This window comes from Abramis brama, assembly GCF_963993115.1.
Source record: "Abramis brama genome assembly, chromosome: 19".
In the NCBI taxonomy this organism is placed as follows: domain Eukaryota; kingdom Metazoa; phylum Chordata; class Actinopteri; order Cypriniformes; family Leuciscidae; genus Abramis; species Abramis brama.
Genome location: NC_139981.1, coordinates 12,732,883 through 12,861,384, shown reverse-complemented (window position 1 = coordinate 12,861,384; position 128,502 = coordinate 12,732,883). Strand labels below are relative to the sequence as shown.

Genomic DNA, 128,502 nt, shown 5'->3' with positions numbered 1-128,502 from the left:
TGTTTTTGAACTTTGAGCTCTTGCATCGTGACTTGTCTTTCACGGGGTTCGTACCAGACCTTTCCGGGACATTCTAAAACGCTTAACGTGAAAAACGCTTAACGTGGCTTACTGTACTAAGACAGTGATATTAAAAGACCAAACTCAGTACACATCATATTAATAAACCATACTATGTATTAAAAAAAAAATCAGATAAGCCCAGAAATTGAACGCAACGCGTTTAATTACACGTTAAGCATTTTCCTCCCATAGAAAACTGTTATAAGAAAACGCTAGCTTACTAAGACAGTGATATTAAAAGACCAAACTCAGTACACATCATATGTATATACCATACTATGTATATAAAAATCAGATGAGCCCAGAATATGAACGCAACGCGTTTAATTACACGTTAAGCGTTTTAGAATGTCCCAGCTTTCCACATCACATTTTCAATTCTGTAGGCCTAAGTTACCCACTGAGCTAGGCTACTGAGCAAACTACAACTGAACATATGGAGCTGGTTTGTGATGTAATCTCCAAAATATATTTGTTTACAAATCATGCACTATATGGTAAAAAGTGTTTTGAGGTCATAACATAATTGTGCTAAGAGCCGCGTGTAAAATCTGCCCCTGTAGACTAATAATTGTGTGTGAAAACGATTAAAAGTGCTTGCTGTTTTACTGACTTTAGTGTTCATTTCTTTTAGAAACTGCAGTGATGTACTGGTACGTTGGCCTATTTTGCGTTTTGCAAAAATGTTGCCACAGGAACGTTTTTCCAATGAGCCTCTATTGCAAAATTAACACAGTGTAACACTGTAATGATTAAACCCGTCTGTGCAGTTTACTTTGACCTCATGACCACAAAGCCTTTAACTGTGGCTCCATTATTTAAAATATTATTTAGCATTCTGTTGTGTTCATGGACAAAGCCCTCAATGGTTTCCTGTGCTCTGCCAGCAGCAACCTCCCTTATCTTGATGTGTAGGACTCTTTGTGGTAGCTTTTATCGACTCGAAGTGCAATTTCTCCACCTCTAATCTTGCAGAAAGTAAGCTTGAAATGTCATAGATAAGCACTTTTTGGAAGTTGTTTGTGGCCTAGAGGGAATAATTTGGTATTCTCAGGCATTCCACCTTGGTGTTAGCGATGAAGTATAGAGACCGGCATTTGTACTGAAGTGTTTTGATTTTCTGTGCTTTAGACGTGCTCAGCTATAGGATATTCGGAAAAGGGTACAGCAGTTTATCATGTAGGTTTTTGTGTTTTTGTCTTTCGAAACAACCCGTCCTATCTATGAATAATAAATATGGGTGTGTAAACATTTCCAAATTGGAATGGACTGGGATGTATTTGGCCATGTTTTTCTTATCTACAGTTTCTGGGTATGGAAGGAGCAAGAAAAAAAAAAGAAAAAAAAACTGAACAAACAAAGAAATTTTCAGATGACAGATTCAGGCCCATTTTGTGTCCTCATTACATTGGTGTATTTTCACAGCTAAATTGCTTTTACTGGTGCATGAAATTTATAGACGAATCCTGCCTTGTCGGATCTGAGGCCAAATTTATCCATATATGCTGTATAGTGTTAGATTGTGGGTGGGGGGTGGGATCTATTAAACTGATGTGAAATATCCTGCAGCCACTTCTACACTCCACCTTGTACCTAATCTGTCTGGACATTGACTAATTAGCACGGGCCTCCGGTGCATTTTCCAGTCTTGAATGAATTGTACGCATCACGCTGATGTTCTTTCTCTTCCTGTGGTTCCTCATAAATGTATTCACCTTTTCTCTGCTCAGAATCCATGCATAACAATAAGTGTGCTGAGAGTTGCATCTACTAATCTTTGGTTCTTTGACAGTTTCAATGTATGTGGGTGCTGGGAAGAGAAGTGTGTGTGTGTGTGTGTGTGTGTGTGTGTGTGTGTGTGTGTGTGTGTGTGTGTGTGTGTGTGTTCAGGCAGCAGTGTGGAAGAGTATTTGATCATGTCTTTGACAATGCCTGTGACAGTGACAGCCTGCACTGCTGGTAGAAAAGCCAGTCAGACTAGAGCCTCTGCCAGCAGTTGTCGTTGCCTGGCGTTGGGGGTGGTTGGTTAGGCGTGATGCTCTGATCTGCACAGCACATGGAAGATGAGTCTAAATCTTTGGAACGAGCTTAAATGTATTGTTGCCCATTTCTTCAGCCACACTGAAGTCCTAACCATCCATAGAGTCTAGGTATTTAAAGTCCCCTGTAGTCAATAATTGTATCCCTTAAAACTCATCTTTGATCACCAAAATTAAATATTTAAATGTATTTCCTTGAAAAAAAACATCTTTATGCCTTAAAATTTAACTCTACACCCTTGCCTCATTTAGTATACACGGTTCTATGAATATGCACATTAGCCCCGCCTCCACTCACTCATACCAGCTCAGAGATCCACTCGTTGACGATCAAACGTTGACGTGATTGGTTACAAGGTAGTTTGTGATGTCAGAAACACCAGCAGTTTCAAACCACGATTTTGAGACTCTCTTTGGTTCACTGCAGTTTTAAGGAGAAAATACTCAGCAATAGTGCTGACTTATGAATTTGCACATGGTTTGTCTTAAAGCATATTTAAAAAAAACACCACATAGACATATAGACAACATTAAAAGCTTGATTTTCACCACAGGGCACTTTAAAGTGCTGAAGGTTACATCTGAACCACTATAGAGGCATTGAGCAAGTTACAGCTACTGCAAGTAATACAATCCAATATGTATAAGAAATTGTTGTGCTGCAGTCCAATTGTTCATCTTTTCTTACTTTAGAACATCTTATTTACAGTACCACCACTAAAGTATGACCAAATCTTGTATTTTTGCATGCTATATAGCAATGAAATGTAAGTAGGTAATTATTGCAAAAGAAATACAAACCCTAAAATACAGACAAAAGAAATACAGACCCTGAAGTGAATCTCACTTAATATGTCTACTTATCAAAAAAAATTAATTAATGGACATGAAATATTAATGTAATTGTTTTTTAATTTGACCTGTTTGATATCTTAAAGTTTCCACAAAAAATATAATCCGTTATGTACAAAATTGACTTTGCAACAATATTACAGTAATATTAACACTGAAGTCATTTTCACTACAATCGATAACTGAGGCACAAGATGGTGCCAGCTTCGTTTCTATGCAAAAAGGGAGAGCGAGCCTATGATGTGATACAAGACACATGAAAGTAGCACCGGTTTGTTGCGTGAGCAGAGTACATGAGCAGAGTGTTACACATTATTCCCCATTGACAACGGCATATATTATATATTTATATTGATATCTGACCAACTCCATCTCGTGAGCTATTTTAAATGTTGGCAATTTTGTATGAATTTGTTCAACTGGATTTATATGAAGACAAGATTTTAAGAAAGAAAAAATAAGCGTGAAGGTCCACCCCTAAACCTAACCCTCAGTGGGGTGTAAGCAGAACTTTTGAAAACGTACTAATGAGATTGTACAAATTCACCAAAATGTCTAAGTTATGAACTGCCATGAGTGTCAGCACCTGATTGCGAATGTCACACTTGGTCAATCAGTATTCCAGAGAGCTGTGGAAAAAAACAAGTGATATCAAGCAATAGAGGAATCCATTCAAAGTCTGAATCCAAACTTTCCAGCTACGTGCAATGTGACTACAATGGAGCAGTTTAAATGACATGCTCATACTAAGCTGCATATTACACACTTCTCTCTCTGTTTCCTCCTGAAGAGTGATCAGTCCTCTTCAGATCCTCCTCATTCTTTCAATAGCAGCAGCATCATCATCTCTCTGCCTCAAAACAAATACATGCCCAAAGAATATCCATTTACTTCAATCTACTGTATGAAGCGCATAATGAATTTTATTGTTTGGTGTGATTATCCATGGATGCACACGTATTTTTATTACCATAGTTATTGGGAAGAGATGCAGGGATTGTAATAAAGCAGCTGTGTACAGTAGCTGAAAAACAGAATGTGTACGTGTAGGGCTGGGTACCGAGTTTCGATACTTTTTAGGTAGGCCTACCGAACGAATTGCCTCGATACTATCGAGTATCGAAAAATGACATGTTGTTCGGTACCAGATTTCGATACCTAAGGGGTTAACTCGTCAACGTCAGTGCTCAAACAAATACATATGAAATGCACAACGACACACATAAAGTCGCTCACGCACATACATGTGTAGAGTTTGCGTAACTCTACACACACGAGAAGCGCGGAACTCTCCACGCACATACTCATATGAGACGCGCGCACGCACAAACTCTCCACGCGCATACGAGACGCGAGCACACACACAAAACTCGCGCACATACTCAATGAGACGCGAGCACACACACACAAACTCGATCAAAAGTGTGGGTACATTTCTCCAGGCTCGATGCCAACAGTGCGCGATGCAGTATTTGCGGTAAAATAATTGCTGCAAAGACCGGTACCACGACAAATATGATGAAGACCTTGACAGTGCACGGCCACGGAGTAAACATAATAGCAGAAAGTTGCTTCGCCTTCTACTGGTAAATGAAGAGGTACCTTGTTGATCACTCTGACAGTGTTTATATTGCAATAATAACCTACTGAGTGTACACAGCCGTTCAAAAATGTGTTGGTCAGTCAGAATTTTTTTTTTCAGTAAGGATGCATTAAAGTTATCAAAAGTGACATTAAAACGTGTAATGTTACAAAATATTTAGTTTTTAAATAAATGCTGTTCTTTTGACATTTTTATTCATCAAAGAATCATGAAAAAAAATGTATCATAGTTTCCAAAATATTAAGCAGTAAACTGTTTTCATATATCTGAAGGATCATGTGACACTGAAGTAATGATTTTGAAAATTCAGCTTTGACATCACAGGAATAAATTACATTTTGAAATATATTCAAATAAGATTTTAAATTGTAATACTATTTCACAATATTACAAGTTTTACTGTATTTTTTATATTAAAAAAAAAATCAGCTTTGGTGAGCATGAGCTCTTTATAAAACATTTTTTGTTCCTTTGTGCTTTTTTTTGTTCCTTTGTGCACTGGCTAAGGAGCATAAGCCAAAATTTTCTGAGGTAATGTGTTATGTAATCTTGTTAAAATGGATAAAATTGGTATCGAAAAAAGTATCGTTAGGAACCGGTATCGAAACTGAGGTATCGAAAATGGCACCGGATCGAAAGATTTTGAACGATACCCAGCCCTATGTACGTGTGAAATAATAATGCCCATTGAGAGACTGAATAGAATTGAATGAAATGCAAGCATGGCCACCATGTCATTTTAGGATCTTTTCCGTCATTACTCATTCGTTCCTGATTCCTGAGTTCTGTCCTACTATATAAAGCAGATTGTACATTAAATTAATTTAAATAAACATTGTAAATTAATGTCAAAGAGGATCAACTGGTTCTCTACCTAATCATATCAGCTTATTCCATCGGTGGTCCTAAAGAAACAAAGTTAGATTGCAAAATCCATGCAAGGAGATTAATGGGTTCCTTCAAGCACACAATGTGTGATCTTCCCATTAGAAAACTGGGGAAGTGATAACATTCTATTTACAAGCATGTGGATTTCAGAAGGTAGTGTTCTGCTTAACAAAAATCCAAGCAGAAGGTGAATCAAAACCCATTTATTCATTTCTAAGTCTCAGTGTTCCATGAAGACAAGCAGTTGTAGTGATTTCCTTTGGATTTCTTATGCTGAATAGCAGCCCGGGGGGGGGGTCATTTTTCATCAAGTCTATAATATGGACATGGCTTTACTTCGGCTTCTGAAAATTTCTGCTTTCGACCGTACGTATTGGTTTCATTTTGTTGTGCGTCGTTTTAAAATTGCATTGACTGACTGACTAGTCTTACATAAATTGAATGGTCCCTGAAGTTTGCTTGATGTCTCTAACCCAAAGACATTCATTAGACCCACATATGGCATGGGAAATGGTCAACTAAATATAGTGCATTCACTCTTCATGAATTGAATTTGTCAGGGCTAGAGCTTTGGGACTTGATTCTCTTGCATGCCAACTAGCTCTCAAACATGCTTTGCAATTATTGTCCAAGTCCCTGTCCAAGCATGTCAACAAATGCGTGATTGCGTTTACCCCGTATTTAAACATTCCATTTAAAATGAGCTCCAAGATGTCGGTGAAAGGTTTTATTTCCCTCTCAAAAACCGTGTCTCTCAAAACCACAGTGCCGTAGCCATCCATACTCATTAATCACACTAGCTTGTGCTAATGTGGCGCCATCCCACCGGATGGGCAGTTCAAACTCTCATGAGGGAGAAAAGTGCAAATTTACAGTCGCCCCAATTTATTAATTGTACAATGTCATGACCTTTTCCCTTTAAAGCACACTTCAGCTCAACGGACAAATGGCAGCCAAACTTTAGCGCTGCACGGACAGATTACGCGTCTCTATTTGGAGCCCAACTGTTTCTGAAAATTAGTTTTTGACCTTGTCATGTGTTTCTTTTTTTAATCTAGGCCTGGACTGATAGATTATTGCACTGCCTGCCAAGAAAGGGGGTAGTGTGTTTGTTTAGAAGGGTGGAGATACGTGCCAATAGCAAAGTTCACCATCTCCCATGGCACTCCTTGTCTTTGAAAAATATGGCTGAAATTATAATGAATTATGGAATAAAGGAGGAGTAGATTTCACAAGGCCAGACTTCAAGATATGTGACCTCCATCAAACGAAGCGCAACTGAAGGTTTTATACAAAACCAACCATCCTTAGATGCATCTCCTTTTCCTCATGTGATTTGAAGTGCATTTTTTACTTGTACTGTAAAAGAATTTCTGGGTGTTTTTTTCCAACTTTGTGCACTTTTATGTATCAGGTGTTGATTTTTATTGTTGTATGATCACATAAAATCTGTCTTTATGTATAGACTTTGTTTTACCCTAGAAAGCCAGACACAGACTATTAACTTAGGCCTACTTGATTATATTATATTATATTATATTATATTATATTATATTATATTATATTATATTATATTATATTATATTATATTATATTATATTATATTATATTCAGATACTTAAAATGGGTATGAAAGTAGTCTTAGCAAGAGAAAACTCTATCCTTTTATTCCAAAAATGTAACACAGTGCTTAGATGTTGTAGAAAGACTTTCAGAAAAATGTACAATCGCAGCTACAGTACATTATGGTCATCCAAATTTCAGCAAAATCCTTCTCCAACTACAAACAATTGTACTAAACAAAACTAAATGACTTTACAAGAGACCAGCCATTCTGGTCATTGTGAACCTGAGCATTTCTTAACTCTCAGCTGCACTTGTTTCTACTTTGTGAAGTGAATGAACGGCATGCACTCATGTAGGAAGTAGGCCATTATGGTGGATAGCTTTTTTTTCCCTGACAAAAAAAGCCAGTGGGAGTTTGAAGCCTTGGTAATACTTCAGTCCTTTTTGTGTATTTTTCATTCCAAAAATGCAAATGAACTTGGGAGACAGGGGCATTGGGAACTTATTAACGCCCTGGATCCCCCCCCCCCCCCCCCTCCCCCCCTCCCCCCCCCCCCCCCACTCTTATGTCTCAAAGGATACAAATGAGTGGTCCAGACAGGAGAGTAGAGTGTCAGTAACCTGTACTGGTGTAAATGAGTCACTTATACGTCTAATGGGAGAGCTCTGAGCTACTGCCTCGTTACTTCCAACTCCCTCCCGGCACCTCCAAGTAACACACTCAATTTTTCATGACATACGGGATGATGAGTTCATCAGTTTTAAATGGGACATTTCCTCAATATTACCTAGTATATTAATATATAATATAACCGGGCTGTTTTTGGCACTTTCGCCTTTTGTGAAGAGAATGTTTGAAGAAAAAAAAGTTTTGGGTATCAATGAATATTCATTTTTGTAATAACTTGTGCTAAGAATGCTAATGGTAAGATTCACTGTGTTTCAGAAATAAGAACCACTGCTTAACAATTTCCAAACAAGAAAATACCAATTTGAAGGCAATCTCTTACCTGTCCTGTTCAGACCTGGAAATGGTGCCACTGGACAGAAAGTGATTGTTCTGTTCAGCAGGGGGTCATGGGCTTCTGGGCTAGAGTGATCTTTTTTTTAGACTAGTTTGATGACTGTGTTCACAGTGTCTTTTCTGTATGTCTATATCATTATTCCTGATTCAATTTATTTTTACTATGGAGAACTTTGCAATTACCTTTATTGCATGCAGCCTCTGCTGTCAATATGAAAATGTATTTATCTGAATAAACTCACTAAGTGTGTCATTACATGCATACACTATATTAGCTTGAATACTAAACAGAATGTCTTGTTGCTGTATGTCATATTGCTTTAATTTTGGGCAGAATATAAGGTTAATTAGAAATCCAACAGGTTATCTGATAGGCTAGTTTTAAAATAACATAAGATCATGTCACAAATACATATGTAAAATGTACTTTTATATAATATGGCATTTAGGTCTGAAAATTTCTGCAGTGTTATGATGTACGGTGACAAATTTACTTTCTCTATCTTGTGTTTAGAATTGTTAATTGCATTAATTAGCATTATAAATTATTTATTTGTTGTTCTGAACAGGCATTCATAATGACAAACAGCATAACAATTTTATATTTTGTGTGATGAGTGACAAAAGATATATAGCAGTTATTTTTCATCACAGGTAATGTTCATGTGCAACATTTATTAGGCAGCTAACACCCAATTATGGGCTCAGATATGCTAATGGTGAAATAATTAGTTCCAAAATGACAGGGAGGAAGTCGTAAATTCACAGGACCAGTTGCATGGAACGATTCAGATTCTGACGGTAGTTTGTTACTTTATGATAGTGCAGATTTCAGAAACATAAAAGACTCTCATTTCATCCTCAGAGGTATATTTCAAAGTTTTCCAATAAGATTTATGTCTGAAATTACTGCTGCAATAAAATAATCAAGGGATGTAATTAGATTTCCTCATCCATAAGCCTTTATTTTCTGCATATTTTGTGCAGAGTGGCATGAGCAGAGGTCAATAGGGCACAGCGTGTATTCCTAGGAAAGAAAACAAACAGCCACAGATCCACCTACCCCCTGGCACCCACGATTGCATCAGGCTGGCAGTGGTCTCCTCTCTCTATCCTCCCACTCGTTTCTTTCTAAAACTGTCTTGCAGGCTCCGAGATACACACTGGCAATTCATTGCAGACTGGCATCATTATGCCCGTTGCATATGCCTCAAATACCTCTAATAAGTTTTGTACCATATCACTGTGATGTTACGTTGAGAGTAGGGGGTTTCTGTGACGGGCCTGAATCCCCAAAGATGCCCTGCTGTTGCTGCAGAAACAAGAAAACAAATGAGCTACTCAGTGTTTCCCCATTCATCAGGAGCGTGTGCTTTTCCTTTCTCTCTCTGTGTTTGTCTTTCTTTCCCTCATCTTTCTTTCCCATGAGGCTCGGTTTATGTCATCTCAAAACCAGGCCTGCATAGACACACTTCTCCCATGGGAGTCTTGGTTTTAACTATTTTTCATTCAATGTGGCACAAACAAACAAGTTTTTGCATGTTTCCTGCGGTTCTAGTCTAATAAACTAAACAAACATTAGCTTGCTTTAAAACTGAAGTTACAATCACACAACCTATACAGTGCTATGCATAAGTTTAGACACCCATGCTAAAGTTGACTAAAAAGAGAGATTGAGATTGGCATGGTTTTATTTCAGTTATTTCAGCATATTGATAAGACCAATCAGTGAGAAGTGAGGGGGCTCCGTCTCATTTGGCTGAGGAAGTGCTTCTAAACTGTCTGTGTGCAGATGCTGTATGCCGGGTAAGCTCTTACAAGTGTACAGAAAGCTTAGTGAAAAATAAGTAGACTGCCTTTACTTATATAGATAATAGCAGTAGTAATAGCCTAGTGTATATCAGATTATACAACAGTTTATACAGTGCTATGCATAAGTTTAGACACCCATGTTAAAGTTGACTAAAAAGAGGAATAAAAAATCCCATAAAGTATAAACAAAAATAAAGTATAAAATTGAACTTAATGCCTTAATTAAAAAAATTAGGAAAAATCTAGGTCTAAGTCAGGACAATTTTCTTTGTGAATGAATAATGTATCGCCCCACATCATAATGCCCCACATCATCACATAGCCTTCACCATACCTAGAGATTGGCATGGTTTTATTTCAGTTAGCCTAATAGCTGGTTTGATTTGCATTGAGAGATGATCTTATGGAAAGTACTCCATGCCAATCTCTAGATATGGTGAAGGCTATGTGATGATGTGGGGCTATCTTAATTCCAAAGGCCAAGGGAACTTTATCAGGATGCATAGTATCCTGGATCCATGAAGTAACTGGCCTTTACAAATAAAAATCTGCGGTGTCCAAACTTATGCACCCTGTATTTTAAGGAAGAACATTTATTTATTTACGATACATTATTCATTCACAAAGAAAATTGGTGTCCTTAAAGGTTGGATTTTTCCTAATTTTTTTAATTAAGGCATTAAGTTCAATTTCCAAAAGATGATTTTTTATTCCTCTTTTTAGTCAACTTTAGCATGGGTGTCTAAACTTATGCATAGCACTGTATATGCTTTAAAGTGCCCCTATAATGCTATTTTATTGCCTCCTAATTTTGTTTTAGATGCCTCCTACAATTGGTTTACATGAATCCAAGGTCAAAAAACAATTGATTTTATCATAATATACATTGCAGCATCACCTCTTTTCTCACAGTGTCTGAAACGGTTTGATAAAAGATTCGGTCTCTCTAACCCCCTCCTTTCCGAGAGCCTACTCTGCTCTGATTGGTCAGACGGCCCAGTCTGTTGTGATTGGTTTCCGTGTCGGAAACAAAACTCCTATTACCATATTTGAATTTCATCTACTCACCACTTGTATGTAACCAGGGTAAAAGTAGACTGTAGTCGTGCCTACTCGCCTCTGGATGGCGCCCTTGCGCATATGTGTTTGCAGTTGTAAAAGGAAGAATAACTGAATATTGTTACGATAGAAATCCCTGAGCGCCCGTGAGCTGCAGTGTGTGAGTTCAGAAATAATGCAGTTTTCCGAAAGAAAAGAGGAAAGCCTCATTCAGGTGTTTGAGTCTGTTTGTGGAGCAGTTTGATCGCACGATTCTCTATTTCTCTCGAATGCAAGAGATTTCGATGTGTCAACTTGTGCTCTCGCGAGAACTCTGGATTTCCAGGGTAACAGGCAGCAGTGACAGATTGTACAGTAATTGTTCCGTGTGATCATTGAATGTTGTTTGAATCTTTGTATCGCAGTTCATGTGGTGTTGTTAAGGAGAAAGTAAACAATACTTCTTTCTCTTGATAAAATAATATCAGAGGGGAGAATGAGGACACGTGAGTGCACACGTGAGTTGACAGCGTGAGAGCGCTTCATAGAGTGAGTGTCATTTATTTTATTCTTGATTGTAAATGTTTATATTCACTCAAAGAAAATAGATTAAGAGCTATGTACCGTTTTTGATGTCTGTGTTCATTCAAGTTTATTAATACTCTGTCTTAAGAGATGGAATTTAATTTAGTAAAATCACTGGTAATGTGAAGTGTAAAATGTGTTTACTTCTGATCTTATAAGTGTGTGTGGCCTATGAGAATGGATCTTTAATAATGAGAATGTATCTTTAATAATGTTTCTGTGTTTTGTCCTTTATCCAGAAAGCATAAAAAGCCACTGCCGTTGTTTATTCAGGATTTAAGTATTCTTACAGATAGCCTAGTTTTGTATACTTTGGTTTATTTTTGGGAACATTTCTGTACATTTATTGGAACGTGTTTTCTTTTTGTGTTTTTTCGCTGTCTAAATTTTGTTCATACACCTTCCCACAAACGGAAACCTCAGGTGTTAACGCCGCGTCTTTCTTATACGCGGTCGGAACTAAAAAACTCCCTATTTTAGATGTCTGGCTGTGTTTGAGTTTTTTATAGTGAACACGTTTACACGGCCACATATACACAGTGATATGAACAGTAACAATTATGTTTTACTGTATCAGTTTCAGCATGAGTCCTCATCCTTTGGAAGTGCATACAAAGCGGATTTGCTTTCAGAGCACAGAAAACAGCGTCTTCTTGACATGTTGACAACACAAACCAAACTCCTCCATGCCTCTGCTACAACAACAGTGTTTGAGGGTGAGTCAAAGCAGACATTGTTCATGAGCAGCCAATGAAGACGATAGGATGCCATTATGCAAATGTGTAACAAACCTATGTAGGTTTGTAACAGGAAGTGAGTGTCACAGTGTCTGGTGGTTCCCTGGGTTAAACACTAGAGGTCCTCAGTTTTCACGGTGTCTATGCATTCTCACTACAATTCCCATGATCATGTCTGTCACTGATTGTTCATTGCCTTACAGCTGTTTCTCGTCACCTTGTTAGCACTTGTGTATATATACCCTGTCTGTTTCAGTGTTTGTCACAGAGTCCTTGTATATTGTCCCCACACTTCCGTTGTTATTTCAAACCTGTTTCTAGTGTTTATCTTTTACGTTTTTGGATTGCCTATTGGACAATAACTTTATATATCTTTAAAATTGTGCATACCTTTTAAATGCACAAACAGCTATATTATACACTGAATGAAAGGTAATACCTGAAAAAGCATTTTAGGGACTCTTTAAATTTTTATCCAACTTCAGGTTTTGCATGCATTAAATATGTGACAATGCCTTGTCTGTATTGTTCTCTGCATCAAATCAAAGTTTGCCCTCAGGTGAAGGTGTAATGTCTGGGAGAAAAAAAGTACTTTTAATAGAGTTCTCTGTAATACCAGAGACAGTAATCCACCAAGGTTGTGCTTATCACTTACAAATTACAACAAGGACATTCCAGGTGAAATCAGACCCAGCTACCGACAATGTCATTTTGTAAACAACAATAAAAGTTTTCACTTTAAGGCCAATTTAATACAGAACTCAAAGAAGCATATTTTTTAAGCTTTAGTTTTAATTGAAACAATATGTTAAAACTCAGTAATTGTGGTAGCCTGGAAATCCCGACCTAAATCTAAAAGATTAAAGGTGCTCTAAGTAACTTTTTTATCTTAACCGAACAGCTTCGGAGTCATTGGAATGGTTATATGACTGTTTTCGGGTTGAATGGTGGTCTTCTCGTACCCCCCGAGCGCCTGTGAGCGGAAAAACCACACTTGCAACTTTGGGCCGGTGGGCCGCCGGCCGCAGCGTCAGAAAGTATCGCGTGATATCAGGTCTCGCGATGTAACGAATTGCTTTACGGCACTGCACACATATACTATCTAAACATTTATATGCTGGCCTTCTGTGTATCATACATACCTCAGTGGACATGGCTCCGTGCGTTCGCCGTCTTCTTTGAAAACAAATGCTCAGGACCAGCGGGAGAAGATGGTAGGGGGGTGAGTCGCCAACGAGTTTTGACGACAGTGTTGTCAAATATTTATTCCGAAGCTGTAGGGGGAGCTCTAAAGAGAAACCCGCGAGCAAAAAGCGAGAAAACAGCGAAGAAATCGGCAAAGCTGCATAATGCTGCTTTAATGGTCTGGCGTCGACTAATGAAAATCGCCCAGCTCGAGGGGCGGCACCAAGCGTGCATTTGAAAATCTCGCTGCACGCAATTGGATAACACTACCACCAATCACAACAATAAACCCCAGCTACCAGCGGAGCTAACCTTATTAGACATTCTTTGATTATACTCTTACCGTATCCGGTCGGCGAAACGGCAAAAACGTCCTTCTTGCAAAGGAACGATTCGAGCGGCGTCTTCTGTTCCTCTTGTAGATAAAAAGCCTAGTCTAACTCGTTCATTGTAGCGGCCAAAGCCGTTTCAAACAACTGGTATTCTGAATACCGTATTCATCCATAGCCATCTTGCAATGTTTACTAATGACTTTGACGTCACAGCGCTGTCGTCATCTGTTTAGCTCGCCTCTGTCCCGCCTATATCAGATAACCCAATGTGATTGGTGCAGCTCAGATCGAGGGGCATATTTCATGAGCATCATTATTCGACACCAAAGTAACTCGCTGAGCAAATTCAACTTTGCTCGCTCTCGCGAGAACTCTGGATTACCAGGGTATAATTGTGGTGCAACTGCTAAAAAAATGGCTAGCTGAATCGCATGTTGCGTGGCCTAAAATGTGATTGAAGTATGCAATAACGGTATGCAGAATTGCATTTCAAATTTGAATGTAGCCAAATTAAAATTAGTTGAAATTCATGACTGTAATCTTTAATGTAAAAAGCAAATTCGAATGTTTATAGATGTCATTTAAATTCCAATTTTAATTCAATTTGTGGTTTGGGGCCAGTTCAGTTGAAATGGGGCTGCCGATTTTAATTTAATTTTAATAATATATATAAAAAATATTTCCCAACTCTACTCACGATGCTCAAAAGCATGCATCTACAATCAAGTACAGTTGACTAAAAGACAATAGCTTTTTCAATGCCAAAATGAGGAAATCGTTTTTACAGTTGTCCCATGGCCTGAAAAAGCCCATAGTAGTGGCATATTTCAACTTGAGGCTGTTCCTCTTGTATTATGAATAAAGTGCATTGAATGGTTATTTCAGTACCATACAGGAGCAGAGGTCTGTTATTAATCTAATCCACCTAAAAACACAGTTTTTTGCTGAGCTTTACTGTATTCCATATCTAAAGGTTAATTATCTCTGCCCTTGATTTGATGTGCTAAAGTATGCTCGCTCATGCTGATTTATGTATGATTGTCTGCTAATCGACATCTCTGTATCGTTCATTATAGGAGCTGGTGGTGCTGTTTTAAACAGCTCTCATTTGACAGCACAATTTCCAGTCTGTGGCCTGTGGTTTAAGAAAATTTGACGCATGTTGCAAAAATAGATCAAGCTGTCAGTATACGGCAAAGAATATACTGCATGTCAGTCGTTGTGAAACACAATAAGAGGTCATGAAGGGAGATCGAAAAGCATTTTTGGAAAACTGATTAAAAGCAAAAATTATTAAATTAGGTTTTGATGATACATTTTAAAGCAATTTTTTGGCTAATACTTAAAAGCAATTAGCAAAGAGTTTTAAAACCCAAGTAATGAACACAGCAATATAGTGTTTTACTAGCATCAGCAACTGTGCATGCATATAACTAAGGGAGTGAAACCCTTCAGTGACCCTGAGTAAACAGTGCCTGTGAGCCGCTCTGAAGATGATCACTTCAAGCCCAACGGACCAATAACATTGCTCATCCATTCTGCTCACCTTTAGACACTGCTCTGTGCTGTAGAGACAGACTGCTGTGATTTAACACAAAGGATAAAGAAATGAATAACTGCTCCAGCCAAAGAGCACAGCCGTAATCCTCACTAGCAAAACAGATGTTTGTGCTGCATTCAGATTAATGACTGTTACTGTGTGTCCTCCTGCAAGATCACCTGCTTTTACAGTTCACCTGAGAAATCAGCCTTGTTTCTTTCTTTCTTTCGTTGTTTTCGTTTATTTATTCCATACTTTAATTCTATCATTTCTTTTTTGTTCTCTATAAATTTGCTCAGGTTTCTCTCATTTTCATTTCTATTCATTCATTCATTCATTCATTCCATACTTAAATTAATTATATAATTTCTTTCTTTTGTTCTATAAATCCTGTCTGTTTTCTATCATTGTCTTTCTTTCAATCATTTTACACTTTCTAAAATCTCTCTCTCTCTCTCTCTCTCTCTCTCGCTCTTGCTCTCTCTCTCTCTCTCTTTCAATTATTTTACACACGTCTTTTCTTTCTTTCTTTCTTTCTTTCTTTCTTTCTTTCTTTCTTTCTTTCTTTCTTTCTTTCTTTTAATATTCATTCATTTGTTCCATACTTAAATTATATAATTTCTTTCTTTTGTTCTATAAAGTCTTTCTGTTTTCTATAATTGTCTTTCTCTCAATTATTTTACACTTTCTAAAATGTCTCTTTCTTACTTTCATTTTACACTTTCTAAAATGTATTCCTTCCTTCCTTCCTTCTACATTACCGTTCAACTGGAATCTGAAAGATTTATAAAGACGTAAAAGTCTTTACTGTCACTTCTGATCAACTGAATGTGTCCTTGCTGAATAAAAGTGTTAATTTCTTTCACATATCGCCTCTGTCCAGGACTGCAGGAGCATCTTCATGTAGCACAGGTTTGCCCACATGTCTTCTTCCTCTTCTGTGGAATGGAAGTGCTAATTGATTGATAACAGTCCAAGGACCGAAAATCCCATTGTCACTCTCAAATTGCATGAAACGCTCATAGCACTGAAGTCCACTTGACATAATTAGAGAGGGCAGACCGGCACTTACATTTTTTTATAAAAAACCCTGCTGGTAGTAAAAGTGGGAGTGGACTTCTTGAGGCTGTATGTAAACTGTTCATTATTCCGCAAGGGTTCGCTTCATTAACCTCTCAACCATATGACCTACCCGGCACATTTGATTAACTTCACTCCCTCACTCTCTCATTTCAGTGAGCCTCACCTGCAGCGCTGCTGTCAGAACCCATTAAACCTGCAGAAGGAGAAGACATCTGGAACAGAGATTTGAGAGGAATCAAACTTAAAGGAAAGGTTCGGTTTGTTTTCATAATTTGGGAAATCACAACAGTTTATACACCTTATTTTTTATGTAAGAGTGGACACGGCTAATTGTATCTTGAAAGTGCAAGGCTTCCGATGTCATTGCTTCCAGTTATTTTACCTGTACAAAACAGCTTAATGCTGTTATTTCTTGTCATATTTTAATGTATATTATGTAATGTAATCATAACACTATAGAAAACATGGTTATCAGTTTACATTTTCATACTCAAATGTACTTATTCAACATGTTTTTTATACCAACCCCCATCAAACCCTTTACCCGTCTTCAACCCTATATTTAATTTTAAGAATTTTAATTCAGAAAGCCAAAATTGGAAAACAAAATTTCACTAAAACAACAAAAAAGTTTTAAAATGAATTTAACAAATACATAAACATGGGCTAAGAATTAAAAGCATTAGAGAAGGTGTGTGTGTGTGTGTGTGTGTGTGGTCACAATTATGCAAAATGTTGGCTTACACGCTTTTGTTCAGTCTTTGTGGGTCCACAAATGAAAGCAAATGGGCTTCCAAAGTAGTGTTATGTAAGGCTATATATCAAATTAAACAAGAGAATCTGCTGATTCAGTTGGTACCAGATCGGTCCTTTAACATCCATTAACCTGATCCCAAATCAGATTATAACCCAAAAGTGAAATTAATTTTCTACCTCAGAAAGTTTTTTGTCGACTAAATCCTTTCTATTTTTGCTCCCCTGTGCCATATTGCAATCCAGTGACATTAGATTAAAATGCGCTGCTTTTTTCTTCTTTTGCCGTTGCCTTTGCCATATTTTGACATGAATCCGAATGAAAATGCACTAATTTGTTACAGTCAGTCAGCAATACAACGCCACACCAAGGGAAGTTCCTTTCATTTTATAACCTGTTCCACAGCTCAAGAAAGGACACGTGAAATTGATTACATTTTCCCGTAAGTGGCTCTTTTCCCTTAAGATTCACTTTTGGGTATGTAATTAATTTTAATTGGAATGTGATGTGATGCACACAGAAATAGCAGTGGAAGAGCGGGCGGTGTAGCAGCGGCCTGCCTGTCCCCGATTCTTAGCCGTGTGTGATGCACCTTCGTTTGAATAATTCCCACCCTGATGATGATCGGCTTTTAAAGCCATTCAGCTTTACACAACAACTGTACACAGAGTAGATGCTTTCTCTCCGTGCACACAACGTTGCCTTCCAAAACACCAGTATAGAAAATTTTCTTTCCCTTTTTGTAGTGAAGTGAATACCGTCACATGTATTAAAACAGGTCTACATCAGAGCGTGACATATCAAAAGGAAGAAAATGGAGGGCGGAAAGGCTCTTTTTAATAGAGTGAATTTCAAGAGTGGAGTCCTCAGAGGATGCTGGGAAGACATAATGGCTCTGACAATCAACTGGCTGAGTGCCTTCCTCGTTCTCTTTTCATCGGCTGGGATTTGGGGATGCCTGTGTCTGTGTCTGTTTGAACCCGACACAGAGCCGGGGAGTCAGCTCGACTTAAGTGGAGCAGAGATAAGCACCAGGAGGCCGTGTGGAGACCCAGTTACCCATAATCCCACCGACCGCCCTGTGACATTGATAGATTAAAAGAAGAAAAAAAGGAAATCAGTGCTGATATGTTCAGAGCTCAGCGTTGAGCTTGTTGTGTCCGTAAATTAATACATCACAATATAAGTCTTTAAAAAAAAAAACATGGCAAGACGGCGTCAAAGCTCTGTCGGGTGGAGGTGTGATTGCTTTTTTTCTCTCTCAGACCTTGCACCTTTAACAAAGTAAATAACAGATTTTTTTTCTTTCTGGTTACTTGTTTATCTCTTTGAGGAATCTGATTGCAGTGCACACTGCAAACATTCAGCTTTTTCAATAGACGTCACAGCCACTGCATATCTGAATAGAAGCCTCATTAAAAAAGAAAACGAACATCTCCAGCTAATTTTGTTATGACATGTAAAACATGATGGAACGCGCATAAACATGTCCACATCCCCAGTTAAATGAAGGTCACCAGACATCCTACTGACAGCTTTGATGATATAATCACAGGATACAATATTGCAAATATGTGTAATGTTTATACTTAGATGGTGTTGGAAGAATGTTGAAACCAACAGTTTTAACGGAGGTGGTATCTGAGAGCATATGTTGTGATATATTATGGTATGTTCCTCTTTATTTTTATTTTTTTATTTAATTTAATTCTTTATTTGACAGGGATAATGGACAGTAAAAAACTGCCCCAGAATTAGCTACAAAGCTAAATTTCATCTGCTGTCCCTGGGCAGGAGAGTACCAAATCACATTACATAGCAAAATATCATTACATACGATAAAATCCCCCCACACCTGTAAAATATTTACGACATATAATCCATCACATAACAATAAAAACTGCAATCCAAAATACTACAGAATATCTCCCAATATACTACAAGACATCACACAATGATACAAATGATGCAAATTAAATTCCCCAAAATTATAAAACCATAACAAAACACAAAAATATTCAATGATCACAAACCTGACGACGACTCTTGATGTTTTCATATTTAAATAAAACTGTAATAAGCCCATCTGACCAACAGGTATAGGTATAGATACACTGATGAAAAGATTTCTGCTACTATATCAACCTAATTCTACCTTCCCCTCAAGGACTTATTTATAGCCAAATACCTTAGAAGTTATCTTAGTTCAATACAAGTTAAGATCAGTCCACCGTGGAAGCTTGTTTCTGCCACAGAATAAAAAATAAATAAGGTAATTGTGACTTTTTCTCTCACAATTCTGACTTTTTTTTCTCTCACAATTGTGAGTTTACATCTCACAATTCTGACCTTATATCTCAGAAATGCGTGATATAAAGTCACAGATGCATGTTATAAAGTCAGAATTGTGCAACGACTTTATAACCCGCAAATGTGTGATTGAAAAGTCGCAATTATCTTTTAAAATGTTTTATTCTGTGTCAGAAACAAGCTTCCATAATCCACGGTATAATGTCGACTACAAATATTAATTTTGATTGATGTGTTTTTCCCTTTCTTTTCTTTTTTTCTTAAAAAAAAGTCTGGGTTAAATTGAGGAAGTGAGTGTGGGTAATCCGTAAACATTAAAGTACTATTTAATCACAAGAATAACCACAAGACAGTACAACCACAAGATGTAAACAATATTCATGTTAACATTATTTTAGTTATATCCAAACTTTGTTTCCATGATAACATAATGCCTAAAACTACAGTAAAAAGAACTTTACGACTTTACAAAGTTTTAACAGGCGAATTAGCGCTGAGAATAATGTGAAAAGTAAAAAAGTTTTTTCCATAAAACTACAAACTTATAAAGCCTCCAAAAATTGGCCCCATTTAGTTCCATTGTGTGCCTCACAACAACCTTAATTTTAGCTTTTTTTACTTAAAGAAAATGAGGGATGAGTCCAATTTATTTTATAAAGTAATCAACATTATGTATCAAACCGGACTGTTTCTTTAATTCTGCTGTTTAATTCTACAGATTCAAATAAGTACAAGACATTTTTAGAAAAGTTTTGGAAACAGACATTGTGAGAGTGAGGAAAACAGACTTAAGAAAGCATATTGTAATGCAGCAAATCTTCACTAACTGCTGTTGATTTGAAAGCTGCATATAACATTACAGATGGAGAACATCACCTTCATGACCTTTACAACAACCAATTAAAGCAGCATTACAGGCACTGCAGAAGAGAGCCAGTGCTCCAATTAACAAGATAAATAACCACATTTGGATTTTGTCCCCTCGTCTAGGAGAAATGTGCACCATCTAGTTGCCAAAGTAAATGACCAAATAAAAAAGCAAACAGAAAAAAAAATCCAAACAATTAGGATCAAATCACTTTTATCTATGTAAAAAACAGCATCATGAAACTAGCACAAAAAAGTAAATTGACTGATTCCATATTTTTTTAGGTTCATTGACAGGCTCACTAATTCAATTGTGGACTGTATTAATGCACATCATGCTGTCAGTCTGCAGACTAATGCTAATACACCTACTAACGCCATTTCTAAACAACCTTACTGCTTAGGCTATATGAAATCAGCTCATATTTATAACCGCCATGCAGAATGACAATCGTTGTATGAAGGAACCCTATTTTCTTGCCTATAATTTAAAATATCAGAAGCTGTATCTGAATTGTTTTCCTTCATTATCCCTTTCTCGTTACTATGGGAACATGTGCAGAGGGACTTGTGTATAGTTTGAAATATGAATACATATTTCAAGAAATCTTTTTCGTATTAAATCTTGTTGAGAGGAAAATGACATTTTAAAGATCTCCTTAAATATGCTCTGAATGAAGCACAGGAGTTGAGTCTAGCGGATCAAAAATCAGCGAGTCATTATATGCTTTTGTTGAACAGCAATTGTTCCTGTGCGCCGTCTGTGGTGTATATGCCGCAGTGAACATTTTCTCTCCCTGGATCTCATGCTCACGTTCTCTGGGAGGTGGACTTTATCACTTCTGTCCTGACATGTGTTCTGTGTCAACACAAGGACTTCAGCGGCGCTGGTATGGAGAATTATAATGAGGAACTTGGCTAGCTAAAGAAAAGCTCGTCCTCCTGTGTAACACAAGCTGATGAAAAAGTATAACAGCTAAGAAGCTAAGACCCTCTATATCATTATCTTTTTGGACAGACAAAAGCCTGACATCTGTATGTTTTTCTGCACTTATCCACATCCCTCTTTCTGTCAGAATCTCTGATTGTGATTTTGCAATTTGCATATACATGTTCAGTTTCTTCTCGCTTTTCTCAAGTCCTCATCGGCGGTTTGGATAACAGAGCAATGAGCGGTAATTGTCCTCTTGACATTGCTAGATGAATAACATTGGTAATGTCAAGAAATAGTTCAAGCAGAAATGATTATCGGTCAGTTGAGTTCCATTCGCTCTGTTCAAATTGAGTCGATTATTCCCATTGCCGGGTCTCGCACAACTCTCAAGTTCTTTCACAAAACGAGACCCCCAAAGGAGCTATTGTTCACCCTTGCAGGTGTTCTTTCAGCTTTTAAGGAGACATTTCTCCATGTCATTTATTCCAACTTTAAAATAAGAGGTATGCTGAGAAATGAAGCCACAGAATAAGGGATATACCAAGAGCACAATTTCTCACTCCAGGAGCACAAATAATTAATAAAACGTTGTTGTTGTTGTTTTTTTTGTAAAGACTATTTCAGGCGTTTTTAGGTTGACAAATCTGAAGTGTTAACTTGCCTAAGCACCTGCTCAAGGAGCTTCAATAAAGTTATCTCCAGGGCAATCACTGGAATTTCTGCCTCAGAAAATGGTTCCACTTAATTTTAAGGTGAACATCAGTTTTGTGACAAATATTTGTCCTTTGATTTGACTCTTCAGATTAGATTTTTAAGTTTAAAATTTAGAGATTCATGAAGGACAACTGCTTCACCAAATGGCCAACCACATAGTTTCATCACACAAAGAAAACCCCCTGACCTCCTGTTCATTTATATATTGCTAAAAATATCAAAGTAAATGTGTTTTTGAGATCTGAAGTCCATGAGCAAATGGAATGGAGAGAAGAGACGTTATAAATTGTCAAAGTGTCTCTGTCTGGAAGTCCCTGAGGTTTCACTTCTGTTCCTTGCAGAAATTGAGGTGCAGTGTTTTCAGAAGAGACAAAAGCCAAGCAAACACGGCTGCAGGGCTTGCCACGTTGATAAGGCGAGGTCAATGCAAGCTCATAATCGACTTCAACAGCTTATGGCGCTCGCCCTCTGGGAATTTCCACATATCAACAAAAGCAGCTCGGCGGAGCAAGTAATAATCTGCTGATATCTGGACTGTGGCATGGGACTACCATTGCCAGAGGCTTTCCGAAATGGTTTCCAAACAAATTCCCCCTAAAAAAGAAAAGAGAGTGCTTTAAGTAATTTATCTATACTATATGAGGCCTTTGTCTACATCTTTTTGAAATCCTCTGGAAATGCATTTCTGCTTAACTACAGTTGCATTTGGAATGTCTGTAGTTGCGGTTATCCTGACTGGCATGGGTGCTCTTTTTGGTTTCTATGTATGTGCACACTTCTTCATGTCACATTCAAAGCTCCATGGTCTCTTATCAAATTAAATTAATGCATTCGCAAACAACTCAAAGTAAACCTAAATGACATGTCAACATTTGTAATGACCACTGACGTGTGTCAAATCAGCTTTGTTGTCCATGACCCATTTACTTGCTTCTATTCAGCAGTGTTGATGTCATTAAAAAGAATTATACTGAAATACACATAACAGTCTTGTGTAAACTTTTGTAATTGTAACTAAATCATAATGACTGTGCAGGAATCGCTCCAACTGAGCATTGATTGTTCAGTAAATATGTTGCCTCCTAAGCTGATTCAGTGCAGGAATTCAACAATCCCACCTGCCAAACAGTAAGCAAAGGCATGTGTATCAGAGGACACATCACTGTGATGGACCATGAACTCTGCGGTGTGACATGAGGAGTATACATCATGCTGTCATGTGTTTTGATCCCTCACGCCAGAACTCAAGTGTGACAAGGGAAAAAGTACACAACCTTCATTATAAAGACCTCATAAAATCATTATTTTTGCTCTTCTATATATCTCATGAATTCATTTGACCTCTATGTTTTGACACTGCAGTCCGTAGGCATTAGGATCAAACCCAGTTATGCTGCAACACACTTTTAGCTGAGACAATGTTGAAATGTTGAGAGCAGCTCCTCTGAAACAGAAGTTTTGGTGAGGGCATGGCTCTTGAAGGGTGCATGCACCCAAATCTCACAGTTTTTTTATGCTTCTGTCAACTATCTTAATCTGAAATGTGTTTTTACAAACTTTAAGCTACTTGAGTCTTCTCATTGAAGGGATAGTATGTCATTTTTTACTAAGAGGGGTATGTTTCAAACCCTTTTGCTTTTATATTTTCTGTTGAACACAAAAGATTTTTTGAGCAATCTTCATGTACCTTTAAAATACAGTATAGTTCATAGTGACCATGTCTATTAAAGGGATAGTTCACCCAAAAATGAAAATTCTGTCATCATATACTCACCCTCATTTTGTTCCAAACCCGTATTAATTTCTTTCTTCCTTCTTCTCTTCTCCACAAAATAAGATGTTTTGAAGAATATGGGTAACCAAACAGTTGATGAGACCCTTTGACTTCCAGTATTTTTTTTTTTTTTTCTACTATGGAAGTCAATGGGACCTTGGGCTTGTTTGGTTACCCATATTCTTCAAAATATCTTATTTTGTGTCCAGCAGAAGAAAGAAATCCATACAGGTTTGGAACAACATTAGGGAGAGTAAATGATGACAGAATGTTCTTTTTGGGTGAACTATCCCTTTAAGCTCCATAAAATGTGTCTCATTCTCTAAATTACAAGTCAAAAACTGTGATGCATTACAGAGATTTTTCACTGTTTAAATTATTCACTGTTTAAAGTCATTTTCATTCAAGTGTTTAATAGTATAAAGTCTACATTTAGCTTTTTACTTCTGGCGATTAAATTTATGTTTGAAATAATCCAAAAATCACGCTTTAGACATTCTCAAAGACTACTTTTTGTCACGGTTTAGATATTTTTTGTTTGAAATGTTGATTTGAAGTGTCGGTTTTTCCATTAACTTTACTACAGAGAAAGACATTTAGTAGTGTGTCTATTTTGCACTCTTGATATTTTAGAGTGACACTTTTTTTTTCTTCTTCATCATGGCTCTTTTTTAAAATATTTTTTTTGTATTTCCCATTCATTTCCAATGGTGGTCATTTCTGACCGCGAACAACATAATTTAGCTTTTTCAAATCAAGTCCACAATTTTGCCTGTGGTCACATGGCGACTGTCACAAAAGTCCAAGAGTTTTGTACCATTCCGGTGAAGTCATGATTTTTAAGAATTCAAACATTTGTTTTTCGGTCTAAAATGACAGAACAACACGAGAGGGTTAAAATTAATGAAAGAACAATACTTTTCATTTAAAAATTCTTTTTATAATAACTGGATTGGAACTATTCATCATAGCGGATGCCCCTGAACTATACAGAACCATTAATGGTTCATTAAAATATACTGAAATAATAGAAAACAATCCAGACGGCGGACAAGTAAACTGGCTTTATTTAGTGATGGATAAAGGCATGTTAATGCGTGATGTTTACGTGTGTGAGTGTTGGTTCATGTGGTGTTGCTGCATGAGAATGAATGCTTAATGATGAACAGCTGGTGAAAATGTCACTGAATCTTATTGCAAGGTTCTTCTCACTTCAGACGTGCAACAGAGCAATAAACCTAAGGAAAAAGCAAAGATTTTCACATGCAGCTCTCCTAAATGTGTTATAAAATATTCCATTCAGGAAACTTTGCAATGGCTTAAGAAGATAACAGCGTGCCTTCAAATTTAGCCAGTGTGTTGGAACACACACCGAGCTCTTTTTCAATTTTTATCTTCTTCTCACAGAAAAGTACATTGCTGGTGAGCCAAAAATTCTTGAAATTTTTTGAAATGACCCCTGTCAGTGACATGTTTGAAGTTCTGATTTTATGTAAATCACTGGAATGTCCTTGAGTACAGTGAGATTTGAACAGCCTATTTTTAGCAGCTGTCACCACAAACCAGAGAAGGTTTTCCTTCATGTGCTACCTGCTCAGAAGTGCTCTCCATATGAACAATTTGCAAGCAACGTAGTGTTGGAAGGAAGTCCATGTTGGGGTGGCCCTAAAATGTCTCCCATTTGTGGGTTTTATTATCATGTGGAAAGAAAATAACAAGACTCATATATTAATAATGGATGATGTGAAACATGTTTTGTATGCTCTGGGATATTTAAAGGAAGAGGGGAAGTGTTGTTGTATTAAACCCCTACGTGTTCAAAAGCGATTTAATACAACTCTGATAATAAAGTGCTATATGCATTTTTAAAACAAATCTCTGTCCTGGGTTTGAAACCTACTAAATAATTCATTTATTTGATTAACTCAAAAGGAAAAAGGCTGAGTAGATCATTATTAGAGAAGATAAATGCATGAGAGTGTGAAAGAGCTTTATGAGATTTGGAGGAGGAAATGCTAAAGCTCTGATGTCTGTATTTGAGATTTAGACACAAGCTTGTGGCATTAGCATTCATGTCACAAATTATAATACAATACATATTTTGAAATAAGCATTTATCTGTAGGATGTCTGAAAGGTGTAGTGTGGTTATTTACACAGTGACAATAAAATGAACAAGACGCTTAAGGTGATGGAAAAAGATCTAAAGTTGCTCAGTGAGGCACTGACTGAAAATTAGTCTTCTTGAAGATTTATATCTTTTTTCTTTTTATAGTTTTGATATTACAACCATTTCAGCATTTTTATCAAATGGGATGGAAAGTTTTAAAGTGAGAGAAACAAACTTTCACTACAAAACATCACAGAATTCACAAAATCCACTGATATACTTAATGGCATCATCCCTCAAGAAGAAGGAAGTGGATGTTGTTAATTAAAGGAATATTACACAAGATAGAAAGTGAAATTGATTATCAATTAAAACAATATTTCCCTCCAAAACTTGAAACATTTAGAGAAAGTATAAAATGAGGGAACACATGGAATAAATTGCCATTTCATTTTCTTTCATTTATATTGTGAACTGTAATGAAAGAAAACTCTCCCAATATGATTTCCATCTTTAAAGATTGTATAAAGAGTTATATTTTTCTAAATAGTCCTGCAGTGTGATGGAATGTGAAACTGCTTATAGGACGCTGCAGTCTGGAACATGACAGTGTACGATTTACACTAAACTCAACAGTTATAAATCGCTGACATTTGTGCTGGTAGCAAATAGTACAAATTCTGGAAAGACAGATTTAAATTTGATACTGTCAGACCGTGTGAAGGAATGAACCTGTTTGAGCTGTCAGCTCATCCTTACATCCTCACAACAAGCCTGGTCCTTGCCAGAACCCCCAAAAGAAAATAAGATGAATTCTGATGAACTGTTTTATCATTGAAATTCTAATTTTAGACTGTTTTGAGATAAGATTACAGCTCATCAAATGACATTGACTGTTTAGCTGTCTCCATGCAGGAGGAAATACGCTGTTTGATCTAGTGCACTGTTGTTTAATCTCAGAGCTTCCACTCTCTTTCACTGCACACCCTAAAAGTTCAGTTTTTTTATCAATATTTTGAGAGCTGGATAAATTTATCCTATTGCTTCTGTTCTCACTTTAATCAATAAAAAATGTATTTACTAAAATGTATTATCTCCCATCATGCCGTACCGTAACATTATCATTGGAGCATTTTGCTCAAAAGCACAATGACAGCAACAAAAAAAAAGGTTAGAAAAGGGGTACCCCAGGGATCATATCCGGGTTTTTAAAAACCGGGTTATGAGCATATCCGGGTTTTTGCTGGTGTTTACATGGCCGTGCGCGACCGGGTTATTGCTAATATTCCGGTTTTGAACGGGTTATTGGCTGCATGTAAACGTAGTCATTCATTAGACACAATGGAGAACAAAGAAAAAATGGAGGACACAGCATCCAATGCATGCATTTACAGACAAAAACTGTATTTTGTAACACAGTATAAACAAATTTTGCAATAACGGAAAAAAGTATAGTAATCACAACTTGCAGTAGTAAGGTGAATAAATTGTGTATAGTATAGTACCCCATCCCTACCAGAAGCCTACGATTGGTAAATGGGTAACGGCTCATGGTACCATCACATCCGGAATGTAGAATCCTTGACAATATTCAATAGGCAGCTGAAAACTCATCTCTTCCTCATCATTAAAAAAAAATAATTCTATGCTAAATGAATAAATGTATCGATACTGAATATTACTGAATGTCTGTATATTCAGCACTTGTATACTGTAAAAATACAGTAGTCCAAATGCAAAAGCCAAAAATCAATGAAAAGCATGTTAGTTACACATTTAAATGAGTTGTGCAACTGCAAAATCAAACTCAGCAGGAGATTTATTCTGCCTCAGCATCACGTCTTTGTGCTGGGTCCATCACAGTGCCAAATGTGTTTGTGAGTAAGAATGATGAGTGGGATAATGATTTCTTAAAACACAATTTTTTGTGTTTTTATGTGTCTAGGTAAAGAGCTCTGCGCTGTGATAGGTTCCCTTTTAAATATATACATTTCTTTAATGGGACATTATTCACTTAAATGATAAGTGAAATGGTTCCTATAGTGATGGGGTTGATATTATACACTGGAAAACTCATGAATGGTGGCTGCAGTGCATATAAAGCTGAGCCATTTAAACAGTGAATATGCACTGCAATATAACTAGACATTCAGACACAGATTTCCCCCCTTGCAGTAATAATCCAGACATGATGAAAATCCCTGAACATTGCAGTTGACAGAGCACCTCTCAAAGCATCACTGCAGCCTTTTCCATGTGTTAGCTCCAACTTGCCAGATGCCAGACATCAGACACGCTTCTTCACTGTCACAGCAACGGCCCTCATATGCGGCGTGAGACAGGGGCTTCGCGTTTTATCCGCATCTCTGCTGCTGGGGACAGATTTGTGCAGGAAAGAACCCCTATGACATCTGGCCCTTATGTCGACGGTGGGCCTGGCTGCCTAATGAAGGGACATGCTTGTGCTTGGCACTGCACTACACACCATTTATTACTGTCAGAGAAAGTCACACCAGGGTCTGCTGCACACTTTAATGATGGCACACTCAAGCTCACAGTGTTCGCAAGCATTTGTGTGAGAAAGCTAGTCCTGTCAGACCAGCTTACACTTCATACATGCTCCCCTGTCCTTGAGTGCTAGTATAAATTTGTTCCTAGATCTCAAAATCGTTTCAAAATATAGATCCACCGTAAGATTTCAAATTTTAATAGCAAAATGATTCAGTATTTTCAATGAATAAACAATTCCAGAAGTGCTTTCATTTTCTTTCTTTTTTTTTTTCAGCAGTTCTTTGCCTTGTTCTCTGTATTCCTATATGCGAGTAAACAATTATTGTCAACTATAGTATTCTTCCATATTTTTGCATGTTAACCATTTCACTATTCAGAATTTCACTCCCACTTTTAATAATTTTGAAAGTGGAGGGCTTTCCGAATGTAACGGTTTCACACAAATTGGCACACAAAACCCAGCATATATTTTCTAAACTATTAATATTAAACTTTGGATTATTTTAAACATCTGTTAATTTGTCTACACCCTTGGATACAATTTTGATCCAAAATTGAAAGTACTGAAAACAGGCATTTGCAAATATTAAATAAGGCCTTGGGATCTGCTTTCATGCAATTTACATCTTGCTCCATGCAGCACACCTGTGATTTCCATGCGAACCTGTAAAGCCTGATGGGGTTCAGGTGTGTTTTATTAGTGTTGAAGCAGAACAATGCATGATGGGAACAGTTGCGTAAAGATCCCAGCCCAGAGCCCACGTCTAGGGGGCCATTAACACGACACCGTTTTCAACTAAAAACGGAAAATGTATTGCCGTTAATTTGCACGACGCCAGTGTCTTGGGAGCCTGAAAACGGAAACTTTTGAAAATGGGTTTCAAAGTGCGAGTTTTTTAAAACTATACTGTTATCGTCTCTGTGTAAACAACAAAACCGCACATTTGTGAAAACTGTGACATGCTTATTACATGTTCAGTCTATAGGTACTTAGTGTTTCTTTACAAAGTGACATCGCCAACGACTGGCATGGCATGCATTACACAGTCGTTTTCGCGGATCCGTGTGAACGGGTGATCATTTTGACAACGTTGTCGTCTGTATGTGAAAAAAACGCAAAAAAACGTTTCCGTTTTTAGTACATCGTTGTCGTGTAAACGTACCATAGAACTGAAATAAAGACGTCATTAGTCATCACACATGGGTGTGTTGTAAAGTTTTATTATGTACTGTGAAGTATAAAACCGTATCATGAAGAGTTTTAATTTGATTGTGGTTCATATGAGTTCATATGCCCCATTATTGGTGGAAGAGTGACAGAGTCTGATTACCCGGTCTGCTAAGTGATCAAAATAAATTAAATAAAATCATTTTTTATCTCTTTATTGTCTCTATCAGCACATAACAGAGATGATGAGAGAGAACTGCTAGATTTGCTGACAACAGCTGAGTGAAATTGGCAGTAAAAGGATGAAAAAGATTTGTTTATATATGACTATAAAAACAATTATAGTTTTATTGCATCAGTGGAAATGCATGTAAAATCTTAAGCCTATAGACGATTCTGCTTTCCCCATTCTTCAAAATGATAGTTTCATTCGTAGTCATAAGAAAATTGAATTTTAAAATTCTGTCTGAGCTGTGCTGATAACCTCAAGGGCACTTAAGACGGTGTTAAAATGCCACTCAGAAAAACATGATTGGATGTTTTGACATTTTCATTGCAAGGAGAAACACATCCAGCTGAGGAACTCAAAGCATTACTGAGAATATGTGTTCGTCATTAAAGAGTTTTGGGCTGGATATTGTGTGAAATTATGTTTTGTTTAACTGTTAAATAATTTCTGAAGCCTCAGGCTTTGAAAGCACAGGTTCTGATGAGTAGTATTTCAACATTGCTAGAAGTGACATACGCAGAGCAAACTGAGTCATCTGCTCACAGATGTCACAATGGCAGAAAGCACAGAAACAAGCTGCTTCTATAACCCCAAAACAAGCAGAACTATTTGCATGGCATAAAGATATTTATAGGTATTCAGTTTCAAGTTGTTGTATATCTATCAAGATTTAATGCACCATGTTAAACCCTCCCATTTAGCTGTCGTTGAGGTGACATATCGTAGACAAAATATACTCCATCTTCAACAGCCATTTAATCCAATTATGTCCTTTTTTTGTCCTGTGGGATAAAAAGATTAAGCGAAAAGAGGATATATGATAAAAAAATGCAAGACCTTCCAGCACAACATTATGCGTGAGAAAGGATTTAGCTGTTATTTAAACCTGAAAACAATGTTAGGATCAACATAGCCTTATATTACACCACAATATGTGGCATGCCTTATGTTTCTATGTTAATCTTAACACTGTATTACCATATCTCTGTAGAATTCAAACTGGATTTTTAGATGTGATACAGCTTAAGAAATGTATCTTCTTGGACCTTCTACGGTGGTCTGAATGAACCAATCCAGGAGTGAGGTCAGCCTCATAAGATACTGTTCAGCTTTCATTTAGCTGAAAAAGACAATAAAAACATGCGTCTTAACTTAGTGTCACTCAAAAGACATACATGTATTGATTTCTAATAGGGAAAAATTATACGAAACACAAATAGATAAGCGCTGTATTCTACCATTCTCTATCAATACACACCAGACAGTACCTGTTCTTTTTATTTTATTTTACTGTAATTTCTTAAAGCTCTCTCATGCCGTCCTTTCCCATCTGTCACAAACCAAGTGTGTCCGTACAGTGACTTACACAAGATGGATACGCAGTGGTCACCTGTGCCCTGCAGTGATGTTCTGTCGAGATCAGCTCTATTGAAGGGCAATGGGATCCATAGAAGTGAGAAGTTCAACACTGCTGGGGAAAGAAAATAGAGAGAAGTAATATATTTCATGGATTCCAAACACCACTAATTCTGGTACACTTTTACACTTATGTATTTTGACTAACACATCCCAATAGAAGAACATTATCACATACAAGTAAGACAGCTCGAACACTGTGGGCGGAAACACAATCTCGAGCAATGTTGGCAGTGACCTAGAGAAAGCACAGTTATATTGACAAACGTCTGTCAGTTGGAAGCTGTTTTCTACAGCCCTGCAATTATCTTTGGTTTCCAGAACAAATCCCTCAGTCGACTTGCCAAGTGTGTAGCGTTGCCATAATGGCAGAGAATAAGAGAGTGCAAGTGCACTCCTGCAAGCAGATGGTGTCATTGTATCACTGTCAAACCTCTGAATTTTCAGTCCGACTGCATTAATTGACTCTTCAATCATAACACAATCTTCACTGCTTTTGGTGCAAAAAAACAAGAAAAAAATACCTACATGAGACTAAATTAAATTTGTTTAAGTTAATCATGAATACAAATAGTATTATTCGAGCACTTTATTCAAAGGCGCCATGGTTTGGCTGGTTAACATGTTAGGGATGCTGTAACTACCGTACCAGTGCCCGTTTAAAGTCACCATGAAATCAAAATGGACAATTTTTTTTTTTTATGTAATATTGCAGTATTTATTATAAATGATTTATCCCTGCACATCATTAGGTAACACTTTATTTGGTCCTCTTTAGACATTCTGCTGACTATGCAAGAGTATTCGTAGACTGTCTGCTTAATATCTGCTAACACTTTATTGTGATGTTCCTCCAACAGACATTCTACTGGATTTAGGTAACTTTGCAAGTACATGTCAACTTATTCTACTAACCCTACCAGTCTACTAATACTCAACTGATAATCTAATGAGATTTGTATATATACACACGTCATGTTATAGTCAACAGAATGTCTAAAGGAAACTAATCTTTAATCAAAATGACGTGTTTGCTGGAGTGAGGGCAACCTGTCACTCACATGAGATCACAGCAATAGCAAACAACATTAATCCAACGATCCGATCAATTCCTGATGGACATAATCAAGTCCTGCCCTGCATTGTTCTTGTTCGAGAAGCCGTTACACTCGGATATACTGTACGTCACAACAGGGAAGAAAAGGCATTTTCTGACTAAATTAAAAAGCTGAAAGCAACATGTTGTATAGTATAACTTCATTATAGCACAGCACATGCAACTGCCTTTGAAATGCTATATGGATCGATTTCTCCGGGTATTATAGACCTCCTTGATCATTTTCCACAAAGATTTCACTCAATTTTAAATTAATCACTGATTGTCTTGTTTTCAAATGTCCTTGAATCACTGCAGAACAAATAACTTCCTAAAAAAGCTGTAATTTGCAAAGAATTAAACAGATGAAGAAATGGATGAGTGGTAAAATGATTACAAGAAAACAGGTGAAAACGGCAAGGCTCGCTGCACTCTGAATTCACAAACAGGCGCTAGGCACTCTGGGAATGTGGCCCCTGGCTCACACAGTTATAAGCTCAGCATGAGAATGGCTTTGTGTAATGTGTCTGCCAAAACAGCACCAATAATGCTGGAATCCATTATACTCCTATAATACTAATCAGTTGAACACCAAAAATAAACAGAAGCTATGCAAACATGGCTGTATTTTCCAGGTGCTGTGTTCAAGAGGGACTTCCGGAGTGTGATTTTCACTAGAGGAGACAGGATAAGCCACAAATTCATGTCTTCCTAAAGCGTATGGAGTGTTTTATTAAATGAAGAGCAAGGTTCTCTATAATGAGAAGAGTGGGACTACTGCTAATTGAGATTCATTAAAAACTAAAGGATAATTACATTGTGTCTAGCATGCTGAATAGAATATTTCATTAACACACCATCAAGAGTGCTGTGGTTTCGAAGCACAGCTGTGATTCGGCCGTGGGTCGCACTGATATACAGACCGACAGAATGATTGCGGGTGACGGGTGTGATATTTTTACAACAATGCAACATGTTACACACAATATTGCCAGTTACTTTGTCTATTCTTGCTGCCTGCGACAACTAAAAGAGTTACACAGGAAGTCAAAGTAGTGTTTGAACAACTCACACCATTATTGCACCGAATGACAGTCTGTCTACCTGGAACATGCAAACATGGACAAGTGGAGTGCTTTAAAGTCCCAGGGCTGCTGGGATGTTTATTAGCCTTCTTGGAATGACTCTCAGCAAATCAAATTCGAAGACCGGAACTGAAGGCCCATTCATGCCAAGGACAATAACTATAACGCTTTAATATGCTGTTAATATAACTATTAATTTTAATAAGCTGATGAAATATGAGAACTCTAACCAATCAGAATCCCCCTGACTGAGTTTGAGCATTTAACAGAACGTTATTGTGCATTGGTGTGGATGAACACCATAAACCATATACAGTGCTATGCATAAGTTTAGACACCCATGCTAAAGTTGACTAAAAAGAGGAATAAAAAATCATCTTTTGGAAATTGAAATTAATGCCTTAATTAAAAAAATTAGGAAAAATCCAACCTTTAAGGACACCAATTTTCTTTGTGAATGAATAATGTATCGTAAATAAATAAATGTTCTTCCTTAAAATACAGGGTGCATAAGTTTGGACACCCCTATGTTAAATTCCCATAGAGGCAGGCAGATTTTTATTTTTAAAGGCCAGTTACTTCATGGATCCAGGATACTATGCATCCTGATGAAGTTCCCTTGGCCTTTGGAATTAAAATAGCCCCACATCATCACATAGCCTTCACCATACCTAGAGATTGGCATGGAGTACTTTCCATAAGATCATCTCTCAATGCAAATCAAACCAGCTATTAGGCTAACTGAAATAAAACCATGCCAATCTCTAGGTATGGTGAAGGCTATGTGATGATGTGGGGCATTATGATGTGGGGCGATACATTATTCATTCACAAAGAAAATTGTCCTTAAAGGTTGGATTTTTTCTAATTTTTTTAATTAAGGCATTAAGTTCAATTTTATACTTTATTTTTGTTTATACTTTATGGGATTTTTTTCCTCTTTTTAGTCAACTTTAACATGGGTGTCTAAACTTATGCATAGCACTGTATAAACTGTTGTATAATCTGATATACACTAGGCTATTACTACTGCTATTATCTATATAAGTAAAGGCAGTCTACTTATTTTTCACTAAGCTTTCTGTACACTTGTAAGAGCTTACCCGGCATACAGCATCTGCACACAGACAGTTTAGAAGCACTTCCTCAGCCAAATGAGACGGAGCCCCCTCACTTCTCACTGATTGGTCTTATCAATATGCTCCACATATCGACTACAAAGCGCCTGCAATGACAAGGAAGAGAATAGATGTTACTCGGGTTAAACAAACACAACGTTTAAGGGGAGGCTGAGAAGGGATATCCTACACTTGGCAGCATAAAAGGCAGAGAGCTGGATACGTGGGAGGACTAGGGTTGGGAAAGCAGCTGATGATAGTGATACCCTCCTCAGCGATAATATTTCTGACTAAAATCTTGCCTGAAAACAACAGGAATATGACCCGTGTATTCTGTCTGACATTCTGGTAGTTGTCAAAAAATGAGTAGCCTTAAACGCCTCAGAGGTCTCTTAGTCACCAACTACATCATGAGGTTGTTTCAGCTGTTTTGTTCGTAAAAGATTTTGAAACCCTGCTGTTGATTCATACTGAAGAAAAAGCTGTATCTTCTTTCACTCTCCTCCACGCTGACTCTCCGAAGGTTTAAAGTAGGTAATGATTACATCTCACATAACATTCCCAGGCTTAAAATAAAAGCTACAAGCTTAATTTAAAAGAATTTAGTGGATTTATTTTCAAATCTCTACATCGTCTGCACTGATCATTGATTATGGAAAAGTAATGGAGGCTGGATTAACTGATCTCTTCCCATTATCCACGTTCATTCCAAAAGGATCCTCTGAAGAGGCTTAGGCCGTGAGGCTCGCACACCCTTTCATGCCCAGGTTGTACAAGTCTTTTTAATTCTCGTACAATGGCTTTCACTGACGTTGTGGGATATCAACATCACAAGGGTATCAAATAAAATAAGACTACATTTGAAAAGATAAAAGGCCCAACAGACTGCTCATCTAACATTTCAAAGGTCTGAACACTGCTTAAAAATCAGAGCTTGTTGATTTCTCTTTTTGTACAGTTAAAAACTCTGTGTCCTTAACATTTGTTTGTCGGCTCTCCTGCTGTGTTAAAAACCCATAGGAATTGAATTACAGAACCAGCACGTCTTCAACATCTTCAAGCACCATGCTGCCTGACAAAGTCATTTTAACTCATCCTTGTGTTTAAGATGGTTAAATCTGCATATTTATGTGTTTGATTTCAAATGTCGGTTAATGTTGATATTCTTGATATTTTTATCCTTATGCTACTGATGGTTATGCAGAACGCTAAAGGGCTACAGACAAGTTATAGAGGTTAAGAAAATGTACTGTAGCTAATCTTAAAAAAAATACATTTTAGCAAAATCGCCAATAGCTAAGGAAGGTGTTTATATAGCAATTACCATTTTTGTTATTGGATTGTTGTGCAAGTGCCCTTAGTTTTTAATATCATGGCTATATTAAAAGTTGCTGTTTGGGCCACGACTTTACACAAACAACTATGCGAAAAGAAATGTGATGACAAGTCTAAAGCCTTTTTGTTCAAACGACTCTCCATCTCAGTCTCTCTACATGATGACTAACTGTCACAGAAAACAACAGTGATTTTCAACAGTGATGGAAATTCCACTAGTATTTGACAGCATATTGAATGTGTTGTGTGTGAATTACAGTCTCCCAGCTGAAAATATCATACATTAATATGTTATTGTCATCATAAATGCATTCTTCCTCACCACAGAAAAAGAAAATGCATTGTGCATCACACAAGACCAGATTAACAGAAAGCTTAAAAAGTCCAGTTGCTTGTTACCAACAAGTCAGTGTCAATTCATTGCACTACAGTCGAATTATCAGACCTCCTGCACTCTCTTTCACTAGGGAACAGTGTTTCAGGACAAATGAGCTATACATTAAAGCTTCAAAATCCACTGCTGACATGTTCAAGCCGCAGGAACTACTGCAAAATCGCCACCTGTGTGCCACTGATTAGAAGACACTGCCGATTTTAATCAGCAAGCCTAAAGCCATTCAGTCAAACCTGTCCTCAAATCACAAAAATACCATAATATTATTTAAATAATGCATAATCCATTTTTCATTATATTTAATGACATGCTATTTTACACAAATTAAATGTAGCAGCTGAATAGTTTATTTCAAGCAGACCATTAATGATCAAAAACCACAGCAGTGTTAATGCAGCTAAAACATCTTCGTCATTGTTTCCGTTCCTATCACCTTTCCATTGTATAGTAAGCCATCTGATAGGCGTCAGTGATTTAATCATCCTTTGTTGCTTTACAAATGGTTATCGGAGTAAAAAACGCATCTGTTTGAGCATGTCCCTGTCTTGTCCTTAATTAGACTATAAAACATGGCTGACCTCTACAAAAGACTTCCATCCATCAAGAGAACCAAAATAGTGTGACGATGGTCAAAATTAATAGAATAGCTAGTTCCAAGCTTTGAATCTTCGAAAACGCTAAAATGATAATGAAAAGGTTGGGTTAATTGATTTTTTTTTGTTTTTTTGTTTCCGATGCACATAATTGCTCTGCTCTAGCAGAAAAAAAAAAAAAAACTAAATGAATCCAAAAGAACACTGTGTTTTAGTTTCTTATTGCAGTTATGCTCCACATTTTGGGATCGCCTGCATCGTAATTAATACAAAAAGTTGTTAATTACCCAAATGTTCAAAGCATTGTTCCTGAAGGCCACATTTCACTCGAGGTCATACTATCACCCTTAATATTTAGTGGTGTGTGCAATTAATCTGTGCATAGCTTCACAAGTCTATTTCATACTGAGAGGAATTCTGTCTTCAAGCTAACCTAAAGGGATGTTTGTGTTGGTTGCTAAATGGCTTATTAATTGTGCAGTCACAACAAAACATTAATACATGCTCCTAACTCTGAAATAAAATTGTTTGATTTATTGTTTTCTCTTGTTCTAAGACAGCTCTGCACTACATATAGGTACTGTCTTGATGTTTTCCGATGAAGCATGACAGATGCTAAATGACTTCCATAATCCATATGCCCAGGGTGTTTCCCTGCCTACCCTTACAAAAAAATAAGTAGGCTATACTTCAAGTTAATTTTATTAAGTATACTTAAGTAAAGTTAAAGTATATTATTAAGTATACTTTATGTACTAAGCATACTAATATCAATGTACTACAAGTAAACTTATAAGTGTACTGTTTTAAAACTATTGGTCCACTTTTTAGTATATAAAAATACACTTTTAGAATGCTTTAAGTGTAACCGTAGTAAACTTAGAGTACACAACTTGTTTTTAATATGTACTGCAACTATACTACAAGTGAACTTATAGGTATGCTGATAGTTTACTAGTCAAATACTTGTAGTACATTTTTTAGTTTCTGAAAGTACACTTTGAAGTATACTTTCAGTAAACTACTAGTTTTATACTGCAAGTACACTTGTAAGTTTTTTTAAGGCGAGACGCGGCAGGCAAAAACATTGTTTTTTTTTTACTGGTCAATTTTGAGATTTTTGGATATTTGTCTTCAATAACATGTCTTCTTTCAGACTGTGGTGAAAAAAAGTCAGAAATACACATTTAGGTCTTTATTTTACTACACTTTGTCTGTTTGCGTCTGTAGATTTCGCGTAAATTCAACAAAAGTTGTCGTTGTAAATCATCCCGCCGATCCGCGATCGCTGTCTGCTCCCTGTCATCACAGGCACCGCTGGAAAGCTCTCTCTTCACTGTACAATGCTGTCGGATCCAAATATGGTCATTTCCTTTTTATCAGCAACCAATCGCGAAAGTATAAGGGCTGAATGCGCAATCTCATTGGCTGATGATAAATCTTTAAAGCCCGTTTTCTCAAAATGACCTTTCTCTCATACTCCAAGTCCGAAATCTCCACTTCAGTAGCACCTATATACACCAAACTTTCCAGTCTTGTACCTAGTTATATTATGAAGACATTTACAGAGGGATTTGTAAATATATTATTCCTAGCCTGATTTATATAACATTTTGTTCCAAAAAACATGGCGAAAATCATTTTTTTAAGGCTATTGACAGTATATTCTGATTTACAGGATAACAAAAGTAGATATCCATAAATCCCTCTGTAATTTTTTCCCCATCTAATATGTGAACACAATGAAAAAATAATTTTTAATCTGGCTTTACCCAATACTCAGATTTCGTTTTTTAAAATATATACAAATTAGCGCATATTTAATTAGATATTGCCTAATTTGCATATTTAAACATTAAATTACAGAAAACTTGTAATAAATTTTTTTATCATCTTAATGTAGGTAATCAACTGGGAAAGTTTCATGGTGATATCTGCTAGTTAAATTTTTTACCCTATTCACCTGTAGTGTCTCGCCTTAAGTGAACATAATATCATACTTATAGTTTACTATTTTTATATTATTTTTGCACTTTAAGTATACTACTATGTTTCTATTTAGGTATTAATTTTTTATCCTTGAAATATACCTTTAACTGTACTTTAACGCTTTCCATTTTTAAAAACATTTTATTATAGCTTCATGCATCCTTTTTTATCAGCACAAAAGAAGCAACATTTTAAACAAAAAGCTGAGAAAATCACATTTTTGTCAAATACTACATCCGGATTGGATTTAGAATGATGATCAAAACACAGATGGAATAGACCGAGTTCATCAACACCCCCAAAGCATCACAGTCCTTTCCTCTTCATGGGTTCAACATTTCATTCTGTAACGTTAGGCAGTTTTGATTTATTTGCTATTTAATGTTTGATGATCGTGTTATTTTACATTTAATTAAGCAACCTTCTATCACTTGTTTCTGCTTCTTCACCTGTGTTTTGATCAGGAGATTCTGTACTATTTCAGAAGATGCGTAATAGCGCCCCCTACCGTATAACAGTGAAAACACGGATAGACGGAAAATTCTGTCAATGGCGGGAAAGAGTTAAGTAGATTTGACGTAAATTCCTATGTACACTACCAGTGGACTAGCCTACACAAAAATATCTGTTTTCTTCATAAATCAATATTTTCAAACAATGTAAGTTTATAAGACTTGACCTGTAAATCTAAGTGAAAAAATTTATAGTATTTAATAGACTACTCAATCAAAAGATTAAACACAACTACAAGCCAAGTATACTTAGAATACTTTATTTTACTTTTATCAAAAGTTTGAGTTCAATTATAGGCCAAATATACTTAGACTTTTCTGTCAGTATAAGTCAAGTATACTTAAGTGCAATTTTAAGTATCTTTCTGAGAAGTATATAAAGTATATTTCTGAGAATGAAAAGTAGACTGAAAGTATACTTTCTTATTTTTGTTTAAAAGAAGCATACTAATAGCACACTTGAATAAACATTTTTCGTAAGGGTTTAAAGGGGTCATATGATGGTTCTAAAAAGAACATTATTTAGTGTATTTGGTTTAATGCAATGTGTTTACGTGGTTTTAGGTAAAAAAAAGTCATTATTTTACACATACTGTACATCTTTGTTGCTCCTCTTTGCCCCGCCTTTCTGAAACGCATCGATTTTTACAAAGCTCATCGTTCTGAAAGCGCAGTGTTCTCTGATTGGCCAGTGATCCAGTGCATTGTGATTGGCCCAAAAACCTTAAGCGTGTGACGGAAATGTCACGCCCCTTACCATATGTGGGACATCAGCTCTCAACTTGAAATTATGAAACTCTGCCCCCCACACACTGACGTAGATTTGTGGGGGCGTGTTTGAACGAAGCGTTTTAGGAAGGCGTGGCTGAGCCTTAACTTTTACAAAGAATATCTCTTTAGGTTTGACACCTTGAGCTTTTTAACTTTGCAGATCTTTGCAGATCCTATATAAAAAGGAAAACAAGAAATCGCATCATACCCTTTTTAAGGCCCGGGATGTTGGGAAAATGGATGGACTTGTGTCAAAGCAAGAAGTTGTAAATATATATATATATATATATATATATTATATATATATATATATGCTTGTCGTGTAGAGACACTTTTGCAGCTTACCTAGTCTTGATTCAATCCACTGCATCTCAGCTCACAGAGAGACTGGTACCTGTTGGAAGGATAAATCGTATTTAAGATACAAATTTTAAGGTGCTATTAGTATAATACACAAAATGAAGAAGAGACAATGAGTGAGACTACAAGTCAAAACAAACGTACACTCGCATGCACGATTAACAGATGGATTGAAAACAGTTTGACAAAGCATATGTTACTATCAAAAAAGTAAACCAATTTGTGGGGCTGGACAAAAGCTGTCAGAGCAGAATATGATTTGAGAGCAACCATCTTTTTCAGCGTTTCTGGTTAAAAAGCTTAGTTTAGCTGGTCAGGTATTAAAGATCAGTTTTAGCTTGTTTTAAAAGATGGATTGTTAATTGCTTTTTCTTTCTTTCTTTCTTATGTGTTAGTAAGTCATTTTTGGTGTCACTAGTTAACTTTATTAGCGGATTTAGAGGGCCGAGGCATTTATTTGGGGTTAGTGAGGGCAGGTTTACTTTTTGAAGTATAAATAACTTAATTTATGACTGGCATTCGCAACATTAGAGTTATTATTAGGGTTACCTGCTTAACGTTTAGTCATCCTTTCGAAGTCTTAATACGAGTCAGCATTCAGTTCTAATAGTCACAAAAAAGAGTTTAGGTCTCTATGGGGCCTTCAATAGTGCTGATATTTAAATGCATTGGTATTACAACAAAAATGCAGCCTTCTGATGTTCATTAACATAAATAGCAGAAGAAAATATACTGTAGGTAGCAGAGATAAAGCAATTTAAATGGATCCCATTCACTCCTGTGAGTGATGAAATATGAGTGTTGCTACAGTGGTTAACACCAAAGGCTGAAGGCACTTAGAACATCTTATTGGAATATGGGGACGTTCTTACCTCCTCAATCTCCATATCATTCTCAGAGTGACGTTAGTGCAGACAAGTCAGTCCGACTTATTGTTTAATAAGCTGAAGCTTAAAGAGTGTGTTAAAAAAGATTCAATTTATTGATCTAAACAGTTGATTTCCATTAACATGTTAAACATTTAAATGACTAATCAAGAGTCAATGAACAATTTAGAGCTAATGTTAAAAATTATTTAACAAAGTTTAATTCTATTAATGTAGCTTATCTATTATTACACAAAATGACTTGACAACGTCTCTACGGTTCCTTTTTGTGGCTTTCTTGGTTAAATATATATAAAAACAACATATTAGCCATTTCAGGTCAAACAGGCATTTAAGTACTAGAAACAAGTACGTACCTAATCTAATTTTACAAAAAAATGATCTCATCCTTATTAACAAATTATAGCAACACAAGTTTAACAATTATAATCACCTATTTAGAGAAGCTTGCACAAGGCGCTTTACATCCTTTTTATTACATTTTTATGTACAAATACAAGCTACACACAAAGCAAAGCACTTGGATGTGGCTACGTATATAGCCAATTGCTTTCAAACCCAATACTGATATCAAAATTAAATATACAAACTCAGTATTTACCATCATCAAATCAAGAAGTATTAAGAAAGATGTTATGTACAAAATGAGTCTTTTCACTGTGGTGATACACTTTTTCCTTAACGCAAAGATTCCCAAAATCCGGGAAGCACAATGTGTAGCTAATTCCATGCTTTACATTTGGGGGACAAACAATGGAAAACTAAAGGAAGGAGCATTCAATGACAAAAGTACACTGCCAAATTCTGGCCAGAACTAATGTTCATATGGTATTTTACAAAGAAGTCAACAGTTTCAGATAAGAAAAGAAGGGACCATGTATCTCCCATCCCCCCACCCAAGGTTAGGATGAGTTTAAAAACATGGTTGACCTATCACTTAAAAATCCCTTTTTATATTATTTAGGCCTAGTAAATGCGGTTTGCATTGTATGGAGGTCACATGATCTGGAGCACCTTTAATATCTACCATAGGGGTGATCTCTGTAGCCCCCTCGATTAAGTCTTGATGCTGGAGCTTTGAGGTTGGGCCGGGATGATATCCAGTCCTCTTCTGCTAAAAGTTAGATGATTAAACAAAAAAATGCAAAACTAATAATCAGGTAAAACAATTTTCATTTGAAAATTGAATTTAACACAAGTGAAATGTAGAGAAGTAGAGAAGCCTCCTTAAACGGCTGAAATGCAATGCTATGAAGATTCATCAAGGGATGGATATCCTAAGGCCATGTAATTCCATGTGACATTGGCAATTTTTAATGCTTTTTTTATCTAAGCATTACAAAATGATAAACTGAGCACCAGCTGATCATCTTACACATACATTTCAATAATTAGAGCTCCGTTCCCCACATCTCATCTTGGGCATGTTCGCCTCGGTCCATTATCATAGATTTCAGAAATATACAATGTCACTTTGCCCTAATTATCAGTTACCAAAGGCTGAGCAGATGAGGCATGAAATCCTGGCTGAGCTCACAGCATGACCCTGCTGTCATTTAAATACAGTATGTGTTGGGAGCCAATGTTCCATTAGGTTCTCGGAGTGTGATCGCTGGGCCATTGAGGAAACAATCAGCCCGCCTTCAGGGCAAAGAACCTTAACCTTCATTGTTGCTAACTACAGTTTCACCGAGAAAGAAGGAAAAAACATTATACATCATGACAAAATCCCTTACATTCCAGTATTCTGTGTAATGATCACTACCACACAAACAGCCCTCCCTTACTCACATTATACTTAATATGTTTTCCCCTTACATCCTTCTCACTGTGAAAAACTGATCTTGCCAACTTACAATGATCCTATGGAAGCCTGCTTCCGCCTTTGAGTAAAAAAAAGAAAAGAAAATACAACATGTAATTGTGAGATAAAGGGTTAGTTCACCCAAAAATTTAAATTCTGTCATTACTCACCCTTGTGTCGTTCCAAACACGTAAGACTTTCGTTCATCTTCATAACACAAATGAAGATCTTTTTGATGAAAAGATGTCTGTCCCTCCATTGACAGCCTACACAACTACCACTTTCAAGCCCCAGAAAGGTAATAAAGACATCGTTGAAATAATCCATGTGACTCCAATTGTTTACTCGTGACGTTTTATAAAATTGAGGTTAAACAACTGGATTCACATGGATTATTTTAACAATGTCTTTATTACATTTCATTGGGGCTTGAAAGTGGTAGTTGCGTAGGCTGTCAATGGAGGGACAGAAAGCTCTCAGATTTCATCAAAAAAATCTTCATTTGTGTTCCGAAGATGAACAAAAGTCGTACAGGTTTGCAACGACAAGAGGGTGAGTAAATGATGACAATTTTCGTTTTTGGGGTGAACTAACTCTTTAAATATTTGAAGTCACATTTTGAAATACAGTCACACTGTGAGAAATAAAATCACATAGCAAGAAGTCACAATTACTAGAAATAGTCACAAATAAAGTCACCGTTTGAGATATAAAGTCACAATTGCAAGTCACAATTGCAATATAAAGTCACACTGCTTGAAATAATCACAGTTGTGATATGAGACATCATATTGCAAATGATGAAGTTATATTATGAGATATAATAACACACTGTAATATATAAGGTTGCAAACAATGTCACAATTGGGAGAAACGAAGGTGCAACTGTGAGACTTAATGACACAGTGCAATATGAAGTTACAAATGCAAGACGAATTCGCTATTGTGAGATATAAAGTCACAAGTTACCTTCTTTTTTTTTTTTTTTACTCTGGAAGCAGAAATCCATATGATCCTAAATGCCGAACAAGCAAAACCTTTTGTAACACAATAAAATCTTGGTTTCAAGTCAAAAGGTGGCAAAATATCAAATCATTCCTTTTCACAGAGACACTCCATTGCACAATTTGACACAATGCAAAATGGATGAGTAGGTATGTATACAATGGGAAACTGGCATCAGAGGAACACAACAGTCTATGCCAAGAACAGAGGGAATCCTGCATCAAATATAATCCAGAGAGGGCATATATTCAAAGGCAAAGTATGGGCTGAAAGGCCATTCTGACTCTCTTGGTGGGCCTCAGCAACGCCTCCAGCTCTCTACTGGCTCTGGTCCATGATTTCAAGTGCATCTTAAAACCCAGCCCTGAAGCAGACTAGTAAGGTAAGATGGCAGCTGCTGTGCTCTGGGCCTCTGTGATTTAACAACTGGCGAATGCCGCTAGGTGTTTTTCCTTACCTTTAGCTCTGAAACATTTAACAGCAATATGGAAAATGAATGAGGCAAAGAGGTTTCTCACTGGTGTAGGCAATGTGCCATGACTGAGTTTCAGCCCGCCTGCTACGCGAAATACTGCTATGCAAAGAGGATGTTTCTCTTTGTGGTGCACCATTCAAAATGGTTGACCTAAAATGCTAATAGTTTCCCCAGTGAGCAAAAAAATAAAACTAAAAGTTCGCAATGAACGTCATGATGCTTTAGCAGAACTGTAGATCAGATAAATTCCTTACCATAATTATTATAGGTTTCATCATTATTGCCATGTCCATATTCATAATATTCTGAGACACTGTAGGAGAAAAAATATTTCTTATGAGACATGTTGATAGATTCTTAGAGTGAAAATACGCATTAATTAGCTCATGTTGTGACAAAATGTCTTTGAAGAAATGAAATGTGCACCTTTTCGACTGGTTGCTGTAGTTGTCATCATAGCCCTCATAACTCTCGTCATCATATTCCCCGTCATAACCATCATCATATCCCTGAAATAAAAGAAACACAAAAGAATAATCACAGAGGGAGACGTAAGAGGTCTGAATCCATCTCATAGCAGTACTCTAATTGTTTAGGGTTGGAAAATCAATGTTTAATTACACTGCAATAGGATTTCTCTAATAAATATACTCAGAGAGTGGTGGACTGGCACAGCTGAATCATGTCCAACAGAAAATATTGATCAGCAAGCGACAATTGTCTCGTTTGCCATGTCTAAAGACAAGTGGATAATGCCTAGATTGATTCAATATTATAGACAAAAGAAACAATAAACAGATTAAAACTTCATAATAACATGTCCAAGAGATCCTACATGAGTCATGACTGGTGTCATCCATACACTTATTCTTACTCTTGAGCCATCACTGATATTGAGAGGAATTATTATCATTACCATTCATATACTGAATGTGCAGATATTTTATGGTCTGACTGTGCTTTAATTCTGGCTTTATATTTTGGTCTGATGGAAATCCAGAATGAAGTATTCCAGAGAGTTGTGAAGTAATATAAATGATCAAACGATAATTCTGTTCCTTGTTTCTGATTTGTTAACACGGCGTTTCATTCATGCTAAATAATAGACAATATTACAGCAATGACGCTATGACACTATATTGGATTGATTAAAGTAACTATCAATTAGGTAAACTCCAAATTATTCATAAATGCAAACTCATAACATACAGTTTCGTGTTTCCATTTTCTTGTTCGACAGACTAACTGAAAATGCTTCTTTTTTTATTAGGCCTAATCTGTCAGAAAAAAACCTGCAAGCTATTTTGACCCAGCCTATTCCCTTTGCATTCAAATTCTGCACAACAGTCTGCTTTTATGAGTATGAAGAAGGATTAGACTAAATGAAAATCATGGATTATGCCAGGGATTAAGTTGTTCAGGAGATCTAACGCACAAGTTTCCTTCTGATAGTTTTTCCTCCTGCTAATAGGGTCAGGGTTCTGTCCTCTTCCACTATTGACCGGTTTGTTAACATTGCCTCTTGATAGAGTGCTATGCATATCTTAAGCAGCAGAGTATACAGTAGAAGAGGCAGCATGTTGTGCTATTTAATAGCATATTTCAGAACACGTCAATCACACTAATACCAACAGCTCTCTGAGGAAATACATTTTAGCAGAAGAGTGAGAGGTAGAGGCTGACCTACCCGTTTAATAGGGTCATTTCATCAAGAGCGGAAGGAGTAGCTTCCATTTTAACACTCATGAAAATGAAGATGTGTCCTTTTTGTCTGCTATGACATTTAATGACCAAACAGAATAGTTCACCCAAAAATGAAAATTCAATCATAATTTACTCATCCTCTTGTCATGTTATGACCTTTGCAATGAACTTTTTGATCCAGAAATAAAATCAGAAAAAAAAGATATATGAGGGTGAGTGAACTATTCCTTTAAAACTATTACTAGAAAATATACGCCAAAAATAACTTGACATACTACGATATGAACACATGAAAACGCATGAAAACACCTACATGAAATTTCAGATATTAAAACTATTTTGGATCTTACAGTATGCAGAGGCCTTGCACATCTATGCAAACATTGTGTGACCAGGGTATAATTACAATATATTACTTAGTATAATAACAAAGTGCTGTTTAAAAGGTCATTGTGTCTGACCTTCTGACTTTACCATGCACTTACAAGCCACTGCACATAATTTGAGCAAGCTCTAGTTAATGGTGCTTGATTGTTACATTTCAACACTCATTTAAAAGAGCAATTAACTCTGGTCCTATTGAGCAAGCTAACAGGAAATAAATCAAGTGGTAGAGAGCACTGCAAGAGTAATTAATACAGCAGACAGCCAAAGGTCTTCAATACTCAGCTTCATTATCAATTGACAACCACCAACACCTCTTGACAGTGACTGATCTCTGTGTGGGACGGCAACTGAATATGATTCCTCACTGGAGAGCAACAAAAGGAAATGAATGGTTGAAAACGCTTTTTGGCTGTGGCTCCGTCTGCTTATTGAATGAAGTCTCTTTGTCTACCCATTATTTATCAACCAATTTTTCAGGCATAATATTTTCAGTTTGAAGTATGAGCAAACATGGGCTTAAGGCCAGACAGGATGAAGCAGTCTGAAATATACTGACATTCAACAGGCCATATATATACAGTGTGGAGAACAAGTATTTGATACACTGCCGATTTTGCAGGTTTTCCCACTTACAAAGCATGTAGAAGTCTTATTTTTATCATAGGTACTCTTCAACTGTGAGTGACGGAATCTAAAAAAAAAAGAAAAAAAAAAAAGAAAATCACATTGTATGATTTTTAAGTAATTAATTTGCATTTTATTGCATGACATAAGTATTTGATACATCAGAAAAGCAGAACTTAATATTTGGTACAGAAACCTTTGTTTGCAATTACAGAGATCATACGTTTCCTGTAGTTCTTCACCAGGTTTGCACACACTGCAGCAGGGATTTTGGCCCACTCCTCCATACAGACCTTCTCCAGATCCTTCAGGTTTCGGGGCTGTCGCTGGGCAATACGGACTTTCAGCTCCCTCCAAAGATTTTCTATTGGGTTCAGGTCTGGAGACTGGCTAGGCCACTCCAGGACCTTGAGATGCTTCTTACGGAGCCACTGCTTAGTTGCCCTGGCTGTGTGTTTCGGGTCATTGTCATGCTGGAAGACCCAGCCACGACCCATCTTCAATGCTCTTACTGATGGAAGGAGGTTGTTGGCCAAGATCTCATGATACATGCAGTCGTCCTGTCCCCTTTGCAGAAAAGCATCCCCAAAGAATGATGTTTCCACCTCCATGCTTCACGGTTGGGATGGTGTTCTTGGGGTTGTACTCATCCTCCTTCTTCCTCCAAACACGGCGAGTGGAGTTTAGACCATAAGCAATATTTTTGTCTCATCAGACCACATGACCTTCTCCCATTCCTCCTCTGGATCATCCAGATGGTCATTGGCAAACTTCAGACGGGCCTGGACATGCGCTGGCTTGAGCAGAGGGACCTTGCGTGCGCTGCAGGATTTTAATCCATGACGGCATAGTGTGTTACTAATGGTTTTCTTTGAGACTGTGGTCCCAGCTCTCTTCAGGTCATTGACCAGGTCCTGCCGTGTAGTTCTGGACTGATCCCTCACCTTCCTCATGATCATTGATGCCCCACGAGGTGAGATCTTGCATGGTGCCCCAGACCGAGGGAGATTGACCGTCATCTTGAACTTCTTCCATTTTCTAATAATTGCACCAACAGTTGTTGCCTTCTCACCAAGCTGCTTGCCTGTTGTCCTGTAGCCCATCCCAGCCTTGTGCAGGTCTACAATTTTATCCCTGATGTCCTTACACAGCTCTCTGGTCTTGGCCATTGTCGAGAGGTTGGAGTCTGTTTGATTGAGTGTGTGGACTGGTGTCTTTTATACAGGTAACGAGTTCAAACAGGTGCAGTTAATACAGGTAATGAGTGGAGAACAGGAGGACTTATTAAAGAAAAACTAACAGGAACTGTGAGAGAATTCTTACTGGTTGGTAGGTGATCAAATACTTATGTCATGCAATAAAATGCAAATTAATTACTTAAAAATCATACAATGTGATTTTCTGGATTTTTGTTTTAGATTCCGTCACTCACAGTTGAAGAGTACCTATGATAAAAATTACAGACTTCTACATGCTTTGTAAGTGGGAAAACCTGCAAAATCGGCAGTATATCAAATACTTGTTCTCCCCACTGTGTGTGTGTATATATATATATATATATATATATATATATATATATATATATATTTAATGGTCCGTTCTGATTGTTGCAAACGTTGAAAGGACACATAATTCTTTCAAACATAATCAAAATGGGATTTCATTGCACATCAATTTTATATTAAAGGGAAACTGCACATCAAATGTTTGTCCAATATGATGTCCAACCTGCCTGTCAACGTATGTATTTCCATACCTCTGCACACAATGCTTGCGCAGACATCACACGTCATCAGCGCGTTTCATGGTATGCAGAGTTAGACAGATGTCAGCGCAAACACCAAAACTGAAATAGCCACCTGAACCAAAACAAAGAGCTTATGCTGTGTTCAGGCCATAACTACTGTAATATGCAAGAAATGGAAACCCATGACGTTATACTTGGAGCAGTTTGTGATTCGAATTCATGCGTTTCAATGGCTATACTATCAACAGTGAAATGAATCTGCAGCAGTCAGGTGATACAGGTCAGTGCTCTTTAAGTTGCTTATGTTCATTATTATTGTAATGTTATGTGCTTTGAGACATGAGGTAGTTTAACGCAGTCTCTCGTGACGCTTTTGTTTGCCCCCTGCTGTATGCATTCAACTCGCGTGTTTTGAAGGAGGCGCTGCTTTGGAAAGCGCTCTAAGGAAGGGTGGGATCTTATGCTTTCAAAGCTAACTCGAAAATAGCCTCTCTGAAAATTGCCTACCCTACCTTTAAGTATGTTCAGTCAACCACAGTTTATAAGAATAAGGAGAATGAAAACAGAAATACAAGTTTCCTTCTGATAGTTTTTCTTCATGCTAATAGGGTCAGGGGTCTGTCCTTTTCCACTAATTGACCGGTTTGTTAATATTGCCTCTTGATAGAGTGCTATGCATATCTTAAGCAGCAGAGTATACAGTAGAAGAGGCAGCATGTTTTAATATACAGCGACTCAACTAGAGCTTTGGTATTTGCTCTTATCATTGGTGTCAAATTGTGTTTGTGTTTGGATTCATGGCATTATGGTAAACATTCGCTAGTCAAAACAGCACGATCAACCTTTAGGAAATATTACTATATTAAAAAGAAAAAGTACTAAATTAAATAAACTTGGATCATGAGTATCATTGAAATTTAATAATCCTAATATAAGTAAATTCTTTGTAAAATAACTATTATATGAACATGTGCAATGTTAAATTTAATTGCGATTTGACGACAATCTGATTGAATAGGGTTTTTTTTTTAAACAGCTGCTCTCTGAGTTCCCCCATACATTTCCATGCAAATATGTCAATTACCATGTGTTGATCCATATGTGGAGAAATCATTACATATTCAAGAGCACAAGATTTCAAGAGAACAGATTTCACAGAACACAGTGCTTACTTTAGGCAAACAATATACCAAATAATGTAATCAAGCAAATTATTGTATGTGGCCAGGAGTCAGGTTTTAATTTAATTTATTTATTTTTTTCCCCCACAGAATTAAAATATCTTACTACTTACCACCTGGAAATGCAAATAATTGATATGTCTATTCATATATGATAACAGCTCACTGAATTGTTAAGACACTTTCCACCAACTCAAGAACAACCACATGAATATTTATAGAGCTAAAATAACAATTCAGAGAAGCCTGAAAGCACAGGATTTGCCTGAAAGCACAGTCGTTTGCCAGTACTAAGAAGGTGGCAGCAGAAATGTATGCAGGGAGCTCTGTAATAAACTGTTTATTGCCAAAGATCTCACAGTAGAAATATAGGAGCACAAACCTTTACAATCACCCAAATAAAATAACTAATTCAGTAAGCTGATGACAGACTAGTAGGCTATTACTTCTAACCTTCAGATGCCGCAATTCGTGTAACTGAGCAATCTATTTCGCATTTGCGAATCATGTCGCAATAATTTTTAATAGGAGTTATTTATGCACGACAATCAATACTGAGCTCTGATTCAGTAATCACTGACCAGTAAATATAACATTGCTCATAGAAAGTATAAGGCCTGATATTTGCATGCACTGTACACAACAATTTAACCACCACAGCAAGCCTCATAGCTCATGATATTTTCAGCAAAAGCAGAAGTTCTACTTTTCTGTGCTATTTTTTATGCAGCTCTTAGACCTGAAATAATATGCAGAGCCTCTAGGCATTTCACTTGCTTCTCTTCAGCAGGAAATTATTAAACTTCTTCTCGAGGTGTATGTCGTACATCTGTTTTATTAAACGAGGGAGTTCTGCATGAAGAATTCCATTTCAATAATTAGTTCACCTCAAAAATGTCAAGTCAGCGGCGTAAGCGAGCCCATTGTTAAAAAACAATTACAGCCATGGTGAGAACCTTGTGAGAACTGTGCGAGCGAAGCCTTTTTGCAACATTCTATTCTGCACGTTGAATCGGCTCTTGCCATGTGAAGTGGTGTGTGATTGTGTGTCTAAGAGGTTTACTGTGATATACGAGACACTCAAAGTCTTCTTTCACAGTCATATACACTTTTCATTTATTTATCCACACTGTGCTGGTTGTGACCTTAGAATGCATTCTGTATGGTTTTTAATTGGGTTTTTGAACAGTTCGTACATTAAAACAGTGCATTATGGATGGAAAATTCTATGGTGTTTTCAGGAGCGTATATAGTCCCTATTTTAAAGGGTTAGTTTAAATGAAAAAAAGAAAAAAAATTATATCATCATTTACTCTGACCCTCATGTCATTCCATGTATATCCAAATAATGTCAATGTTTCAATCAAACAAGGTCTTCGTCAGGCAATAAGAACAACATATATCAAGGGATTTTAAATTCACATAGCCTAAACCCTCACACCTGATAAAAGACAAGGGCAATCAGCAAACTAATCAAACTATCCCTTTAAACTCTAGTTTTATCCAACCGAATTGAAAAAGTAATTATTGTTCTCAAACAGTTTTCCCCATCTGCCATTGATCAAGATAAGCAGATGGCTCCACCCCCAATCTAACACCATTGGTTGAGACCCTGTTGCTATGCCGGGCTGGTCAGAATAATCAAACAAACAAAACAATGTTTTATAACGCCACTGATCCTCAGTGTTGATACTCTTCAGCATACTCACCTACAAATGACTTATGGCCACTCTGCATATTAAGATGGGATAGGGAAAAGTATTTTAACATCAAACAACATACAAACAACGGCAAACAGATAAGAAAAAATGGATAATTGCAAATCAACAAGCAGCTTTGAACATTATTTTAAAATGTTAGAGCACAGATATCCCACTAGTTTTCTACTTAGCCACATTCAGAGGTTTGTTTATTTTGTGGTAAGAAAAGGGGCGTCAGCTCATAGAGCGTCGGACTGGTTTGTAGAAGAGTGAAGAGCCCTCTGAGAAAGCACTTGTGATCTTTAAGTAAAGCTGTTGTGCTGAGAGGGAGAGGAGGATGTCTGGCACGGCTCGGCTGATGCATAAGAGCTGATTAACTGGATTTAAATGCTCACCAACAAAAAGAGCAGAACATTGCCACACAGCAGTGGATATTCATGCGTCTTTCATTTTATACATTTTAAACCTGGATGACAGCAAAGTTTGTATAAAAGCAGACAGCAAATCCATAAAAAAAAACCTGCCTGACTCTTTCTATTGCCTGAACATACAGTACATAGTATACACACACACACACACACATAGAATTATATTCTTTTCTCAACCTTATCTGTAATTTTTAGTCTATTAAGCTTGTGAATAAATTTCTAATTCATTAAAGAATATAACTGGCAGTGCGTATTATTTTAAGGGTTTGGATAAATATCCTAGTTTGCACAGATTTAGACATTATTCTATAATGCATAATGCAATATAATTTTATTTATCAAACAAAAAATCCTCTCCAAGTTTACCAAGCTTATTATTTATATATTACAATAATTATTAATATATGTTATATTTATTTAATATTTAAATAAAATACAGCAGAAAGTATTTATAAATGTCAATAATTTAATGGCATTCAAAACTCAACTTAATATTTAAAACAGGTTAGGTCTTTGTGAATTTAGCTTAACGTAGAATCATTTGTATTATTATGATTATGCAATCGACAGTGTTTTCATTATCTAGTTAGTATATTAGCACCAAATCTTCCTATGATTGTTTGATATTACTGTAATATAACTTTTCTGCTGTTGCGTTAATCGCGCAGCCAATATGATTCATAAAGATACTGAATCCTATAAAATGATTCTTATCAATGAAATGTGAATAGTTAATACAAGATGCAATTTCCAGATTCAAATCTCTCTCTATGTGTGTATTATGTATAGAAAATTATAGAAGACATGAAGATATGCATACTATTAAACACATATTTCCACAAATAACTATTGGAATTCTCAAATTTTCTAGGAAAAAATCCCTGAGGTTGAAGATGGGCAAGGTTAGATTTGGAATGGTGTTCCTAGTGAACTACTCATTTCCTGGTCCACTTTCCTCCACCTGCCTACCCAAGACCCAATTACTCAGAAATATTTCCACGTTTTTCATGTCTCCAGTAATACAGAGGCTCTCCAGCAGAACTCAATTCACGTTGGTAATGAGTCTGTACTCTAACATTTCCCCATGCAGACAGACCAATCTACCACAGTGCTGCACATATAGGACTTTTGCATTAGGCAAAAGCTCAGAGGGAATCGAATCCATGAGATATTGCTTTTTTCATTAGGTTGGAGTTTGACGTTCACTTGGCAGAGAATTCTCAAAACTAACCTTGTGCACACCTGGGTGCAAAAAGTCTGCAATGTGGAGGTGTTGTCCTACAAATGGCGAAAAGGAGCCACTATTTTTTAATAATAATGATAACAATAATAATCCTAATTATAATACTGAAAGTGTTAGTCAAACTCATTGCCACCCTCAAATAATAGTCAATGGAGTGAGCAGATGCTTTCCTTTTTGTACCACATGGCTGTTCTTTACAGTATGTGAACATGTGGACTAACATCTTAAGGCATTCAATCTGTCAAAATGGGTTCTGTCTCCACTGATTCATCAACCTTTGGTAAATAGAAAGGCCATTCCTGTGAGTTTTTGCCCATTTACCTCGGTGGATTTGATTTAAGGATTCATAAACCTTTCTTCTGCCAAGCCTTTTATTTTGTGAGCGTGTTTATATGTGTTTGTGTGGGTGTATAAGCAATACTTTCAGTAATAAACATCAACTCAACTCTGGTCATATACAGTAGAACATCAGCAAATGTTCACCAATTTCTTGGTGCAGAAAATGCACCCCATTTAACTAAAACACGTAAACACTACAAAAAAAAAAAAAAAAAGTAAAACACTGAATCTTCACTTACGTAGTCATCATATGATTTGTGTGTGGCCTGCAGTACAGAGGCTCTGTATCCAGGGGTCCCTGTAGTTCCTCTGGTCCGGGGTGCAGAGACTCCTCTGGCTAGTGTTGGTGTGGTGACGGAGGTGCGCGTGCTCACAGCTCCTCTGGGTGCTGCTGCTCCTCGTCCAGGAGGAGTGGGTGGAGCGGCCCCTCCTCGACCTCTAAAAACAAAGTAAATGGAATGATATGATTTTAAGCACAAAATAGCATTTTTCTGTTATGTATATATATATATATATATATATATATATATATATGTATATGTATATGTGTGTGTGTGTGTGTGTGTGTGTGTGCGTATTTAAAATTGAGCTAAAATACAACAAAGATTATTCATGAACCAATATTCCAATAATGTCAATAATTGAATGAAATGAAAAAAATCTCAATTTCATATTCAAAACAGTTTGTCTATGTACAATTAGTTATAATGTAATGTGTAACCATTTTGATTCTTCTGAATATGCAATTTACAGTGTAGCCATTATCTTAGGCACTTCAGTAAAAGTGTTAACTTGACTCCAGTCTATCACCAAATTTACCCATAATTGTTTGACATTACCGTAATATAACCGTAATGCAGAACCACATGCAGTGACAGCACTATGCAAAATTAGTGCAGCACAACTCCAGTGTTTACAGATGAAAAATTTGCATTTTGTGTGAAGTCATTTGCTGCAGTGCAATAATAGTGGGTTGCTGTTAGCTAGTGTTTTCATCACAGACAGCCTATTAAAGCCCTGTGAACCATGAGTTTTCAAAGCTATTGCGATATTCACTGCCTCAGCTCTTTTCTTTTACAGCACTGCTCTGGTTACACGCTATAACAGTGGCAGTGAAGCATGCCATCAAAAACCGACCTGTAGAACACATTGTTTCATTCACTACGATGAGAGACAGCTTTATTTTGATCTGCTGCTGTTTTTAGGATGAATCAAGGGGTAAAGTTGTTTGTTTCTAGAGTAATATTCGACCTGATTACAGATGCAACATGGCAGATGGAGTTGGCAACCCTGGTGAATGGCAGATGTTTCGGTCTGTCCAGATCCACATTCAGTCTATCCAAATCCAAAAACCCTACAGAGACTAATGGCCTCGTCAGTGTTGTTTTTGCCATGCTGATGTGTGGTAATGACTTCTCAGGGCACCACAAGGAGCCCATCAAGTGGAAGAGGCACTTTATAGCTTTATCCGCCAGGAACGGTAAACAGAAATATCATATTTTGAATCTATTATTACTACCTGAGGTAACGCAAGCTGTCGTTGTTGTGGGAGAATCCTAAAGGGGTCTTCAGAGGCTCCAGCAAGCCAGAACAAGTGCAGTGTGGAATTTATGAAATAAACATTAAAAGACGGCGTAAATAATGTATGATGGTATATATAAGTTATGCTTTTGATGAGAACCATTAAAGCTTCACCTGCTAACCTGATTAATAACACTGAGCCTCAGGGCACTTTCATGATCCAACAGAGCGCAGATGTTAGGGAGTCAAAACTGAGATTTCTTTTAATGATATTTTATCATATTATTTTAAATGAAATCAGATTTTTATATCTTTAAGAATCTCCAAAATTTCTTGTTTCGTGATCCTTGGAAGAAATCATTTTTGGAACGACATGAAGGTGAATAAATGATGTCATATTTTGGTGAGTTATAAGGTTTCTATGATTCTTCAGAGGGGTGATGGGTTGAAGCCACTGTACCGGGTGGAGGCTGTGGAGGTCAGACGTAAGCCACGTCCTCGCGTGGTTCTTCCTCGGCTTGGGTCATCTGAACCATTTAAATAGGAGAGCTCACGAAGCTGCTCCTGCCTGATCTCATCATTGTAATCCTGTGGGAGGAAAAAACAAACCTGCCATAAAAAAACACATTTATATACCTAGGCAAAGGTGTTGTATGTGAATCTCATCTGACATGCTTCTCTTCAACCACTGCAAAAAGAAATGATCCAGTTGGATGCACATCTTGCAGACACCAGCATCAAAGCAACTGAGCTTTAAATGCACTGCCAGACAACCAGAACGCTGGCCGGGAATGTTAAATATACTGCCAGAAAGTTTTGCTGACTTCAAACAAAAAAAATGTGTAAAAAAAAAAATGAAACCTGTGTTTTTCAGATGTGGAGGACAATAAACATTTTAGCATACATACTAACAAAATGGCACCATATGACACGCACTCCAACACACACTGAAAATATGGTGTGAAATGAGGTACCGTGATGCACACATCTTTCATTTAGAGTAAGAGGAATGATAGAGGCAAGAGAAAAATAGAGCACTGGCTTATTAACTTTGTTTGACATCAATATCAGTGCATTGTTGTGAAAAAATAATTCCACTTTCTGCATTTATAAAGTCCCTCTCTCATTTGATTGAACATGACAGGGCCCTGAATCACAAGGACGATTACAGAGTGGATAGCGCTTATTTTATTATCATGTCGCTGCCACAGGCAGATAAACGGAGCCTCATTTCCACCAGCCACTTATTTCCCTTCCTGTTTGGCACAACTGCTGTGTACAGGCAAATATCAGACATGGCAGCTAAAGGAGAAAGACCTTTCCACAGAGATATGCTCAACAATCAATAAAAACTGCATTAGAGCTGCTTCTGTGTCCACTGTACATTGTAATATTAAGAGTATAGTAGAGAAATTTTAGAAATGGAGCATAAATAGAGTTTAATACTAAAGACTCTATTACACTGCAATGGTCAGAAGAACAAACTTTTGACTGCTTTGTTAGGATTTTTCGTTAACAAATATCTGACTGTGGAAAAAGAAAAATACATAATGTTCATAAGTTTGTGGTCAGTAAGATTTTTTACTTATGCTCTTATGCTCACAATGGTTGCCTTTATTTGATTATAAATACAGTCAACACAGCTTTATTGTGTGAATATTATTACAATTTAAAATGAATATATTTTAAAATGTAATTTATTCCTGTGGTGAAAAAGCTGAATTTTCAGCAGCCATTACTCCAGTCTTCAGTCACATGATCCTGCAGAAATAATTCTAATATTTGATGCTCAAAACAACATTTCTTATTATTAACAATAATGAAAACAGCTGTGCTGCTTAATATTTATGTAAAAACCATGATACATTTTTTTCCAGGATTCTTTGATGAATAAAAGAACAGCATATCTTGTCTCGTTGCTGTCACTTTTGATGAATTGAATGCATCCTTGCTGAATAAACATTATTTTCTTTCATAAAAAATCTTACTGACCCCACACTTTTAAACGGTAGTGCATTTACTAAAACTCTACACAAATATCCATCCACTACTGTTGACCAAGCAGCCACAGTGCTAATTGGTAAAACAGGATAAATGAGAATGATTTTTTAAGGGGGTGATCCGTCCACAGTCCTCTTAGTAGCTACAGAGACAATCACCAAAGAAATCCAAGACCTAGTGTTAGGAATTTTTATAGTTTCTATACCAGGTTGAAAGGTGGGAGGTATGGTTAAGTGAGGTGGATTTAGTGCTTGGATCAGCATTAGCTGTTGCCAGAGAAGTCCATGTCATAGCACCTAAACAGTCTGACTGCATTTCTTGCCTTGAGAAATTAGGGCAACACACAGACTGACAGAAATGTATTTTATGCTGATCAGATGCAATGAGAATTCTGATGGATTCCTTATGTAGAGTGTCTCGTGGTGAAGCTTATTATGTTCTGAATCAGATTTAATAACAGCGGTAATGCATTGATTCAGGATATAAACAGTGAGTCAAATTGTCAAACACCAGGTCAAATTGCGTACAGTCAGAATAAAAAAGATAGAATGAACTTTTTTTTGCTTCTCAGTCTCTGTACGAGTGTCTACATCCTCTCATGTATTAATGGTAAATGAAGAAGACTTCCTCCTACAAAATCAGTTACCCAGTTTCCTTCTTAATGAGACTACAGTCAATAGACGTACAGTGCTGCCGCTGAGGAGAACCCACTCACACCTACTAAAGATGCTGCGTTTTGCATGATTCACTCTTTTTCTGAGGCAATGTGTGAGGTTGCGTAATCGTATTCACATAATGGGCTTTCTGTAGGCCTTATCAACAAAGGTTTGGGCCTATCAGTAGTCCAGGCTGCAAAGGCATTTTGTTTGTTTGGTTTTTAAAGACATATTTATACTATGTTAACCACTGCTTAGCTGGAATTATAAAATTCATTCAATGGAACTTCACAATTCATAGTGCAATTTAATCCAGAGATAAAGGTAATATGTGTGCAGCTTTATTGTATGAGAATGATATAGATTTACAAACAAATTAAGCGCGTGTTCGAGAAATGTATCGGCCCTCCATAACAGCAAGTTCTTCTCTAGTGTAAATATTGAGGATGGCGTCAATTTCAAACCAATTCGAGCCGATTCAGACCCTGACAATGTTAACGAACAAGAGGATCATGCAGAATGGATTTCATGCAAAGACTTTACAAGCACGGATTTCACAGGACATTTCAAAGTGGTATGTTTTTTGTAATTTTGTTGTACATTATAGATACGATGTTATCCACCATTTAATAGTGATATTTGTCGGAAAACTAAGGTAATACAAGTAAGGGTTAATGCTCGACGAGGTGTCCATTGTCAGGTATTAATGGACACGGCGAGGCGTGAACCGTCCGACGCGCAACGTAAGTCCATTAATACCTGACAATGGACACCTCGAAGGGCATTAACCCGCTTATACCATGGTCACTTGCCAAATAACACATTTTTAAAACATTAGTTTATATTTTAATTAGTTTTACAATCAAAATCTAAAGTTTTTACAAACAATAACTTGGTTTCCCTGGTTACGCCTGACGGTTTATTTAGCAACCGGAGATATTTATAGTCCGCTCAGCTCGTAGAACCCTTCAGTTTACTGCCTGTTGCTATGGTTACTCACAGCTGATGTAGCCAGCGCATTTATTTATTAATTTCGAACGGTAAACAGTCAGTTTCACCAGAACTCCTTTACTAGGTGTCCTCTATCACTTTTTAATGGACACCCTGCAGCCAATCAGAATTGAGTATTCACCCAGACCATGATATAAACAGTAATCGATCACAAAACCATGGTTAATTGTCCCAAGGAGTGGCCACCGTCTTACAAAAGCGAGAGCTTACAAAAGCAACAGAAAAAAAGTTGTTCTCCATAAAATAAACGTTGGAGTTATAATGTTCGGGAAATAAGTTTTAACCAATCTAAGTTCATCAGCCTTAGGAAGGTCAAACAAATGAGTTTTGGAAAAAACAGTGTCTCTTTGAACAATGTCTTCTCTAATGCAGCTCAACCAGGCCTCGTCCCCTTTTTTGTGTATTCCGTGGGCGGGGATTATTTAAATTAGTACAATTGTGACTTCATAAGATCCGGAAAAATCGCTTTGTAGTTCTTGAAAAGGGGATTCTGTTAATATAATAATATCTCCCTTTGGATTGGACTTTGAGCTTTGTAACCTTGCAGATCTTTTTCATGCTCAAATAGCAACATTACATACTAACTAAAGTTGAAAAAGTGGGAAAGCATAATAGGACCCATTTAAAAATCTTATTAACTGTAGTGTTGAGCATTTAATTTCATAACCATGGCCATTATTGGGGAGTTGAGTCTCCCTTTGCTAAAAGCTTACACTTTTCTGGGAAGGTTTTCCAGCAGATGTTAAAACATGGATGCTGGGATTTTCTCCAATCCAGACACTAGAGCATCACCAATGACAGGTAATAATGTTGAGTGAGGTGTTCTGGCTCACAGTCTGTGTTCCAATTCATCCCAGTCACAGTGGCTAGGTGTTCAGGTCTGAGCTTAGTGCAGGTCAGTTAAATTCTTCCACACTCAGTAAAACATTTCTTAATAGACTTTGCTTTGTGCACAAGGGCATTGTGATGCTGTAACAGAAAAGGGCTTCCTGAAACTATTGCAACAAAGTCAGAAGCACACAATTTACTAGAATTTCATGTGTGCCATAGCATTAAGGTTTGTTTTCAGTGGAATTAAGGGGCATAGCAAAATTGTTAATTACAAATGGGCCATAGTGAATTTGTAATGTCATGGCTCTATTAAACAAATGCTGTGAAATATCAAGAAATATTTTAATTCACATGGCTGCCTGGATACTATTAACACTTCAAAGTGCACCATCTTGAGATGCCAGCACAGTCCTTTAATCCTGACAGGAATCAAGCTTTCTGACAAAGATAAATGTATAAACACATTCAAAGAAGGAAAGACATAAAGACATTAGCTTCAAACCCTAATGAGCTGCCTACATACGCAGCTGCTTTTATTGCAGCATGCTAACTGAAATGGATACACGCAGTTCCTTAGAATTTGGCTGAAAAAAGGAGGCATCATAATTATGTCAGAAGCGTGTCTACAGAGTTAGCTCACTATGTTTTGGAACAGAGCTATTGAGATTGAAAACTTATCTAATTGGTATTCTGCAGTGGGCATAAAGATAAAACATGGTTAACCACTGACAGAAATACATATGGAGGATGTAACCAGATCAGTGCTGTGGATGATACAAAGATGTAACCTGGATGCCAGCCGAACTTAGCCCCGCCCACAACATTTGAGGTCGGGAAGTTCGATCTGGACTTGATCCGTTGTGGAGCAACAGTGTTCGAACCAGAGCTGTTCAGACCAATCAAATTGTCAGGGCGGGCTTTATACGATGATGGACAGATGATCAACAGCAACGTAATCATCCACGTCACCAAAGAGCGCTTGGATTGAATTCGTTTACAACAAAGATGACTGCCGCTGGAGAATTGAGATCGGAAAGATGAATGAAGAACATGCGTCACTTACAATTGAGTGCAGAGGCATTTTCTTTCCTGGTTCGGTTGAAACACGCCCCTCAATCACAGCCCAATGGAGCAGTATCAGACTCATATTCTGACTAGAATCTGAGTATGACGACGTCAGGCTAACAAAGATGTGGCCCAAGAGGCGAATATAGGGAATCTCTCCTTGAGCACTTCCTTCCTGAGGCCAACACTTCATACCACTTCATTAATATTTATAGTCTAGACTTAATAGGAGTGGTATTCAAATGGCGAAACGGACCCCGGCTTTGTTTCCATCTGGACCGTGGGACATAATTGCGCCATTTTACCATTTCTACAGTTTAAAGTGAGCACTGTGTCAAAACAACGGAGCGGTTGACACCACAAGTGCTCGGGGTTGTTTACGGTCATGATCTTTCAGCGCTACATCCTCTGATATTTTTATCTAGAGCCAAACGTGCTTCATTCAAGCCCTTTCCATTCTATGTGCGTTGCTTCTCTCTCTCGCTAAAGATGTAAAGCAGCACAATAAGAGCTACAGATGACGCGGTTATTTTAACAACAGCAGCAGAATCACAGTGAGCGGCAAAATATATATTTTTACTAAAACACTGCAGAAAACAGCAAAGAATGCAGCAAATACAATTATTTTGATCATAATTGTATTTGTATAATAAATTGTATTTATTATATTCATAAAGATGACTCCGACCTTTTAACAAAACCATGTTTTAGGAGCATTTCATAATTAACAATGCTATAATTTGGAAAATTATTTAAAGATAGCAAGGGAAGACAAAAAAACTTTGAAATTACTAGTTAACTTTGTTTTGTGCTCATGATGAGAGTTTTGATTATTAGATTATGTACGTTGTTTGTTTTTAGTAGTTTATTACTTTGAACAAAATATAAAAACGGTCCATACTTTTCTTAAGATCTTAGACATCACTACTTTGACTCTCGGGGCCCAAGATTATAATCTTTGATGACTATTTTGAGTGTTTAATATTTTTTTCTTTAACGAAGTACTACGGCTGCCCCGACGGAAATGTATAACTCTTCCAAAAAAGAATTGTCCAGACCTCAGCTGGGAAAGATAGAGACCAGACCCCTTGTAACTTTAATTGAATACCCATGCTTATAGTGCATAGAAAAGGTCAGTCCTGCAGCTCTCAAAGGAGATTAATGTGTCAAATTAATATGACTAATTATTAACATTACTAACAAGTATAAGCTAGTGAGTATACACTACTGTTCAAAAGTTTGGGGTCGGTATGATTTTTTATTGTTTTAGAAAGAAGTCTCGTGCTCCCCAAGATTGCATTTATTTGATCAAAAATACAGTAAAAACAATAATATTGTGAAATATTATTACAATTTAAAATAATTTTCTATTTTAATATATGTTTCCTGTGATGGCAAAGCAGAATTTTCAGCAACTCGCTTGATCCTTCAGAAATCATTCAAATATTCTGATCTGGTGCTCAAGAAACATTTCTTATTATTATCACAGTGGAAAACGGTTGTGCTGCTTAATATTTTTGTGGAAACAATTTTGTGTAATATATTTTTTTTCAGGATTTTTGGATAAGTAGAAAGTACAAAAGAACTGCATTTATTTGAAATAGAAATCTTTTGGAAAAATCTTAAGTAAATGTCTTGACTGTCCTTTTAGAAAAATTGAATGCGTCCTTGAAGAATATAAGTATTAATTATATAAAAAAAATTAATATTGACCCATACTGAGCAAAACTTTAAAACAGTGGTAATATATACATATAAAAAAAAGAAGAAAAAAAAGAAAATTCATAACCTAAAATTAAGTTAATTTTGAAAAGATATTATCAGAAACTAGCAGCATTTTCAGCCAATTCCAACATATTCAACATCCAATTCTTTTATATATAATCATATGCATAACTCTATAATCTCCTTTTCCCCTTGCACTAAACATAGGCAAATTTATGCATGCAGGAGAAAGCACTAGAGTTCAGCACTGGTTAGTGTACTCATCTCATCTTGGCTTCCAGCTCCCCATCTCTTTCAAGGAATTCAAGTATATAAACTTACTGGAACAAGGAATTTCTTAATCTCCTCCAGGGCATGGCTCATGCGGGAATAGGCTTCTCCAGGTGGTGCGAAAACTTCAATTAAAACATGAAGATCGTTGCTCAAATGGCCATATTTCGCCTCTCCACTTTTTCTCAGCTCTTCCTCCTAGAGATGTAAAAACATCAAGTCAGGAATTCTGTGTGAAGAATTAATCATATCATTAATGAATTAGATAAAGAGAGCTTTTCTTCCTCCAAACCGTATTATGCATATTTTGAACTGAGAGTGAACTGGAAAGGCATTAAAGGGATAGTTCACCCAAAAATGAAAGTTCTGTCATCATTTACTTGTACTTTTATGTCTTTTCAAACCTGTATGACTTTGTGGAGCAATTATTGACTGACTGACTGACTGACTGACTGACTTATTGAAGCAACACTGGACCACATTGGTTTTCACTGTGTGTGCACAAAAAAAATATATATATATATTTTTGTTCCACAAAAGAAATGAAATCATATAGATTTGGAACAACACGAAAGTGACAGAATGGAAATTTTTAGGTGAATTATCCACTCTAAGAAGCTCTTTTTAAGATGATGATGTTCTTGTAATGTATTTCAACAAAATGTCACGAAGTCTTTTTTTTTGTGAACAATGGAACCTATCAACACCTTTACTCTGTAACACAGATAATGGGTACGTAGATTCAAATCATTAAGCTTAAATCTGCCCGAGGGCTTTTTGTCAGAAATAAATTTACACGGTCACCTTTCTGATTAAATCCTGCCATTGGAAAAGCAAAAAAAGGGTGATATTTAACAGAGGAATTCAGTTTTTCAATTCTCTCTGATTGCTGAAGGTGTTCTGTGGCTCTTCACAAAACTTGAAACTTCAGAAAGCTTGTAATTACGGCAGACAGCATTTCTGTTTTATGTTGATTACCGTTCGGCTGTGGCTGAGACAGAAGGGCTTTGATGACATAGAAGCCTGATCACTGATACGGGCCTTTGTAGCCCCTTCAGTTTTAATAAACACTTACCGATGTCATCTCTGTATCATGTCAAAGTGACCCAAGCACTTTTTCCATCATGCTTTGCATGGACAAAAGGTCAAGAGACACTTAAGCTTTCACAACATTTCTGAGAGGCGTAATCATATTTTGTTGGGCTCCGGTATACGCCAGCTGACGAATTGTGCAGATGAGATGGTTCAGACGGTAATTTTGTGAGTAGACACAAATACAGTGAGGAAAATAAGTATTTGAACACCCTGCTATTTTGCAAGTTCTCCCACTTGGAAATCATGGAGGGGTCTGAAATTGTCATCGTAGGTGCATGTCCACTGTGAGAGACATAATCTTTAAAAAAAAATCCAGAAATCACAATATATGATTTTTTTAACTATTTATTTGTATGATACAGCTGCAAATAATTATTTGAACACCTGTCTATCAGCTAGAATTCTGACCCTCAAAGACCTGTTAGTCTGCCTTTAAAATGTCCACCTCCACTCCATTTATTATCCTAAATTAGATGCACCTGTTTGAGGTCGTTAGCTGCATAAAGACACCTGTCCACCCCATACAATCAGTAAGAATCCAACTACTAACATGGCCAAGACCAAAGAGCTGTCCAAAGACACTAGAGACAAAATTGTACACCTCCACAAGGCTGGAAAGGGCTACGGGGAAATTGCCAAGCAGCTTGGTGAAAAAAGGTCCACTGTTAGAGCAATCATTAGAAAATGGAAGAAGCTAAACATGACTGTCAATCTCCCTCGGACTGGGGCTCCATGCAAGATCTCACCTCGTGGGTTGTCAATGATCCTAAGAAAGGTGAGAAATCAGCCCAGAACTACACGGGAGGAGCTGGTCAATGACCTGAAAAGAGCTGGGACCACCGTTTCCAAGGTTACTGTTGGTAATACACTAAGACGTCATGGTTTGAAATCATGCATGGCACGGAAGGTTCCCCTGCTTAAACCAGCACATGTCAAGGCCCGTCTTAAGTTTGCCAATGACCATTTGGATGATCCAGAGGAGTCATGGGAGAAAGTCATGTGGTCAGATGAGACCAAAATAGAACTTTTTGGTCATAATTCCACTAAACGTGTTTGGAGGAAGAAGAATGATGAGTACCATCCCAAGAACACCATCCCTACTGTGAAGCATGGGGGTGGTAGCATCATGCTTTGGGGGTGTTTTTCTGCACATGGGACAGGGCGACATGTATTGCGAGATTTTGGGGAACAACCTCCTTCCCTCAGTTAGAGCATTGAAGATGGGTCGAGGCTGGGTCTTCCAACATGACAATGACCCGAAGCACACAGCCAGGATAACTAAGGAGTGGCTCTGTAAGAAGCATATCAAGGTTCTGGCGTGGCCTAGCCAGTCTCCAGACCTAAACCCAATAGAGAATCTTTGGAGGCAGCTCAAACTCTGTGTTTCTCAGCGACAGCCCAGAAACCTGACTGATCTAGAGAAGATCTGTGTGGAGGAGTGGGCCAAAATCCCTCCTGCAGTGTGTGCAAACCTGGTGAAAAACTACAGGAAACGTTTGACCTCTGTAATTGCAAACAAAGGCTACTGTACCAAATATTAACACTGATTTTCTCAGGTGTTCAAATACTTATTTGCAGCTGTATCATACAAATAAATAGTTAAAAAATCATATATTGTGATTTCTGGATTTTTTTTTTTAGATTATGTCTCTCACAGTGGACATGCACCTACGATGACAATTTCAGACCCCTCCATGATTTCTAAGTGGGAGAACTTGCAAAATAGCAGGGTGTTCAAATACTTATTTTCCTCACTGTATATGTGTGTAGGCGTTGGCACTGTGGGTGTCTCCAGATTGACTTAAAAATGGACAGACAGACAAAAGTACAGGCAGGAGACGGTGAAAGGGCTGCCGCCTCATTTCCAGTCCTGGAAAACTGTTCGTCAGATGACATTTGTTCGGTTTCAAGTCTGAAAGCTTTAACTTTCCTTTCATGTCAATCCACGAAGAAAATGTTCTGTTGTTTCAAAAGGTAGGCCTGTCTCGCAGGATTCATTTCAAAAGGCACTCAAGTAAGCATGTCTAAGCACAGCAGAATCCTCTTCAAATATGACAAAATGAAGGGTTCCTCATATTTATTTCCAGTAAAGTACAAATAGTGAATCTGACACTTATAAGCTTGACAGTTATCCAGTACCCCTACGGAGTTAAAGAGCTCAGTTTTGAAACAATATTATAGAGCTAAATAAAATCTACTCCTAAAAGAAATCTACTTTTTCTTACATAAAAATTAAGGATGAGTTAAATGTTTCTGCTATAACATTTGTGTCTATCCCCAGATAGACAGATAGTCTTTTTGCATGGTGGTGAATGTAATGTCCAAATCCCTGCCAATTTGCTGCACTCAGACACATGCTGTTCATCTACCTGCCCAGGGAATTATTCCAAATGCAATATTTTTTGCTTTGTTAAACCCTGGATGAGGAGAGTCTTTTATACGAAGACCTCAGTAGGACTCTCAGATACTGCACAGACAAATCTATGGCCATAAAGATGCAAGGCAGACTCTTAATTTCATATGTATAACAAACCTGTACTAGCTCAAGGTGACTCTTTATAATGGAATATGTTTGCATTAATGATTGCCTTTGGGATTTAAAACAATCCAACAGGCTCTTGTTTGAGTTCTGCCATAAATTTAAATAGATTTCAGACCACGGTTCATCTGCATTGTTAAGAGTGTGAAATTCCAGTGAAAAGTGTGTTTATAAAACTTAAAAAAGAACACTCTGTCTGCTTGTAGAAACCCCACACAGCTATTTGGAAAAAAATAATGCATATTCCTGTCTCATTTGTTTCTTTGGACACCTTTTTAGCATTTAACAATAAAAGGCATTTGTCAATAAGATCATAAGACATTGGTCTTGTTTGTTTCTATGAAGTTATTGCAATGACGACAGATTTTAAACAAAATGCATAATGTATGTTTAAAGTCTGAGGGGTAATTAATTAAGAAAGGATTACGGCCATAAAATAATCTTTTGTTTGCATGCTATCTGTATTGCTTGAGAACGCAATTCACTTAAGGAATTATGTAAATCAGATAATGGTAAATTTGGGGCTGCACGCACAACGTGATTGCAGTTTGCGGCGATGCAAATGTAGAAATGGACACAAGGCCACAAATAAACAGACACACATGTATGTATGTGTGCATGCAAAAGAGGAGATAAAAATAAGTCTGATTTTTAAAAAATCAAACACAACTGGCACATTTTATAGAGCTTAATTTAAATAGAAAGGTGTTTTTTGAGCTGAAAAGAATCACAGCGCTAAAACATACTTGCAGCACCTGGTAAAAATAGATTCCAGGTGGTATGTGAACAAGACACAGGATTTTGCACTATATACTACATTTCATTCCTCTAACAAGTTCTGAGCACCTTTCAGAGACCAAATGAGGTCAAAGCAGATTTTGTGTAAATAATTCATCTCAGGTAACTGTAGATGCATTGCTGATCGCACAAACAGAAATTTACCGGTGACTTTGTAGAAATCTTCAGAAAACAATTCTTCAGTTTAATTCTCATCTTTGCGTCGTTAAAAAAAAAGTTTTGTTTTTGGTTGATCAAAATTCAACATGCACACATCAACCGAATGCTATAATAATATGTCACGTCTCCATGCTTCAGTTGTGCCTAACTACACCCCTTAACAGCAGTAAAAATCGCTGTAGCACACATCCTCGCTTTGCTTATTGAATTATTCTATTTCATACACTATGAAAGAAAACGAATATTTGCTTGATATGAATGTTTTTAATTCAATGGAGTCACATTCAATAAAAATTGAATTAAAATGAACAATTTATTGAACTGGGGAATTCAGGATGGCCTATCATGAGATGATAGGAGCAGCAAAGCGAGAACTATTAAATTTGGAACGATTCTCTGGCTAGGTAAATGACCAGCATGTCTCTTAGGGCAGCTGTTTGGCTGAACATTTCACTCACCACCGCTCAATCCAAAGCACGTATAAAATAGTTCCACTGAGAAAGATCCATATAGCGAATAGCCTCAACAGCTCCTTTATAACAGGGATATAGTTGATCCTCCAAACAAACACTGATCATTTTTTTTCCAAAACACCAAACATAAGTCTGTTAGGGTTAGCTAACCCTAACCCTAAGTCTGAGGAGTTGTCATATCAACATTCAAAGACCCTATGAAATCAAAATAGGAGTTTTGTGGATTTTAATCCATGTGTATTTGCTAATTCACAGACAAAGTCATCTTTTTACAGATACATTTTTTTAAATGTAGTAAAATGCACAGGAAAATCATCAATTTTTTTTACATGTTCCACTAACAGGCATATATCCTCATTATATCTTCATCAGCCTATCAGACACCTTACTGCAATGTCCGAACTAAAGCCCTTATATGTCCCCAACTTTCTGTTTCAATAGGAAATATGTCAACACAAGAAAGAAAACTGTGCTAATCAAACCATTTCATGACAGCTTTTGAGCTGAATGAGAGAGAACAGGCTTTATTTTCAGCCAAATTACACAATTTGTGAGTCAATGTTTAATCATTTACCCACTCACTCATGGGCGAAAAACATTGACAATGAAATTAGTAAACTGCTCTTTTATGCAAATATCATTCAGTTATTGTGCTAGTCCTACCATGTGCTTTACTTTACACAGGTCAGTGCGTATTATTTGTGATATTGTTTGTGATGTATACTTCTCTTCTCAAGAATGTGTACAAAATCAGTAAATGCTAAAACAGCAGTTCCTCCTCTATCTAGGGGCATATGTGCAGGTAATGATCTTCAGTCTCAGCGTCCTCTCACACTTTGCTCTGTCAGCTCTGATGCTTGTTAGACTCACAGAAATGAAAGGTTTACAGGATTTAAGGGATAAAACACTCTGCTCTGGAATAAATGCAGTTGCTTTTGCCATAAGTAGTTAGTTTAGATATTTAGGGCCAGATTTACTAAACAGGGCAAATTAGCGTGAGAGCGCAATCCCATAAAAGCGCTTATGGGATGGGAATGGAAAATTCTGTATGAGATCTACTGATGACACACAAATTAAAGAACACAGACACAGCCGGATCATTTCCATAATGACCAATGCAATCTATCAAGAGCAGCACAAAGTAGCGTTTGGTTTAAGACATGCTTTTTTGGTCAGTAAATAATGGCGCAAATACCAGTAAATTGACCAGCAAACCTTAGGAAATCACCTTGCGTCATCCATTTAAATATGCTCCTCCCATAAATTTTGCGTCTAAATGGAAATGCATATGCAATAAGGTCAGCCGCAAAAACAACTGTCCATGCCTTTTCAGCGTTAATATTTCACTGCGTGGCTTTAGTAAATCTTGACAGTATTTTTTAAAGCCAAAAGAAGGTTTGCGCTGGCGCAAGCTGTTAGTAAATCTGGCCCTTAATATCTGAAAATATGCTGATTTAGTTATGGCATTTATGTTTACAAACATATCAATGTCATTAATAACAATTCCCAAACCATTAATGAAACATTAAATTTATACAGTACACATGGCGAAAAAAGAGAGTTGTTGCCAGTCATCTTACCTTGCCTTTATCCCTCATTGAACCCTTGCCGAGGATGGACATCTTTGCTCCCGTTTCCTCTTGTAATCTTTTCATGGAATTGCCCCTGGGCCCCAGCAGTTTCCCAACAAAATTAAACTGTAATAAGGAGAGAAAAGGCAATAGGTTGGTCTCTCACACTGCCTGCTTCTTAGACGGTTGCCTCAGTTACCTCACAGTCAATAAAAAAAAAAAAACATTTGGTTTTTCTCATCATGCACAAAACCAGTTACAGTGAGAGAATGAAAAAATCTTTTTTGGTTTAAAATTAAATCTGTGGCAGTCGTCGATCAAACGTATTTTTCCGCCGTTTTCACATTTTTTTAAAAAGTTTGTCAGAAACGATTAAAAAAGATGTGAGAGTCTACACCTGTTTCTGTAGGGCACTGTAGCCACTCATGTGTCTAATCGATGTTTGGGGTCAGTGGTTGGGCTCCACTGCTTTCAGAGATATTATAACATGTACCAAATGCCAAAAGGGATCTTCAAAATGATCCAGGAGTCCATGCTTGAATGAGGCATAACGTAATGAGTTCATTTCCAATGGGGATTCAAGTAATACTACCCAGATGATGAGCTATCCAGCAACTGCCTTGAGGCAGCAACTAACATTTTGGTTGCACAGCAGATCAGCGGTCATTGAGAACACTTGGTCATCACCATTTTTTTTTTCACCCTCTCTCTGTTATTTTACTCACATCTGTGCATCATACAACTGTATCTTCAAAGGATTACACAGTCTTATACATTACAATCAGATTCGGGCTGCTGAGGATTGTCTAATGCCCATGATAACAACAAATCTTAAGTAGTCAATAAATGCTGCCATTGAAAGAAAAAGTGCCGTTGTATAAAATGGTGCATCAAATTCCCTTTATAACAGTGTCACTTCATCACTGTCTGCTCATGTTCAGTGTTCATCACTTTTTCTGATGTATTGCCACAATCCCCTTAGCCAGCAGCCCCTCTAAATTCACTTTAGATTTAATATGTTTTTGAGAAACCTTTTAAAAAGGCATTTTTCACTGTCTTTACTAAGGACAATAAAACAGAATAAGATAGTGATCTTTTGGAGGTTGAAAATGCATCTAAACAGATTCATCTATATCAGTTATACTGTATATACACACATGTATCTAGTTCAGTCATAAAACTCTAGATGGTTGATAGGTACTGCGAGAAATCACATTATTACCACATGGCACAAACTGATTGACCTCTGCTGATCCTGCAGCCAATGAGATTGTTTGCTCAACATTTTAATAGTCTGGTTCAGGTTGCTGTAGGGTAGCCCTGCAGCGAGCTATCAGAGTTCCCCTGAAACCCTCCACCACCCCCAGCTCCACCTGTCTAGATCTGCTGTGGGATTTATGTATGCATATTCATGCAGCAACAGCATTACTTACATACTCACAGCAGTGTTTCAGTGTATCTTTGGGCAGTAGCAAGCCCATTGCTCTGCAGCAGCATGATGACATCAGAGCAGTGGGGATTTCTTTAAGACTGCAAGGGAAGCTCGGCTTCCCCTATAATGTCAAAAAAATTAATGGTCAAATATGTACTATTGTGTTAACATTTTATTGACTAAAAATGCGTTAGAAAACGTTAGTTCGTTCAGAATCAGCTACATACAGCAGGTCGGCTGACTCGATTTCCTTCTCATACATTCCCGTAGCGTCACAGACAGTGCATTTCCCTATTGAAGCCCAGCGTCCATTGACTTCAATGGGGCTGCTCTGAACAGTTTTTTTCAGCGCTTCGAAACTAGACGGTCATTTGATAAATGCTGCGATTATGTCCCGCCCACGGACGCTCAGCGTCTCTGGGGGTGAATGAGGAGTGGGCTGGCCCGGACTCCGGGCTTCCGCGTGATGATTGGAGGGGCTGCATCTCCTTTTGATTGACAGCGATTTCATACAATAAAAAGTCGCTGCCGCTGAAGCTATTGGAGCTCAGTCCCATCGCGGATTTTTCAAGTGATAGTCAAAAGACAAACTGCTGCTACCTCTTTCTTGGTATTTGCTTGTCGAAATTGCTAGCCATTTTTCATAATACATTTCACACAATTATACATTTATACCTTTATTATATTATTACAAAATATATGGGGATATTTGGGGGATATTTAATTTAATTTTATCAATCAATAAATTCCACTAGAAACAAACCTTGTTGTATTATTTTAATTTAATACTGTGAAGCTGCTTTGATAGTCTGTATTGTGAAAAGCGCAATACAAATATACTTGACTTGACTTATCCTATTATATTTTTTATAATATTAGTAGTAATAATTAAAACAATAATTATTAAAATAATTAAAAATAGCCTATATATTATTATTAGTATTATTATTTATACCTTTATTATATTATTACATTTATACAATTATACCTAACTCTGCTGGCCATCGAAAGGACACTGGTCAAGTCACTGGAAAAGACGCCTAGTTGGAACGATATAGGGTCACAGAGCATTTTCTTGAAAAGGAACGTTGGGCAGAATTTACGTATAAATAAATGGACAATTTTTATGATGTAGGCCGAAAATGAGCTTCCCCTCTTTGAAAGACCAGCAGCCGCCACTGCATCAGAGCAAATACATTAACACTGTCATATTCATAGACTATTGACAAGACTATTGTTGTCATGATTTAAATATGTATCACAGATATATATTCATAAAGAGCGAGAGAGAGAGAGAGAGAGAGAGAGAGAGAGAGATAGAGAGAGAATATACACTCACACTATTTTTCACTATATTTTAACTTGACACACCATTTTACAAAACACACGCTAAATGGGAAAAGACATTAAGAAACAGGATAAAAAAATTCCAGAAATGACCAAAATGGGCTTCTCTGCAAGAGTTTACCGAATTTTATAGTGCAAAATGTGTAAATAAATAAAAATAGGTTGTGTATGACTAGTCAACAATTGTGACAATCCATAACTATAACATACATGAAGCATTCTGTGTGGAACACATGAACAGTTGCATCATTTTGGAGAAATGGCTGTTTACTATTTGCTGTTAGTTTCCAGACCAGCAAGTCAGACATTACTAAGGGAAGTGAATTTGCCCTTCAAATATTTGCAAAGGTTAGCTGATTTGTGGCGGCCAGAATGAAACAGTTGGGTATAACACATGTTGACATACCCTGCCTAGCACATTGCTGGAAACTCAACACATGCTCTTCCCAGCCAGGCTGTAGAAGCAGCTGTAGGGAACTCTAGCTGGTGGAACGCAGAAGAACTGTCACTGAATTTGGCTGGAGCCACAAAGCAAATGCAAACAGTTTCAGGTGAAAGGGTGAGGTGTGGGTAGGGCAGTATATTTAGCAACACCGCAGCACTGCGCCAAAGCGTGCTGACCGACTCTCTCAGAGTGGAGGTGTGCTGTTTGCATCTCCTCCAGTGGGGTGTGTATGACAGGAATACTCTGCAGCTGGCTGGGTGCCTCGGAGCAGATGGTTGCCTCAGCTACAGTGTGAAGATGCTCACTGGGCGGCTGCAGTGGAGTGGCCTGTTTTCATTAAGCTAATGAATGTCCGGAGTCACTCTCCTGCTCCATGGTGGGCAATTTAGGCTTTATTAGGGGGCACAGTTCAGTGCTGGATGAGGTTTGAAGCGATGCAAGCTGTCCCTCGCAGTCCCCGGCAGAGGCAGGCCGCAGAATGATGGGCATTATGCAGCACTGACAGGCTGAGGATGATAAACCTGACAACCGGAGGCGTAAGTGTCAAACCGCATTGGCTTATTATGAGCAAATGTGACTTCTAAGAAAGTACACATGGTGTGCTGTTGTGATGGAGAATAGATCACTAACCCACACTTCTAGAGCCTGGAACAGTGTGTACGTCTGAAATCACTGCAAAAATCCTGGGAAAGCATGCATGTGTTCATTGATAACTTAAAAAGACCGGATGGCTATTCACTGTGCTGTCATGCAGAATCACTTATTTTTGGAGCCCGCCGTGAGTTTAGAGAGTGTGTGTGTGTGTGTGTGTGTGGCTGGCTGAACAAATGACTTTTCACACTTGAGTCCCTTTGACAGGGACCTTCACCTGCGCTCAGCGCTCGCTGATGTGCATTACATTGATTTCTCTGTCAAAATCTTTTCAGAAGCCATTCAAGACCACTGAGCTCTTGATCAGCTTCATATTGGCATGATCGCCGCCAGACACATTTTACCATCATCACATACTGACAGACATCCCATCGGAGACATTTCTGTTGACTCGTCATGTATGCTGTAACTACACAATATGCAGGCAAAAAGCATATTTTGCCATTGAGGATTAACGTAACCATGCACATGAAATTTCCTTTCTTTCTTTCTTTTTTCTTTCTTTCAAGGAACAAATATAATCACTAATATTTAATTTGGTATGTTATTTTGGTTTAACTAGAATAGAATAGAATAGAATAGAATAGAATAGACATGAATGGGAATGCCAGTGGAAGGCTCTCTCCAGGTATCATAGACCCTCTCTTTTTTTTGCCAGGAATTAAGCCTGTGAGATCGTCAAGTTTTCTGACGTGGAGTTTTTTTTAAGAATTTTGGAACTTAAAAATGGGTCACAGACCAAATAAGGTTGAGAATCCCTGCACTAAGACCAGCTTTGCTTGTTAATTCAAACTTCCTCAGAAAGAGTCTTAAGAGTTTAAAATCTGTCTCCTACCCTGAACTTCATGCTGAATTTCATTTTGTGGTGCACTAAGAGTGCTGTTCTAGAACATTTCTCTTCTGCCGTCCCAATCTCAACAGATGCAAATTGATGCAAATTGTTCCTCTATAGTTATCTAAGTACTATTTTAATCTGCACTTTCATTCAGCAAAAGTACATATTCTTATCTGTCATGAAAAAACAATAGTATACTAATCTATTTTTGATGAACATCACATCCAAAACATTGGAACAGGAGATCTTGAGGGACACAGGTAAAGTTTCAATCTGCTGCCAATTTACAATGACTGAATATGATCAACTGAGCTAAAGAGAGATTAAAGGGGTCTAATTTTGGTTTCTTTAAAACCCGCCTTCCAAAAAGCACAGTCTGTATTGACTGGTAGACCGGCCCCAGTCTGTTGTGATTGGTCTACTACCACTTACAGTGTGTGTTACAGAAATGTAACGGCCCTTATTATGATCGGCAAGTTTCAGCTGCGGAGGCTTCCTGAGGTGCTGTAAACACTACTGTAACTACGCTAATTATGGTATCAGTTTTGCCATATCAGTTCGAGTCCAAAAAAATCACAGTCAAGAAGAACAAGTTGATCAACCCAAAACACCTTAACAAGCTCAAATTGTGCAGGTACTTTTGGACATTGTGACAACACAGTACTAATGCAACTTAACCAGACTTTACCCTTTTTTTTTTTTTTGCATATGCCTTGGGTGGGAATTATTTAAATGAGGGAAAAGCATAATAGGACACCTTTAAGCACAAGACACATGCCATCTTGTGTTATTTACGGATTTAGGTTTCAGACTGTGGCAATTAAACTTGCAATTATAGACTGCAGAAACAGCTACAGTCTGCATCATATCCACTATAAATGACTATGATGTCTAGAGCCAATAAACTTCTAAATATCCTCAAGGCTGTTTCAGCAAAAAAATGGCACAAAACTGCTCAGGCTTCACAACAAAATGTGCTGCCAGCCAAAGCTGGCGAAGTGACCACTTAACATAACCATTAGTGCAGTTTGAGTTGGAGGCTGAAACACAGCACCCTTTCCATAAGCTGTGAAACCAGATAAGATCCGCAGATGGAGTTAGATGACTACTGCCAGTGTAAGCCAGCTGTGCTGCTAGCGAGGTCTAGCACTGGCTGATAGCAGGATTATTATTGGGGACTAGGACTGGTAGAGATGTAATAATGGCCAGGAGAGATGGCTTGGCCACAGTCAATGGACATGGGTATTAGCAGAGAATGGTTTAAACAGTGGCAGAGTGCTATGGTGTTAAATAGAGAGCCAGTGTTGGCTGTTAGAGGAGGCTAATGATCTAGCAGAAAGAGGGAGAGCTTTAATACTGGGCAATATTCATCAATATTCACCTCTAACAACAGAATAAGCCAAAGGGCTTTGGAATAATGACTAATAAAGAGTATTTGAATATTTTTACACTACTGTTCAAATGTTTGTTTGTTTTTAAAAGAAGTCTCATGCTCACTAAGGCTGCATTTATTTGATAAAAAATACAGTAAAAACGTTAATGTTGTGAATTATTATTACAACTGAAAAAAAAAAACGTCTCTATTGAAAAATTGAGAAATGTAATTTACTCCTGTGATGGCAAAGCTGAATTTTCAGCAGTCATTCATCCAGTCATCAGTGTCACATGATCCTTAAGAAATCATTCTAATATGCTGATTTGATGCTAAAGAAATATTTCTTATTATTATCAATGTTGGAAACAGTTCTGCTGCTTATATATGCTTTATGATTCAAAAGTTTAAAACAATAGCATTAGTTTATAGAACTTTTTAAAGTATTTACTGTCTCTTTTAATTAATTAATTTAATGTGCTCTTGCTTAAAAAACTATAAATATTTGCCTGAAGGTAGAAAACTATATCTGACTTACTTTAAAATGTTATTATATAAATATTTAAGCATATTTATGCGGAAAATTAGATGCACATAAACAGAATGCAAAACAAATACGTATGATATCAAACTAAAAATGCATGTTCCAACGTACTGAACATTGTGTTCAGTGCAGCTCGAGAAAAGGTAACAGCCTGAGGTAAAGTTGATGATGGATCCCCTGCATTAAAGAACCCATACTGACAGCACAGATGCAGGGTTTAAGCACAGATGCAGATGAATTAAGACCATCTCAGAGTCAGGAGGCTGACAGGTTAAAAGACTGCTACCCATACAGATGAGAAGCATCCACTCTCTTCCCCAGACTACATTTCCCATGTTCCTTTGGCGTTAGCTCTTAAAACAAGCATATGCCCTGGAAAAGTCAAAAAATTGGAAAGTCACACATTTACAATTTTCCAAGTGCAAAAATATTTGTTTGCTACAGATTATGGTACCAACATCATTCCGCTGGCTGCTTAGTGAGTGTGTTATCCCATGGGGTGTTGGTCATTTGAAACATACTGGGATAAGCCTTATAAACCGATTAGGAAAGAAGCCATATTCCCATAGGCTGTTTCTTTCCATGACTTTCTGTCTCTCCAAATCTTGAACCAACAACTGTGCACAGCAAGAAAACCATTTTATCTGACCTCATGTTTACAATCATATAAATAACCTTCCTGAAAACAAATAAACGTGCCTCAGCAGGCTTTTAATTCATTAAGAAGATACATCTTCCTCACTATTGTTGATTTTTATGTTTCCCCTCTGTATTCGGTTTGATTTTGAATCTGTTCAGCAGCTTATCTATGTTAAACACCTTTGACAAGGTTGGTCGGCCTTTGGGACTAGGGAATTCTTTAACAAGACAACAATTCGATTATCTTTGTGTGCAGAGCTTGCCTACACCTCCATGTAAAGGTCATAAAACTGGAGACAGATAAGCCACAATCTATAGGGACAACAACCACCGGCGTTACTACTCAACGGATTAGTTGTGTTTCAGAACTATAAAGGCAAACCTTAGTGGTAGATCTGTACGCATCTTTTCTTGTTGCTGATTGGTTTTGACGAAAGGTTTAGGTAAAGCTTGAAGTTTACCACAACAATAAAACAGCATTGTGAATTCGTAATGCAAGATTTCAATGCAATAATGCAGAAACGCACTACAATTCTTGCTGTTTAATGCTTAAAAACATGTTCTCATGTGTTCACTTTCTTTACAACACTGTAAATGATAAGCAACATACTGTAGAATTAATGTAAAATAGAAACAAACTCCTTCGTTTTTTTTGCACCACTAGCATGTGCTGCTACCTGAACATGTGTTTGTCAATTTAACGTTCAGCCCAATGGAATCAGGTGAATGATAGCATAGCATAGCATAACTACACAACACACACTCCGTACCATTTTGATTCATCAGTGTGCACTGCACCAAATAAGCATAGCATTAACTGTGCCTCTAATGAGTCTCTGCACAAACAGATGTGCCCAAAGGACATTTGCTAAGTCTTAATTACAATCCTCTGACAAATCAGACGCCAAGGCAGTCTGGCTACCTCATAAACCCTTGCAAACACAATGAAGTAGACTACAATGTAAAGCAAGATGTCCCAAATGTTTATGCACATGCCCCAGTTATACCTTCTGAATATTGTTGATCAAAAAAACACTATTACCTATGGGAAAAAAATCCATGGACACTCATAAAACAAATTTGTAGCGATGTTCAGATGTGCAGATATGCCCTTTGATAGATTGCCCAAATCCATCTCTTAAATCTAAATACAGTGGTTTCCATGGCAACCGTGTCTTTGACTTTAATAGATGGTGATGTAGGTACCCCATTCATCTCTTGGGCCTCCCTTTAGGTCTCCCTCTCTCTCTTTGTGTGTGTGTGTGTGTGTGTGTGTGTGTGTGTGTGTGTGTGTGTGTGTGTGTGGCACTCTCTTGATTTCTATCAGTGCTCACAGGTATCAGAGGTCTATGTCAGCAGGGACTATATTTCATTGCAAACCACTGACTGTGCTTTTGTGCAAAGTATGGTGAATCAAACACTTTTGCATTCAGATAACTGATGAAAAAGGAAAACAGTGTAGTTTTGTGATGTCACAATGAAATATATACAGGTCTGTGCAAAGAGAAATAAGGAAGAAGAGTTGTATGAGTAATAGTAGCCAGGATAAAAATATCCAGTGATTCAACATTTGGTGGACACCATCCACATCAACTAAGCATATTTGCTGACTTTTTCAATACAGTACCAGAAACTGTACTCCAAACTAGATGAAGAGGACTGGGGGTAATGTGACGCACTAAAAGTTCTCTATCACGTGGGATGAGACTTGTCTCTCACTAACTGAGAAAAAAGGAGTGCTCGTGTTGTGAATTTTCCATATCACTGTAAAACGAAAATAAATGAGTTAATTTCACTCAAATATTACTGAAAGTTAATTGTATTTAACTGTTTTCCCGCCATTGACTGGATTTTCCGGCAATCCATGTTTTCATTGTTATAGAGAAGAGGGCGCTGTTGCGCATCTTCTGAAAGAGTGCAGAATCTCCTGATAAAAACACAGGCGAAGGAAAAGCAGAAACATGCGATAGAAGTATTATCAAATATCGTGATTATCAAACATTAAACAGCAGAAGAAAGAAATTCATACAGGTTTAGAACAACTTGAGGGTGAGTAAATTATAGAATGTTCATTTTTGGGTGAACTATCCCTTTAACTGTGTACATGCAAAGGTATAGTGATAGTTTTTCACATTATAAATGTATTAATAGCACTTTTTTTTTGTTTAATATGTAATGTTTAGTACACCAAAACAGACATTAGTAGTGATCTGAGAATTATGAAAGAAAATGTTAAAAATGTTACAATTACCCAATTCCCAATGTTTCCCAATTCCCATACATAATGTGGTGTTTTAATCAGTGAGGTGCATATTCATTCAATCTATCTATCTATCTATCTATCTATCTATCTATCTATCTATCTATAAATAAGACTGAGCCAAGTTGTCCTCTCCTTTCATGATCATGATGCCTCTGAATTGTGTAATTCATAAAGGGCATTGTGGACAATATGGCTGCAAATCATAGAAAAAAAACAGCATTCTTTAATTAGAATTAAGTTTTAGTTCTCCTGTCTTCTCTAACCTTGTCAAACTCTCTCAGCACAGAGAAGCCTGTGAATTTAATATTCACTGAATAAAATCATTTAAACAGAGCCTGCTGTCAGTGCTTCTGTAAATGCGTGAATTGTTCTTTCATATTTCTCAATAGCTAAATAAAGTGATATGTGATAATTTGGGGGGAAATAACGTGCCATGAATATATATTGAACACGTCATTGCATTATAGCACAACAGTGATGTGCAATTAATATCTTGTCATGTAAAACAAAGGTCTTCAAAGCAATGGAGCAACGCATAAAAAATCTCAATCTGAAACGATGCAGAGGAGTAATTACTCAGAAAAGTGAATTTATGTCAAGGTCAATATAAACATTAGCACAAAACAAACGGCCATTCAGGGTCCACAAGGCCAATTCTTCATTATGCAAATATATAAACTAAAGTTAGCCTGATTTAATTTGAGGATCAAAGAAACCCAATATCGACTCCAGCTCATGCACTTATTCTGAGCTGCAGCAGAGATGCTCTTCCTTGGAGACGGTCTCATCAAGCATGATTAAACAAAACTCGGAGACAGCGCTGTCGTCACACACGGATTAATTAACTGCACGTAGATAAATCCTGGGGATTTGTAACAGAGAGCATAACATAAAGTCTAGACTCTATAAGCTATTATCTGTTATGGTCCACAAGTTAATTGATCAACTGATTTTGAGGTGAGGTGGCTTCTGAGTGTTAAACTAACCTTTTTTTTTTTGGCCGTGTCTACACCAGATAAATGGCTTGTATATGCAAGCTCTGTATCAAGTGCAATGACAAGTAAAAAAAAAAAAATAATTCTTACCAAGACTTATTTTAATGGATGAGCCGATATTAAATGTGCTGACACAATAAGCTGATAATTATTTTGTTGTGTATTATATTTTGTTATTCGATAAATGTTATGGGAGATAATCGATATATGACTGATATTAAAATTCTATATTTTTAAAATTCTACAATTTTTTGTAAATTTGTAGTAAGTTTGTATTGTAAATTTGTATTGTATTAGGGGTTAACTGCAAGTGAATTTAGCATCACATCATTATAACATAAAGTAAGAAAAAATGTATTTAATCTGAGATTTGCTCAAAATAAAATAAAAAAAGTGTTATTAAATTATTAGTGTTTTTAATAATTAAGTGAGTTATAATGCAAAGGTCATCTAAATGTAGAATTAGGAGAATTTTTCAGAATATTTACATACAGATAAATAAAAAACATATACTGGCCGATAACCGATATGATACCGATATTTTGTCATGTCTCAGATCAATAATAACCTAAACTGCTAAGATTAGATTCCAAAATGAAAATATCTTGCATGCATTGACAGGGCCGTCGCTAGTGGGGTGAAAGGTGGTGACAATTATAGGGGCCCCCACTGCCCAGGGGGCCCCACAAAATCCAGCAGTTATACTATATAGGCCCCTGTTGTATGAAAAATTCTAATATTTATATTAGTTGTATGCCTGAGATTTAAATGAAAACCACAAAAACATGCAATTTGGTTAAATATTTTTTTCCAAATATCTCTTACCTCCCTATAAATGGTTTAGTCCGATCTAAAGTATTTATTCATTATTCAGTCAGTGACAAACATCAGATGGACCCAATAAAATAGTAAGTCCCACCCCAGCTCGTGAACAGAACCAATCAGAGTTGAGGCGGCAGGTCCTGAAGTTAACGATGAACTTGGTGGAAGAGCAGGAGATTGACTGACAAAATGTCGGGGAAAAGAAAACATAAATCAGGGTACCAGAAACTCTATGAAAAGAAGGAGAGGGAGGCCAGGAGAGTTGTTGTATCACAGTCGATCAAGACGTTCTTAAAGACAGGTTGTATTGTTATTTCGCTGGGAATAAGAAAACTACCGTCTACAGCCTGCCGGTACTGTCACTCTCCATTAGCCTATCGGTGCGCACCACAATCGACCGAATGATTACGTGGTCAAAATTCCTATCTTTTTACACTATTGTAAATAGTTAAAAAATTTACACGAGTCACGACGCATTGCATTATGTACCTGACCTGCCGGCTGATGATGTATTTATTAAATCAAGAAAACACGAATACAACACACTGCACTTGAATGAATAAATTTTAGCTTTATTTAATAATATTATCTTTATTAAAAAATAAGACAATAAATGACTTTATTTTTTAAATTTGACTGCATGCATTCTTGTCAATTTATAAATGTTTACTTTTTGATTTATGAAGTATAACAGACTGATGGGGGAAAAAACATTATTTTGCTGCTACTTTTTAAAAATTGGTTTTATTATTATTTAACCATTTATTTTTATTAGTTGTAATTCTTATATACATTTAACTTTTAAAATAAAGGTTTTACAACAACATCACCATCTTCTGTTATATGTGGGCCTCCATACTCATCTATTTACAGTATATGTTATCGGTGGAGGGTGGAGGGGGCCCACATCAATATTTTTTCAGGGGGCCCCGAATCCTCTAGCTACGGCCCTGTGCATTGACACTATTTTGTGCAGTCACGCTTCGCAATAAACCTTGCATCTGAAAATTCTAACTATTTACACATCTATTATCGGCTTATATGTGCGAGAAAAATACACCCTCTTATCTTGTAACAAAAACAATATGTAAAGTAAAATCCTAAAAAATTACATAAACTACACTAAATATTAATCAATGCGATGACATTTTACAGATATTTCTCACATTCCAAGAATATCACAAGAGAACTTTCCCATAAAATTACCATAACTACAAAGCAGCCAAGATCCTCAGGAAAGAAGGATTTGGGAAAACAAAAAGCCACTGTTACAACTCGAACAAGACATGTAAAATCTAAACCTAAGGCGTGTTCTTTGTACTCTTTTTCGACAGCACAAATCTACTAAACCCATCAAACAGTCTGCGCATTTTAGTGCTCCAGGGATTCATTTCCTAAAGCAGAAACAGTAAGAAACGAGAGAGCATATGAGAAGCTCAGAAGCTTTATGGATCCGTCTGTGTGATGCTCATGGGCTTTTTCCACTCATTTTCAAAGCATAATTTTAAAGCAGCACAATGCTGAATAAAAGAGTGCCGTGTGCACCGAACGTGATAACGATAGAGTAGTCTGAAGTAAATAACCAGTTCCCTAAAATACAAACCATTTCCATTTAAAATATAGCACTGACTTTACTATTAATGGCAAAACTGTGTTGTGCAACATGTAATATTGTTTCCAGATGAATCAAACCAGGTAGTTCTGGAACTTTAATGACTGAATCACTATAATCAAACTATCAGTGGAAATCGAACTTAACCATCAAATACACTACATGTCTTATTTTATGACACATTTATATACCTCAGCTGTTAAATGTGAATAAAACTGATCAACATAAACACATTTGCTACAAAGTCAAAGCCCCACAAGATGTTCAATAAATCAACAGACTTGGTCCAAAACTGACCATGTTGCTAAATAAAATGCAACTCTATTGGCACTGAGAAGCTGAAATTTCCTAACAGATGCATGAGATGCCAGCTGGTAATAAGTAAAAAAAACCTAGATTAATTTCCTGATTACAAGATGAGGCAAGAATAATGTTTGAACAGCTAGAAGCAGTTGTGGCGTGCCTGTTACTCTGAGAAAGCCAGGAACCAGGACAGAAATATAAGGTGTAAATAACAGCAGATCTGCAGTGCAGCACAAATCAGATTCTGACACCATCTAGTTTGCTCCTGCCAGATACAGAACGCATTAAGTCATTACCAAGAGCACAGCGATCCCATAAAGCTAATGAATTGCCTTCGATCCTCTCTGATCTCCATATGACTATGACATTGATTTGGCACATGGAACACCGAGGTCTTACCTTGGGATACTGCTGCACCGGGATCAGCACGCGCTCTGATAGCTTGATGTTTTTGTTGCTGATGATATCCAAGTATTTCTTCACCTCACCATCTTTCCTCAACTCGTCTCCTTCAAACTTTTCAATCTCTAAATGAAAGAAAAACAAAGTGTTGCGGTCAAATAATGTCAAGATTTGCCTTGATCGACTCAAAAAAAAAAGATCTTTCTCATCTTCCAGTGGAACATTCAGTAACAACAATTAAATAAACACTCAGTGTAGAACGTATCAACGTAACTTGACGGCGTAAGCCTACTAAGCCCTCATTCGCATGACAAACACAAATTGAAAAGCTGCTGCGCAAAACTGTAATATTTTGTGCTTGAGGAATTTTATGGTGCTTTTGAGAATTGAGCCGGAGACTTAGCAGCCACACAACATTAAAGAGGCTTGAAATGAAGCTGTCACCTGGCTTCCTCCAGGGAACCCCTTCTGTCGCTGCTAAATTAATGCTCAGCAGAATTGAGAATTATGAACCTGTACAAGTCGTGTAAAACATAGAGCAAGAAAGGGAAGGGAAGGGAAGGGATGTCAGCAGGTGAAGGGAGACCATTATTTTTCACCCCCCCCTCTGGTGAGACTCTCAGCTACTTATACCTGCAGAAAACCATATTGTTTCACTCTCACTTCTTTTCTTTTTTTTCTTTTTTTTAAATAAACTGCTTATTGTCTTAAAGCTTTGCAATACATAGCTAGAAAACAATTATTTGCCAGTTATAATATAATCTTTTGGAATTATGTGCAAAAACAGAGAATTAAAATAGACATCCTATAAGAGTAACCACAGGTGTAGGCCTAGTTCAGCACATTAACAATGAACATGTTTCAAAATCAGAAGGTAGGCCAACTTTGTGCCTTTTAAAAATACCATTTTCAGCATATCGATAGATATCTCAACTTTTTTGACTCAATGTCCCCTGTTGTCCAACCCAATATTGAAAGTTCAGTTTTGAAAGATATCTCCAATATTAAGACAAAGTTGCTTGTTTTCAAACGTTTTATTGATATATTAAAATTAATTAACCAAGATTCATTTTGTGGTTCCAGAAGATATGTTCTGAATAGCAGAACTGTTTTCAATAAAGAGAAAATAAAAAGAAATTTCAGTTTATCTTGATTTTATGTATTTATTTTTAGCATTTTTATTTAGATTATTTTAACATATTAAAAATAATTTATCAATTTAAATATCTGCGGGGCCCACTTGGAATTTTGTGGAATTTTCCCCCTAGTGGAACCCGGTCTCCTGGTTTCAGCCAGCCCCTGGTTAAGAACCACTGCTTTAAACCTAACCTATTTTCTCTTGAAGATCTTCTTTCTAACTCTCTAACAAGAGGTCGTACCCTTACACTTACTCTCAGGCGGCTGTAAGTGACTAATAGCAAAGAATCTGCAAAAGGACAACAGCAAGAAAGGGTGAAATTTTTATCACAAAAGTAAACAATGATGTGATTTAAGTACAAGTCGCCTGATTCTGATGATTGATTTATGAAGCTTTTTTTTTTTTTGTCCTGAGGATGCCATTCTTCCTGTCGTCTTACTCTTTTCTCTAGCTGAGAGGCATGAAAGAAATCAAACCAGGCTGAAAATGAGGCATATTTGGAAATATGGAAGCTTGTTTCCGCCACAAAACTAAAAATTAATTGCGACTTTTATCTCACAATTCTGACTTTTTTTTCTCACAATTGCGAGTTTGCATCTCACTATTCTGACTTTTTATCTCAGAATTGCATGATATTAAGTCACAATTGTGTGTTATAAAGTCAGAATTGCATGATATAAAGTCGCAATTGCTTGTTAAAGTCAGAATTGTGAAATATAAACTCGCAATTGTGAGATTTAAAGACAGAATTACATGATATAAAGTCGCAATTGCGTGTTGTAAAGTCAGAATTGTGAGCTCGCAATTCAGAGGAAAAAAGTCAGATATATAAACTTATAAACGAAAAAAAATTCAGAATTGCACGTTTATTTCTCGCAATTGTGAGTTTATATCTCGCAATTCTGACTTTATAACACAAAATTGTAAGTTTATATCTCGCAACTCTTACTTTATAACACACAATTGCAACTTTATATCAAGCAATTCTGAGATAAAAAGTCAAAATTGTGAGACGTAAACTCGCAATTGTGAGATAAAAAGTGGCAATTATCTGTTTAAATGTTTTATTCTGTGGCGGAAACAAGCTTAAAAGGGAGACCTAAAAATATGAAATGCTGAGAAATTATGTTAGGAAAAGTGCATATGGACACCTTCCTGAAATAATATTTGTTTCTGCAAAAATAGACATAAATTGTAGCATAGGAATGTGAGGAAACTATAAGCTCTTTGTCCTCTTGCTTATGAATATATATGCATTTGAAACATGAAAAGCACTTCAGCGCAGACTTAGTAACTGCAAATGTATCTCATTGTAATGCACAGGGAATGCTTTTTTATTTGCACAGAAAAGATCTGATCACTTAAAATACAAAGCTGCTGTATTCCTTTGACTTTTTGCATCATAAGAACTGCCAGTGAGCTGAAAAACAAACAAATTCAACATGAAACTAACAACAGTGCTGTAAGACCTCATGTGATTTTGGATTTCATTGATTTTGGATGGCCTTAAAAACTATAAAAAGACATCTCTTGAGAATGCCATGCAAGCATGCATGACAACCCTAACTAACAAAAGTCTCTGGGTGCTATTTAGGAGATGGTCATCTGATCTTATTGAGTGAGTAAAAGACCAAAAGGTCCACAAATGGGCTTTTAGTTGATACATATAACAATTTCAAGGGTGAGTGGCCCTGTGGAATGAGTATCACAGCATAATAGGGAAGATTCAGGCTTAAATTCTGGTCTGGCATCTTTCTCTGGCATTTGTTGTTACACACTTCCAAAAACACTTCAGCCCAGCTTAAGAAGTACCCTATACGGTCACCGACGCATGAACAAAGATTAAAAATAAAATGAAAACTTCAAGCATTCAAATCCAAAACAAATAAAAAAATCTATTAAAAGCCAGCTAAATCTATTCACTGCACAATTTGTTCATTTGTAAATTCCATCCTCTTGACATTTCAATAAGCAGGAAAAATGAAATGAAACATCACAGAATGAAACTTGTGAAATTTATTCACTCATAGGGCTCTGTGAAGTTTCTCTATGGTTGTAGTTCACAAGAAGATTCTAGACTGAATTATGTGATCCTTGTTCAGCTTGAACCAATTTTTGAATGCTGGATCCTTCCAAATAATAATGTTCTCAAAGACAAATGAAAATGTGAAAAGACCTCTGGGCCTAAACAATCTGAGGTCGATCCATTACCATAAATTGACCAAAAAAACAGGCTGGTATGGTTTTCCGAATTTTACCGGTATTAGTGCCACAGCCCACAGTTTTGTTCCCTATATAATACATTTTGCACCACTTGATTCACCTTTTTCTTACAATCCATAAAAAAGACAACCATAGTGAACGTTGAAAATCTGAAGATAACATCCCTGCTGGCTGGAAAATGAAACTTTTAACTGAAAATGACTTTCACATGGTAAAATACATCATCAGACCTCTTGATCAGGACCCTGTGGAACATGGAAATTCAAAATCACCTATATTAGGATAATACTGCCATGAAAAAGGGAGGAAAAATCACCCTTTTGTTCTAGTAAAATGCATTTTTCACCCTAAAATCATTTCAAGGTTATTCGTTACAATTCCTTTGTGTTCACTTTTTCCTCTGTAATCTGTAACAGAATCAGTGCACAATTGCTTTGCGCTCTCCTGACACACTCTTACAAAGCTTCAAAGTTGTATTTTAAGAATGATTAAATCTAGCTAAAAGTGATGACTGACAGGATATGGAGGAGGCAACTGACAAAAGTGAAAAATGTGTAAACTAGTTTGGGCTTATTGTATGTTACTCAAACCAGCCTTGTGTTTAATATTTCTTAAGAATGTACCATGGAAAATAATCACAGTACCAATCCCATTCAGAAAAGACAACATAAGTTTATAACGAAAATCCCACATTGAAGGATATGCTTGATCTGTAATAAAAACCCAATTTGGACACTTTCAGTCATGGAGTTGTAAAAAGTCTTTAGCTGACAAATAAACTGGGAGATATGGGTGCAGGTAACATGTAAAAGTGTACACAGTACCGTAACAACACAAAGCTGGTTGAAAAATGTCAAAATAGGATCAAATTCTGATTAATATCAATTCTTGTGCATGTAAATGCAGTCAACGAATAACAGAGATCAAAATACCAGCCCGATCTCATCCCAAGGCGTCATATACTGCCGCTTTTTGTTGAAAACACAGACACAAAACTATCCACCAAACACGGCATATTCAAAGAGTGAGATCTTCATGTAATATTTTGCCATTTAAAACTTTATAATTTGACATGTTTGAACATTTTTTTTACAATTTTACAATAGGCTTCATAATATTTGTTTCAGATGAGTTTAGGAAACTCATTTCAGTTTCTGAATATTATGATTGTGCCATCTTCTGCCGATCTCAAACCCAAGACATTACTAGAAACCTCTTCTCTTTTAATTTCTTTCCCCATCATACATCACCTTACATTATCCATCACCCTAATTTACATTACTTAATTAACCTTACTTGCCTAGCGGGAATGTAGATATTTCTTTATAGGGTAATATTTACATGTCGTACAGCTCAACACACTGAACCATTAATCTTTTACACAAAAACTTCTACACAATTAGATGTTTCTAAGTCAAATATTAATGCTGGCATTAAGCATTCATGTCTCCGAAACAAATTTGTTGTAATGGTTGAACAACAGTTCAGGGTGAATGATAATGTTTTTTCCCAGGATGTTTCTTAGGGGGCAGGAAAAGACACCAAACGGTAATGTTTAACCTCCACAGAAAAGAACATCCTGTCTTGCTTCATAATTAGAATAAAAGTGAGCCTGACGTGTGCTGCATCACTCCTCTCCCCTGCTCTCTGAACTTCTAATAAGAAGGAAAATAAACTGTCAGGTCTAAAGGATAGCTGGTTGACAGATGCCAGCACAGTTGGTTTCTGCACATTTCGGGGGGCCATAACAAAGTTAGAGTGATGCTAAACGAATCAGGAGAGTTAATGTATTACAAAGGGTTTTTTAAATGTAATTATGATTTAATCATGTTTTAAAAATATCAGCTATAATAAACAGACCTGTTTACACCAGAATGTCAAATTTCACCCAGCAGGTAGAATGTATTTTATATATATACTCCAGTGTTCAGTGTCACATGATCCTTCAGGGCTCAACGCTAAGGATTTTTTCCACTGGCCCGACTGTTTTTTGCATCTGTCAATTTAAGACAATGCATGGAACCAATACTGATGATGTACAAATCCGTTTTCCCCCTCCCAACTGTTTATGTTCGCTTAAGACCCCACATGGAAATAATCTATATAAACATATATGTTTTAATATAGGTGGTTTTGATATAGGTTTTTAATATATGTGACATATATAAAATTGGCCGTTTTCCTATATTATATGTACATATATGTGTACATATATATTTGTGCATACATGTACCTATATAGGTACATATATGTGTACATATATATTTGTGCATACATGTACCTATATAGGTACATATATGCACGTATATATGTGTGCATATATGCACATATATATGCACCTATATGTTCACCTATATATGCACCTCTATGTTTACCTATATATTAGTAAAATTATTAAAATCCATAGGCAACATAAATAAAAGCCCAAAATGTAGAAATGTACATTATTTATTTACTTAAGAACAATAAAATAGTACAAGAACAAAAATAAGACAAAAAACTGAACAGAAAAAAAAAAAAAAAAAAGTTATCTTTTTGATCTTCTCAGCTCCATGAGCTTCGAATTGATAGATGTGCCTATCTGAGCTAGGCATCATATATGACAGTTGCCAAAGTGAGAAATGAGCTACAAAATGACCAGATCCTGCCATGAGCTATATAGGAGACATATCTTGTATGTACATATAGGGCTTATATGTGGATATAAAGAAGCAATACAGGAGACCTATATGGCCTGTATATGCACATATATGCACCTCAATTTTGCCTATATGTGGCATATATACGCATAAATGCAGCATATATATTATCATATATGTGCATATATGGTGTATATAGGTTTCATATATGCACATATATCCTCATGTAGGTTCTTTCCATGTGGGACATAACCACCTAGGTTTGCTAGGATACTTTCAAAGATTTTGACAATTTTGTGTGAATTTGTCTGTTCAAGTGCAAGATGACATGAAAAAGAGCACAATTCAGTATTGCAGTATTATGTTATCAAGGATTCATAATAGAAAGTTTAAAAGAACAGCATTTATTTGAAATCTTTTGTAACATTATAAATGTCTTACTTTTGAATGATATATTGTACACACACACACACACACACACACACACACACACACACACACACACACACACACACGGAACCAAAGTGTTCTCATGTTCATACATTAATTTGAGAAAAGACTGACTTTGTTCATTAAACATACATCTACTGTATGCACATATTACAGACTGCAGACAGTTGGACTGTATTCATGCAGCTTTGGACATCTCAATAACTGTAACACAGAGACAAAAACACAAACATGCCTAAAATCATTCTGACATGCTTTTTAGCAAATCTCTTTTCTCCATTGCAATTTAAATGGCTCCCCAATCATAAGAAGATTCCTAAATTGAACTTTTGCCGGGGGGCTCATATTATGCATGAATAAGAAAATGAGTGTGTGGTTGTCATGCACTAAAATGACAAAATGATGTCTGCTCCAGCTTTGCTCAGTCTCCTTTCACACAGCACTACAGATGAGCATTGAGATGAGCACAGGGACAGAGACTGCAAGCTTTTAGATCCCACACATTTGCTTCACCTGTGTAAAGCCCCCAATATTAAAAATTAAATCACACACTTAATCCATTTTCATTTGCCAAGTGCACATTAACATCTGCCATATGTTTAATATTGAGCAAAAACATGCAAATTATTCCAGGAGCACAAGGACAAGTCCATTCGAATCTGCTGTCAGCCTTCTCCCATTCTCCCCAAAGAATAGTATTTCATCAAGTCCCCGAACACGCTCGCATGAGACTGCTACTCACTGGCTCTCAGAGCAAGTGTAAAGGCATCCCATTTTTAGAATGTGTTGCTGCAACAGCAATAAGAAAAAGAAACCTGCCATCCAGCCAGAGAAACAAAGGCACTTGGGAACCCTTTGTTCCAGCTGGAGTTTCAGGCACAATCTATACAGTGCACTTCACTGTACGTATATCTCACAGCAAACACAAGTTGCCTGTGCCAGTTATGCTACAGAGAAATCCAAGGAAAAATTTAAATCGTGGTAAAAATATCCTGGTGGAATTTATAAAGACAATTCCTTTCATAAGTAATAATTGAAAATTGAGCTTTGTTCCTTCTTCTCTGAAGAAATGTATTCAAACATTGAAAAGAAATTGTAAAATGAAAAATTCAGAACTATTTTCAGCCACTCCATTATTCTTTCCACCAACCGTGAACCGCACAAGACTGGGGGATATTTCAGACAGCAAAGGATCTAAATCTACACTGGCTTCAAAAACCAACTTGGATAAAGGCACTGTTACTCATTGTTCCTTGATGCCTTCTTACCTCCAAATACTGCCTCCGAAGGCATCATTATTCAGTTTTCACAGCCAACCACTCCAGGAAGGCAACATGCTAAAGAATCATGATGCTGAGGCACAAATATACAGTGAGGTGGCTGGCAATCGTTTGTTCCATCAATAAGCCTGAGAGAAGGTATCAAAAATAAAAATAAAAACTTCTAGTAGTCACAATTCTAGCTCACAACTACACTAGGTCTTCCTGTGGCCTCCAATGCCTACAAACCATAAAAGAGACCTGGCACGTCCCTTATTATTTAGAACAGGGAATCAAGCCATCTATCAATTTCAGCTGTGGAACAACATCAACATATTTATCAAAATATTAAGGTAGCTGGCATTAACCTATTAGCCTGCACATGATTACTCTGTGATAGAGAGCTGTGGCCTGATAAGGTTTCAAATGGGAAGCTGTTAGGAACAGCTGATCCTATCAACATACCCATTTTAAATAGCTCGCACTCTACATACTAATGTCCGGAAGATTGCGATAGTTAGTCTATCAATGTCTGTGACTGTGCAATCCGCAGGTCATATTTATTCTGCAGGAAGACTAAATCAAGTTAAAAGGCTGCTTATGAAAGTAGAAACATATCATTAAACATTAATTTTATCTTTAGACACGTTCTCTGGCCTAATGATTTCATTTTGTCAGTACAAGGTTACTGCTAGATCACACATTTGATCAACTGCATTCATTATCAGTAATTTAAGACATCTGGAAGCATTTGACCTACGATAGAGGTGTGCATTAAACCTCAAACAGAAATAGATTCACTTGAATATCCCGGTTAAGTCGGACTGCAAAAATGTGCAGTTACTCTACAACCACTAAACTCAAAGCAATGGGTTATGAATCTCTGTTAGACAGAAGCAAAAATGGTTTATAAATTGTTGGTTAACATAGTCCCATTAGCCTCTGCTGGTAGATGTTGTAACTACACCATCTGGCATTAAAAAGCACCAAAAAAATGCAAACACATATAAACCCCAAATCGCTTATAGTACATAGTGTACTTTTTGAGGGCTCTCGAAAGCATTCTTTGACATCACACCTTAAGATACGTCTTTCTAGTGAAGGTCTTTGGGACTGTTTGTATTCTTGTTTGAGCAAAAAACGGATTCCAAATCTCGTACTACCACTTAGTGATGCACCAGCCGAGCAACTGCCATTGAGATGAATAGAAATACTAACAGATAGCTTTCTGTAGATATTACATCCTTGGTTATGATAGAGTATGATTGATTACTGAAATATGACACTCTCATGCTGTTCTATATAAGAATTTTCCCTATCAGGCACAGCAATCTTTAAGAGTCGTATATTACTGTTGTTTAAACCACAATTTAATCACTACAGTTGTGGAAAAGCATAATATAATATATGTACTGTAAAAGCATTCTCTGATTTAAAAAATGTTTTTTGTACCACTTTTCATTTGAGTCACCATCTACCACAAACATCTATCCAGCAATGAATAACCAGCTGTTTAAATCAAATAAAAGCACTTTGATTTAAATGTTTTGTTTTCATCTCCGTATTGAAAAGTTCTTAAGGGAGGAAACATTTCCGCAAAATCCTGCCTCATCTTTAAAACCACCTTGTAATATCCATTCTTAAAATTAGTTGGTAAGCAGATTTTTTTTGTGCCTCATTTTTTGTCCCTATGAGGCAAAAGGCTCTATTTTAGAAAACTGGACTCTGAAGTGGATGCAGTAGCAGTCTGTCCTTTTCTAAAGTAAGTAGTTTGCATCAAGTCACCTCTATAAAAGCAATTCAGCAATGTGCTTTACAAGATCAAAATGACAGACTGGAATTTGAAGCATTCTCCTTGTTCCCCCAAGAGGAACAGCTTATTCCAGGTTGGTGGTTTTCTGAAGAGGACTGTCTAACCTGGAAATCAAAGCATCTGGACGGAGACGATGCATAAACTTTAAACAGTCTCCTTCAGTCACACTTCCCCTATCTCTCTGCAGTTTCTGAGACAAACCTGTCAACTTCTATCACTTATAAGTCATGATATATTATGAACTTAAAGGGGTTATGACACATATTTTTTATTATTATAAAATGTTCCTTGAGGTTCATTTATAATGTTAATAAAGTTTTTTACACAAAGAAAAGCAAATAGACATATGCAGGGAAGAAAATATTATTTTCAACCTTTCAACCTTCATTCTAACCCTCAGTCTGAAATGATCTGTTTTTAATGGGCGACTCAAAAAACGGCCACTGTTATGATTGGCTAAAAAAACGGCCACTGTTATGATTGGCTAAAAAAACGGCCACTGTTATGATTGGCTAATGTCATTACAAAGTATGAATGCTTTAAAAACATTATTCATATAAAACTGTCATTTACAGACAAAGCATTATCTCATTGTTAACTTACAGTTAAACGATGTGATGTAGCTACAGTCAGATCCAATACAATTGCGAACTTTCCATTATACTGTGCCTCGTTTAGAAAACAATCTGCAGAAAAAATGCTACGAACCAAAATATAATCATCTGACTCAATCCAGGACGCAATTAAAACTAAACCATCCACTTGTTCTTCATGTGGGTGTCTCTTCTGAAGTCTATACAGAGAGGCAAACGAGCCGTTTAAACAGGACGCGTCGAAGTGAACGTTTTTTTACTTTTCCATTTTTCCTGTTGTCAGCAGACACACGTCTGTACGTACGTACTGACAGTACGTCAGAAATTTAACGGGCACCTGTATACTGAATCCAGTGTAGACAGTCAGTGATTATAATGGGTTCTATTTGCTATTGACGCGATGCTCGTGCCAGGTGCACATTGACTGAATGCCAGTGGACGTGGCCTATGGTACGATGGTGTAAAACTGTTTGTCAATGACTTGCCCTTTATTTGCCCACGTCACATCACAGATCCCACAATATTAAAATGAGCCATTTTTGGAGCTTGATTACATAAATGCATTTTTTGTATAATGAGTAGGACATTTTAATTTTAACTACTGTATTAGATACCAGATTAACTGAAAAAAGTAATCCCCTATTGTGTGATCCAAAGTTATATCTGTTGCAAGGCAAATGGGTCTTATGGGTAAATTTGTTTTAATTGAGATGTACACATCATCTGAAAGCTGAATAAATAAGCTTTGACTATTGATGTATGGTTTGTTAGGATATAATTTTTTTTGGCTGAGATACAACTATTTGAAAACTTGGAATCTGAGGGTGCAAAAAAATCTAAATATTGAGAAAATTGCCTTTAAAGTTGTCCATTTCTGTTGGCGATTTTGCTGCATCCACTCACAAAAATACATTTTTGATATATTTAAGGTAGGAAATTTACAAAATATCTTCATGGATCATGATCTTTACTTAATATCCAAATGATTTACTTAATATAATGATTTTTGGCATAAAAGAAAAATCTATCATTTTGACCCATACAATGTTTTGTTGACAACAAATATACCCGTGCTACTTATGACTGGTTTTGTGGTCCAGGGTCACAAATGATCTCCTGGATAACAGCCAAAAGTCGAGCAGATTATCAAAAGCTGCCCTTTATAATCTCTCTTTTTTTTTTGTAGCTCTAAAAAATTACTTTTCTTTGTTGCACTAAAATATATGCTGATAAGTATCAGTTCTTTTTTCACATTATATAAAAAATCTAAAATGAGCTATTCTAATCATTTGTGCAAGTTCTTTCACAGTGAATCTACTGCACTGGAATTGTGTCTTTTCAGAGAGGTCTAGACATTAGAGTTACACAGCAGGCACGGGCCATTAGCTAAAGTGCTTAGTCGTCAGTTGTTTCCAGGCCGCCTGGTGTTTAGGATAAGTTACGCTTGTATTGATCGCCGTTGTAATATTAATCACTTCCCTCTTAAAGGGTGTGACAAATTTTGTACCAAAATAACTAAGCTGTGAGAGACTCCTTGCCTGAACTCTTCTTAAACCCAGAAACTTCGAGAGTGAAAGTATTCGATATAAATTCCTTTAATATCCCAAAATGTACAGCAAACAAAAAAAGTGTAGAGTTTTAAATCTTTAACAATAAACACGTTAAAATGTTCCCTGAGCATGGGCCAGAATCATTTCCTACCCATGTTCTGGTCGGCTGTACTGTTCTCTGGCCCTAAAGGTACATGCAGTGCCAAGAGGCTTGACTATCATTCGACATTATGAAATAAATAAAATATGTGCTTGGGTTAGGGCTGTCATAATATGATATCGCGATTATCGCGTCCAAAATAAAAGTTTGTATTTACATAATAAATGTGTGTGTGTACTGTGTATAATTATTATATATATATATATATATATATATATATATATATATATATATATATATATATATATATAAATACACACACATGCTTGTATATATTTAAGAAATATTTGCATGTATATACTGTTTATAGATTTATATATAATTTATATTTATATAAATATAAATATTGTATATCTAAATAACTTTTTTTTTTTTAAATATATACATGCATGTATCTGTATTTAAATATACAAAATAATTATACACAGTACACACACATTTATTATGAAAATACAAACTTTTAGTTTGGATGCGATAATCACGATATCATATCGTGACAGCCCTAGCTTGGGTAAATAAACACTGGCAGGCTACCAGTAGCTCAGCATGAAATTTAACGAACCACAAGGTTTTCTTTTTTAATCCTTGCCACTATTGAAACAGTCTTACTAATGTGCTACCAAAGTGAGAGATAATACAGTAAAAAAAAATATTTATGTATTTTGGAGTAAATAGCATACTTTATATAATGATGTAATTATATAACTCTGAACATGACAATAGCTAAATATAACAAAGATAATCAGATTCAAATAAATACACAAACTCTTTTTCTGCATGTCTTGGGGCAATGCACTACAAATTAAGTCTTTTTAAGACAGTGGGTGTCTACTTCGATTAAATATGACCCACAGAAGTCTATGTATCTTTACTAGACTGCCACTAATTACCATTAATTCCAGTTCAATAAGCCTTTTTGTGCAGAGGCAAAATATTTAGATTGAATAATGGTGACATAAGCTATATGCAGGCTTTCACAACCATGGCCAATTTAGTTCATTTGAAAGATAGCATACAAATGACTTATTATCCCTTTTGTGAAGAGACATCTTGATTTGTTTTTAAGATTACGGCTAATTATTTTGCACCATTTTGAGGTTGTTACTGGACACATTTATTACAGAAACCCCTGGTAGCATTTCCCTTCTTGAGAATGCACAGCCAGATTTAGTTTCCAATTCTTCAGAACCAGAATGATCAGCTCACTCTTTTTCTAACTCTCAGATGGAATAGATTACTTGCCTGATCAAATTCATCTGAATGATATGAATAATCCTTTAGACAATGCCATATCATGAGCTTGAATAATGTTTTTTGTCTCTGAAAGAAGATGAATCTAACCTTCATGAATTAATACAACACAACAGATGCATGTGCTGCGAAACAAACTGAAGTTTACAGTTTGAAAATGTTTACAATTTCCTGATAACCTGGACCAGTTAAAACGGTTGTCGTTTAATTATATGCATGCTTATTCAACCACACGCACCCCACTATGCTCCCCTGCACTTGAGATAATCTGAGCCAGTGTGAGTACTTTGTAATAGCCGTAATTGCCTCTTAATTACTCTGCTTACTATCTGATGAGCTGTCAAGGACTGCTTTTATCTTACTCAACTATAATATTTTCAGATCATAGCAATGCTACCATGTCTGGTTGTCGTCATAACCTTACACTCATGAAAAATGGGGTTGGCAATGCAATATTTAAGCAACTTCCCTGTGCTGGACATTAAATCAATAGACAGGCTAACCTGACATTTGATCAACAGAGCAGCATATTTATAACCTAAGAAGTGAATTAAAGCCAGAACTACCCCAAGGGGAGTAAAACTTATTCTTTTTTTCATACAAGTTCATAGTTTTTTCATAAGAGGAAAATTGGTTTTCAAACGTATCAGTAGCTAATGATCAGAGTTTGAATAAAATTAGGCATAGCCAAATACAACGTTAACAACAACAAAAAAAGCTCGTTAGGCAGAGGTAATCATAAAAAAACAAAACGCAAGTTTGGGCGGTAGGCTTCGTGCAAAGCATTACAAGTCGATAATTTTGTGATTGTTTTGTATTTAATGTTTTGATCAAATTGTATTTAAGATGTGACGATTTTGGTCGAGACTAACATCCAAATTACTTTTACATTTAATAATTTAGCACGTTTCATTTATTAAAAAAAACACACAAAAAAAATTAAATTGCTTTAAAATATCAGACTTTCCTGAAAGTCATGTAGGCTATATAATTAGCATATTGATTAGGCAATTAAATGAAGATGAGAGATAACATCAGATCAATTGTAAAAAGAATTAGTATTAGGCTACATTAACACTATTCGTGCACCATAAACCACAAAAAATACGAGGCGGTTGTTCTTCAGTTCATGCCGTTCAAAAAGTTAATGTGCTTCAACGATGTGTCGCTTTCTATTTTACACGTTTGCCTTTGCTTGAGATCAGGGTTTAATTTCTGTGATAAATTAAGAAGCGACACATCGTTGAAGCACATTAACTTTTTGAACGGCATGAACTGAAGAACAACCGCCTAATATATTTTGTGGTTTATGGTGCTTGAAAAGGTGTTGCTTCTAATTTCTGATCGGACGAAGTTGAGCATAGCCTACCAATAACTGGAAAACACTAACCCTGCACACACAAAATATTTATAAAGACCAAGCCTGTCTGTGGACAATTCCCTTATTTTACTAACTAAATGATCACCTGAAAACATAAATGAAACACCTGACACGCCTGATTCATTCTTACATGGTTCAACAACGGGCGTCCATATGATTAATGAATATTGTATACGCGATAGCGACACAAACAATGTACAGCAGCGACACCACAGCAAACAGATACGAGCCTAAAAATGATGGCAGAAGAAGGCATAGTTTACCTTCTGCGAGAAGGCGCATCGCGTGCACGAACGACGTGTCCAAGCTCTCCTTCTCGGCAATGAGCTCTGGCAGGTACTTGTCTTGATCCATCACTGGATTCCTCTCCTGAACACCGCGAGTGCAGGTGAGACGACCACAGAGGTGAGTGATGGAATGGGTGTGTGGTTGTTGAGTTTAAATAGACTGCGTAATATCTGGGACTGGGAGGGATCGTGTGGTTTTCGCGCACAGCGTGGAAGATATCAATGCAGTGTACCCATCTCCTCGAGTCTCTCATGTAAAACCTCCCACCTCAGACTCCGAATCTGTAGTCTCACTCCGCCCATCTACATCTGGATTGGTCATGGCAGAGAGCAAACTGCATGCAAATGTCAGATATTGTGTATGGGACTGAATTTGGGGACATTCCGTAAACTAACCGCTGATCTGTCACCCCTGTCCATGGTTCTGAACACCTAATCTTCTGTGCAAATCTGTTTTGTTTTTTTTTACTCTCCGCCAGTAGTTACATTGGATATCCTTTGCATATTTGCTTTGGAAAGACATCAGACCACAAATGTATGTGAACAGGATGTGCAAGTAGCCTATTGATATGATTTGGCTACTGAAATCAACATGAAATGATGGAGATCATTCTTCATGCGGTTCATAGTAAAAAAAAAGTGGTAAAAAAATGTTTTTGTTAATTGGAAATGCAAAATAATAAATATCCACGACAAACATATAAGTTTTCCATTGCAGACGGCAGAGTTGGAAGGGAAATTTGGTAACGGCCATGAATACTAATCAGTGGATTTCCCATTTGCCTCAGTTTGCCAACATGGATTAAGCTGTTGTGACAGACAGTCACAGATAGTGCAAACACTCGCAAACACACACACTAACACTTAGCCAAGCAGCTAAGCACGTATGAGGGGGAAGGAGAGATAGCCACAGAGGAGAAGGGGAGAGAAGACGCAGAGAGAGAGAGAGGCAGTGAAAGGAGGAAGAGGGACAGGACCAGCTTGCCTAATTAATAACTGAATGGATTACAGTGCTGTTGGCAAACATCTGCACCCCAAGTGTCATATTTACTGTCTGCCTGTGAACTGTGAACATAATTACAGAATCCCGGTCCACACAGAGAGAGTGTTGAGAGGTAGTGCTACAAATAAAATAATTAAAAAAACAGTAATCAAAGTAATCAAAAACTAAAACATCAAAATGTCTCATGTGAATACTGATTTATCCAAAAATAATTCATAATATAAAATGGGTTTAAATAAAGCATGCTCATATAAAATATTTTATGTATGCACAAATAATATAGTGTAATATGTCACACAAAACAAGCCATGCAAGCTGAAAAATATATGGTCACAAAAAATAAACAAATTATATATATATAAATTAAATCTGTCATAATAAAGCTATATAGGGGCTATTTCTAACACTAAAGAGACACTTTCTGATTAGTTATACTACCATCAGGTACATTTATAAAACATTTTAAATGACAAAAATACCTGCAGACGTTTTTGGATTCTCACATCCTAGTTTCCTCAAGTGACTTCCAATTCATGTATAGCTGACAGGTCCATGTTGTATTATACGATTTAACACTCCGGACGGAATCAGTTTGGCAATAGGATAATCAAATGGATTTGGGGGTTTTATATATTGATTCTGAGGGTAGTGAATGGGAAGGGATTAAGGAAAAAGAAATAAGGGTTTGTGGAGGATCAACACCTTCTATATATCACTCACCACTCAACATAATGAAACGCTTCTGAAGGGCAAAAGCTATCAGTTGCTATGATATACGCTTCTTTTGTCGCATTTCTACAAGATGAAAAAGTATTGCTTCATCAAAAGATCGTGATACATCAAAAGTCTCTCACTTAGGCTAATTTGTTGATTGTGTGTCCTCGTTTTTACAAAATGAGAGTCTTTCTTTTGATATAGGTTGGAGAGAACATCAGTGGATGTCAATTTATGATGATATTGTGGTATTTATTATACAGCACCACACCATCAATCATTTCCTATCACTTTTATGTTCATATCAGACTGTAGAAATAAATAAATAAATGAATGCTGCTAATATTGAACCTCTGAGGCAACTGGTCAAGAAAATTATCTTTCTTTAATTGTTAGATTTTTTTTTACTTTTTGCTTAGTTTTGTGTGTGATTATTGTTTTATTGTTGTTAAAAAAAAAGCCTATCTGGGGCTGCAAATTAGCCTTTGGTTAGAAGCCTGCCTGTGTGTGGAGCATCGGCTGCTTGAAATTATAGCAATGTTTCTGTATTGTCCCTGTTAAATAAACTAATAAATAAATAAATAAAATTAAATACAATTAGAGCAACCTCTGTAGTTACACTTTGGCATAATTTACTCTCTTGCATCATGTATTCAACTAATAAGAATGGCTTTCTGCAGCACTCTAGTGGCCAAAAATAACACAACAGGAGATAATACTGCTTCTAAACTGGTTTTGCTTCAAGACCCAGATTTTACATTGGATGAGCAGTGACTCAACACATCACCAAAAGTGTTAATAGTATAAAAGTAAAAAATAAATAAATAAAACATTTATAAAAAAATAATAATAAAAAAACGTAATATTATAAGGCCAAACATTATGCAAATGTATTAAACATGGCTTAAGCTGAACAGGAACCTGATCATTTTGGATTCTAATTATCACTTGAAATTCAGAGGTTTCATCCTGTTGGCGGACAATAATCTACAGCACAAAACAAACTCTGGCCAGCACACAATTTGTTGTTTGCAATTTTGTTTTTGTTCCCTTCTGTGACTTTGCCTTGTGTATCATCAACACTAGATGGGACAGTTTTTAATTGGCAAAGTGATGCATTTAACAAATATTAGCTTTCATAAATAATCTTTTAAAAACAAAATAAAAACATCTGTCATTAAAACTTTAGAGAAAGCCTTTAATATTCAAAATATGACTGTCAACCATCAAATATGTTGTTTTTCTGGCACTTAAAAAAAAAAAAAAAAAAAAAAAAAAACATTTAAACGATCCAGTCATTCATTATGGATTGATGACACATTAAGCACTGAAGGATAATTAGACTTTAAAAATGCAGGGGAAAATACATGATGAATTGCAAGGCTGTGACAGCACCATGTGTTAGGAATAATCAATCTTTATTATATAGTCAAAATAGGTAGAGCTATGGTACATTGCCTTTACACCTCAGAGCAAGCTCCCTAACAACTAGTAAAAACAAATCACATTTAGTAGTGAGATGCACTTTCATGAAGCACTTTTGTGCTTCTAAAACACTTGTGAGTGAATATAACCAGCTTTGGTATTTTAGCAGAGTCTCAGATTGTGGAAATGCAATAGCCCACAGTGTGAATTATTAAGCAGCACTATTGGGAGAGAAATCGGGAGAGGGGAGGAAATGGAGTAATGGGATATTAAGTTTTGCTCAATTTGAGGATTAAGGGTTCACATGACATCTCAGGTCCTTGTGTCACATCAACCTCCTGCCTCTTCGCTTGAGATTTATGCATTTATTTATTTTTACAAGCTCTCTGCTTCACACAAAGCAATCCATTCTACCCAGATCCGTGGAGAGAGCTAGAGACAATGCTATAAACAGCATATGCTGGTAACTGTCTTAGTTTGTAGAACATTCTGTTTGTAGTATAAAACTACTAAAATTGATAGAGGTGACAATCTTAAAAGGAGCCAATGCAATCAAACATTCATAAAATTCTAAAATTAAAATAAAATACATTTTGGTAAGAAAAGATCTCATTACAATCTAAAGACACAAGACCAATAAATATTATTTGTAGAGTTTGATTCATTCTGGTTTACTTCGAAGCTGCATATGGCCCTGTGAACCCTTTGGAGGTTTTCGCAAGCGAGTAAAAAAAGATATTTTAACATAATAAAGGTTATGAACTAAACAAGCAAGAATTATATCAGAATTAACTGTATGCCTGATATTACCACAATTCCAAATGTATATTTTGCAAATGTTAATGTGCGTCGCATTTACCGTTACTGTGCGGCCACATTTACCATTCCCATACGAATCTGCACAACTGTGAGTTTCACGTGAGGACTCATGTTCAAGTTAGTCATGCAAATTCACTGCACTGACCAACAAAAAAAACCCTGCTTGGTTTAAACGTGACTTCTGTGTGAGAGTTGCTTCATACATCTCTATGCAATTGTTTTGACAATGGATCTTATTTTTGTGATCGCATCTTTAGTCAAGTGGCTGTCTGGCTGATAAAACTCAAATTGATGCAGGGCTGCATTGTTAACTGAACACATTTAAGCACTGTTTTATCTATCAATTTTACTAAACCTTGTTTTCCCAGGTCAAAGCCTGTGGCAGTCAGGGGCCTAAAGGCACTGGTCATTCTGGTTTTTCATTCATTTACAGCACAATATAGCAATACGAGCAGTAGAACATGTGCGAGTGGTGGGCACAGTTGTTCGGTAGTGTTCATTTAAAGATTATGATTCATTAAGTCCAGCGTTCAGGCAAAACGTGTTAAGGAAATGTTAGGACAGCGCACACAGGCTTGTGATAGGCCAGAGCAGATAATGGCTGGCACTGCCCCAGGCCATAAGAGTCCACGCAGCCAGCAGGGTTAAAAAGTGAGTCTGCAGTATCCCGACAAGCCCAAACCCTTTGTCATCCACAATAATTTCCCTTATAAAGGAAAGTTTAATAAGAGCCTCTGGGCAACAAAAAAAAAGTGGATGTAAAAGACCTTACATTACTAATTGAAATAGCTTTTTTGACCCACAGGGCATCCTAATATGAGCAGTTATTACAGTTTCCCTATTCTACTGAGGGCGCTCTCCATGATCAATTAAGATTAATTCATTTTATTGCTCCTCGGGCTACTTGTAAACCAGTGCTGGACGTGTCTTGTCTTTTGAGGACCACTACTGAGAAAAAGAAAAACAGTACCCCAACAGCTGAACGCTTGCTGTCTATGAAACAATTTGTGTTTTCAAAGAGACCTAATCATCTGTCATGGAAAAAAGATATACACTACCATTCAAATATTTAGTGCTGGTATGATTTTTTAATTTTTAAATAGAAATATTTTGTAATATTATAAATGTCTTTATCAATTTAATCCATCTTGATTTATTTATAAAAAAATCAAATAAAAACTTACTGACCCCAAACTTTTTAATTGTAGCATACAGTTTCAAAATGTAAATTTACAATATAAAAATATTAAAACATAAAAGGACTGATCTAGCTTTATGAGTATATTTACAAAATTATATAGAAAAGCATTTCCTAATAATATTAGATGTTATAATTGAGGCTGTAATAGTTATAAAAAATGTAAAAATGGTGATAGCACATCTGTTTAGTGTGGACACCTGTTAAGATGAATGCTAGAATTAATGATAAAAGTGATTATAAAACGTAGATGAACTCCATCAGACCCTTCAGCTGAGGCTTCAGGCTTCATCATCACACTAGTCATAAGTACAGTTTGTGACATATTGGGTGCTACACATGGAATAATGCCCAGGGAAAATGACAAATGGACTACACTGTAAAATAACAGTGAAATTTACTGCACGAAGAGGTCGAAAAAATGATGAATGGACATAATCAATGCAACGACATTACAAATCACAGCAGCTTAAACCAATGGAGTCGAGAAGTGGTACAGTCAGCCATTTTTCTCATTCGCTTGTGGTGGGGGGATCTAATACATTTAATTGCCACAAATGCACAACATACAGAATGTTTGTAGAAATATGTGGCATTGATTTTAAGAAACAAATGGTTCTAATGTACAAATGAAAGTGCAAGTGGAGGAGAGCAATGCATCACATAGTATATCCCTCCACATACATCATAGTGCAAGTCATTGGGAGTGTCTGGCATTAGTTTTGCAGTGTGGCAGGAAAGGAAATGAGCTTTCTCAGGGACAAACAACAGCTAGTATTTCGCTACTCATTAGTCGCAAACCACATCTAAATAAAGAATCCATACAGTAGCTTAAGTGTTTGATCTCCCAGTTGTCTTCTTAAATGCATGAGCAATGCTCAGATCAATATGCAAGGCCCACTAGGAGAAATATGATACGTTAATTCATCATTAACCCAATGAGATTGGGTTAATACCGGCTCTAAAATGCATTTTCTTTCATTTTTTTTTCTTCACTAGAGAAATCTGTCAAGCTCAATCTGAAAGACGTGAATTGCCTGATGATTCACTTCTAGACATGAAAAATAGATCACAATAATGTTTTCGTTTTCCTCATGCCACCGCTTGTAATGAACACATCTGTTCAACTCAGTCACCATTTGTTATCATACACAATAATCTTGGATTCTTGAAGAATATTTCAGTCAGTTAAGAAATGAGTTATGGTGCATATTTTATTGGTTGAGAGATTAAAACATTATATTGAGTTCTATTTAGTAAAATACTAAAATACTTCATTCTTTACAATAAAATGACAGGATTAACCTATAGTGCAGACATTTTATCAAATCCAAATAATGCTGCAAGGGTAAATCAGGATATGCGATAATATTTAAATATCAGATGAAAACATAATATTTCCTGCTGGATTAGATTTAACAGAAAAGACATCTGATATGAGGGAATAGTTATTTTCCTTACCAGACTTATTTCCACAGTTTTATTCACTGGATATTTTTAAAATGCCTGATATCTGGGTTATTTCCAGCCTCCTTGCATTATGTAAAAAAAAATAATAAAAAAAAATAATTGTCCTTTCCAACTTTTCAAACTTACTTGTCTACAACAATTATGGTGTGCCTGTGCCAAACAGAAACTCATGAATTAACAGTATTAAATAAATAAATCATTTACACCAGCCCTTTAATGAATGTCTCAGACCAGACTTGGCCTTTGACCATAATATTATATAACACAACAGCACAATAAAAGACAAGCAGATAACGTCAAATCTGTTTGGTCATCCTAAGAACAGATAATACAAAAGACTTGCAACCAACGAAGACCCGAACAGTGAGTATAGGCCTACATTTAATTTAATGTTTAAATGTTCGTAGTCTGTAAAAAATATTTGATAGCGCCACACAATTAATTCAGATTAGCCAATAGCCTGTTTGAAAGGAAACTGCCCAGAACCGGTCTATTGTTATATAACGATTAAGCGGTATCTGCATTTATTTCGTTTTAATGTTTTAAAAACAGCGATTGTTGTTTAAAGTAGCATACTGGCAATAATAAACGAGTGTAAATAAGGTTTGTTCTAGTTTGTTTGGTCTAGTTGAAAGAGCTATTTGACTGATTTACAGTCAAATGAATTGAATGGATCTTTTGTTTAAGTAAAAGCTTTTATGGAAATACAGTATAGTACAAAGATATAAGTAGCCTACATTTATCCTGCCCTACGAAGGCAAAACACAGTGTCAGTGTAGGCTAAAATAAAAAAGTGAAGAAAAAAATTGCGGGGAAAAAAGTGACACTTTTAATTATTTTGATACATTTTTCACATATTGTCCAGTTGTCACAGAACATGTGAGAGAAACCTTTGGTCATAACTCATTTTAACCTATTGTGCTTTGCCTTACATGAAAGTAGTGCACTGCCAACTCTCACGCATTCACCGTGAGACTCACTCACGCAATTGACACTTTTCACACGCTCTCACGCCACACATCCGTTTTCTCACACACAGAAAAATCGCGAGGCAAAGAGGACACGGATACCGACAGACTAGACAGAGCAGGTTACTTATGATATAAAAAAAAATCTCAGCTCTCAGATTCTGTCAATTTTATTACTAAATTCAAACAATAAATACCGTTTTGGCGCTTGTAAATGTGACGTGACAGATCCCTAGCGGCACGTGAACCGATCATCTCTAGCTAATAGCCTAGTAAATAAACAGAATGAACAATGTTGAAAGAAACAGTATAACTTACCGAAATGTATATTCCTCATACATAATATCGATCAATCAGTGTTTTTCAACCGTGGAAAGGGTCAATAAAACAGCTGGAGAAAAATGATGTCACATAACATTTACCTCAGGAAAGCCATTTAATGACCATAATATAGGCTACGTTAGGCTAGAAAAAAAGAGCTATAGAGAGTATTTTGCTAAATATGTGTACTATATTATATATATACATATTAATTATATTTTTACTTATATCATTAAATAAAGTTGTTACTATAATAAAAAACGCATTATATTTAATTTATTTTTAACCTTAAATAATACTACCAGCTGCAGGGCTCTCTGTATGTTTACAGCATTAGGTGAGCTTTTTTTTTTCTTGAGAAAAAATAATGCCTATCTTGTGCACCTAATATTTATTCAAATGAGTCAATATTAAATCAAATCACAAGAATTGAATTGAATTGAAATCGTAAAATTTGTGTCAAGCAATAATAAAAAACGTAGCTTACCAGAAATTGTAGCCTATAAACATTGTAACATGTTGTCACTAAACTTAATAAAATTCAGTTTAGTTACTAAAATGTTTTGACAATCACAATACACTTATTGTGATGCAAGATTATTTTTTTATAACTCTGTCCTCATTCCTTGTTTGAGCTGTTTAATATTAGGATTTTGTTTAAAATACTGTACCACAATATCAAGCCCCTGTTCCGGAGGCGGGGTTTATGTAAATTTTAGGGTTGGTGATGTCACTAACCCTGGAGGAATGTCATGTAGTCCCTACCAGCTGTTTGTTGTAGTCCTTAAAATGCTATTTCTTTAAAAGAAAATATCTCACTTTGCTTCGAACTTTGAGCGTAGTAACTTTGCAGATGTTGTTTATGCTCAAACAGCAACATTACACACTAACTAAAGTTAAAAAAGTGAAATCATAATCAACCACCCCTTTAAAATGGATTTAAGGGAATAAAGAAAAATAAATGAGAACATAGTTATTAAGTAATCAATTTAAACTATTTACAAATAATTGTTTTTTTTAAATATGAATACATTTACTCTTATTCGTATATCTTATATGTAAATATGTAATATTCTCTCTTCACATTCAGTTATTAAAGGGTAACTCTCGCCAAAATGCAACCTAGGCTCTTTTTGTTAATCTACCCGAGGCAAACCTTTGTTTAAAAGCATAATTTGAATGGAAACGCCACTTTTAAGTTTGACCGTATTTTTAACCGGCCTTGTGAATGGGAGTTAATTGGGCACTTTTATGATAGCATCAAAAATCACTATTTTTTAAAACACTAAGGAGGCTCGACACAACATGAAACTTTGCTCGAAGTATCACCAGGGGCTCTACACATGAACTCGAGCATTGAGTTGAGAACATTGTTTGTGTACACAGAGTTTACTAAAAAGAAAGATTTTGAACAACTCACTGTAGTTGTGTCCGCCGACATTTTGTCAGTCAAAAATAGTCGATCTCGGAATGCGAACTGAATTTTAGTATTGTTTCTAATGAGGATCCTTTTTCAAATACAAGGTCAATATTGATTTTCACTAACGATTAAACAAAAAATTATCTGTGAATTTATATTGAACTAAGCTAGGAGATTTCCATCTTTACTCTCCTCCCTGTTACGGAGATCGACTATTTTTATGACTGACAAAATGCCGGCGGACAGAAACACAGTGAGTTGTTCAAAATCTTTCTTTTTAGTAAACTGTTCTCAATGCTCGAGTTCATGTGTAGAGCCCCTGGTGATACTTCGAGCAAAGTTTCATGTTGTGTCGAACCATCTTAGTGTTTTAAAAATAGCGATTTTTGATGCTATCATAAAAGTGCCCCATTCACAAGGCATTTAACCTAAACCGAAAATACGGTCAAACTTAAAAGTGGCGTTTCCATTCTAATTATGCTTTTAAACGAAAGTTTGCCTTGAGTAGATTAACAAAAAGACCCTAGGTTTGCATTTTGGCGAGAGTTACCCTTTAATTATGAACTAAATTTGCTGACCAGACCAGAGCCAGTTGTGATTTTGTGCTAATAATAAAAAACAATATTAGAAGAATTAATATTTTCTTCCACATTCCTCAATTAAGTCTATAAGTTAAATTTAAATTACAATTTTATTAAATAAAATTTTATTAAAAAAAATATATACTAAGCATTCTGAATCTTTATGCATTTTTCCATTCTTTTTTGATGACAGTGATGGACAGTGATGATTTTGGCAAAGACCCTGGTTATCATGATACATTTTTGTAGTGGTGTTCATTTTAGTCATGGCGTGGTTTTGGTTAGTAGAACATATGAAAGTTGTTTCAGGTAAACCAAATGGAATTGCTCCTTTCATCTCACAGAGCCCTCACTTTAATAGAGCTTGAGTAAACATGACAGGAGCCTGAGAACCTGGTTCCTGTAAACAACCCCAGACACCCTTCTCATGGAGATGAGCTGTGAAAGTTGCATTTACCCACTCTGTCAGTGTTCATCTGAATAAATTACACAGCTCAGTAAAGTTCAAGGGCAATATATTAAAATGTTAGCTCTCAGTAATATCCTCTCTCCTGACACCACACACGTTTGTTTCTTTTGGGCTAGAGGAAGACCGAGGATGAAGACTGTGATTGTGGTGCATGGTGGCGCGTGGGCCATCCCGGATGAGTTAGCCGAAGCATCCGTGGCTGGAGTCAAGAATGCTGTGCGGGCAGGGGATACTGTTCTGAAGAATGGGGGTAGTGCACTTGATGCTGTAGAAAAAGCTGTGAGGTCTTTGGAAGATGACCCAACGTTTGATGCAGGTATACATATACACACACTGCCCCCCCAAAAAAGTCACTGTTTTGATTTAAAGTGTGTGACTGGATCATTATTGCAGTGATTATTATGTTTCTAGCATGTTATATGTGTGGCAACAGTCCTTCTGACCCTAACTGATGGAGAGTGTAGCTTTTCATTACTTAAACAAACATGTAGGAAGACACATCATGGCCATATTCCAGGATGACAATATCAAGATTCCTCAGGCTCAAATTGTGAAAGAATGGTTGGAAGGGAGCATGAAGAATAATTTTCACATGTGAATTGGCACCTCTGGGTCCAGATCTTAAATTCATTGAAAGTATTTGGGATGTGCTAGAGTAGACTTTACAGAGTGCTTGACTCTTGCATTGTCAATACAAATTAGTGACCAAAAATTGATGCACCTCTTTCATTTCCATCAAGAATTTTTGGTCACACATACAAACATTTGTAATACTACGATTTTTTTTTTTATGTTGCACATAAAACATATGTTATGTTTATTCTTCCCTTTTTATGTTGTTAAAATAAGTCTCTTCTGCTCACCACCAAGGCTGCATTTATTGGATAAAAAAATACAGTAAAAAAGTAATATTGTGAAATATTATTACAATTTAAAATGTTTTCTATTTTTATTCAAATGTAATTATTCATGTGATGGCAAAGCTGAATTTTCAGCATCATTACTCAAGTCTCAGTGTCACATGATCCTTCAGAAATCATTCTATATGCTGATTTGGTGACATTCATATGTGTGGGATAAGTAAGATTGAAAAAAGATATTCAAAATAAATAGATAAGAAATTAATACTTTTATTCAGCAAGTATGCATTAAATTGATCAAAAGTGACATTAAAGACATTTGTAATGTTACAAAAGATTTCTATTTCATATAAAAACTGTTCGTTTTCATTTTCAATTCATCCAAAAAATCCTGAAAAATGTATCTTAATGCATTTAAATTTAAAAATATTAAGTAGCACATCTGTTTTCAGCATTGATAATAATAAGAAATGTTTCTTGAGCATCAAATCAGTATATTAGAATGATTTCTTAAGGATCATGTGAGACTGAAGACTGGAGGAATGATGCTGAAAATTCAGCTTTGATACCACAGGAGTAAATTACAGAGAACACAATATTTCACAATATTATTTACTGTATTTGTATTCAAATAAATGCAGTATTTGTGAACATAAGAGACTTCTTTCAAAAACATTATTCCAAACTTTTGACTGGTAGTGTTTTTGTTTTATTTTTTACCTTGACTGACTTTTTCTATTCAAGACTTCAAGCAGAGGAAGTACAGATTCAGTAGTTTGTGAGAGACTTCATCTATGCTCTGAATGGGACAGTATTTCAGCACATACCCTTGACACTTTGTTAATGATCACCTCGAGAGTAAGGTGAGAGGTTCTTCAATAATTATCAAATTACAAGGAGGAAAGCGAGGTAAAACAAGACATTTCATTAACACACCCGGCCTGTCGGTGCCAATCTCATTTGTGATGGCTAACTGCCACCATGAGTGAAATGGCTAATCCTCCTCATATCAGAGCTGCACATTCAGCGGCTCATCAGGATCATTTTATACACTGGGGTAGCCAGAGGCACAGTCTGATCAATAGATGACTAATGCAATCCTCTTTAGAGAACTGAGAGCTAGACATAAGAGTGGATAACAGTCTGGAGTATGTCAGGGTGCCATGACAGAGATAAGAATGAGATATGTGTGTGAGAATGAGATCATGTTGTATTAAAATTATCCAATCTTGCTCTTGGACTGTCCTGCAGAGTTCAGCTCCAACCCCAATGAAACACACATAAAACAGGTAATCAAGCTCTTCTTGGGCATACTAGAAACTTCTAGGAAGTTGTGTTGAGGCAAGTTGGAGCTAAACTCTGCAGGACAGTGGAAAAAAAACATTCACACAAAGTCAAAAGGTATATCATACTTAATATTTTCTTTAGACATATATCCATTTTTTTAGACCAAAATGTTATTTATTGTAGGTCAATATAATATTTTCCTTGGCTTTTAAAAAAATATTTTCACCATAAACAAATGCTAAATCACCTTAAAGGTGACATATCATGAAAATCTGACTTTTTTTCATGATATGTCCCCTGTGCATCTACCAACCCAGAAAACGTGAAAAGTGACAACCCACTGAACCCAGTAACTTTGTTTTGGTAAGCCTGTCAAAAAATAAGCCGATCAGATTTTCCTCCCCTTCTGACGTAGGAATGGGATCTTATTATAATATTATCGCCCCTTAATCTACGTTTGTTCTACATTTCCAACCATTTGGTTTTTGCATGCGACAACAGTGTTAACCAGTTCTAAAGCAATGGCAAAAGTTCGAGCAAAGCATGCAAACTGTTCTGCAGCTCATTTGCATTTAAAGGGACACACAAAAACGTCGCGTTTTTGCTCACACCCAAAAAGGGGCAACTTTGACAAGCTATAATAAATGATCTGGGGGGTATTTTGTGCTGAAATTTGAGCTGAAACATCTTGTGAAAAGGGGCATAAGTCACCGTTAATGTTTATTGTGATGCCTTTTAAAAAATGCATCATATTTTCTGATCTAGGCCTTTCTATCACTCTTTACGGGAAATGTGGTCTTTTCAGACATGTGGACTTCATGATGGGACTGTAAAATGTTTCATGTGCAGGTCATGGTGCAGTGCTGAATTCTGATGGAGAGGTGGAGCTGGACAGTATCATCATGGATGGGGAAACCCTTGCCGCTGGAGCTGTGGCCTGTGTTAGAAACATTGCTAATCCTGTTAGTCTTGCTCGTGCTGTGATGGAAAAGGTATGTTTTCTTCTCAAAATGCTTCGCTTCACAATTTGTCATTAACTATTACAGCAAATCTCAAATTCAAATATCACTTAATTTGAGTACAGTGTTCTCTCTGGTGAATATCTGTCCTCCAACTAATTTAATTCAAGCAATTTTTCATTATACAAAAGTGAATATTTTACTGAAGTGTTTATGTGCACTAAACAGTGTAGGGGATGTGATACAAAAACTGAATTTCACACACAATTGACATACATTCAATACATTTCTATATACGGCACTGCAATACATAATTTCAAATTCAACAACCATTTCTCAATCATAAAGGCTTGTTTCATTTAGGGTTAGTGTTAGGGTTAGCATTAGGGTTATTTCTATTTTTTCTGTCATAAAGACTTGTCCAACTCACTAATTCTCCAGTGTATAAGAATATCACATAGTTGCTATAAAATATGTCTGGTATACATCTGAAATTGGTATTCAAAATTATTAAGGTTAAGGAAATTATCTGAGTGCTAGTTCTTAATGCCTGCCCTTATCAAGGAGGTCTATATGTGGATCACTTTGAAGATTATTGTAAAACTCAGAATTGGGCGATTTGAATTGGACCCAATTTTTTATATTCTTGTAAAAGGATATTAGGAAAATTAGCCATAGTGTTGACTTCAAAGGTGAAATTATATGACACCATAAATTCCGGATTTTCCAATGACTGCAAAGCTTTCATTGGTCATTTCATCAGCAGCTTTGTAATGACAGGCAGGCTCAAAGGGAAATAAATGCTAGATGATTTTCTGATTGATTTCAATCAGTGCTCTTTGTAATGACATAGCAGTCTTATACAATGATTTATCTCCACATGTCTAAAAGACCAAAGCCTAGCCAGGATTTTCTACTTATTTCTCAGGTTTAGAAGGTACCTGAACATTAACCTACTATATATGGGGCAAGTTATCACATTGAAATCGACAATGATCCAACAATCCAATCAATTTCTGATGGACAAAATCAGGTCTTGTCTGCATTTTTTCTTGTTCGAGAAGCTGTTTTACATGTATCGAAATAGACGGTCACAACTTCCGCCCAATGCCGAATTTAGTCCTGGCCACATCAATAGGCAAACTTTACCAGCCAAAAGTCGACTACAACCTTAATACAGATATGAGCAAGACACCTTTATTCACTCTGTTTTAAGATCAGCTTAAGAGAGAAAGCAAACTGCAGTAAAACATAAATGGCGATTAGCAACGTTAGCCATTTTAGACTTCCACCAGATTTAGCTGAATTAAGGACTGTTCACATTGATAACTATAAAGATAATGGTACATAATGATAACTAAATTAGCATGCACACCAACAGATGATAATGTTCAGTTTATTATAAGTACACACTGATTGGATTCTGATTGGCTGTCAATATTTTTATCCTTCATCAACTAGAAAAAAAAAGAAAATTCTAAAAGTGATTCCAACGATATCGTTCCACTTTGTGGAAATTGCTATAGCTGTGGTGTGGACTTCTTTATTCGCATACAATTAGAACATTTATTAAAACTTTATAGTAAAAAAATATTGTTAGTTATCATTCTTGGTGTTAAAGTAGGCAGTAAATGAAAAAATTTAAGGGCGGACTTGATTTTGTCCATCGGGAATTGCTTTGATCATTGGATGGTTGTGGTTTGCTATTGCTATGATATCATGTGAGTGACAGGTTGTCCCGCCCTCACGCCAGTAAACGCATCATCAGAAAAAAGATGACTTTGCAAGAGCGGGGAACTTATTTTGATTAAGACTACGAGGGCCCATGAATTAAAAAAATAATAATGATGTGCACGGATAAATCATTTATAGTAGGCTAAATACTGCAATATTAAAAAATGTTTTAAAATTATGTCCATTTTGATTTCATGGTGACTTAAACTGGCATTCAGACACCCCGACTGGATCATGCAAAGGATTATTACTTGCTCCACCAAGTGGAGCAAAAGCTGCAGTAAAACTCGCTGTGGACGCAAAATGTTTTGCAAAAATCGCTACAAAAGGCCTCTGATTGGCTAAACAATAACAACAACTAAAAATCTTTATTTAACTTAACAGAGAATGAGGCTGTCACTGAGATCGGCCTGATATCTTAGGTCAGTTACAGTATTTCAGAGATATCCAGGAGGTAGGATTGTTTTCTGCATACCATTTCATAAAGAAATCTCTTACAGCACATTTAACTAACAGCATTAGATTTAAATAATGATCCACACAAAGAAAAAAATATTAATAAACACATAGCTTCGGTCATAATCTTTTAGATTATAGACAGCTGCTGATATACAAATGATATATGGTAGGAGATATGCTATATCAAATAATTATTATGTCCAAGAGATTTTCCCTTTCACTGAGTTCACCTTGTAAGGCGTTGGACATGGAGGAAACAAAACCCAAAGAGAATACATGATAATCGATTAGCTGCAGCACCTGTCTTGACTGCCCCAAAAGACCTTGGCCTTAGTGTGGATTGGCAGATCTCCTTAATAGCCAGTATTAAAAATTCATCAGGTCTTGATCAATGCTGCGATCAAGCTTCACTGACCTCATGCTCTTGCTTTGCAATCTAGTATTTGACAAAGAAAAATGACATTAATAACGTGTTAATATTTAAAAGTTTCCTAAGTCAGAGTTATGGTTTAATCCATTGTGATGATTTACAGAAAGTTACACAGAGAAATAAAATTGCATTATTATTGAGACAGCAGGGTATTGTCTCAATATATTATAGCAGTTCCACATGGAGATGTGCACAGTAAATATGGAAATAATGCAAAAGTGTTCAGGTTGTAGTGCGTTTTATTATGTAATCATATCATCATGATAAATAATTTTTGTTGTGGTGTTTATGTGGGAGATTAACACATGATGGCACACCCAAGGAAATCAGAATACAACAGAAAGACTAGTACTGATTTAGTCAGCACAAAGAACTAACCATGTCATAACATGTCATAAACTCAATTTTTATCATGTGCATTAAGGCACTGCTGGACACTTGCTATAGAGATGTTTTGTAGGTCAACCCTAAGGGTAATTTGCCTTGGGTTTCCTCTGGAATACTGAATGGATCTTTAGACTCAATTATGCCTTCGAAACATGATTTATGAGTAAAATAAGGTGCGTGGTTACATTATATGATGACAAGACTTCGACATGAAAGTTACATTATATGACAATGTTACTTCTTATGACAAGAAGCCCTGTTCTACAACATAAGTCATACCTCAAACATGAATTTTTTATAGAGAACCCATAAATTTAAAAAGCTAGTATGTAAGCTGCTTTCTAAGTCATGACTTATTGAATACTCTTTCGAGGTCCAAGTCTCTATTCCAGTGGTTCTCAACTCGAGGTCCACTTTCCTGCAGAGTTTATCTCTAACCCTAATCAAACACACATGAACAAGCTAATCAAGGTCTTCAGGATTACTAGATAGCTACAGGCTGATGAGTTCAGTCGAGGTTTGATCTAAACTCTGCACGAAAGTGTATCTCAAGAACCCCTGCTCTACTGTTTCAACTGAGAATAATAACCCAGCAACTGTTTATGAGCAGAAGCTTTTAAAAACTCATGGCTTCCCCGACACCAAGATTTAAACTATTCATAAAAAATGAATCATTGTCTGTCCAACTGAGATTTAAGTAAGGAGATAAAGGTTAGGATCATGATTCTTCAGTAATACAGCACACTGTGAGTGCATATTAGCACCATTTGTTGTATGCTTTTGGGATCTGATGCAGCGTTTGGACCCGGAAATGGTGACATGTGATGTCAGACTTAACTGGATTGGTTAAAGTAAACATTTAGACTACTAATTATCTTTTTGAAACCTTTTTTGTGCTTTTTATTCAGACAGATCATGTCATGTTGACAGACAGAGGCGCGAGCATGTTTGCAGAGCGCATTGGTACTCCAGTAGCTCATGATTTGGTGACTGAGCCAGAACGTAAAGAGTGGGAACACGGCAAAAGCTATAACGCCGGAGTCAAAATGCTCTTCAACACACAATGGTGGGTAATTTCATGTTCGTTGCCAAATTTAGTCGTTTTTCCCCCTCTTAATGTGCCAAAATGTTTTTAATTTCTTGGCATACTTGATTTCAGAGATTTTGATGTCCATATAGTTACAGAGTGGTCACATAAAAGGTCTGTTTTCCATGGTCAGTAATGTATCGATGAATGAAGCTCTGCTCACAGAGCAGTCACTTTCAAACCAAAGCAGCTTTCTGTTGGTAATAATATTTAAATCTATAACATTCTACATAATAACATTTCAACCTATAACATTTTTATCTCACAATTCTGACTTTTTTTTCCGCACAATTGCAAGTTTATATCTCCCAATTCAGACTTTAAAACTCACAATTGAGAGTTTATATCACAAATATGAAAAATAGTCAGAATTGCAGGAGAATTTGCTGCCACCATATAACACTTCATCACTGTTTGCAAACACCCAAATGGTCTATTGACAACAGCATCTTTGGAAAGAAGTGTTTTGTGTGCTTGGAGAGAAAGATAAAATGACTGTTTCTCTTGAATGATTCCTCTCTTGAAAACACTAAAGTTGGCGTGAAACGAAAGTTGCAATAGTCTTTTCTTTCCTATTTTGAAACTGCTTCTCAAACAAGAAAATGTGTAGCTTGGGACTTGATTTTGTCTAACAGGAGTCGATTGGATCGTTGAGTGACAGGTTGTCCCGCCCTTGCGCCAGTAAACACATCATCACAGAAGAGATGGGATGTTGTTGCAGGAAGGAGGGGAAGTTTTTAGGATCACAAGGGCATATGAATTAAAAAAATAATGATGTGCATGGATACATAATGTATAATAAATCCTACAATATTCCATGAAAAAAATAAGAATAGTAGATTTTGATTTCATGGTGATTTTGACTGATGATTCACGAGTTCGCCTGCCCATCCAGTCTTAATAGTTAATGGTAAACGAACTTGACTTGCTGTCCAATTTACCTAATTTTGTGACCATTTTGCATGAATATATTGTGGAATGTATACTGTGATAAATCATTATCTACCCTCTTTATTCTTTTACCTTTATTTTATTATACTGATTCTAATGATGTCTATAACGTTCTTAATCGTTTAGTTTTAAATGGACAGTGGTTCTCCTTGGCATTGAGGCCATGAGTTGATAACATTTACATTTTACATTTAGTCATTTAGCAGACGCTTTTATCCAAAGCGACTTACAAATTAGGACTTAATTAAGCGAGTCATCATGAAGAGGCAAAAACAACAACAACGAAGTGCTCAAAATACGAAGTTCAGGCATTATTCAGAGTAGCATAAGCCTGATAAGTGATGTTTCAAAGGGAAAGGAATTATTATTATTATTATTTTTTTATGAGGTTAAGTGCTCACGGAAGAGATGGGTTTTCAGCTGTCTTTTGAATGTTGTCAGGGATTCTGCATTCCGGATGAGGGTGGGGAGAGCGTTCCACCAGCATGGAACTGTGAATGAGAATGTTCTGGAAAGTGATTTTGTGGCTTTCTGTGATGGAACCACGAGACGTCGCTCTTTGACCGATCGTAGGCTTCTGGTAGGGATGTAGACTCGTAGGAGTGAGTGAAAGTAGGAGGGAGCTGAGCCTGTGATAGATCTGTAAGCAAGCGTCAATGCCTTGAACTTGATGCGAGCAGCGAGAGGTAGCCAGTGCAGAGAGATGAACAGAGGAGTGACGTGGGCCCTCTTGGGCTCGTTGAAGACAAGACGAGCTGCAGCATTCTGGATCATCTGTAGGGGTTTGGTTGCACATGCTGGAAGTCCGGCCAGAAAAGCATTACAGTAGTCAAGCCTAGAAATGACCAGGGCCTGGACGAGAAGTTGTGTTGCATGCTCAGTTAGGAAAGGCCTGATCTTCCTGATGTTGTGCAGTGCAAACCTGCATGATCGAGCTGTCTTTGAAATGTGATCTGTGAAGGTCAGCTGGTCATCAAACGTTACTCCAAGATTTCTGACCGACCTTGATGGGGTGATTGATGATGACTCTAGCTGGATGGTGAAGTCGTGCTGTAGAGACGGATTGGCAGGGAGGACGAGAAGCTCAGTCTTTGCCAGGTTGAGCTTCAGGTGATGTTCCTTCATCCATGTGGAGATGTCCGCCAGACAGCTTGAGACCCGTGCAGCTACTGTGGGATCATCTGGTTGAAATGAGAGGAAGAGCTGCGTGTCATCAGCATAGCAGTGGTAGGAAAAACCATGTGCCTGTATGATGTGTCCCAGTGATGTAGTGTAGATGGAGAAGAGGAGGGGACCAAGAACTGAACCCTGGGGAACCCCTGTGGTCAGTTGATGTGCTCTGGATACCTCGCCTCTCCATGCGACCTTGAAGGACCTACCTGTGAGATAGGACTCAAACCAGTGGAGTGAAGTTCCTGTGATGCCCAGTGATGAGAGGCTGGACATAAGGATCTGATGATTCACAGTGTCGAAGGCAGCAGACAGATCCAGGAGAATAAGGACTGAAGATTTGGAAGCAGCTTTTGCGATCCATAGGGCTTCTGTGACTGACAGTAATGCAGTCTCAGTTGAATGCCCTTTCTTGAAGCCAGATTGGTTGACATCCAGCTGGTTGTTTAGAGACAAGAAGGATGTTACTTGGTTGAAAGCAGCTCTTTCAAGTGTCTTCGCAATGAATGGTAGGAGAGAGATAGGTCTGTAATTCTCTACAAATTATGTGTTTAGCGTTGGTTTTTTAAGCAGTGGAGTAACCCGAGCCTGCTTGAATGCTGTAGGGAAAGTGCCAGTATGGAGGGATAATGGCAGCATATTCTCATGCTGGCCTGCACAGAGCTCAGGTCATTCACTGAGGCCTTCAGGCAGTGCAGATAGAGCTGTGTGGGCTCCAGCAAAGCAGCCTTACCTGCCACCTCCACTTCCCCAGGCTGTGTGTTGAGAAGTAGTGGAGTCAGGGCCATGGCGGGGTGTAACCTCAGCCCCTGAGGGAGTCTGTAAAAATAGTGCTGTGGAGGTGCTAAGTGGCAGTTGGCTGAGCTACTGCCTTTCATCCCACCCCGCTGTGGCTTCATTATTGATAGCCTCCCTCTGCTCGCCCTGTACCACCATCACTGGGCTTTTTAACATACAGGCCCTAGAATTCAATTACCCTCCACCTTTAGGATTACATGGCACACCTCTGCCCTGCTGGTTTGACCAGGCTTTTATAAAACCACAGATGTGCCAATACTTATTATTCACGCCATGGTGATCACATGGTGGTTACAAATGTAAAAAAAAAAGGTGCAAATTTCTATACTTAAAGGTAGGGTAGGCACTTTTGGAGAGGCTAGTAATAACCAGTGTTTGGAATAACGCCGTTTAAAAGAACGGCGTTAGGTAACGACGTTATTTTTTCAGTAACGGGGTAATCTAACTAATTACTTTTCCCGTCGTTACAACGCCGTTAACATTACTGGACTTTAAAGTCGTTGCGTTACTATGCATTGATTGAATAAACTGTGTAATCCGAACGCACCCCTGGCTCGCACAGCTAGTGGGTTAATAACGAGTTAAGCGATTATGATTGGCTAAGGCAGAGTCATGTGTTTCATGGTAGCCAATCAGAGCCAGTGTTTTTACACACATGCCAGCACACGCGCCACAGAGAGAGAGAGAGAGAGAGAGAGAGAGAGAGAGGCGCGGGCGCGATCGAAAAGGCGCAAAGTGTTTACATTTGTGTGAGTGCGTGTGTGTGTGCGTGTGTGTGTGTGTGTGTGAGGTGCGGACGCGATCGAACCCTATGGATCGAACAGTGGAAACAAAAACATACTCCGTAATTTTGTTTAAGGATATTAAAACTGGAAAGTGTTTAAGTTACTGCTAATTAAAATTTTAAGGAAAACAAATATAACGTTATTAATCTGAAATGTAGCAAATTAATTTTCAATTCATTCAGGTACAATTACCAAACATATCTCAAGGTCTTTTTGTCTTTTTGTTAATTTAATTAATGAACTAATTATATAAAACTATTGTCAGTGCACTACAAATAAACTGGTTCTATGCCTTTACTTTATTAATCAAACTTTTAATAAAAAGTTGAGAGCGGTTGATTTAATTTGCTAGAGTTAAATGCACTTTATATGGTGTAACTGTTTACTTTTCTTACAAAAATAATGCTTGAAGTGCAGGATAAACCTCTTGCTGTCTGTCGACATGCAATAAATATCGAAAGTTATGTACAAACACCTGTCTGTTCTACTCATTTCAACTGACTTGTGAAAACTGCTAAAAAAAAAATCCAAATTCTTTGACATATAGCAACTTTTTTTTTTAACAGTAACGCAAATAGTTACTTTCCCTGGTAACGAGTTACTTTTATTTTATAGTAATTCAGTTACTAACTCAGTTACTTTTTGGAACAAGTAGTGAGTAACTATAACTAATTACTTTTTTAAAGTAACGTTCCCAACACTGGTAATAACAGATCCCGCCCTCCCTTCAAAGCGTTCTCCAAAGCAACACCTCCTTCAAAAAACATTAACGCATTCTGCAAAGTGTCACGAGAGACGGCGTTAAATTACCTCATGTCTCAAAGCACATAACATTACAATAATAATGAATGTAAACAACTTACAGAGCTTTACCTGACTGCTTCAGATTCATTCGGCGTTGATGTGATGGCATAGAAACGCAAAATCTGAGTCTGAGGACATGAACAGCTCCGAGTAGAACGTCATGATGGGTTTCCATCTTGTAATTATGGTTATGACATGGCATGAACAGCATAAGATCGTTGTTTTGGTTTGTTAATTTGGCCCCGCCCCAAACTCGCGCTATTGGCTGAGCCAGTGTTGCTATGCTGTGCTGGGGTGGTTAGTATTCTCATACAAACAGCAGATCATAATAGAGTAATGCAGGTATGACGTCACTTTGTAGGCCAATCGGCAATAGGATTTTCCCATAGGCTTTTGGATTATCGTTAAAAACAAGCTTTGTGATCAACAAAAGTTTATGATACTTGCACGTTTTGTCCATCAAGATAATTATCACAGATGAGCACAACTTTTATGAATTCTGAAGCCTATGTGCAGTCGCCAGAAGTAAAAATCTAAAGGTAGGCTATAAACGAACTACACCATGGTCCCACAACTTCAACGTCACCATCACTAACCTTCTAATAACTCTTTCAGTTTTTATCTAAAAACATTTTCCCAGAACTTTTGAGTTAGAATACTTTGTAAAAGCACAATTATAAGCATAACGATGGTGTAAAAGCTTATCTTATCTCCTCTGTAGTCCCATTTAGCCACTTGTTAGCATCCACCTTTTTCAAGATACGTAACAGCTTCAAAAAAACACGAGTGGGGTAATATTGATGTATTTTATGCCGTAGAATGAAATGTGAAAGTGTCTTGAGCTTGAGTTCACCACAGACCTTATTTCAGCCATTTAACCAAAACTCTTTGACTTCGGGACGATGCAACTGGAAGTGCTAAAATGCTAACTCGCTTCCGTGGTTTGGCCTACAAAGTGATGTCATACCTGCACCACTCTATGCCACAGTGTTTTTTGTGTGTGTCATAATCAACATATAATGGCTTACTGATATCTCTGAATATTAACATGGGATAGATAGGAGAGAGAATTTTAATATTGAAAAAATGACAAATTTATGGAAGCCCTGTTGTATCCCTAATTTCAACTTGCAAATTTGTTTCTCACAATTTTATATTTATATTTCCCAATGTGATTTTATGTTTTGCAATATGACTTCTCGAATCTTGAAATTGTGATTTTATACACATTGTGAATATTTTTCAACAGCGTGACTATGTCTCACGGTGTGACTTTCTTATTTGAAACTTCTAACAATTACCTTTATTTTTTAAACTCAGACAGAAACTAGCTTCAATATACAAATGTATTCTGTCATTTAGTTTTAGTGATTAGTATGTAGAAAATACATTTGCAACAAAAAGTTAAGACAACCACTTGTTCTTCATAATGAGAACTCTATTGGAACTTTTGTTCCAATATCTGCACCCTTCATTAGGCTGTTTATGGATGTGTGAAGATTTACTGCGAAACTCTGTGATCACTTTGAAGTGTGAAATACAGTCCTCCGTCAAGCTGCTTTTAAAAGCCATTTTCACCTGAACCGATGAGCAAGATCCAGCCATCGCCGGTGATTTAAAAGAGCAATCAAGCGCCTGCCAAAAATGATTGATGCCTCGAATCTGGAGCCTGCAAGTGATTCTTCGCCAGCTGCTTCAGACAAATATTCTCCACGAGGACCATGTTTGCTCTCCCATTTCTGGGGAGAAAGACATGGAGGCTGTTTTCTTTCATTTCACCTTGAAGCATTGTCCTCCATGTGACTTCAAACTCATAACACACGCTTGTTTTCCACAGCCCTGCTGCCTTAATCAGAGTTTCATGGGATATGAAGCCTGTGAAATACAAGGGTCTCTGTTCATCCCACTTTCTGCATGCTCTCTATTCTATTTCTTTTAAAGTGATCTAGCAGCGAAGACTGATGTGCACATCATAAGAATTGTGTTTTGTTTGTTTTTTGAAGAAGAAGACTGCATACTTTCTCATGTGTCTACAGAAATATCACGACTGATATAACACTTTCCCAGCAATCTCTCTGAGTGTACTTTGCTAGACTAGCGGCTGTGATTCAGAGTGGCGAAGGGCACTTATTCTCACTCTATTCCTTTGTTGACAGGCAGATGATGATGAGTCATTTTCAGGTGTGCTGGCACTCTTAAAAGCATGTGAGAGATTGTCATTAGCACGCTCCCTTTCAGACATCTCTCACATCACCAGAACTATACCTACATGCATTTGTTTCGGAACTGAAGTTCACAACAATAGTAATTGCACAGAGGCTAAATTTAAATGGGTGGGAGGCTTATGAATGTAGCGTATTAAGTTGAATTCCGGGACAAAAGTCTGTTTGATGAAGAGGAGCTAATAGAGGCACATCTCTGAGTGTGATGAATAATAATGCTCTCTTTTCAAAGCACCTTTTTAAAATACCATGTCTGAAACCATACAATTAAAGATCTGAGAAAAGAAAATATCAGAGCTAATCTTTACTATTTAAGGTTATATAACTTTTTTTTTGTATAATTGTAGGGGCCATGATACTGTTGGAGCGGTGGCTCTGGATTCTTTCGGTAATGTGGCGTGCGCTACATCCACTGGAGGAATCAGAAACAAAATGGTGGGAAGAGTTGGAGATTCTCCTATTATAGGTGAGTCCGATCAGAGATAGAGGACAGAGATAATCTCAGTGTCACACCAACATTCATTTTGAAGCAGTGCCTCGATTGAATGAGCCATTTCGGTTTGAAGGTGTCAGGTCTGATCAATACTCAATTGTCAGAGTGTTTTCTCCTGAGGTAACACACATTAACGTCCGACTCTCTCTGCGCTGCTGTCTTTTCCTGTGCGATAAGGATCTGGTGGATATGCAGACAATAGAAGTGGCGCGGTCTCCTGTACTGGTCATGGAGAGTCTATTCTCAAAGTCACCTTAGCCAGATTAATCCTCTTTCATATGGAGCAAGGTATGAGACTTTTACACTAATCCTGATGAGTGTGTGAGTGTGCATGCGTGCTCGTTTACCTTTAAAGGCTACAAAGGTGTCCATATTTGCTTAATTAATTTTGTGCCTAATCCATTTTGCAAAAGAGAAAATTCAATATGCACTACCTTTCAGAAGCTTGAGGTCAGTGTGATTTAAAAATAATTAAAAAAAAGTATAACTTTTATTCAGTAAGGATGAATTACGTATAATGAAAAGTGACAATAAGGATATGTATAATGATACAAAAAAATATAATTTCCAATTAAAGAATCCTGAAAAAATGTATCACGGTTTCCAAAAACAAGAAAAGAATCATTTCTGAAGGATCATGTGACACTGAAGACTGGAGTAATGATGCTGAAAATGTAGCTTTGCCATCACAGGAATAAATTACATTTGTAGACAACAGTTATTTGAAATTGTAATATTACTGTTTTACTGTAATTTTGGTCAAATAAAGGAAGTCTTGGTGTGCATAAGAGACTTCTTTCAAAAACATAAACAAATCTGACAGGCCTCAAACTTTTGTACAGTAAATTATTATTTTTTTATATGAGTGCTAACATGTCTTTTTCTACCAATTTTAGGTTAATATTTTATATGAATGTATAAGGGATTGTGTATATTTTAGGTCTTGTAACTAATCAGCAAGTGTCAGCATTTGTAATCTTCAATTTTTGTCTTCACTATTTATACTTTAATTAATCCTATTTACAGTATAATCATTCACCTTATGAAGACAGAAGTCACAGAAGCTGTGTGCAAAACAACTGTAAAATAATTATAGCTATTAAAATCAAAATAGGTGTAGATGGAGTTTGTATTGTCACACTGATGTCAATTATAATATTTGAATACTCCAGTCAGATGCCAGGTTAATCAATATAACTTTTATTATTACATAAAATGACATAAAAAATCATTATACAACGATGGCTAAATAATTTCAATATTTTTTACTTGTATATTTTGAATGAAAAATCTTGTTTTACCCCAGCTATATGTCATTCCCTTTTTAGTTTTTTTCTATAATGCAATTTGTTCATATTGTTTTGTCTTGCAAGGTCTCGATCATCTCTCCTCCTTTACCCTCACCCACGTTGCTATTATTATCAGATTGTGTATAACCAAGCAGAAAGAATGTCCAAACACACAAAAACTGGATGCTGCTGTTGCCAGTCATTTTAATTGGTTTGTGTGTGTGTGTGTGTGTGTGTGTGTGTGTGTGTGTGTGTGTGTGTGTGTGTGTGTGTGTGTGTGTGTGTGTGTGTGTGTGTGTGTGTGTGTGTGAGCGAGCGAGCGAGACAGGAAGGATCGGATGCGCTGCCACAGTAGGCAGATGATAATGAGGTGTGTGTTTGTCTGTGGAAAGAGTGTGAAGGGGTCAGCAGGCTATTGTTCGCTTCGGCATTCTGCGGTAATGATACTGCAAGTACATCCTCTCTGTTTATATTATATTCATTATTTTATTAATTATTAGGCTTGCCATTAGGGTCTTGACTTGTCCAACATTTCTGTAGTTGTTTACTGAGGTTGACAAATTTATTTAGATTTTTATTTTTATTTTCATATAAAAAAATATATTTTTTTAATATCAATGCAAGTTAGAATAAATAATTGGTACATTTGGAACTCATTACCATTACTTCATTATTAATAAATATAGTGAAATATAGCTATCAAATATAGCTTTGATAGGTTGCTAGAAGCCCATGAGTCCCCAGTTAAAGCAAGAAATGAATTCACTGTTCTGAAGAACAAGGAGTGAGGTGAATGAAATATAGAACTAAAAATAGATATTACATTGTAGCTAACAGTTATTTCTAGTCCATATAGTAAAAGTAATGTGCTACATAATAATGCTAGTAAAAATTCTATATGTTAATACTGTTGCAGTGTTGTTGCTAGACTGATGTTTTCTATGTTAGACTTTTTTTACCGCATAGTTGCAACACTAAGACTGATGGAATGAGCAAACCATGAGAGAAACATATATTGTTCACTGTGTGACCTGGAAAGGGTCACCAAGGACACACACTGTGGGTGCAGTGTTTCATTATACGGCACACAGAGATCAAATGCTCTTGATTTTGTTTTTTTCCTGTTCTGTTGGAAAATACCAGGAAAATAAGAGAACAATGGAAAATGTTGTATGGAAAAAGTCTTTTTTGCTCACCATTGCTACATGTATTTGATTTTCTTTTTTGTAATATTATGAAATATAATTACAATTTAAGACAACATTATTCTGTTTTAATATATTTTAAAATATAATTTATTCCTGTTAAAAATTATAGTTGGTTTAACTTAAGAAAAGTAAGTTACCTTGTTGTCTTAAAATTTAGTTAAAACTTGAGTTAATACACTGAAGTAAACAGAAACTCAAAATATTATGATATCTGAACCACATTAATTATCTAATTTGATTTGACAAAAGAAAATAAGTTGTGATAAATCATGAAAAACATTTTTTTACAGTGATGGCAAAGCTGAATTTCCAGCAGCCAATACTCAAAAATCATTCAAATGTGCTGATTTGATGCTCAGAAACATTTATTTTTATTATCAATATTGAAAACAGAAATCACAATATATTTTATTTTAGGATTCTTTGATGAATAGAAAGTTCAAATGAACAGCATTTATTTGAATATTTGAATTTTTGTGAAAGTCTTTATTGTCTTTTTTGAGCAATTTAATGCGTTCTTGCTGAATATAAGTATTGATCCTTTTTTTTTTTAAAACATCCTTTTCCAAAACATATTTTACTTACCTCAAACTTTAGAACGGTAGTGTAAGTGTCAGAGAATATAGTCAAACATTAGAAGGATGGAAAATAATACATTGTGTATGATAATAGCAGGTGTTAGATTAATAGATGTTCACAGACTTGGGTAACCTTGAAGATTTTACAGTTCATCCTATTAATGCAATTCACATTGTACAACAACATTGACAGAATTTGCTTCTGATGAAGTACAGCAAAAATAAATGTTCAGCTGAGTCCAGCTAGATAAACTTGTGCCTCATACTTGAGTGTTGTCTCTGTGTGATGCAGGGAAATCCTCCACCACGGCCGCCGCCGCCTCACTCCAGTACATGTGTGAGAGAGTGAAGGGATGTGGAGGTGCCATTGTTCTGTCCTCCACCGGGGACTGGGCCGCCAGCTTCACCACACCACGCATGGCTTGGGCCTCCATTAAAGAGGACGTCCTGCACTATGGGTTGAATCCGAAAGAAGAGTTTACAGAGATGCTGAAATAATGTCGTTTTCTTTTTCTTGTATTTTAATTATATTTTTAATTGAATTGACATTCAGCTAGTTCATTAGTTTGCCATGTTTGCTTTGATCAGTTAGTCCGGTTTAATTTCATTTATCCTTTATATAAACCTAAAAGTTATTTTACCTCGGTAGTAATGAGCTCTTTTTCACATCAAGGAAACAAATACTCCTCGATTCATTGATTTAAAAAAAGTTATCTTTCACTATTGACGTATGAAAACATTTTAGTACCATTTAGCTCTTACTCGGGGGTTAGTTCACCCAAAAATGAAAATTCTGTCATCCTTTACTCCCCCTCAAGTTCCAAGTCCAAAATGTCTTTGTTCTGCTGAACAAAAAAGAAGCTATTTGGGAGAATGTTTGTAACCAAGCAGATCTCTGGCCCCATTGACTACCATAGTATTTTTTTCCTAATATGGAAGTCAATGGGGCCCGAGATCTGTTTGGTTACAAACATTCTTCAAAATATCTTTATTTGTGTACAGCAGACAACAAGATATTTATACAGGTTTGGAACAACTTGAGGGGGAGTAAAGGATGACAGAATTTTCATTTTTGGGTGAACTATCCCTTTAATAACATTTATACAAGTTGTCACCTACTGTTATAACAGTATCCGTATAACAAACAATAGAAATAAAATATAGTGTTGAAACATGAAACATGTATAGTGTAAGTGACTACATGTAGAAATGATCTAGTGTTTTGATAAGCTTAACCCACAATTAATGAATAATGATAAGAGTTATATAATATGTATTCCACAAATTAGTGCATGGACATCAGATATATCGTGAAAAATGTAACAGACAAATGTATAACAGCCAGTGTTGGGGAAAGTTACTTTTAAAAGTAATGTGTTACAATATTGCATTACCCCCTTAAAGTAACTAATTGCATTACTTAGTTACATTTTATGGAAAGTAATGCATTTACTTTGGGCAAATGTAAAGGCCATTTCCCTCCAAAAGTGAAATGAATAAGCCTCAGGCTGAAGGAAACGCACGCCTGAACAGTAGAGGGCGCAGCTCAAACAAAACTTTCAGCTGTGCTCCCATTCTGGATCTCAACAGGAGAAGAAAGTTCAACACTGTTATTTCAGCAATGAAAAAAATAATAATAAAATAAAACAATGTGTTTGAGTAAAAGTAATTTTTCTTATTGGTATGATTGAATTGGATCATAAAATGCCAGCAGCAAAGACATCGGTTAATAAAGTAAGAATAAATACATGTAGGCTATTTGTATTATTTTACATAATTAATTATTGCAGGTTTTCTTAATATTCTGAGTTTGCATTTCACTGTTTTTAGGAATACTGAATCTGTTTTTGTGCAAGTGAGATGAGTAAATGCATGCTCACATTATTGTAGTCTACAATAAGCACCCTGTTTACACAGCACACACAAGTAATCTGATTACATAACTCACGTTACTTGTAATGCATACCCCCAACATGGATGTATTTGGTTAATATAATGTTGATTGTGCTGTTTTTACTTTATTAAAGATGGATATCAGCTACCCCTTCATGTCTTCAGTTGCTTCATTTCAGATTTTTATGTGAAGGGTGGTGGATCTTGAAGATAAAAAAATTATAGACCTATTTATGTATGTTTTAAAAAATTTCACAATACTCCCACTGATTTGTGAATAATATGCTTGAATTTTTGTTTGCTTCTCTTTTGTTTGTGAATAAAGTATAGCGGCGATATTATGAAATGGAAATGAGGCGGAAGCTGTTAAATTACTCCAGCCATGGGAACTGATGCATGAGTAATAAAATTTGAAATGTTTTTGCAACTGCTCCTAGTTAGTGTCTCCTGTCCTCCTCTCCTTTATATATTTATTTATTTTTACATTTTGTTTCAAATTAAGGTCTGGCTGTCTAGGCCTACAGTATAAAGAACTATACAGATGCTATCCGAATGTGAGAGACTATTATTAGCCGCTATGGGAACGAGAAGAATATAGTGCAGTATAGGCTAATGTAAAACTGTTTGTACTACAAACCAGCGAGTTTATTAATAAGGCAATAGGCTACATTCAAATAATATGGTAAGGA

The 128,502-nt window shown here is 36.6% G+C and overlaps 2 protein-coding genes across 10 annotated transcripts; one reads left to right on the top strand and one right to left on the bottom strand.

Moving 5' to 3' along the window:
• Positions 1 to 28,591: 28,591 nt before the first annotated feature.
• khdrbs2 (KH domain containing, RNA binding, signal transduction associated 2) lies at positions 28,592 to 98,138 on the bottom strand. Of its 7 annotated transcripts, none has more exons than XM_084093185.1 (13): positions 98,008 to 98,138; positions 83,285 to 83,412; positions 69,635 to 69,751; positions 63,042 to 63,188; positions 55,892 to 56,019; positions 54,150 to 54,348; positions 44,984 to 45,066; positions 44,812 to 44,870; positions 42,288 to 42,387; positions 40,372 to 40,420; positions 34,418 to 34,539; positions 31,084 to 31,185; positions 28,592 to 30,837 (listed from the first exon to the last, which is right to left on the bottom strand). In XM_084093185.1, exons 1-9 carry the CDS (start codon positions 98,096 to 98,098, stop codon positions 42,290 to 42,292), a joined length of 1,050 nt encoding a protein of 349 aa, XP_083949311.1. In that variant the 5' UTR covers positions 98,099 to 98,138; the 3' UTR covers positions 28,592 to 30,837; positions 31,084 to 31,185; positions 34,418 to 34,539; positions 40,372 to 40,420; positions 42,288 to 42,289. The 7 variants fall into 7 exon arrangements, with proteins under 7 accessions (XP_083949311.1, XP_083949312.1, XP_083949309.1 ...); XM_084093186.1 differs by having other exon boundaries at positions 28,816 to 30,837; positions 31,084 to 31,188; positions 42,288 to 42,384; XM_084093183.1 differs by having other exon boundaries at positions 29,527 to 30,837; positions 31,084 to 31,188; positions 40,936 to 42,387.
• Positions 98,038 to 127,960, top strand: LOC311069763 (isoaspartyl peptidase/L-asparaginase). Of its 3 annotated transcripts, XM_084093190.1 has the most exons (8): positions 104,906 to 105,023; positions 108,536 to 108,735; positions 111,416 to 111,558; positions 115,444 to 115,601; positions 122,700 to 122,818; positions 123,023 to 123,133; positions 126,213 to 126,396; positions 126,982 to 127,960. In XM_084093190.1, the coding sequence occupies exons 2-8, from the start codon at positions 108,549 to 108,551 to the stop codon at positions 126,998 to 127,000; spliced, it is 921 nt and encodes a 306-aa protein (XP_083949316.1). In that variant the 5' UTR covers positions 104,906 to 105,023; positions 108,536 to 108,548; the 3' UTR covers positions 127,001 to 127,960. The 3 variants fall into 3 exon arrangements, with proteins under 3 accessions (XP_083949315.1, XP_083949316.1, XP_083949314.1); XM_084093189.1 differs by lacking the exons at positions 104,906 to 105,023; positions 126,982 to 127,960 and adding an exon at positions 98,038 to 98,149 and having other exon boundaries at positions 126,213 to 126,537; XM_084093188.1 differs by lacking the exon at positions 126,982 to 127,960 and having other exon boundaries at positions 104,930 to 105,023; positions 126,213 to 126,537.
• The last annotated feature ends 542 nt before the right edge of the window (positions 127,961 to 128,502 follow it).

Coding starts and splice junctions, on each gene's coding strand:
- khdrbs2 (XM_084093180.1), bottom strand. CDS start 98,098: ATGGATCAAGACAAGTACCTGCCAGAGCTCATTGCCGAGAAGGAGAGC. Junction 69,752..83,284: donor CGGTGCAGCAGTATCCCAAG/GTAAGACCTCGG, acceptor TCCTTATTACAG/TTTAATTTTGTTGGGAAACT. Junction 45,067..54,149: donor ACAAATCATATGATGACTAC/GTAAGTGAAGAT, acceptor CTTTTATTTCAG/GGATATGATGATGGTTATGA.
- LOC311069763 (XM_084093189.1), top strand. CDS start 108,549: ATGAAGACTGTGATTGTGGTGCATGGTGGCGCGTGGGCCATCCCGGAT. Junction 108,736..111,415: donor TGACCCAACGTTTGATGCAG/GTATACATATAC, acceptor TTTCATGTGCAG/GTCATGGTGCAGTGCTGAAT. Junction 111,559..115,443: donor CTCGTGCTGTGATGGAAAAG/GTATGTTTTCTT, acceptor CTTTTTATTCAG/ACAGATCATGTCATGTTGAC.